This window comes from Mytilus galloprovincialis, chromosome 11, assembly GCF_965363235.1.
Source record: "Mytilus galloprovincialis chromosome 11, xbMytGall1.hap1.1, whole genome shotgun sequence".
NCBI classification, from domain to species: Eukaryota; Metazoa; Mollusca; class Bivalvia; order Mytilida; family Mytilidae; genus Mytilus; species Mytilus galloprovincialis.
In genome coordinates this window covers 59,578,248-59,705,217 of record NC_134848.1, presented here as the reverse complement: position 1 = coordinate 59,705,217, position 126,970 = coordinate 59,578,248, and the positions used below count along the sequence as shown (strand labels likewise).

Sequence of the window (126,970 nt, the reverse complement as noted above, 5' to 3'; positions counted from 1 at the left end):
CACATTGTTTGAGGTCGATGTACACTATCGCTTAATTAACTCATTAATTGGGATTTTTTATTACCCTATTTGATTAAATATTAAACAACAAACAACATGTCTAGAGACCACAAAATAAGCCAAATTATACTTCTTACACGTAAGGATCAAGTCAACCTCAAAGCTTTCACAAGGTCATTAACTTGCAGTTTATAATCACTTCCTTAATACTTGCGACGGCTTGCTTTAATCGAACAACATGTAATTTCAACCGTTTGAAGGAACTGAATAAGATTGAAATTAATTTCTTCTAGTTGTCTGCCCATAGATAGTTATTTGTATTCCCGCGCTTCAGGGGATATAACCATTCAGGATCATTCAGCACGACAGGGCCGACTCGATTACGTGTTTTCCAGTTATTTATTTTTATATCTTGCTTATGTGAATGTATTTGATGTATTTTAATGTTTTGATTTCAGTAGTATTTATAAATTACTGACTTTATTTTTGTCGACCTGATATCATGTATTATAATGTGCAATTAAAAGCAGCCCATGACATGATCGTGTGGGTATTCAATTTGAGCTTTAATTTAGGTTTTATTAGTGTTATGTGTCTAAAGTTAGGTAGTCTATGGACGTTAGTAATTGTAGAAGAGCAGCAATAATTACCAACTTGAAGGATCGATAATAACTTGCACGAATTAGAAATTATAGATGGAGAGGTCAAAACAGATCGCAACTGTATATTTAGAAAATTTGGTTGTAGAATTTTTGCAATATTGGTAATATGAGTATGTTTAATTAAAAATGAATTCTTTGAGTAAGCAAGTTATAGATAATTACTAGCTTATACTCACCATTATTATATATTTACCGTGATAACCATTTGTATGTAAATAAGCATTAATTTTGCTATCTTTTGAGATATATTTCAACGAACCACTACTTCTTCCATCAACAAATAGCGATTTTGAAATAAAAAAAAAAATGTCACCTCCGTTTTATTGTAGGGTTTGGGTTGCACAATCTTTGGTTTTCTGCGTAGTGCATGTTGGGGACTGTTGGTTGTTTTTTGTCGTTTATTGTTTTAGTCATGTTATTGTCTATTTGTTTCCATATTATACCATTTGATTCCACCCACATGGTATATTCTCCTTGTTAAAAAAAATATTACCAGAATATAATTAATTTGAAACCAGTATTTGCCTGATACCCAATATCATTTACCTTATACCTTCACTATTTGTCTGTATCGTAAACCAGAGCTGTCTCCACTAAGTACATCCACAAGGTATTGTTACTTTACGAACCCTCGAGCTGTATTTATCTACTAACAGACGAGATGTATTTAATTGATACCCATTGGATGGATTTACGTAATACCGACCCCAAACAGGATGTATTTACTAGATACCCCTATTTCTTTTACCTGATACCGCCGTTATGTGCCTTTATCGTATACCACAAAACTGTCTTAATTAAATAAGATCCAATCATTTTATCAAGCCTCCTTGTGATACCCTAATCTGCATAAATAATATTCACCAAAAGATACCCTAATCTGCATATATAATATTCACCAAAAAATTGCTTAACTATATAGATATAGGAAGATCTGGTATGAGTGCCAATGAGACAACTCTCCATCCAAATCACAATTTATAAAGGTAAACCGTTATAGGTCAAGGTACGGTCTTCAACACGGAGCCTTGGCTCACACCGAACAGCAAGCTATAGAGGGTACCAAAAGATTACTAACTTGTAAAACCACTCAAACGGGAAATTCAATGGCCAAATCTATATAAAAAAAACAGAAACGAGAAACACTTATGAACCACATAAACGAACAACAACTACTATACTCAAATCTTGTATTTACTAAACACTCTAACGATACAAGAGCTGTTTATAAAATACTGTATCTCCCAAAGAGGTGCCTTTACTATATGCAACACAAGGTGCCTTTTAGATTGTACCTTGGAGCTTGAAGTGTGTTTTCTATAACCCAATTATTTACAATCCATTGTTTTTCTGAAACTTATCTAAATCTGTCATAGAAATAAAGACCAAGTAGCATGGGAATACAGACGATGATATATAGCCCATTTGTTTTTGTAACTATTCGTGTGCAAGTCATGCTGTATTATCTGTAGTGTTTAAATTACCGGTTATTTATTGAAAACTTATGAATAATAAATTCATATCAAAGGCCATTCACATTTATTTCAACAATACTTTATAAACTTGTTATCCTTAGGAAGATCGTGTTTGTTTCTATCAAAGAAAACAATGAAATCGTGAATATTTTAGCTCTTGCGCATGACCTGTATTTAAATGCATATATTTATATTTGGATTCTGTTCAAACGGTACACGGTAGGTATAGTGTCCGGCTAGGATCGTCGTTTTTCGAGTGAATCTGTCCATTTTTTTCGAGTGTAGATCGGGATTTTTCGAGTGATAAAACATGCGATCAGGTCAATAAACTGTTAATTCATAATTATAATAGTTTTTTACTTGACTACCCATCTTATTTTGAATACCATACATGTTTTGAGTAACAAAGAAGCACAATTTCCTTGTATTTAACCATTAAATTCATTGTTTGTTGTTGTCCGGGCGTTTTCGAGAGGAACTGTGAAACAGTCCGTGTTTTTTTAACGAAAATTTAAATAAGAAAAGAGGTAATCTTGACTTTAAAAATGACTTTTCTGGTTTATAAATGTAATTCGATGATTGAAAATATCATATATTCTCGAAATATCACCAAATCATATTACTACGTTGATCAAAATTAACCTTTTTTTTTAATTTAATGCAAATTTTAGTTAGGAAAACGTTCTACAACAACATTCATGCATTGGCGGATCCAGGGGGGGGGGGGGGGTTCCGGGGGTTGAAACCCCCCTTTTTTGGGGCCGATCAATGCATTTGAATGGGGACACTTAGCTGGACCCCCCCCCTTTATCCTGGGTTGGGAACCCACCCCTCCCCCTTTTTAAAATGGCTGGATCCGCCCCTGCTTCATGTATTGAAAAAAAATAGAAAATATTGGAACTTTTATTAAAAAAAAAGTTCTTTAGAACATACTGCAGGCGACTCATAATCTTTTCAACTTAATTTCTTTTTTTTTTTTGTTGTTGTCGCGGTTAATAATATTTTTCGTGGTGAACCTCGGAGTTTTTATACGTATTATAATAGTATACCGTTGCCGTCCGTCGTCAGCATGTCGGCTAATAACCCCAAAACCCTGTTACCAATTTAGATGAAACTTCGGTGAATTATTAACATCTATTGAGGTATCTTCCCTTTCGTATTTTATAAATTTTAGATTTTTTTGTTTCCGAGTTATGAAATTTTATTAAAAAACACTAAAGGCTCTAAAGAGCCTGTGTCGCTCAACTTCGTCTATGTGCTGCTGAGTCTGTGCATATAAAAAAAAAGGACACTCTTCAACATGAAAGACAAGAATTAGAATAGAATTCATAACAAATTCTCGGTTTTGGTGATCGTGAATTGTTTCTATATCTTACTTTACTGAACTTTCTTGCTGTTTACAGTTATCTTTATCTATAATTGATTGATTCATAAGTTTCAGAGGAAAAGATTTTTATAAGAAAATGTTTGTGTTTCACATGTCTTATTGTCAACACTCTCATTGTGTCAAATAAAATTCCGCAAGTCGTTGGTCTAGTATTTTGCACACGAAATGTACATTGTCGTAACCTTTTATGGTCATCAATGACATAACGAATAACCAATGGAAATGTCGTAATATCAAATTAACGCAGATTTTCGTATCACACTCCGTGCAGTGTGATATAAGAAATGGTTATTCTAACTTATTCATGCAAGAAATATATAAAAAGTCACAACCATAATAGAATGAACCTCATTCTGTGAAAACGCGAGGGGCGTATGATGCACCAATGGCCCAGCTGTTTATTTAAAACGAAAAGTAAAACACCTACTGGACAGCAGAGAAGAATCAGAAAAAAGTATTGTTTGTGTTAGATGTATTTCTAATTGTACCCATCTGATGAGGTATTTCTTTTTTTAGACTGATTTTTATAGTTCATTCTTATGTTGTACTGTTACACCACTGTCCCAGGTTATGGTAGTGTTGAGATCCCGCTTACATGTTTAACCCCGCCACATTATGTATGAATGTGTGAGTGCCATAGTAGTAGCTTGTAATTCAGTGGTTGTCGCTTGTTGATGTGTTACACGTTTGTTTTTTGTTTACCTTTTGAACATACATTAGGCCGTTAGTTTTATCGTTCAAATTGGTTTACGTTGGTCATTTCGGGGCTTTTTATAGCTTACTATGCGGTATGGGCTTTTCTCATTATTGAAGGCCATACGGTGACCTATAGTTGTTAATATTTTCCCTAATTTTGTTGAGAGATGTCTCAATGGCAATCATACCACATCTTCTTTTTTTATATGTAAACAAAAAAATTCTATGGAAGAGGTCTGCCCTCTGTCAACACAAAAAAAAAAAAACATCATTAATAACAAAGAAGAAAATTTTCACACACTTCATCCCATTGAAAATTAACATGATTAAATCTGAATTAAATTTCATATATACATGTAGTTAACAATGAAATGAATAATTCATTAGTTTCATTCACTATTTATGCATACGTCTCAATCCAAATTGTCTATACTTACATTATATTGTTGACTTCATGAATATATACTGTATATGTAATTTATAACATGTGGAAAACAAAAATGTATACAAAAAATTTATGACTGATACTTTTTTTATAAAGTGCAGAACTGGTGTAATAGTACATCTTTATCAAACTGATCAATGCATTGGTTTCGTGTCTTGAAAAGTACATAACTTGAACCCTTTTCTATTGTTATTAAAACGTAAATACACTGACAAATAACATTCTAAGCTATAGAAATTTTGTATAATCACTCGATAAAACAAGGACGCACTCGAAAAAGCCCGGACTGCTCTCGTAAAAACCCGACCACAGAGAAATGAATTTATTCTCAAAATGTCGTTTAATGCAACAACAAGAATTTTTGTAAAGTGTCTGTATAACTACAGATATATGAATTCCCCGTGTGCATTTCCATGGACATTTGCATTGGTATGTGTATAAAAATGGCTTTTTTCTGTTTTGGGGAATAAAAGAATTGTAAGGCTAAATTATTTTTTTTTACAAAATATAATAAAATTGAGAATGGAAATGGGGAATGTGTCAAAGAGACAACAACCCGACCAAATAAAAAACAACAGCAGAGGGTCACCAACAGGTCTTCAATGTAGCGAGAAATTCCCGCACCCGGAGGCGTCCTTAAGCTGGCCCCTAAACAAATATATACTAGTCCAGTGATAATGAACGCCATACTAATTTCCAAATTGTACACAAGAAACTAAAATTAAAATAATACAAGACTAACAAAGGCCAGAGGCTCCTGACTTGGGACAGGCGCAAAAATGCGGCGGGGTTAAACATGTTTATGAGATCTCAACCCTCCCCCTATAGCTCTAACCAATGTAGAAAAGTAAACGCATAACAATACGCACATTAAAATTCAGTTCAAGAGAAGTCCGAGTCTGATGTCAGAAGATGTAACCAAAGAAAATAAACAAAATGACAATAATACATAAATAACAACAGACTACTAGCAGTTAACTGACATGCCAGCTCCAGACTTCAATTAAACTGACTAAAAGATTATGATTTCATCATATGAACATCAGGCACAATCCTTCCCGTTAGGGGTTTAGTATCATACCATCATAACATATATGAGAAGAACATACATGTCGGATTGATAATATCTTTTTATCTCAAATACTAATACACCTTGCATATCCTTGTATATTAAACTCAAGCTTCTATGTCATGTTTTGTCAGAAAAGAGGGACGAAAGATACCAAAGAAACAGTCAAACTCATAAATTGAAAACAAACTGACAACGCCATAGCTTAAAATTAAAAAGACAAACAGAAAAACAATAGTACAGATGTCACAACATAGAAAACTAAAGAATAAACAACACGAAACCCACCAAACACTAGAGGTGATCTCAGGTGCTCTGGAAGGGTAAGCAGATCCTGCTCCACATGTGGCACCAGTCGTGTTGCTTATGTGATAACAAATCCGGTAAATAGTCTAATTCGGTAGGTCACATTCATGAAAGGGAAGGGGATTGTAGTTACGACGTAAGGAACATACCCGATATCATTTGTGAAACAGTTATTCAATAACGGTCAATCAACTCGTGATGGCGTCTGTAAAATTTACGAAGGGATGATTTCAACTTCACCATTTGGAACTCTTGGTTTAATAGCTTCCATGTGAGCAGCAGCCCTCTACCGAAAAAATCATGATAGGAAATGCAAGCACGGGAATATCGTATCAATTGGGAGATCTATACCCCGTATGCAGGTGCTGCTGGAATGTTGCTACTTAGAAATGGAAAGTTCACAATTTGAAAGCTGAAATCATCTGTTTTGTCGTAAAGTTTTGTTTTCAACCGACCCTCATTGAGAAAGTTTGTTTACATTTTTGATAATATTCACTCGAAAAAAAGTAGTCACACTCGAAAAATCCCGATCAAATCACTCGAAAACCCACGATCCTAGCCGGACACTACACCTACCATCCGGTAGCCGAGTTTAAAATACGAATGTGTTTTGCTTGCATAGTATACAGTGGCAAATATTTCATTTTTATTTGCGGGTTTCTAAATTTGAATACATTTTTACTTTATGAAATTGAAATTGTTTAAATGAACCGAAAAAATATATATTATAAATACTGTTTTGGAATGAAGATGTATGAATGCAAGCTGGACATGAACGGTATATCATTTATAGCATATTTGGATAGATCTTTCAATATTTTGTTTAATTGAATAAGTATTGATTTTGTCTCCAGTTGATTTAAATCTAAGTAACTGATTTTTTTCAGAGTAGAAAAATCATAATATCATTTAATTTTATTTATCAAACTTTCTGGTTTTGTTGTTTCGCATAATATCTAATGGGATACTTTTACAGTTAAAGGGAAGAATAAATTGCCAAAAAAATCGAACCGAAAACATGAGACCAGAAACGAGACTTTAGTATAGAACAAAGAAAAGTGTGGTGCCGAATATGAATAATTGAAAATGATTAGCAAAATAATAAAAGAATATAGACAAACGGTCTAAAAATTTAAAGAATGAAGAAGTGAATGACCCTTTGCTATGCTCAGAGAGACAAACATATCAACTTTAAGACTAATTCAAATATATTTTAAGTTTATAGGAACATATCCAGGTTAGATGGTATGATAAAACATAATCCTCAACTTCGTCACAGGAAAAATCTGTTGTTTTAGTACTACAAGCTAAGTATACTTTGAGTGTAATATGTTGTATACAGTGTTGTTAAAATACGATAGAAAGTATATATTATTGACCACGTATTCTTCTAATCTGCCTGATGTGTTTTTGGAGAGAAAGTAAATCAAGCAGAACCACTGTACCAACAATAGCGCCAAGAACGACAACTCCCACAATTCCCATATATCTAGCACTCTCCCTTTTGTCGGCGACAGATATATAGTTCCGCTTCCATCTTGAGATATTTTTCTTATCCAGTTTCATTTAATTCTGAAGCCCAGTAAGTCGTGGTTGTAGTATTTGCCTCAATTCCTTCTTTGCGTGCTTTTGTATATCTTGTGATGTCTTGGGTTGTTCATTATGATGGTTTTTACACGAGCATGGGCAATCAGGTTCTTCTAGGTTAAAAAAAATATACGATACATGAAAGAAAAAGAGTAGCCAATATTGGCAAAACACTACTTATTAAGAGTAGACAAATGCATGCTAGTTCACCTGAAATGTCAACTTGTTAGACATCTCCCTATATGCAGAAAAATCATAAACAATATCTTCTTGTAACTGGATTTGAATTTTGAACCTTGCGGTTTTACGATTTTGTTTTTTGTATACATCAATTCCATTAGGGTTTAGCTACCGGTTTTTAAACTGAGAAGATAGGTATGTATTACTTGAAAAGAGTAAAATCACAAAAGAACTGAACTACAAGGAAAATTTAAAACAGAAAGTCCCTAATCAAATGGCAAAATCAAAAGCTAAAACACATCAAACGAATGGATAACAACTGCCATATTCCTGACTTGGTACAGACATTTTCTTATGTAGAAAATGGTGGATTGAACATGGTTTTATAGCTAGCTAAACCTCTCACTTGTATGCATTAAATTCCATTATATTGACAACGATGCGTGAACAAAACAAGCCGACAAGTAAAAATGTCAAACATGCAGCAGTCAACATTGTGCTGTAATAATCTTAATTACAAAAAACAGCACGTATCGTTCCCGTAATCAAATTGTAATCAAGAATACTACTCCATCAGAAAAAGTATACGTTGATGAAATATATACTTTAAATATGGCTACTCCCTTTGGATCCCTTTTAATCATATAACCCCTTACGTTACTTTATATTTTATTTTCCTGGAATTCAAATCTTTGGGCGTAAGCGATTATGGTCAAGACTAGTCACGAAAATTGCTACAGAAGCACATAATTATTCAATAATTTTTCATAGTTACTTTCATTTCTATGCTTCTTTATCAAAGAAAAATGGTTACTGCAAACTCTATTTGTATTTTATCTGAATATTTCACATTTATACATGTGCACACATATTTGTAAAGGAAAATGATCAATGGCAGTACACATGTACTTGAGTATTTATCTATCATGGACTTTAAAATATGTTCGGGACTCAGATTTCCAGAAAAGAGTATCAAATACGCGATAATAGCAGGATCTGCTTACCCTTCCGGAGCACCTGAGATCACCCCAAGTTTTTGGTTGGGTTCGTGTTGCTTAGTCTTTAGTTTTCTATGATGTGTCATGTGTACTTTTATTTGTCTGTTTGTCGTTTTATTTTTTAGCCATGGCGTTGTCAGTTTATTTTTTATTTATGGGTTTGACTGTCTTTCTGTAATTTTTTGCCCCTCTTTTACAAAGTACAATTGTTAAACTCACCACTTGTTTTCCTTCCGTAAACTTCAACTTCACACAATGTAAGGCAATGGTTTTCTACATTATTGTCTTTCGTCATATAAATTTCGACATATCGACCCCTGGTGTTTTTATCCTCACAAGTAACGTTTAAAATTGTCGGAGCTTCTCCAGTTTGATGATAACACAATTTTAAAGTTCCCTGATCGTATCAGTAGGATTGTATAATAGAATATCAAAATCTCGAAGTCGATCAGCTGAAAAAAATAAATAGACACAAATGAGAATGGTTTTTATTGTGTTGACATTTAAAGGAGCGTTTGGACATATATTGTAATGCACAAAATGCATCAGTTGCAACCCATTGAGTTAGAACATCTCATATTTAAAGCGTACTCGACTACTACATGGTTGATAAACTGGTCGTTGGTGTTAATATAGAAAATAAGGAGATGTTGTATGATTAGCAAGGAGACAACCACATTTCCTTAAGTTCAAATGAAGTGAATGTAAACAATAACAGGGAACCGTACGGCCTTCAATAATGAGAAAACCTATAGAGTATAGTCAGCTTTAAATCTACTTTAATTTGACGTAGTAGCAGTTTGGAAGTTATATAAAGATTCGATAGCTACTGTTCAGTTGTACAGATGATGAGGATGATCGTCAGTTTTTAATCGAATGCTTCTTTTATAATAATTTGAGGTGTGAATTCTTTCAGCATACTTCTAGCACTTGTCGGAACTTTGATATTTTAGTTGAATCTTCCAAATGTGTATGAGTGTAAACATGAGAAGACTTTCCTATTATGGTAAATAATTGTGATTTTATTGGTAGTTCTTTTGATTAAGAAGAACAGGTTTTGATATCAATGTGTTTGTTGTTATTTTGTTTTGTTTTGGCCCATGATTGTGACTGAGGTTTATGGTGATATAATGATATTTATATGATATTGTAATGTCTAATTGTTGGCCCAATTACTACCAATCATTGTACTTGGTTTATATGCTATTTATGGGTCCTGTAATTTGGAAAATAGAATATTCATTTCTATTTGTCTTTTTTTTTCATTGTGTTGCTACTAGGTATCTTTTCGATTTTTTTATGATTAGTTATTTTAAGAACAGTATTGTTCATCCAACTTCGATATTTACTAGAGTAGCATACTTGGGTCAAAGAGTGTTGAAAGTGGATTAAAATTCCCTGTAAAGGAGAGGAGTGTACAAACATAGGTAAAAAGAAAAAAAAAAGCCATTCTTTAGAGTAGGAAACGTCACTACAACATAAAAATTCCAAAAAATTGTACCGATTTTATACCATTATTTGTATCTTTTTAGCATGCGCCATCAAAAATAATTCATAATTCAAAATTATGATTAACTTATCAATTATAGAGTGTAACCACATGTACCGATTGCATGGAATATTTATTAATTTCAATTGAGGACACATATCAAAAGATGCATGTATTTCTATCTTAACAGAGAGAATGTGTCTTCACCTCTCTGATCTTCTATGTAGGACTTGTCTTATTTTGTGAGCTTTCATTTGTTAATGCACCACAACTTTGCTTATGTAATATTACCGTTCATTAAAACCTTAATAACGTTTGTAGAATTTGGTGTTAATACATTTTAATCATATTTACATTATGAAAGGAGGTTAATACATTTTAATCATATTTACATTATGAGATTTTCTTACAACATAGACATATACTGTGGATTCATTATTATTCGTAGGATATAATTTTTCGTGGATTTCGTGACTAAAGGCGAACCACGAATTTAAATGTTCAACAAAATACAAATGTTCTATAAGCTAGGAAGCAGACTTTGTCAAAACCACGAAATTAAATATTCACTAAAATGTAATGTTTACTGAATCCACCAAAATTGATACCCACGAAAATAAATGAACCCACAGTATTTGTTATATTAAACATGTGCCGTACTGCAGCAATCTGTACGTCCGTAGATTGTAACGATCTCTATAATAAATTCAACTTCTAGGTCGACAGCCCACCAAAAATTATGTGTATCAAATTCTGTATGGGAGCACCCTCCGCCTACAGATATTGAGTTTCTGTTACCATCATTTGCTTGTAGAGGCCCATTTAAGCTTGAATTCCATCGGATAGAACTTTGTCTGCTTTCCTTTCCAAGGCCAACGTTTTCCAAATGGTCTACAAATAAAAAGAATTTGATAATTATCTAAACACAGTACAAGTTATATGATTCGCAAATGACCCCGAACGGATCCTTAGAAGGTTAGTAAAATCCATAGGGAGTGATGCCGAAGGCCGAATCTCCTATGAATTTTACTTACCCTTTATGGTCCGTATGGGGTCAGTAGTGAACCGTATAACGAATTTATCGCACGCGGGACTTTTCCTGTTGCGTTTTGTACACATGTTGTAGAAAAAAAGACTGAAATACCACAACATCAATAGATTAGTTCCCAATTAAATGTAGACGTGACGTCATGAACCCCCTATGAAATTTACGTGACGGAGTTAAAACAATCAAAACGTTATTATATATCCGCGGTGGGATAATACACTATGGTAGCTAAATTGAATGTTTTCATCAAAGCTTATGTCGGATAAACGTTTATGCCACTGCTGGTGGACGTTTCGTCCCCGAGTGTATCACCAGCGCAGTAGTCTGTACTTCAGTGTTGACATGAATATCAATTATATGGTCATTTTTATAAATTTCCTGTTACAAAACTTTGAATTTTTCGAAAAAAAAACTAAGGATTTTCTTATTCCAGAAATTGATTACCTTAGCCGTATTTGGCACAACTTTTTGGAATTTTGGGTTCCCAACTTTGTACTTGTTTGGCTTGACTATTTTGATCTAAGCGCTTCTGGTGTACTAAATTATAATCTTGCTACCTTTGATCAACAAGTGCTATAAAAACAAGGTTCATTTACCATTTTCTACATTTGAAAATGCCTGTACTAAGTCAGGAATATGACAGTTGTCCATTCGTTTAATGTATTTTATCATTTGATTTTGCCATGTGATTAGGGACTTTTCGATTGAATTTTCCATTGAGTTCAGTATTTTTGTGATTTTACTTTTTACTTATTAAGTGTAATTAATAACAGGAAATTATCATTACATTTTGAATTACCCCAGGTCAGAAGTAAACGTCAATTTGTTTTCTTTCATCATTACTTCGATTTGTATTTGTGTTAAAAACATGTCCGATTAAAAAACAAGATGTTCTAGACCAACTAGAGTTTCCAGATGATTAAGCCAGTGTGTTAAGCAGTAGCAGAAAGTCTTTTTGTTAAACAAACGATTCCATGAGTTGGATAGTCCCCTGGTATATTTCGCCCCTCTTTCCTTTCCAATAATTCCAACAACAAAAAAGCAGATTTACTGTATTATTTAGAACTTACAAGACAAAGCGCCATTTACACGAGGTAAGAAATTTACAATGAATAAATATATCAAAACATTGTCCATCTTATGGATCCGATCAGTATATTAGCTGGCATAGATCAGTTTTTATATACAATATGTTATGCAATGGCAGGTTGATTTCATATTCTGTTTGCGTTATCATTTTGTTTCTTTTTCTATATAATACTTGAAACGTCTGTGTATAAGAACGGGGAAAAGTTCATTTATTATTTATTGAGAGGATTACAGAGGATGATCATAGGAACTATTGTATTGTTGTCATTCAATCTGCGATAATATACAGCGTTGATAGGATTGCTGCTTTTTAGCTCACCTTGCCCAAAGGGCCAAGTGAGCTTTTCCCATCACTTTGCGTCCGTCGTCCGTCGTCGTCGTCGTCCGTCGTCCGTCGTCGTCGTCCGTCGTCGTTAACTTTTACAAAAATCTTCTCCTCTGAAACTACTGGGCCAAATTAAACCAAACTTGGCCACAATCATCATTGGGGTATCTAGCTTAAAAAATGTGTCCGGTGATTCGGCCAACCAACCAAGATGGCCGCCATGGCTAAAAATAGAACATAGGGGTAAAATGCAGTTTTTGGCTTTTAACTCAAAAACCAAAGCATTTAGAGCAAATCTGACATAGGGTAAAATTGTTTATCAGGTCAAGATTTATCCATGAAATTTTCAGATGAATCAGACAACCTGTTGTTGGGTTGCTGCCCCTGAATTGGTAATTTTAAGGAAATTTTGCTGTTTTTGGTTATTATCTTGAATATTATTATAGATAGAGATAAACTGTAAACAGCAATAATTTTCAGCAAAGTAAGATTTACAAATAAGTCAACATGACTTAAATTGTCAGTTGACTCCTTTAGGAGTTATTGCCCTTTATAGTCAATTTTTAACCATTTTTCGTAAATCTTAGTTATCTTTTACAAAAATCTTTTCCACTGAAACTACTTGGCCAAATTAATCCAAACTTGACCACAATCATCTTTGGGGTATCTAGTTTAAAAAATGTGTCCGGTGATCCGACCATCTACATCAAGATGGCTGCCACGGCTAAAAATAGAACATAGGGGTAAAATGCAGTTTTTGGCTTATAACTCAAAAACCAAAGCATTTAGAGCAAATCTGCCATGAAATTTTCAGATGAATCGGACAACCCTTTGTTGGGTGGCTGCCCCTGAATCGGTAATTTTCTCGAATATTATTATAGATAGAGATAAACTGTAAACAGCAATTATGTTCAGCAAAGTAATATTTACAAATAAGTCAACATGACCGAAATGGTCAATTGACCCCCTAAGGAGTTATTGTCCTTTATAGTCAATTTTTAACAATTTTCATAAAATTTGTAAATGTTTATTAACATTTTCCACTGAAACTACTGGGACAGGTTCATTGTAGATAGAGATAATTGTAAGCAGCAAGACTGTTCAGTAAAGTAAAAGATGTACAAACACATCACCATCACCAAAACACAATTTTGTCATGAATCCATCTGCTTCCTTTGTTTAATATTCACATAGATCAAGGTGAGCGACACAGGCTCTTTAGAGCCTCTAGTTTATTTGTTACCAAGTTGTTCTTGTAACTGTTTTATGAGTGGGCTATTCAATACTAGATAGAAACATTTCTTAACGGAAGATTGTCATTTTTGTATACTTAAGCACACTTTATGATTATAAGTGTAAACTAATGCCAAGTGTATTATACAAGTTCATGAATATAGACATTATATCCAAAGACGAATCTGATTTAACTTTAAATGAACATTGACTTTTGCGAATATTTGAAACTTGAATCTATTTTTGACATTTTTACCTAATATGTCTGTTTGTTTTGTTCACCCATGGTTGTCAATATAATGGAACGTTTTTCCACTGCCATACAAAGAGAGGTTAGTCTATCTATAAAACAGGTTTGATCCACCATTTTCTACATAAGAAAATGTCTGTACCAAGTTAGGAATATATGACTGTTGTTATCTATTCGTGTGATGTGTTTGAGTTTTTTGATTTTGCCATTTGGTTATGGACTTTCCGTTAAGAATGTTTCTGTACTTTGTGATACTCATATATTTTACATGTGTTTATGGTCTTAATTCTTGAATCTGATTTAAAAATAATTTGCGTCTAAATATTGTTAGTTGGTCAGTCGAAAATTTATGTAGGGTTATTTTGCATTTAAGAGCTATAATTATAATGTTTGTGAATGTTTATGAATGGTATTTGAAACTTTTGACTTGTTGAATTACTTATTTCTAAATATATATCATATATAAGTCAAATCAAATCGGCATAAAGCACACAAACAACTTACCTATACACGAAGACAAAAGATAGGAATTACTAACCTAACAGTACTCGCCGTTAAGGTTCCATCATTTTATATTTGGAGCAAAGGAGTAGTAGGGACTGGATGCATGATTTGTTCTGCGGCCCTTGCTGCACGAAAATATGTTTTTTTTTACTTTTTTAGACATTCATATCCCCAACAATTTTGCATATCATGTTGCAGAGCATTGGTTTTCATCCCGTCTTGTGGGGTCATTTATTCTCAGCCCATACCAAAAACAAGTTATTCTCTTTCAAAATCTATCTCACCGCCAGTTGTCGAAATCAAGTGGATGACCTCAATAGTCTGAGAAAAGTACGTTAGTAAAAATTAGTATTCTTTAAGGGTACAGCATGTTGATTTTTTAATAAATTGAATTTTATCGAAGGTCTTAAAGAAAAGATATTACCATCTTTAAACCAAGTCAGGATATAGCCGGTATATGAGTGTTTGTAGGGGGTTCATGTTTGCAAATTTTCTATTCTTTTTTTTAGTATTTTATTGTTTGTTTTCAATAAAGCAGTTAGTTTTCTCAAATGAATTGTTTCAATTTGTTTTATTCTTCGGAGCCTTTGATAGCAGACCATACGATATAGGGAATTTCTTATTTTTGAAGAACGTACGGTTTCCTATAACTGCTTACTTCCAAATCTCCCTATTTCTATATTATATAAGAAGGGCGAAAAATACCAGATGGACATTCAAATTCATAGATCTAATATAAAATGACAAACCCATGGGAAAAAGAAAGACAAAACAATAGCACACAAGACACAACATAGACATTTAAAGACCAAACAACACAAACCCCACCAATAACTTTGGGTGGTCTCAGGTGCTCCGGAAGGGTAAACAGATTCTGCTACACATGTGGTAGGCGTCAGGTTGCACATTTTATTACAATCCCGATAAATAGTCTAATTCAACAAATATAATACATTTATCAATGTTCCATGTCAATGAGAGAAATTGAGTTGAACTCTGCCAAAAACCCATGTACACCAACCCATACCCTTAATATATTTGACCTACAATGTATTATATCTGAAATACGGACTTGAGCACAGGAACATAACATTGTTCAATGATCTTTTAAATGGAATCGAGCAAAGATGAATCATATCTGATGGACATGAAGTTCTTGCAACAATACCATGATATATAAGTACCTAGTCATAGTTATCCTAGAACTCATGATAAAAAAGAGGCAAAAGATACCAAATCAATGAGGTATTTGTGGTTAAGTTACAAATGGAGTAATTCGTTATTCTTTTGTCTTTCAAAATAGACAGAATCGGTGATCCCATCTGCTGAGAAGAAAAATAGAAGATTTATTTACGAAAATAATGGATTAGACCACGTTATACAGCTTGTCAAACCTCTCACTTTAATGACAGTCGTATAAAGAAAAATCACAAAAAATCTGAGCTCCGAGGAAAATTTAGAACGGAAAGTCGCTAATCAAACGGTAAAAATCAAACGCTCAAACACATCAAACGAATTGACAACAACTGTCATATTCCTGACTTGGTACAGACATTTTCTCATTTAGAACATGGTGGATAAGACCTGGTTTTATAGCTAGCTAAACCTCTCACTTGTAAAACAGTTGTATAAATTTCCACCCCAGAATCTGACAACCATAGAAATAAGGCAATTATATTCGTTATATCAAATAATTTCCTGGTAAAAATTCAAAGAAAAAAGATGATAAAAAAAACCCAAAATGAAGCGAAACTTTCTTTAGATCAACTTTTTTGTCAGTCAAAAAGCCATTTATATATTTTTTATCTTTTGAAAGACGACAGGTGTCACATGTGGAGCAGAATTAATTTTGATTACCATTCATGACCACATGGAATCATTTCCTGATTTTGTGTTGCTCTGTCTTTCATTTATATGTTGTGTTTTTGTGTACTATTATTTGTTGTTTTTTTTGCCATAACAGTTGCACCCCGATTTATGAATATTACTTTGCTATCTTTTGCTACTCTTATAAAGAAAATATAGTTTTGACCGAAGGTGGCATTGGTCTTAGACAACAAACAAGAAGTACGTCGTTAAAAACGGTGCATATAGGTATACTTCTTAATAATAGCAGATAGACATTCTATACTTGTGTACCTAATGAAGCACATGTTTGTGTACGTGTTCCGATTGCAGGATGTTGTTTCGGTTAAGATGTTTTTTAATATGTTTTACAGTTATTAAGGGGAAGGGATGGTGGGATTATTTTTTTTTTTTTAATATTCATTGTGCCTAGTTTTGCTTTCGCGCATGCTTATCTTTGGTTTTCGCATTGGCGTATACACCTTAATTCCCTTTACTTATGATCCTCGGTGTGAAGTTCGTTTTAGTATTACTTTTTCACTAGCCTGTCAACTCTGAGGTTGTGAGTTTGAGTCCTGCACTAGGCAATTAAGTGTGCTTGACTCAAATCTAAATTGACTAGAGTAAGTTTTCATACCGATGGTCGTGGGTGGTGCACTCTACCTTCCTACGCCAAAAAACTAATCCCTACGAAATAGCAGAATAGTGCTAAAAGTGACGTTAAACACTAATCAATCAATCCTTTTACAGATACAGATTATCATCATACATTTTTATATCTATTATTTCAATTTCTTACAATCAGTATACGTCTGATTGTTGTAGACTGATATGCATTGTTTAATATAACTCATTACTTGTGTTGTTGACTAACCCGACAAAAAAACATCTGTAATGCTATATTTTAATGCAATTTTGCATGTAACAACAATATTTATCATTCGATGACATCTGCCGGAGTCATTGGCAACAAATTTGCAATCGCAGTCGACGTTTACGGTATAATTGAAATGTGTTGCCATCGTGAATTTTGGATTTGACAAGGCAATCTTCAAATCCAGTACTATTATTCCTTTGATAATTTCTTTAATGATCGTTACCTCAGGCATAGATTACCTTAGTTGTATTTGGCAACACTTTTAGGAATTTTGGATCTCAATGCTCTTCAACTTCGTACTTAATTTGGCTTTTATAACTTTTTTGGATTCGAGCGTCACTGATGAGTCTTTTGTAGACGAAACGCGCGTCTGGCGTATATATAAAATTTAGTCCTGGTATCTATGATGAGTTTATTTACAACCACTGGGTCGATGCCACTGCTGGTGGAGATTTATCTCCCCGAGGATATCACAAGCCCAGTAGACAGCACTCTTTGTTCTGATATGAATTATCATTGATATTGTTATATTTATAAATTAACTGTTTACAAAATTTTGAATTTTTTGAAATAAGAAGGCTTTTCTACCTCAGGTATAGATTACCTAAGCTGTATTTGGCAACACTTTTAGGAATTTTGGATCTCAATGCTCTTCAACTTCGTACTTAATTTGGCTTTTCATAATTTATTTGGATTCGAGCGTCACTGATGAGTCTTTTGTAGACGAAACGCGTATCTGGCGTATATATAAAATTTACTCCTGGTATCTATGATGAGTTTATTTACAACCACTGGGTCGATGCCACTGCTGGTGGAGATTCATTTCCCCGAGGGTATCACAAGCCCAGTAGTCAGCACTATTTGTGCTGATATGAATTATCATTGATATTGTTATATTTATAAATTAACTGTTTACAAAATTTTGAATTGTTTGAAATACTAAGACTTTTCTACCTCAGGCATAGATTACCTTAGCTGTATTTGGCAACACTTTTAGGAATTTTGGATCTCAATGCTCTTCAACTTCGTACTTAATTTGGCTTTTCATAATTTTTTTGGATTCGAGCGTCACTGATGAGTCTTTTGTAGACGAAACGCGTATCTGGCGTATATATAAAATTTACTCATGGTATCTATGGTGAGTTTATTTACAACCACTGGGTCGATGCCACTGCTGGTGGAGATTTATTTCCCCGAGGGTATCACAAGCCCAGTAGTCAGCACTCTTTGTGCTGATATGAATTATCATTGATATTGTTATATTTATAAATTAACTGTTTACAAAATTTTGAATTTTTTGAAATATTAAGGCTTTTCTACCTCAGGTATAGATTACCTAAGCTGTATTTGGCAACACTTTTAGGAATTTTGGATCTCAATGGTCTTCAACTTCGTACTTAATTTGGCTTTTTATAAATTATTTGGATTCGAACGTCACTGATGAGTCTTTTGTAGACGAAACGCACGTCTAGCGTATATATAAAATTTAGTCCTGGTATCTATGATGAGTTTATTTACAACCACTGGGTCGATGCCACTGCTGGTGGAGATTCATTTCCCCGAGGGTATCACAAGCCCAGTAGTCAGCACTATTTGTGCTGATATGAATTATCATTGATATTGTTATATTTATAAATTAACTGTTTACAAAATTTTGAATTTTTTGAAATACTAAGACTTTTCTACCTCAGGCATAGATTACCTTAGCTGTATTTGGCAACACTTTTAGGAATTTTGGATCCCAATGCTCTTCAACTTCGTACTTAATTTGGCTTTTTATAAATGATTTGGATTCGAGCGTCACTGATGAGTCTTTTGTAGACGAAACGCGCGTCTGGCGTATATATAAAATTCAGTCCTGGTATCTATGATGAGTTTATTTACAACCACTGGGTCGATGACAATGCTGGTGGAGATTTATTTCCCCGAGGGTATCACAAGCCCAGTAGTCAGCACTCTTTGTTCTGATATGAATTATCAATGGTATTGTTATATTTATAAATTAACTGTTTACACAATTTTGAATTTTTTGAAATACTAAGGCTTTTCTACCTCAGGCATAGATTACTTTAGCTGTATTTGGCAACACTTTTAGGAATTTTGGATCTCAATGCTCTTCAACTTCGTACTTAATTTGGCTTTTTATAAATAATTTGGATTCGAGCGTCACTGATGAGTCTTTTGTAGACGAAACGCGGGTCTGGCGTATATATAAAATTTAGTCCTGGTATCTATGATGAGTTTATTTATCATCTTCATTTTTTTTAAGGTAAATACACGCTTACAGATGGACTGCATTATCGATAATTTTAATCAAGTTGATGAAAACTTAAGAGAAGTTACAACTGTATTTTAGTGCAATAATGCTATAAATGTAATGCATTAATGTTGCATCAATGTTCAAACACAATGTAAATTTTAGTGACCACGTATTCTTCTAATCTGTCTAATGTGTTTTTTTAGAGAAAGTAAATCAAGCAGAACGACTGTACCAACAACAGCACAAAGAACAACAACTCCTATGATTCCCATATATCTAGCACTCTCCCTTTTGTCGGCGACAGATATATAGTTCCGCTTCCACCTTGAGATATTTTTCTTATCCAGTTTCATTTCATTCTGTAGCTCCGTAATTTGTGGTTGCAGTATTTGTCGTAATTCCTCCTTTGAGTGATTTTGTATATCTTGTGAAGTCTTGGGTTGTTCGTTCTGTTTGTTTTCACACGAGCATGGGCAATCAGGTTCTTCTAGGTTCAAAAAGTATATGACACATGAAGGAAAAAGATAGACAATAAAAGAAGAATATTGACAAAACAATACTTATTAACATGATTAAGAGTAGACGAATGCATGTACATTTTGATAAAAATTACGAATCGATGTTGTTCAAGTATTTACTGATACTCGAACTTTAATAATCAGAACAGCAATATAAATGGATTTATAAGATTGAATAACATAGTCCCTCTCGTTATTTTTTCACTTGACAGTGTTTATTCCTAGGTATTTAATGCAGATGGTTTGAACCACGTGACCTTGTCCTTTTTGTTAAGACTACTTTCCTTAGTTGTACATTAAAAATATAAATCATATCACATCCAGTCTTTTTCCATCATGGTTCTTAAACTAAAGTGTCTTTTAAAAACTTTCATTGCCGGATATTTATAAATATGTTGTGTAAATCGATGAAAATGTCCTTAAAATTTGACAATTTAAGAAATAGCTAGTATGCAATCATGTTTTTTTTTATCGAAATTGGCTGAAAAGTTTAGAAGCAGGCTAGATAAAACCTATTTAATAACCTGAAAATTCAAATTGCGAGGCGTTTCCCTTTGAATATGGCTTCTTTTTCGAGGCGTGTACAAATGATTATTGTCTTTCCAAGCAATTTACGTATATGTTTACTCTTCAAGTTAAAATGTTCACTAAACACATTATTTCCGTCATTAAGCTTTTAAAATTAATTTTATATAAATAAAAATCTTGAATAAGGTTGATCGCAAAGACGGCCCAAAACTTAATTGTATCAAGGCATGTGATTCAAATATCATTATTACAGAGTTTTGTTTATTCCCCGTAATTAAATTATAATCAAGGATACTAATCCCTCAAAAAAAGTTTAGTACGTTGATGAAATATTAGGTTGGTCCCCTCCGTAAAACATTCAGTATGCCTTCGGAATATACAATTATTGTCAAGAATTTCAATAACAGCCGGGAAACAGACTAATGGAATATATACTTTAAATATGGTTACTCTCTTTGGATCCCCTTGGGTCATATAACCCCTTACGTTGCTTTATATTTTATATTCCTGGCTTTCAAATGCGTGGGCGTAAGCGACCATGGTCAAGACTAGGCCAGAAAGTTACTACAGAAGCACATATTCAATAATATTTTATAGTAATTTTCATTATCTATGCTTTTTTTTAAATAGAAAAATGGTTACTGCAATCTCTATTTGTATTTTATCGGAACATTTTAAATTTATACATGTGCACACATATGTGTAAAGGAAAATGATCAATGGCAGTACACATTTACTTGAGTATTTATCTGTCATTTACTTTAAATATATTGGGGATTCAGATTTCCAGAAAAAAGTATCAAATACGCAATAATAGCAGGATCTGCTTAATCTTCCGGTGCACCCGAGATCACCCCAAAGTTTTTGGTTGGGTTCGTGTTGCTCAGTATTTAGTTTTCGATGCTGTGTCATGTGTACTAGACGTATTTGTTTGTTTGTCTTTTTATTTTTTAGCCATGGCGTTAGCAGTTTATATTTTATCTATGATTTTGACTTTCTCTCTGATATCTTTCGCTCCTGTATAACGAAGAACAATTGTTAAACTCACCACTTGTTTTCCTTCCGTAAACTTCAACTTCACACAATGTGAGGCACTGATTTTCTACATTAGTGTCTTTCGGCATATAAATTTCGACATATCGACCCCTGGTGTTTTTATCCTCACAAGTAACGTTTAAAATTGACGGAGCTTCTCCAGTTTGATGATAACACCATGCTAGAGTTCCCTGATCGTATCCGTCCCATGATGCATCAGTAGGATTGTATAATAGAATTTTAAAATCTCGAAGTCGATCAGCTGAAAAAATTAAATCAAACACAAATGAGAATGGTTCATTATGTTGACATTTAGAGGAGCGTTTGGACATGAATTGTAATGCACAAAATGCATCAGTTGCAACCCATTGAGGTAGAACAGCTCACACTTATAGATCACTCGACTACTACACTGTTAATAAATGGTTGTTAGTATACAAATAAAGATGTATGGTATGATTACCAATGCAAAACTTACTATCCATAAGTTCGAATGAAGTGGACATGGTGGATGTAAGCAATAATTTAAAACAGTACGTCCTTCAACAATTAAATAAAGCATATTGTGGGGTATAAATCTACCTTATTTGTAGTGGTAACAGTTAGGAAGCTGTATATAAATCTTAACAATACTATTTAAATAAAGCAGCTGATAAGGTTGATGACGAGCTTAAATTTTAATCAAATGATCCTATCGAAATAATTTGAGGGATAAACTCTTTTAGCATATTTCAAGCACTTGTCAGGACTTCGATAACTTAGATGATTCTTCCAAATTTATTTGGATGTTAACACGAGAAAACTTCATGGACAAAAACTTAAGAAGACCAGATCTTGATACTAGGATTTCATATCAATGTGTTTGTTGTTATTTCTATTTTGTTTTGGCTTGGTTATTGATAATAGATTATCTTAAAACATAGACTTATATTTGTTATATTGAATATGTGCCTTACTGCAGCAGTCTGTGCGTCCGTAGATTGTTATGATCTCTATAATAAATTCAACTTCAAGGTCGACAGCCCACCAAAAATAATCTGTATCAAATTCTGTATTGGAGCAAACTCCATGTTGAGGATAAGTCTCCCTTTCCCCATCATTTGCGAGGTGAGGTCCGTACTTTACGCTTGAATTCCTGAAGGTAGTACTTTGTCTGCATTCCTTACCAAGAGCAACATTTTCCAAATGGTCTACAAATAAAAAGAATTTGATAATTACCTCTACACAATATATGTTATATGATTCGCTAATGACCCCACTGATCCATAGAGGGTTAGTAAAATCCATAGGGTTTGATGCCGAAAACAGAATCTCCTATGATTTTTACCTACCCTCTATGGTCCGTAGGGGGTCAGTAGTGAACCGTATAACGAATTTATCGCAAGCAGGACTTTTCCCGTTTTGTACAAATGTTGTAGAATAAAAGACAATGAAATACCACAACACCAATAGATGATGTTCCCATTGAATGTAGACCTGACGTCATGAACCCCCTGTGAAATTTACGTGACAGAGTTAAAACAATCAAAACGTTATTATTTCCCCGCGGTGCGATAATACACCATGGTAGCTAAATAAAATGTTTTCATCAAAGGTTATACCAGATAAATGTTTATGAACTTGATTATCCCATTATTAACTTTCGCTTTTCTTTAATGACAGCAAACTGTAGTAAATTTAAAAAAAAAAACAGAAGAACCAAATCTTCTGAACATGTACGACGACAAGAAAGTATCGTGCACATAATCGAGCCGAAATATTTCAGTTGTGAAAACAACGAAGCTGAAAGACATGATATTTTTGTTTAATAAAACTAATATTATAACGAATATTATTTTGTTTCATTTGATTTACCATACTTGATTTACGTAATGAAAAATGGCAAACGTCCTAAAGTGTATGGTTTTGTAGTACCAGTACATTATATCGGCCATTTTGAATTTGGCGGCCATATTGGACAGTGTTTTTTTGGGAGCGGCCTCAATTTGGTATATGTCATTCAATCTCTCACTATACCAAGTGATATGGTCTTACCATAAAGAGACTAACAGTTCTTATATCCTCTGATATCGTTTGATTTGTTTGAACTTTATAGTTTCCATTTGCTAAAGGCTTCCAGTTTAGAATTTTCCTCGGGTCTTTTTTTTTTCTTTTATCATTCAATACTATAAGACAATAATAAGCTGTGTACGGTTTATCTAATTTGAAATAAACATCACGTATGCCTTATTTAACACACTTCTTTAGTCTGATCTTTCAATTTTTTACCGATGTTTAAATTTCGTAAATCAGTTACGAAAAACAAATTAAGGTAACATAGAAATAAAATTGAGAATGGAAATGGGGAATGTGTCAAAGAGACAACAACCCGCCCAAATAAAAAAACAACAGCAGAGGGTCACCAACAGGTCTTCAATGTAGCGAGAAATTCCCGCACCCGGAGGCGTCCTTCAGCTGGCCCCTAAACAAATATATACTAGTCCAGTGATAATGAAAAACTGAAAGCATCACATAAACTTCAACTGGAGCGGAACAGTTGTACCGACAGGGTAATCGACACCTGATTAACAACGAAGTAAAGACATTTTCTTAAGGAAATGATTTAGAAACGATCTTCTGGTTTATTACCTAAAGTGTCGGCTGGCAGGGGAAATAACGAGGGGTTTGAAAAAGGAAATTAGTTTCTCCTCCTAAATCTATGAGATCTAAAAGTCTCTACAATAATAAAGGTATGGACGGAAACATACTTCTGATAGGGAACGACACCAAAGCTTTCAATTGTATTGCTCTCCGTATACATGTATACCCTTTGTTCTAGGAAAACAACTGTATTCCATGTATATCTTTTTAGACATGTTTTACATTCGCCGGGATATACCATCCGTGGAATACAGTTGTTTTCGATATGTTTTACATACGCGAGGATATACCATCCGTGGAATACAGTTATTTTTCTAGAACAAAGGGTATACATGTATATGGAGAGCAATACAATTGAAAGCTTTAGTTTCGTACAGAGGATAGAGAATATGTGAATGAGGGGTAGCAAGCGGGAGTCAGGGACTGGTGACCCTGTGAAAAATAGAAGAAAAATATGTATATTAGGGGGGGGGGGGTAATTGACTGATGACCGTCTGTTACTAAGGAAGAAGGAGGAAAACGGAAATGAGGAGGGTTGCAGATGGCGGTATAAAAGTAGGAATCAGTAACCCCTTGACCACATACTCATTATTCCTATGTGAAAATATACTGTTTTATAAAAAATTAATGTGTTTCGAAATTACAAACTTGCTCTACTCTCCAGATTTTGCAAACACTTTTGAGATTTGATGCTAATGTAATGCCCGACAAATTCTTTATTTAGTTGGCCAACAAACATTAAAAAATAATTACTCAAAGGACAGTTAGAGTCCTTGGTGGTCTTGTTTTAAGAATTACTCCAATATTACCAGGAAAAATGGTTAATTTCCTTTTTTGGGGGATTTGTCGATGATATTGTTTTCTACGTGGTAAAGTCCACTTAAATATATAAATGGGAAGACGCTTACCATGTAAAAAAATACCAATAGTATGGGGACCATCACATAGTCGTAGACGAAGGGGAAATAAGCAACAACCGATAAACATGAATATAGCTACGACAGAAAGCAGGCGCAGAGTAAAACAAACCATAAGGAGATTAATGGAATATGAAAACAAACACAATTTGGTATTATTGCCCATTGACATCTTTTCAAAACGGACAAAAAGGACTACATGTGTACGTGGTCATATCCAATGTTTATCCGTAAAATGTATAATATAAAATTTATTTGCAACGTCTGTTAACCTTGAATAACTGAGATGTAACTGATGGCACGCAGAAAGCATGATTATCTGGTAAACTGGTAAAAATAATATTATTAAATTGTTTGGTACAAATCAATGTTTCTTTTATTCAGAGTGATAATTGCATGCAGATAAAGACCAAATCTGTAGATATACGATATTCACTAGCTCTTTGTCTCTTAAGTTGTGAGTTGGAACCTGTTTGTGTCGGATTTATATGACTGTGATATAAATTAACTAAGGTTGACATGTTCTTCCACTATCAAAACGAATCCCAAAAATGATTCCCAACAAAAACCAAATAAGGGGCACACAATAGGATTTTGTCATGAATAATCCATTTATTAATTAAAAAACGATTGTTCAGAGAACAAGTGAAGGTCTTTCCACCTGAATGCACTTACGATAAGAAAATTTTATAAAACCAGTATGTTCTGTCTGAACTGATATATCACACTGATTTTCAAAATACAATGTTTGACTGTTCGATATCATATGCAAAAAATCTAAGCGACATCTTGGAAAACCACTTTACACCGAAAGACAGAAATGTGGCGGAAGAGGAAAAAATAAAAATCTGAACAAATTCAATGGGTCTTTCCACAAGACGAATTATGAATAACGGATGTGATTATCTTAATATGCAAGTACAAAGTCAATCGTTATACATACAAATATGAAGACGGGGTATGTGATTGCCAATGTGACAACTCTCTACCAGAGACCATTTATGTATGAGAATTGATGACAAAATACGAGAAACTTTATTTGAAATCAAGTCAATCGAAACAAACATGCGTATGAAGGATGTTCACCCCCGATGACATGGAAGATGAAGTCATTTTTGGTTCAGGAAGCTCGAGAAGTTATTCTGATCAAAAAGTGAAATACGATATGCACAATTACATTTTACGTAAAAAAAAATATGTGAAAATTGCGTAGAAATTCAATCTTTAGTTTATTTCAAATTTGTTTGCCCTACTGTAGAACCCGATTATCATATACTAATATCCCCACGTCGTGTGAAACAATCAGAGAGGCACATAGAGTTTTAAATGTTAGTGTAATTGAACGTTCTTAAAATTGAAAAGTCATTTTTAAATACATGACAAAAAGACAATGATACTGACTTCTTTCATTTTCATGTAGCTGCTCATTTACTTATAAAATGTAATTAACAGGAAATTATCATTACATTGTGAACTATCCAGGTCAGAAGCAAACGACAGTTTGTTTTCTGTCATCATTATTGTGGTTTGTACTAGTGTTAAAACATGTCCGATTACAAAATAAGGTGTACTAGACCCACTAGATTTTCCAGATGATTACGTGTGTTAAGAAGAAGCAGAAAATCTTTTTTTTTATCATAAGATTCCAATAATTCCAAAAAAAATATATCAACTGTTTTATTAAGAAACTTACCAGACAAAGTACCATGTACATCATGTAAGAAATTTACAATTAATAAATGTACTAAAACATTTTCCATCTTACGGATCAGATCAGTATATAAGCTGGCACAAATGATTTTATACAATATGGTATCCAAAGGCAGGTTGATTTCATATTTTGTTTGCGTACATAAAAATAAAAACTTGTAACGTCTACGTCTGGGAATGGGGGGAAATGCATTTATTATTCATTGACAATTTCAGAGGATGATCGAAAGAAATATGGTATCGTTGTTATTCAATCTGCGATAATATATAGCGTTGATGTGATTACTGCTTTTTTATTTGTCACAACGTTTGTCGTTTGGTCGTTTTATGAGTGGGCTATTCAATACTAGATAGAAACATTTCTTAACGGAAAGTTGTCATTTGTGAAAAGCTAACTTTATGATTATAAGTGTAAACTAAGGCCAAGTGTATTATACAAGTTTATGAATATAGACATTATACCAAAAGACGGATCTGATTTAACTTTAAATGATCATTGACTTTTGCGTATATTTGAAACTTGAATTTATTTTTGACATTTTTACCTAATATGTCTGTTTGTTTTGTTCACACATGGTTGTCGATATAATGGAACGTTTTGCGATTTCCATACAAAGAGGGGTTAACCTATCTATAAAAACAGGTTTGGTTTACCATTTTTGTATCTATTCTTGTGATGTGTTTGAGCTTTTGGTTTTTACGATTTGGTTATGAACTTTCCGTTTAGAATTCTCCTGTTGTATGTGGTATTCTTAGATTTCACATGTATTTATGTTATAAAACAGTATGCGTCTAAATATTGGTAATTGGTCAGTAAAAAAATTATGAAGGGTACTTTACTTTCGGAGCTAGAACTATAATGTTTGTGATTGTTATTTGAAACTTGTGAAGAGTTAGATGGCTGATTTCAAAATATCTGAATCAAGTTCATGATTGAACTGCTAATGATTTTTCTATGTCATTCATTACCTTAAAGGAAATTTACGAAGAAAGTGTTTATATATTTGATGCAATTTTGATCTTTGTTTCATTTTGTGTTGTGTGGAGTGTTTTACCTCGATTTAAATTATTTATGTCCAGTCGTAGATTGCCATATGTCCAACTGGCTTTAGTTAACGAGCTTAAGTCAACGGAATAACACACGGTTATTTAGATTTAGGGGTTTGTTGTTGTATGTACCGGGACACTTTAACATAAAAAGTTAAATCTTAGTTGGTGGTTAAAATAATATTGATGATATCTAGGTATATATTTCATAGTGCTAAGTGTCATGCTCTTACCATAACGAACATACCAGTTCTGATATCCTCTGACTTCACATTTAGAATTTTCATCGGAGTCTATTCTTTTCGTTGCTTTTATACAATACCATAAGACAGTCTATCTACCTTGAAGTATGTCTAATTCAACTCACTTCTGAAGTCCAATCTTTCAGTTGTTTACCGACGTTTAAATTACGAAAAAGACAAATCAAGGTAACATACAAAAATATAAAGGATCACATGAACGTCTATTGGAGCGACAATTGTTTTCCCTGAATGGTACATCGTTGCGTATGTTAAACATATCTTTGCAACACATTTTGATAGTCATATTAATTATGTGCATAAACTATCATTTCGGGATTGAAGCGGACAGAGGATAGGGAACATGTAAATGATGGGTGGCGAACGGGAGTCAGAAAGTGAGGATCTCGAGAAAAGGAGGGAAATTTGTATATTCTAGAAAGGGGGATTTATCTATTTCCATCTACTAGTAAAGAAAGAGGAGGAAAACGGGAATGACGGTTAAAGTCCTTGAATGATGGTCTTTTTTAAGAATTATGTAAGCATTTCCAGGCAAGTGATTTAGTTTCTCCTGTTATTTTTTGTTTATTTATTTATTGTGGTTCGGGCATTTTCTTATAGAGAAAATGGTGGATTCAACCTGCTTTTATAGCTAGCTAAACATCTCATTTGTTTGGCAGTCCATCAACTGCCATTATGACAACAAGGTGTAAACAAAGAGACTTATAGGTGAAATTGTCAAAAACAGGGGTACAACATACAGTCAACATCGTGTTTTAATCTTAATCAAGGCTCGTTGTTGAAGACCGTATCTTGACTTATAATGGTTGACTTTTATAGTTTTGACTATAATGGAGAGTTGTCTCATTGGCACACATATCACAAATTCCTATACATATACAAAGCACATAAGCACAAATAAGAATACACAAATTTACAATAGCTCAATAACATAATGTTTTGTGTATTAGTAATAATTGTCTTTTCGGGTTTTTTCATAGCAGTTGCTCTTTTGTATCTTTCGCTACTCTTATAGTTTAACCGAATGTGGAAAACTCCATTTAAAACGAGACATATATGTATACATTTTAATGATAATAAAGAGAAAGTCTATACTCGTGTACCTAATGAAGCACATGTATGTGTACATGTACCGATTGCAGGATGTTGTTAACGTTAAGTTGTTTTTAAATGTTTTACAGTTGTTTAGGGGAATGGTTGTTGGGGTTTGGTTTTTTTTTTTAAATATTTACTGTGCCTAGTTTTGCTTTCGCACATGTGTGTCATTCTGGGTTTTTTCATTGGCGTATACACCTAAATTCTCTTTACTAATGATCCACGGTGTTATGTTGGCTTAGGTACACTGAGGTTGTCAGTTTAAGTCCTGCACTAGGCAATTAAGTGCGCTTGACTCAAATCTAAATTGACTAGAGTAAGTTTTCCTACCGATGGTCGGTGGTGCACTCAACCTTCCTACGCCAAAAAAACTAGCCCCTACGAAATAGCACAATAGTGCTAAAAGTGACGTTAAACATCAAACAATTAATCCTTTTAAAGATACTAAATTATCATAATACATTTTTATATCTATCATTTTAATGTCTTGCAATCTGATTGTCGTAGACTAATATATATTGTTTAATGTAAATAATAATAGAGTTGTTGACTAACCCGATAAAAAAAAAACATCTGTGATACCATATTCTAATGCAATGTTGCATGTAACAACAATAATTATTATTGGATGATATCTGCCGGAGTCGTTTGCAACAACTTTGCGCAATCGCAGTCGACATTGTCTGTTTATTTTCGATTTATGAGTTTGACTGTTCCTCTGGTATCTTTCGTCCCTCTTTTACGGTATATTTGAAATGTGTTGCCATCGTAAATTTTGGATTTGACAAGGCAATGTTAAATTAAGTACTGTTCTTCCTTTAATTTCTTTAATGTTCGGTTATTATCTTCATTTAAAAAAAAAAATACACACTAACAGATAGGCTGCATTAATGATAATTTTAATCTGGTTGAATTTACAACTGTAGTGTTCGTGCAATAATACAATAAATGTTATTCATTAATGTTGCATCAATGTTCAAACACAATGTAAATTTTATTGACCACGTATTCTTCTGATCTGTCTAATGTGTTTTCGGAAAGACAGTAAATCAAGCAGAACGACTGTACCAACCACAGCGCAAAGAACAACAACTCCTACAATTCCCATATATCTAGCACTCTCCCTTTTGTCGGCGACAGATATATAGTTCCTTCTCCATTTTGAGATATTTTTCTTATCCAGCTTCATTTCATTCTGTAGCCCAGTAAGTCGTGGTTGCAGTATTTGTCTCAATTCCTCTTTTGAGTGCTTTTGAATATCTTGTGAAGTCTTGGGTTGTTCGTTCTGTTTGTTTTCACACGAGCATGGGCAATCAGATTCTTCTAGGTTAAAAAAATATATGATACATGAAGGAAAAAGGATAGACAATAAAAAAAAGAATATTGACAAAACAATACTTATTAAGGCCTTTAGTGAAATAAAAATTTCAAAGTTTTAAAGTTTCAAGAGTAAACAAATGTATGAACATTTTGATAAGAATAATGACAAATAATGACAAAAAGAGAATGCTTGTAAATTTTGATAACAATATGAATCGATGTTATTCTGGTTGTTTCACCGATACTCGAACTTTAATAATCAGAACAGCAATATAAATGGATTTATATAAGAATTTAATTAGAACATAGTCCCTCTTGTTATTTTTTCACTTGACATTGCTAACTCCTAGGTCTTATTTGCGCATGGTTTGAACCCCGTGACTTTGTCCTTTTTTATTAGATTACTTTTCTTAGTTGTACATTATATCACATCTAGTCTTTTTCCATCATGGTTCTGAAATTAACGTGTCTTTCAAAAACTTACATTGCTCGATATTTATAAATATGTTGTGTAAATCGAAGGAAACGTACTTCCCTTTTGATGATATAACCCCTTACGTTACTTTATATTTTATATTCCTGGAATTCAAATATTCGGGCATGCGCGATTATGATGAAGTAGTCCAGAAAATTACTACGGAAGAACATATTCAATAATATTTTATAGTTACAGTGAAACCTGATCAAAACGAACCCTGAATAAACCGGAAACCTGTCTACTCCAAACTTGTTCTGAAGACCAATCATATCTCATTTTATGCATTGTGAACCTGATCAAACCGAATACTTGCCAAAACCGAACAAAACCTCAAGTCCTGAAAGGATTCGGTTTAGTCAGGTTTCACTGTACTTTCATTTCTATGCTTCTTTATCAATAAAAATATGATTACTGCAAACTCTATTTGTAACGTAGTAAACATTGTACATTTACACTTGTCCATATACATATTTGTATAGGAAAATGATCACTGACAGACGTACACAGGTACATGAGTATTCATCTATTATTGGCTTTAATAACTGGAGACTACATTTGTATTTTATCTGACTATTTTATATTTACACTTGTGCAAATATATTTGTGTAGTAAAATGATCAATGGTAGTACACAGGTACTCCAGTATTCATCTATCATGGACTTTAAAATATGTTCGGGACTCAGATTTTTAGAAAAGAGTATCAAATACGCAATAGTAGCAGGATCTGCTTACCCTTCCGGAGCACTTGAGATAACCCCAAGTTTTTGGTTGGGTTCGTGTTGCTTGGTCTTTAGTTTTCTATGTTGTGTCTTATGTACTAGTATTTGTCTGTTTGTCTTTCTATTATTTAGCCATGGCGTTGTCAGTTTATTTCTTATCTATGTGTTAGACTGTCTCTCCGATATCTTTCGCCCCTCTTTTACGAAGAACAATTGTTAAACTCACCACTTGTTTTCCCGCCGTAAACTTCAACTTCACACAATGTAAGGCAATGATTTTCTACATCATTGTTTTTTGCCATAATAATTTTGACAAATCGACCCCTTGTGTTTACACCCTCACAAGTAACGTTTAAAATTGACGGAGCTACTCCAGATTGATGAAAGCACAATGTTGAAGTTCCCTGATCGTATCCGTCCCATGATGCATCACTAGGATTGTACAATAGAACATCAAAATCTCGAAGTCGTTCAGCTGAAAAATTTAAATAGACACAAATGAGAATGGTTTTTATTATGTTGACATTTAAAGGAGCGTTTTGACATGAATTGTAATGCACAAAACGCATCAGTTGGGACAATATCCTTAATGCGCCTTGAAATGAGGAACTCAAAAGACACGTGTAAACAAAACGTGTTAATTTAGAAAGTAAGGGAACACAGAATAAATGTGTAAAAACTATGGAGCCATTAAATGTGTTCAAAGTATTAAATTTTTAAAGAACTTATTGTGTCAAAAATGGGATTTTTTACCATGAGGAGCCACATCGCAAAAGGATACTCGGGGTTTGCTAATTTACGGGAAAATGAATCACACTTCGTACCCCGAAAATTTAACCACATATGTAAAAATGTCTCAGCTTCGAAACAAGCCATTATACATATTCAAGTTTATGATATGGGCTGAGCAACAGAAGAAAACGTTACCATTACCGCCTATGTAGAAACAATTGCGCATATTGCCCCAGTTGCAACTCATAGAGATAGAAGAGCCCACACTTATGGATCACTCGACTTCAACATGGTTGATAAACTGGTCGTTGATATTTTAGTTGAATCTTCCAAACTTGTTTGAGTGTAAACATGAGAAGACTTTCCTATTATCATGGTAAATAATTGTGATTTTACTGGTAGTTCTTTTGATTAAGAAGAACAGGTTTTGATACTGTTTTGATATCAATGTCTTTGTTTTTATTTTGTTTTGTTTTGGCCCATGATTGTGACTGAGGCTTATGGTGATATAATGATATTTATATGACTTTGTAATGTCTTATTGTTGACCCAATTATTGTACTTATAATTATATGCTATTTATGAGTCCAGTAATTTGGAAAATAAAATATTCATTTCTATTTGTCTTTTTTTTTCATTGTGTTGCTACTAGGTATCTTTCCGATTTTTTATGATCAGTTACTTTAAGAACAGTATTGTTCATCCAACTTCGAAATATACTAGAGTAGCATACTTGGGTCAAAAAGTGTTGAAAGGTGTTTAAAATTCCTTTTAAAGGAGAGGAATGTACAAACATTATAGATCAAAAGATAAAAAGCAATTCGTATAGAGTAGGAAACATCACTACAACATGGAAATTCCAAAATTGTACCAATTTTATACCATTATTAGTATCTTTTTCGCATGCGCGAACCAAAATCATTCATAATTGAGAATAAGGATTATCTAATCAATTAAAGAGTGTAACCACATGAACCGATTTCAATGAATATTAATTAATTTCAATTGAGGATAAATATCAAAAGATACATGTCTTTTTATCTTAACAGAGAGAACGTGTCTTCACCTCTCTGATCTTCCATGTAGGACTTGTCTAATTTTGTGAGCTTTCATTTGTTAATGCACCACAACTTTGCTCATGTAATATCACCGTTAATTAAAACCTTAATAACGTTTGTAGAATTTGGTGTTAATACATTTAATCATATTAACATTATGAAAGGAGGTTAATAGATTTTCTTACAACATAGACCTATTATACTGATGATTCATTATTATTCGTGGGATATAATTTTTCATGGATTTCGTGGGTAAAGGCGAACCACGAATTTAAATGTTTAACAAAATACAAATGTTCTATAAGCTAGGAAGCAGACTTTGTCAAAACCACGAAATTAAATATTCACTAAAATGTAATGTTTACTGAATCCACCAAAATTGATACCCACGAAAATAAATGAATCCACGTTATTTGTTATATTAAACATGTGCCGTACTGCAGCAATCTGTACGTCCGTAGATTGTAACGATCTCTATAATAAATTCAACTTCTAGGTCGACAGCCCACCAAAAATTATTTGTATCAAATTCTGTATGGGAGCACCCTCCGCCTACAGATATTGAGTTTCTGCTACCATCATTTGCTTGTAGAGGCCCATTTAAGCTTGAATTCCATCGGATAGAATTTTGTCTGCTTTCCTTTCCAAGGGCAACGTTTTCCAAATGGTCTACAAATAAAAAGAATTTGATAATTATCTAAACACAGTACAAGTTATATGATTCGCAATTGACCCCGAACGGATTTTTAGAAGGTTAGTAAAATCCATAGGGAGTGATGCCGAAGGCCGAATCTCCTATGAATTTTACTTACCCTGGTCCGTATGGGGTCAGTAGTGAACCGTATAACGAATTTATCGCACGCGGGACTTTTCCTGTTGCGTTTTGTACACATGTTGTAGAAAAAAAGACTGAAATCCCACAACATCAATAGATTAGTTCCCAATTAAATGTAGACGTGACGTCATGAACCCCCTATGAAATTTACGTGACGGAGTTAAAACAATCATAAAGTTATTATATATCCACGGTGGGATAATACACTATGGTAGCTAAATTGAATGTTTTTATCAAAGCTTATGTCAGATAAACGTTTATGCCACTGCTGGTGGACGTTTCGTCCCCGAGTGTATCACCAGCGCAGAAGTCTGCACTTCAGTGTTGACATGGATATCAATTATATGGTCATTTTTATAAATTTCCTGTTACAAAACTTTGAATTTTTCGAAAAAAAACTAAGGATTTTCTTATTCCAGAAATTGATTACCTTAGCCGTATTTGGCACAACTTTTTGGAATTTTGGGTTCCCAACTTTGTACTTGTTTGGCTTAACTATTTTGATTTGGGCGTTTCTGGTGTACTAAATTATAATCTTGCTACCTTTGATAAACAAGTGCTATAAAATTAGGTTCATCCACCATTTTCTACATTTGAAAATGCCTGTACTAATTCAGGAATATGACAGTTGTCCATTCGTTTAATGTATTTTATCATTTGATTTTGCCATGTGATTAGGGACTTTTCGATTGAATTTTCCATTGAGTTCAGTATTTTTGTGACTTTACTTTTTACTTATTAAGTGTAATTAATAACAGGAAATTTCGATTCAGAATACTTTTTCTTGTCGTCTGCTTGACCAGAATATTTTTGTTTCCATAAATCATTTTGTTGCTAACATTATAAGTTCATTAACAAGATCGGTGGTCACTCATTTTTGCTTGTTGTGTGGTTGATATATAAGAACCAAATCGGTCGGTTTCGTTTCGTAACTGTAATATGGCACATCAAGTCTATTTTATGGTCGTGTATGATGTATTGGAACTAAATCATTCGCAGTGGGAACGACAGCAAATATATACCACTGTTCTTGCTATAAAAAGTAAAATCACAAAAATATACTGAACTCCGAGGAAAATTCAAAACGGAAAGTTCCTAATCAAATGGCAAATTAAATCAAATGATTAAACACATCAAACGAATGTCCAACAACTGTCATATATATTCCTGACTTGGTACAGGCATTTTCAAATGTAGAAAATGGTGAATTGAACCTGGTTTTATAGCGCTAAACCTCTCACTTGTATGACAGCCGCTTCGAATTCCATTATTTTTACAACGATACGTGACCAAAGCAGACATAATAAGAAAAATAGATACAATATGTATACAGCAGTCATCACTGTGTCACAATTTCAAAACAAACAAATATTTAACAAAAAAGCACAAAAAGCATTTATCAAATTTAAAATTCCATACACCAGTAGACACAACTACAGTAATTTCAAAGCTGAAATGGTGGTTGATCGGTCAGTGCAAACCAGTGAAGCCAATTACCTATATACATGTATGCCAAGCATGTATGTTCATTGTATTGACTTTGCTTACCCTTTTTGGGCACCTGGAATCATTTCCTGTTTTTTGTGGGGTTTGTGTCGCTCCGTCTTTCATTTATATGCTGTGTTTTGTGTACTTTTATTTGTCTTTTCAGTTTTTTTCATAGCAGTTGCTATCCGATTTTTGAATATTTCTTTAATATCTTTTCCTACTCTTATAACATGTATAAAAAGTATAGTTAAACAGAAGGTGACACTGGTCTAACACAACATACAAGTAACACTTCGTTTAAAACGTAACATATATGTATTTTTCTTAATAATAGTACAGAAACAGTCTATACTGTACCTTATGAAGCAAATGTATGTGTATATGTACCGATTGCAGGAATTTGTAAATGTGAAGTTGTTTTAATATGTTTTATATTTGTTAAGGGTAATGGTGTGTGGGATATTTTTTTTATATATATTTATTGTGCTTAGTTTTGCTTTCGCACATGTGTATCATTCGGTTTTCTCATTGTCGTATAACCTAATTCCCTTTACTTATGGTCCTCGGTGGTCGGTTTGTTACCAGTCAAAATCTATGTATAATTTTTTATAGAATAATTATTGTTTAATTAAATTGTAAACAAAATGCAAGTACTAAAAATCATTGCATTTTACAGGTCCAGTCCAAATACATACAACATTTTTGCTTATTTTAAACAAGATTTTTTCCAACTTTTAATTTAATTTGTGTTAATTAGATAAATTTCGAATGTCTAATTAATCTTGCATCATACATATTGTCCTACAGCTATATACTCAATTGGTAATTGCAATAAAAACAAACCTTAATTGGATATCTACCTGTCAATTCAAAGTTGACAAACATCAAAATATTAACAAACGATAATAATTCAGGGTTAAAGAGCAGTATTACTAGAATATAACAGTTATTATCAAATATATATATGAACATCTTTAAATTGTCAATATATGTACAATATCTTTTACTAAGGCCAAAGACATATAATTGTATTAATATGTCTCTTGTTAGGATAATGATGACTTTTCAATAATTTATTTTTTACTGAAGTATACAAATCAATCAACATGCTTTATAAAGTCAACCAAACTATCTTTACATTTAAACTATTTATCAAATAAAAATAACAAAAAGGTGAACTTCTTGACTATAAACAGTTAAAAAATCATTGTAATCAGAATGTAATTATAAATAATCAGGATTACAGGGTATTTTGAAAAGTAATTGATTAAATTAAATTACATTAGTTTTCACATAAACAAACGACAACCACTGAATTACAGGCTCCTGACTTGGGACAGGCACATACATAAATAATGTGGCGGGTGAAACATGTTAGTGGGATCCCAACCCTCCCCCTAACCTGGGACAGTGGTGTAACAGTACAACATAAGCTAGCTAGAACGAACTATAAAAATCAGTTAAAAAAGGGTTTGTATGTATTATTAAGATTAAAAAGAAAAAAAATAAAGTCGGTGTCATATTAATGTTTAAGAAACAAATATATGTTGCGTTTTCCTTTCACCAATATCGTCTGTTACCGACGACTCGGTAGGTGGCACATGTAGAGAAGGTCTGCTTACCCTTCCACAGCACATAAGTTACTTTCACCAATACCGTCAGTAATACTGACGACGCGGTAGGAGGCACATGTAGAGAAGGTCTGCTTACCCTTCCACAGCACATGAGTTACTTTCACCAATACCGTCTGTTACTGACGACACGGTAGGTGGCACATGTAGAGAAGGTCTGCTTACCCTTCCACAGCACATGAGTTACTTTCACCAATACCGTCAGTAATACTGACGACGCGGTAGGAGGCACATGTAGAGAAGGTCTGCTTACTCTTCCACAGCACATGAGTTACTTTCACCAATACCGTCAGTAATACTGACGACGCGGTAGGAGGCACATGTAGAGAATGTCTGCTTACCCTTCCACAGCACATGAGTTACTTTCACCAATACCGTCTGTAAATGACGACGCGGTAGGTGGCACATGTAGAGAAGGTCTGCTTACCCTTCCACAGCACATGAGTTACTTTCACCAATACCGTCAGTAATACTGACGACGCGGTAGGAGGCACATGTAGAGAAGGTCTGCTTACTCTTCCACAGCACATAAGTTACTTTAGTGTTAGTATTGGTGTGGTTCATGTTTCTCAGCCTTTAGGTTTCTATGTGTTTTGTGTACTGTGTGTATTAACGTAGTCATATAAATCAACATCAAGTACAATGAGTTAGTCATGAAAGTTTGGTTAAGTTGGACATTATTGAGTTAATTGCTTTTAATTACAAGCAATGACACGATATATACATTGTATTTCCAAACATAAATTCAAGTATATATATTTGCCTATAGCTAATATCAGTGAGTGCTTGCATTAAGATATAAAGGAGTAATGGACAGAAGCGTAGAAAAAAGAGAGAACATGGTTTATACAATTAAAGTACACGGAATTGATGGGACCCCATCCAGCCCTCATATATTACACTAAATGTTAAACGTTTGAAGTTTTGGAGGTGTTTTTTTTTATTTACCAATTATCACGTGATCCCAACAACATCAACATTAGTCCAAATGCCTTTTACCAAAAGTATGCAATTAGCAATGGACAAGTACACAAAGGTAATCTCCATCTTCGACAACAAATCATACTTTAGTCACAGCATTCAAAAGTCAGGTCATGGAATCCAAGTGATATATGCGATTTCATTTATGTATGGCGTTTCCGGGTATTTTGTTAAAAAAAAGTGATAGTATCTGTGAGTTTGGTGAAATATATCTCTTTTGACATTTGTCATTAGGTTTGAAAAAGGAAAAAAAACATTTAGTATTTATTAAAGGTACACAGGATTAATATTTTAATCATATTGCATTTGGTGCATAATGTTGGGTTTATTTTGTGCTGCTGTTGGTGTATTATGTTCTTAAAATAGTTTTTGTTGTGCTTTATTATTGAGGATGAGGCTTGTTTTTTTTTTTGTTTTTTTTTGGCGTTTTTAACTTATGATCTAATTATCCAGTAGTGGCTATATTGGTGGACACTGTTTTTATAGAAATTTCAAGATATATTTTAAAAAGTTTATTTGAATGTTTTTATTATATTTCAAAAAAAGTATAGTCAAAGACGAGCAAGGATTCAGAGCTTTGCATAAGGATTATACGTTGATTAATTTAATTAAAATAATTTCATTCTGTAACAGCAAAATTTAATAACAAGAAGAACAAGACAACTAATCCGGGATTTTGTATTATGACATTCAATTGTACCCCCTTGTGTATACGACTTGCATGTGTTGGAACCCGGCATCCCTTTTTAAATGGACGGATTCGTGCTTGTTTATCCACCAACTGCTAACCCATTGTTGCTCTCTATGGGGACCGAGAAACATATATACAAATAACAAAAGCGTGCAGTATTTAAGAATTTTCCCCTCTTACCACTTTATTACGGTCTGATGTCAGAAAAGGTATCAGAAGAAACTTAGCAAAATGACAATGATACAAAAATTAACAACGGACGGCTAGCAGAGTTACTACATTTAAGACTCTATGAGTGAATTAGCAATATTTTTTTTTAAATTTCATCATTAATTAACTGACAACAGTACAGTATGGACAAGACCGGGGAAAATGATTCGCTCTCGGAGAGCCTGTTTTTCCCGAGAAAATGAAGAATAAGACGCTGGTAAGTTTGGCTTTAATGAGATAGGTAAGTCTGTGCAAAGTTTTAATAAAGCCCGAATGCTAATTGTAATTTTCGGAATTTTATCCGTCATTGATTTCATTTTCCATATGTGAAGTAAACTTCCGGTTTTTATGAAAAGTATTGTTCTGGTTTTTTGGCTCATAAATTACAAGGTATATGACAATGGATATATAATATAACACTAAAAAAGTACACTTTTATCAGGTAGGTGTGTTTCTAATACCCATAAAACTAATCATGCTAAATTAAGCCATTATCATGACACAAGTGACCTGCTTTTTAAAGACCAAACAGCCTATTTATTTCTACCAGTTATTTTTCCTTAAAATTTTGTGTGAAAGCATTTCATGATTTGAGGAACAAAATTTGATGAAAAAAATTGGGGGTCACCGACTTAGTTTTGTCGTTATAGCAACCTCAGTTTCGTGTTTTCCCGAATAATATGAGGCAGGCATTACCTGTAAATGGGGACGAAGTCTGTATGAATTATTTTTTTGTAACTTAAATATTTGTTTAAAAAAAAAAGAAACGGAAATACCGTAACGTTTCCGATTTTGGTTCTGTTGTTAGGGATTTAGTTGTGACGTTATTTAAATTATGACGTCATATGCAATGTAAACAAAGAAACGCTATCATTAGGTAACATTTTTTCATATCAAGGAATTATTAAAAATGAAATTGGTATTGCGCGTTCCTTCCTATTTTATACTAGACTGATATATATATATTTTACTCAAAGTTTCATACAAACGAGACCGGAAAAAGGAAGTACATTGTACATTTCTGCGCAGGTCCGGGATTTCAAAACACGACAAAAAAAAAAATTGAACGATTTTGAGTTCATTAGTACAATGAAAAATTCGGGAAATTTTCCCGTATTTTTTTTTTATTGAATTTTCTACTGTTATTGGGGACTCCGTCCCCATATTAACATAATATTTGCTTGTTAATGTTATATAAACTCTCCAAAAATCCTTTATATCAAACCTACATGCATAATTCTTGTTTCACGTTAAACAGTAGATTTGTATCTATCAAATACAGGTTCAAGAGTTTAAGACTCATATTGTTTTGATCTTTAAAAATATGATTTATTTCATTCCCGCCAAAAATAAAACGTTAAAATGAAAAACTTTTCCAGTATTAAAAAATATCTACCAGTGACTTCTTCATAATAATTTCAAGAAGGAAAGTGCCATGTGTACTCTTAAAAAAAAAAGCCAAAAAAGTGTATGTCACCGACCTTTCAAAAAAGTTATGAGTAATTTTCATGTTTTTTTCTCGTTTGTTTTGACGAAAAGAGTTGTCTTCCTTCAGAACATTGCATCTGACGCAGTGATCTGGAAGGTTTTTTTCACTATGGGCCCAGGGCCGCTCAAAAATAAATTCAATGGGCCATTTTAAAAAATAATGGGCCATGTTGTCAAATGAGTGGGACATTTGAATTGACTTCTGTAAAAAAAAAAAAAGGATCAGTATATTTTGGCAAAGAGGTGTTGGTACTTACCTTTATGATTTAAAATGAAATCATGGATATTGTTCGTGTGATTTTGTAATTTCAATTTCAATGAATATACAATAACTTCTTCCAACCCCAACAATATTTAAGTTAACCTTTATTTACAATGTTTAAACTGGTACTGTTGCCTCGTTCATGTTCATGGTTTTTTTTGTACTTTAAATTTTGGTCTTCGTCGATACCATACGTATTCCAGATGTTCCGTATCAGAAGACATTTCAGGCATTTCCTCTGCACTTCTTGTATTATTATAACCATCACGGTGACAAGAATAACAGTATAGAGTACCATAAATTAGAACAAAACAACAAATCGCTGAAGTCATGTTTACAAAATGTCAAAATGAGCCAAAGACCAAAAAATGACAAGGACAGTTAAGCGTCTTTTATGGAGACAAAAACTATATTCCTAAAAAGTCTTTGGGGTTCTTCAATCGGAATAATAGCAAGCTAAACTAAATGAGATTACTATTAGAGTTAAATCTCGTCTGTACTGGCCAAATTTCACAAATTAAAAGTTGTTTATAAAAAAATATATCATGAATGATGGTTAATTACGTTTTTCGGGCTATCAGTTAGACCGCATGGTTCTACTATTGCAATAGGAAAACACCCGAGACGTTAAATCACATGGTTCTATTATCATAGGGAAACACCCGAGACGTCCCAAAATTATATAGGTGCTCCTATTATTGGAGGAACATTACACAGTTGTGTACACACACATGGCGGCACGGAACACGATTGGAAATTCATCTGACGATATGTAAACGTTTCGAAACGGAGTGAAAATATCGTGCGCCACGTGGGCGCTTACATTTGTCACTGTATGCGCCATTTCTTGTCAATATGCGCTATAGACGCAGGGCGCACGTCCTTCCTGATCACTGCTGACGTCATAGTACAAACTTTCCTTGCTGTCGCACTATTTGGATGTTTGAAACCCACATTTAAATTTCCAAGAATAACAACTATATTCACCTATACTTTATTATAGGTAACACAAGAGATTAAATGCACGTGTCAGTATCAGATCTTATGATGTTGTTGCCGCGCAAAATTAACCTTAAACCCCATCCGTCGATCGGAATGGACAATCGTTTGAAATAACCTTTTCACCGCTTTTGTTAGGAAAGTCTGTTTTGTCCTCTGTCCCTCATTAGCAAAATTATTGAAAATAAAAAAAAAGAAATGAAAGATGGCACTGGCTAATAACTACAGAGTATTTGACTATATCAGACTATATGTGTGTGGTTTTTTTCGCGTCAATCCAGAAGTTTGCCATAACGAACTCATTTGCTACTGTTGACAGACGGACATACAAAAGCATGGACGGAATTCTTTATACCATTACATTTCCCGATTAAGACGAACGTATAGAAATTATTCCATTTAGTTTGTGAACTCATTACAGTACACACAGAGAGGATGTAATCTCATACTCCCAACACTGATTCTGGTGTAACACAGTGTCACACTGTGAAACACAGATTTCCCTCCCAAAAAACACCAAGTAATTACTTCCATCTGGGAGGGTTTTATGACCTGTTGATTGCAGGTAAAAGTAATTAAAATCAACAAATCATAACCATTACTGCATGGTCTGACAGTGACATATAATTACATGCCAACTATTCTCTCATTTCTTCCTATTTCAATCATTTCCTATTTAGTTTTATTTCTGAAAGCTATAAAAAAGGTTAATGAAATGATTTAAAAAAAATATATATATATATACAAAAAGTATTTTTAGATTAGAAAATTATTTACATTCTTTCATAATCTCATAATTAAGAATGGCAACTTGATATTTACAATAAGTTGTATTTATAGTCAGTTTAAACATATAGATATTAATATATACATGGTTTAAAAAATGATAGTAATGATACAAAAAAAAAGGAATATAATAAAATAATGTAGATTAATTTCATACATATTATATTTATATTATCTTCATTTATTATTTAAATTATTTAAATTCATAAAAAAAAATTGAATAAATTCAATTAAAATATATGTCTTTATTTTCTAATAATTTTACTCCACTTACAGGTGATATTTTGTTTTTTTTAATTTTATGTTTCTTAGGTATGAAAAACCAACACTGTCAGAACAAATACTGAATGTTTTTAATAAATAAAGTTGTGCATGATTCTTGAATAAAATCAGATTATAATATATCTCTGATTAAATTTAACAAATCTCACACTTTTCATCATTTTTTGTGACTGTCATTTAATGACAGGAAACATATGAAATGTTTATTGTAGTCAACAACTACTGGCACACTTCAAAGGTAAACATAGCAATAAAAATCATGGTGTTGGGAGAAACCACACCAAGGTAATAAACAATTAAGGAGTTTTAGGGAGGAATTACTCCAAGTTTCTCCCAATTTCTTCCCAAGATTTGGAGAGTACTAGCTATAGTGTTGCTGGAGTTTCCTGGTGTGACACCAAGTTTTTACACAGTGTAGGGAGTATTGGATTACATCCTCTCTGTGTGTACTGTATTTCTGAATATTTAAGATATATAAGGAAATTAAGATTATAAGTATAATATATGAATTAAAGTTTTTGATTCTAAACGTTATATACATCTATCATGAAAAACAATCCCTGTTATTACTACCTCACGTGTTTTGAATAAACGAGACAGTAACTATAAAAGACAAAAAGTTTTTATTAAAAAATTAATTTAGAAATAATTTTCTGTTGAAAACTACAAAGTAACTAAAGATTTCTCCAACAGGATAAAATATTATCAATCTAAATTGCTAATTTTGGAAATTAAAAAAAAGACAAGGTTGTTGCCGGCGTTGAAAATCGAAATTTGTTTTCAATTTTTCCTGTCATAGTTTTAGTTAAATGAAAGGGAGAGATTTTATGTTGGATATTATTCTTGGAGTACTTGTTTTTGTCATAAGTTAAATTTACAACTATTTTATATCTTTTGCCTTACAGCTAATTTCCTAATGCATGTAGGGTAAAACTTTGGTTGGCTTCCTTGCTTTGTTTGTATAAATGTTTATTCGAGCTTGGTAATTAAGATTGACATCTTCATATATAGGTATGTAAACCTGTATGAATATGATATTTAAATTGAATTGGACATTATCAAAATATAATTATACAAAATATACAAACAAAGCAAGCAACTAACTAAAGTGTTGATCTACATACATTAGGAAATTAGCTGTAAGCTTCAGTGAGATCAGGCGAAATGTTTATAATTTCTTCTTAAGACCATTTGAAATGAAACAAATGACAAACGACAATGACCCTTTGTCATAGTTATAAGATTTTGTCAAATAAGCAGTATAAATAAATTTTAACTTCATTTCAAGATCTGACATTGTTTTACGAGAATCATCCAGACATCATTTACATGCATACGTTGCCAGTATGTCAAACCTTCTAGCAATATTTTTTATCGGCCTGACCTTCTGAATACTCAATATTTTAGAATTTTGACAAATTGACATTAAAATTAGAAGGATCAAATCATAGGGAACATATGTACTAAGTTTTAAGTTGATAGGACTTCAAAACTTTATCAAAAACTACCTTGACCAAAAACTCTAACCTGAAGCGGGACAGACGGACGAACGGACGAATGGACGCACAGACAAGAAAACATAAAATGAACATAAAAAACTTTCACCTATCTAATAACCCCGGTAACCTGTACACAATCGGCGCAAATGAAAGACAAAATCTACACAAGTGAAAGAATTAAAAAAAAATGAAATGCAAATCAGCGGAAATAAAAGACAAAATCTACGCATGTGAAAGAATAAAAAAAAAATGCATATCGGCGCAAAAAAGTCGAGATCAAAATTTATATTTTATTGTTTTTTTATTAGAACGAAGGTTATATATAGTGTAGTATCTTTTGTGTCCATTTGTGTTAAATTTCCACAAGATATCAGCTCGACGCTTAATTCCTCTTTTCTTGGGAGACTTATTTTTAAGCGTACACCATGTTGGAATCCGTGAAAAACGCGAAATAGGACATTTTAATTTGACGTTTTTTTATTGCTAGAAACAACGTCATAGAGCTTTTATGTCACTACCAAGTTGCGTTAGTTGATGCGCATAAACAATAGGCTGTTTGGTCTTTAAAGTTTCATTGATTTGTTGATAAGTCAAAAGCAAAATTTAAAGTCTATAGTACATCATTAGTCCAAATAATTATGACGTCTTGAAAGGCTATTATAATTTTTTTCTTTGATGCCTTACTTCGTCTTGAAAGGCTATTATAATTTTTTTCTATGACGCCTTACTTCGTTGAAATAAGTCGTCAAAGAAAAAATTATAATATCCTGTTCAACTGTTCAAGGCGTCATAATTATTTGGATTAGTACATCATGCACATGTATAATTTACAATAGCCCATATATTTAGATAAGCTCTTTTGGTTAACGTTCAAAGAGTTTATCCAATTTCGTTTTCAAATAGAATTCTTTCGGAGCAAAATCAAACTGTATGCCATTTGACAAATAGTATTTTCCATATTTAATAGTGAAGGTTTTGTAAAATTTACATTTGTAACCGTAGAGCATGATTCTTCTTGCAAAATTGCATGTCTTCTACGGGACACAAACCTTGGACCTCTGTGTTACTAGGCAACGCCTTCAGCTATCAGGTTCGTTTGCGCCCAATACACTTTCACACCCTACACGTTTGCACCTTGCACGTTCGCACCCAAGGTCTCTTCGCACCCAATTTTAAATGACATTCCAGTTGAATAATTAGAAAACCAAGATTGTTGTTTTTAATTGATTTGATGTAAATACTGCATGTATTTAGCTTGGTAAGGGAAAAAACATTGAAGATTTTAAATGAAAACACGAAAGGTTTTATTAAACAGCTTATAGGCCCCTTTGATCTGAAACAATGAAACAAAAAATCATAGCAATGCACTAACCAAAACATGATTAAAATTTATTCAACACAAAAAAATACGTTGTCATATATATATAGTCACTCTTTATTTTGAAACTTAGCAATACACTTAACCATGTTAACCAAAACAAGATTAAGATTTATTCAACACAAAAAAGCACGTTTTCTCATTTTAATTAAGGACAATGACAACAAATATACTTATAGGAATACATTTGCCAAAACTTTTAGTACAAAGTTTATATATAACACAAAACCAATAAAAATTGGGTGTGAACGTTTAGGGTGCGAAAGTGAAAGGGGGTGAACGTGATTGGGTGCGAACGTGAATGGGAGCGAACGGACCCGGATTCACGCCTTCACTGACTGAGCTGAATTAGTACTTCCTTAGATCAACTGCTTACTGCTCAATAAGTATGAAGTATCTACCACATGTTCTAAGGGAAGCAATCCCATCACACATTTAACATTCATGTGTGAAAAAATATGCCTTTTTTACAATGACAATAGAAAAACCCTTTAACCATGTTAACATTGTTTAGCAATACTTTTCCGATGCTGTAGTCCACGAGCGTTTTAATTCAGGGTATTTTTGCATTGAACTTCCTAAATGATACATAAGCAAGGAAAATAGACATGGTTCGTCACACTATTTGTGTATCAGCAAGGGTTATTAAGGATAATGATTTTGGCAAGAATATCGTCTGTAACATGTGTAAGAAAGTTTAAAGTTTTGAAGATAAGCCCCATATTAATTAAGGATTAGTGAGGTTATTGACGATGCAATCGATGATCCAATTGATTATGCCCTAATGAAAGGTTACTTTTCTGCCAAGCTATCAACATCGGAGAATAGCAACAAACCATTCTCTCTCAATTGAAAACAATGAGCCATTGCATTGACTACAGCTTTAGAGTTCCATCCTTGAATCAAATATGTATACTTCACAGTAAACATTGACTAATAATGATGATGTATTTATCTTCAATAGTAGTAATAATTATTCTAAGATTCAGTATGCCAGGCAGCCTTTTCTGTTATAATGAATATGAGGGGAAATAAGCAACATGCATCTTTAATTCAATCTGGTATTTAAAATGCCATGAGATTTACTCAAAAAGACAAACTTTATAACAAAGTGTGCGAACATTTATCAAAACACATATAAACTTTATAGAGAATTTATAGTAAACATGATAAAACATGCAGTCTTCACCCTGAACAGCAGCCCAGGCGGCAGCCTAGTCTTGTAAAATTGCTCTCATGCCTGTAAAAATCATATCTACAGACCAACAGAATCTAACTTTAAAAAATCTAAAATTGAGCTCCGGGCCTGTAGATTTAACAGTTCATTGTGAAGACTGAACATGGTTTAGAAAACATTCAATGACATATAAATCTGTAGTAGAAAAGATGCCTTTATGTTAGATAAAAGTTCTCTGAAACTAAACAATACAATCCAATATAAATTTAATCTGCAGCAAAACAATTCAACATTGTTCAATGAAGTGGTTACTTATCTCGAGCTCTAATAAAAAAAAATGAAGCATCTTTCAACCCACTGTCAGAGTGCATCTTGATTTGCTTGGTCTTTATTAACCTCTGCTCCGGTATAAAGGATAAAATCTTTCAGTAAAAATGTTCTGAATTAATATTATGCTATAAAATCTTAATTTAAATCTATCTACTATTTTGTACAAATTCAATATAGAAAATGATCTCAAGGAATAAAATTAAATAATTTGCCTACCTACATGTACCTACCTACCCATACCCTGAAAACTTCAGTCGGGGAGGGGAAACAAAGATATTTTTAATGTTGGCCTTACAAGGTTGTTTTTTTTACCTAAAAATGTTTTGGAATTATTTGGAGATTTCCATACACCATGTACACTGTACATGTGTGCCATTTAGAATAAACACTGTAAAGAAATATTTTACCGGTTTCCTTCTATTCATCTACATGTAGATCTCCTCTTTTATTGACTTAGATATAGGAAGATGTGGTGTGAGTGCCAATGAGACAACTCTCCATCCAAATAACAATTTATAAAAGTAAACCATTAGAGGTCAATGTACGACCTGTTTAGTTGATCTCATTGGGGTCTAAGCATGATGCAGGATTGGTGGATTTTTTTATAGCTTGACACTTGAAGGTTTTTGAAGAATTGAGCGTGAAAACAGGGAAATGAAGTCCACACTGGACACAGGAAATTACATGAGCTATTAAGGCATAGAGAAGTGGGATACAGGATTCTCATTAAACAATCAGCCGGATCCTGGAGAACACCCCCTCCCCCAATGAGACTCACTGTTAAGATCATACATGTATGATACAGTCCTATTTCGTGTCGATCTGACCCCAACTTGATTCGGCCCATTTTTTAAAGTCGATCCCACACATAAAAGATATGTGTATTTATAAGGAATAAAAATAAAGATAGGTTATTCATAAAGGTTTTATGAATTTAATATGTAATAGCAATATAAAAGGTGGACAGTCATGACAGTAATAAGCTGCTCTTTGACAAAAATACTTTCATTATAAATTAATGAGATATTTATTTGACATTGTTTGAATATATTATTATTTTGAAAATTAAGGTGGTACCCAACACTTTCACTAAAATTAATTTGGCTCTTTTAATTTTCATAAAATTTTGTCTAAGTAGTATTTACTTTGACCCTTTAACAAAACTATAAAAATTTCAAAAATTTTGAACCAACCGTTTTGTCAGAAAAATTACACTAGTTATATATAGCAGTTTGACAAACACCAATTTTGATCATTGACAAGCTTTATATTCCTTTTACAACACAACTTTATTAAAACGTTTAGCTAACTTTACAGAGTTATCTCCCTGTAGTGTTAGGTACCACCTTAATCAATTTATTATACATTGTAATCATGATAATAAAACATCCAATAAAAGATCAAACTATATTGTTGAGTTAATTTTGTCAATCCAGCTGATTTTAATTAAATTCAGGGATTAGGACTGGCATTACATTAGCTCATGCATATTTTTATTTATTATTATGGTAATATTACATTATTTTTTCATACAAACAGTACCAATTAAAGTTATTTTCATTTAACTAAATATAATTCATCTGATTATTACTCCAGTATTAGGCATACTTCACTTGTCATGAAGCATAGATACATTTTCTTGGGATTGGATTGACTTGGAGCTTCATCAGTTTAGGACCAGATGGGTCTAATACCATATACAGTCATAGGTCACAGCATTTAAGACCTCAAAATTATTTTGTCTTATATAATATGTCAGTTCAGAGATATGGTAGTTAATTTAATCTTTCCTGTGACTCCCATCACCACGTGATCAAGATGTAGGCATCATAATTTCCAACACATGATATGTTGAGTGAAAGGGTGAATTCTGGAAATTTGATAAAAAAATGTATGGAAATCAACCCAACAAAAAAAACATAATGCAGTTGGCCATGAAAGCATGGCTAATGGGAGATAATTAGTTCATACTGAAATTAGAAATATCAGTGAAAGTACAAAATGTACACTAAACTGTTACTCAAGATTAGCCATACCAACATTTGCATTGTTTAGTAATTCCAATTGGAATCAAACATTCAGTAGGAAGCCAATATTTTCTGAAGCTAATTTTAGCTCCAAAAATTGCCCAAAATCATAATTTCTTTCACAATTTGTCAAAAATGTGCTTACTTTTGAGAATACAATTTACTCCTATGGAAAGTTTTGCTTATTACATGTTGTATGAAAGATTTTGAAATAGACACATTTAAGAACAAAATGTGGCTTTTTTTATATAATTATTTCTTGATAAAGTTTAAGGCCAAATACTAATATATCTTTGCTATACAGAACTTAAATGACTTAATTGCTCTATCATTAAATAGTAAATACTTTTATTTTACAGAATTTTATTCAGAGTGAACCAAGAATGGATTCTAAACAGTGCCATGTTTGTGGAGAAATTTTCATTAATGTTAGCGTTGTCTGGTCCCACATAAGTAGTCATTCTAGGAAGGAGATTTACGATTGTCTGGTTGCATTCAAATCATCTTTAGAAATTTTTATGAAACAATATTTCGCCTTGAAGGAGTATGTTGACTCATATTTAATGAAAGGAAGTTGTAAAGATAATGACAAAAATGGTGAAAATAGTAGAACAGTGAATATGGCGGGAGAAATTAACAAGATCAATAGCACAATGAATATGGTGGAAGAAAACAATATCACAGTGAATATGGTGGGAGAAAACATTAGTACAGTGAATATGGCGGGAGAAAACTTGCATTTAGATAAACACTTATTTCAAAGAAAAGATCAAAACTCTGATTCAAAAACATCCGAAAGAATTAAAAATATCAGAAAAGAAAGATGTAAAAGCAATCATGAAACAAATGAACAAATGGAAGAACCTGACGATGATGTTGTTGTTTTGTCCGAAACTGATTATAGACATGAGACAGAAATTAATCATGTCGATAATAGATTTATTTCTGATAATGATAATTGCAATAAATTTGATTCAGAAATTGAAGATAACTCTTTTTCAGCATCAAAGGGAGACAATTTAAATCCTACATCTGGAGAAACATCATTTTCAGAGCTAACAAATTTACAAACAAAATCTGAAGTAGAACATAATTTATCAGTGATAGATCTTTCTGAAGTTGGACATGAAGAGGAAGACATGGATACAAAGTTTGAGATGACATATGATCCATTAGTAAATGATCACCATATCAAAACATATCAAGAGAAAAAAAGTGAGAAAACTGAAAATATGTATATGTATCCAACATCAAAATATAAGGGTGGAAATAATACAGATAATCATACAAACATGCCAGATATAAAACCTGTACATGTCCTGACAGGAAAAACAATTCAGATGATCGCGAGAGAAATCAGTTTAAACTCTGGAAGGGATAGAATCATGAAAGAAACAACTTGTGAAGAATGTGGGAGAACTTTTGCAACTAAATTTGTCCTACGTCGTCACATGATGTCCCATACAGGGGAAAGAACTCACGCATGTCCAACATGTGGTAAAGGGTTTATCGGTAAACAAAATATGATGGTTCATCTCCGTGTTCATACTGGTGAAAAACCTTATAAATGTTCTTACTGTGGACAACAGTTTTCTCAGTATGGTACATTATACCGCCATAGAAAACGTCATACTACTGACATGAGAACTGCAAACCGTACAGCATTTTAGAATGAAATAATTAGCTTTAATAAATGTTTATTGTTGTGTTTTTAATCAGTCTTTGTTTCTATGGGCCTAGAGGCCTTCTCCTTGTAAACCAGGGAATGAACTGGGGCAATTTCACAGTCCGGATTTTATTTCATTTGATCTGGCAATAAACCTGAGTTGACATAAATTTACAAACACAAATATTACAGCTAATTTCCAAATGAATGTAAAGGAAGACTTTGGTTAGCTTGGTTGCTTTGTATGTTGTACAATTATATTTGGATAATGTCCAATTAAATTTGAATATGATACATGAATATGCAGGTTTAACTATGTCATATTACATATATATTGTTTTGAGATGTCAATCTTAATTCCAAAGCTTGAATAAACAATTATACTAACAAAGCAAGCAAGCCAACCAAAGTTTTACTCCACAAATATTAATAAATTAGCTGTAGTTGGATGTAAATATTTGTTATTACCCATTGCTTGACATGTAGGACTATGTAGGTAGGATATGATGGTAAGGATCAATACATGTCAGTCTAGCAGATTTCATCTGACTATGATCTCATTTTCATGGTTTATTGGTCAATGTTAAGGTTTTTGTGTTTTGGTCTATATATGTGAAGCATTAATAGGATAATAGGGCAACTATACATGCATATGGTGTATGGCATGATTGAAAGCTGTAAGAATTTATGTTTGCAAAAAAAAATCAAAACTGGGCTTTTTTACTTAACATGCTTAACATGCTTAATCCATTGAATGTGTAATGAGAGATATTTAAGTTTTTGAGAACTTAATTTCTTTATCACATGTTTAAAAAGCAAAATTACAAAAATACTTAGCTCAGAGTTGGCTTTGAACTATCTTTCAGTACATTTGTAACTGTGAGTACTGATATTTCAGTGCTTTGTTCCTATGGATTTTATGTTATTTGTTAAGTGCCTTAAACTAATCTTTTGAGTATTCCTATAGCTACTCATGCACTGTCCTAGATTATTTTCACAAACATGTTTAACCCTGTCATATTCGTTATGTGCCTGTCCTAAGTCAGGAGCCTGTTGTTCAGTGGTTGGCAATGCTTCATCAGTCACATTTGTTTTTTGTAAATTGTTTTGCTAAAAATTAGGTCGTTCGTTTTTCTCGTGTAAATTGCTTCACATTTTGAATGTATGGGCCATTAATCATGAGCCAAATGTACATGTATGTTATGGTTCTTTTGTCTCGCCTGCTTAGAATGAGGTTGTGGACAGGGTAAAAAGGAGAGAGGGGCAGAATAAAGGAGACAAGAGGAGACAAAAATGTATATTAAAGTTATTAAAATTTAGGAGGAAGACAATTATTTCATAAATGAGTTAATCAAAAGGCTTAAGAAAGTGCTAATAAAAAGTAAAATAACAACAACAAAAAAACTACTCTGAGGAAATAAAAAAACGGAAAGTCCTTAAGCAAACGACAAAATCAAACAAATGGATAACAACTGTTATATTCTGCATTGGTACAGGCATTTTCTTGTGTAGAAAATGGTGGATTGGACCTGGTTTTATGGCTAGCCAAACCTCGCACTTGTATGACAGTCGCAGAAAAATCCCCAAAATGACATTATTTGTAATATCTTCAATTTTTCACTTATTCTTATAACATTTGTATAAACTTCAAGATTATAAAAAAAACGGTTTTTTTCTAAAGTGAACATTGATTGGTTAAATATTTCTCAGTCATGTCCTGTGTTTGAATTTGTTTGTTAGCTTTTTGGTCATGAATGTTTGTCTCTAATATTTAATTAACTGTGCATTTGTATTCAGATATCGCAGATCAAATTTATTCGTTCATTGTTTAATCATACGTTTTATGATTGAGTTAAGTCTGCCAATTGATATTTTATCGTATGTTTTTCTTTGTTGTGATGTTATGCTATTGTTTCAGAAAAAGGGAGAAGGTTTGGATCCATTAAAACGTTTAATCCCGCTGCAAATGTTTGCACCTGTCCTAAGTCAGGAATCTGATGTACAGTAGTTGTCGTTTGTTTATGTAATATATACGTGTTTCTCGTTTCTCGTTTTGTTTATATAGATTAGACCGTTGGTTTTCCCGTTTGAATGGTTTTACACTAGTAATTTTGGGGCCCTTTATAGCTTGTTGTTCGGTGTGAGCCAAGGCTCCGTGTTGAAGGCCGTACTTTAACCTATAATGGTTTACTTTTTAAATTGTTATTTGTATGGAGAGTTGTCTCATTGGCACTCACACCACATCTTCCTATGTCTATTGTAACGAAACAAATATTCCGAACGTCGTCACTAGTTCATTACGATTTCTTATATTTGGAGGAAGACGAAAACTAAACAATTTCCAGAATTTTATTGTCAGCACGTGCATGTATATAGAGACACATGGCACCATCCTTGTTTTCTTTTTGTTAGATAAACTGCTTCAAAGTTGACCGATATACATAGAATTTGGCAGAAAAGGATGACATTACTTATTGTTTTACTGAGAGGTATTGAAAAAATATGTAACGGAATCTGAATGGTGTTTGTTATTTTAAAAATTGTTTTCATTTCCCCTTTCTGGTTTCGTAAATTCCCTATTAATTCTACTGATTAAGTTTTATTTCCACCTAGCAGGGTGCACATTCAGCTTCACAAATTTGATTGAGTGAACAGTGATTTTCAAGTACAATTGGAATTGATTGATTTGAGGTTGAGAAATGTCCGGTGGCAAATATTTCAGGCATATTAAGGACGAAATTAGAAATTGTTGTGTCTTAAAAAAACATTTCTAAGGCAGCCATAAAAAAAATGTTACTAATAAAACATTCCGTCAGTTGTAAAAGTGAAAGATTAAACAATACATGTTTTAAATATAGTATATTCTCTGTATGATGTATACGTAAACGTTTGGTTAGTGTGAATAGTTGAGAACAAACCTTGCTAACTGTATTCGATGTAAGTTCAACATTTTGTCATTCGTGAAAAATGATACAATACATCGTAGAATCACAGTATGCGAGACATAAGGATTGCTATCAGGAAATGGTGGCGGTATTAACTATTTGTAAAAAGCTTCATACTTCAAAAGATAGTAGACCTGGATGCTTCATAATTTGTATGTAGATACCTTATGCTACGAAGTATCTGTCAGTAAAATGTCCATTGTCTTTGATATGATTTTCATTGTTCTGCGATGGCTTAAAAATTATTTTTTTTTGTCTTGTGAATTTCTCAATTATGAGAGATGGGATAACAATATTTGGGATATCTGCTCCAGGCAACGTCTACACGTAACTTCACCAAACCTAAACCTAGTTTTATTGATCAGTTATCAAGGTTATATTTACATGATTATATCTATTTCTCAAATATTAGGTCAACTATATATGATGTGTGGAATGATCGAAAAATATACATGTCTGTCTGACAAGATTTATCTGAACTTGACCTCATTGTCATGGATCTTAAAATTGTTTTCATTTTATGTCATACTAGAGGTAAACCCTTTACCCTTGAGACTTTTGACATTAAATCAATTGTTGGTAATTCTGGAGAGACATTTCAGCGTGTGCACTTTTGTCTCATTGTTGAAGCCCATGCTGGTGTCGATAGTTGTTTATATATATCCCCTTCATTTGAACTTTGGTTGAAAGTTGTCTCATTCAGTGGCGGATCCAGAGGGGGGCGTAGAGGGCGTACGCCCCCCCTTTGCTGGGACTTTTTTTTTTTTTTTTTTTTTTAGTAAAATGATTAATCAGACTAGACCTCCTAAACTTTGCCATTTCCCGTGTATTTAATTTTTATGCAACAATTCTTAACTTATTTATAACATATTTTCGCTGGTATTTACCGACTATGGCAAAGTCATGTGATTCGCTTTGGTGGAGTTGACCAGTGCGTCGAAAAAATGTTACTCAGTCATTTTTAAATTCAAATTACAGTAACACATTGCTTAGGCTGAGAATGACAATCATGACACCTTCAAAGCGAGACGGGAATGAGCAAGAGGGTATTGACTTTTATTTCACAATTCCACCAAACAGAAAGTAAAACTTTTGTTACACTCTCATGAAAAAAAAATGTTCCACAGCAATATTATTTACAGACGAAAACATGTTTAACCCCAAACGCCCTAGTCTATTTCAAAATAACATAGCTGAACAATGATCCCCGGTCAGTATTTAAAGCTCTAGATAGATTTAAAGTCTAAGGTACTTAGATTTGAGGAGGCAGTCTGAGATATTTGAGAAAAAATACTATTAGAAACGACAATTTCCAACAGAATTATTAAGTATTAAATGAAAATGATGAATAAAAACGGACGTATTTTTTTGGGGCCGGGTTTCCATGTCTGACCGGAATGTCTGTTTCGCCGAACTGATATATTGAATACTTTTTGTCAAAACCAGACTGCAACCTGCCTACTGGGTGTGGCCTTAATGTCTCCATTTGTCGACCGGTATTCATAAATTCGTTGTCATTTCAGACGCATTCGTAGCCTTTTGGTTGATTTGGAACCCTTACTTCTCTTGTTTGGGTGAAATTTTTCAACGAAACATTTGGCTAAACATTGCTTGTTTGTATTTTAACTCGTGTCGGTCGTTTTGTAAATTTCATTGAATAGCCTGGCGTATATTTTGCTTACAAAAAGAAATCTGTAAGTTTATCCTAATTTAACATACAACACACGATAATTTGCCATGTCTATGTTTTATTGACAAGTCCCATATCAGTACATAGCTTTGGATCCATACACTAGATCGGGAGAATTAATACAGCATAAAACATGTCCAACCCTTACACTTTACAGCAACTTTAAAATATACATGTTCCACGTCAGGAACCGTTAAAGGGTGCATTTTAAACTTATTTTATGCTTTTTTAGCCCAAAAAAGGTCCTAAATATGTTTCGCCTCGCTCCGCTCGGCAATCTTTACAAATTTCGCCCCCCCCCCTTTTCAAAATCCTGGATCCTCCCCTGTCATTGGCAATCATACCACCTTTTTTTTTATTATGGAACATAATATACTGTAAACCAACTTATTTTCGCGGATACTTTATTTCGCGTTTACTCCTTACTAACACTTCTCGCCGCGATTTAATTTCGCGATTTTCAAATTTGCTTGATCATTTTGATGTTGTTAAATAGGTAAAAATCCAAATTGTACATATTCGCGACTATTTATATTCGCGTTATTTTTGTACTTGCGAATGTCGCGAAAATAAATCGCTCGCGAAAATTAGTAATCATTATGTCTCTGATCTTGTGTAAAATCATAATGATGAATCAGGAAACAATGAAAAATATGGTCATTTAAAAATGGGAATTTCAATTGTAATGGTTTAAATGAAAGCTTGTCGGAATTGTGATTCAGAACATGAATAATAAACACACCTTACATCTATTCTATAAGATCAAACTGCATTTAAATCCGATTTTAGGGGGTATTTGTGCGCGTACAGTGTCAGAAAAACACATTTCAAATGATTTTTTCCGATTTTTTGATCGCCTTGATATCTGCAAAAGGGACTTTTTAAGAATGTTTAATATTACTCTAACGAAAAATCGTAGCTTCTTTACCATTGTATGTAACATATTATGTACAAACTAAATTCAATCAGCGTACGGGAGGTTCATGTCATTCCTGTTACCGCTACTCAGTGGCGGATCCGGGGGGGGGGGGGGGTTCGGGGGTTGGAATCCCCCTTTTTTTTGGCCGATCAATGCATTTGAATGGGAGCATATACTAGTAGTTGGAACCCCCTTTTTACTCTGGGTTGGAAACCCCCCCTTTTTAAAATGGCTGGATCCGCCACTGCTACATAAATCAGCCGTGATATTGTTCTCCCTATGAATATTGAGTTAGTCAGTGTTGATTTCAAAAGTGCAAAGTAATCTTTACATTTAAAACGTCACGTTTCTTGAACGACAGTGTAAAGAAAAGAAATTTCAAGACATTTAGTGAAAAAAAAATAGAGTTTACTTTTTTTCATGTCTATGCTGTTACCAACAATTTTGATTAATTACACCAACAGTGAGTATGCTTGTAAAAAGTGCAATAACGTGTAGGAAACCAAATTCACAATAGAAAACCATAATCACTTTCCCAAAGGGAGTAGTTATTTCACAACAGCAATAAAAAACGAAGAAATTTGTTTATCCGGTTATGTCTATCCTGTTACTATGGTTGCTATGGTTACAGTAACATGATAGACAATTGTAGACAAAAAACGTCGTTAAAATTTTTATCTTAACATATAGGTGCAAAACATGAAATATTTCGTTGTTTGAACTCATCTTAAGCTTATAACGTCTTAATTCCCAATAAAGCATTTGAAGGTGCAATACTGATATCGGTAACAGGATAGACAAAAAGGTAACAGGATAGACTTTTATATAGTGATAAAGCATAAACGTACGTTCCTGTTACCAATGAAATAAAGAGAAAAGTAAACTAACTTATGAGGGATTTACTTAGTTTAAACATATTTATTTATAGTGGATTTGGGAAACAAGTTTTGCAACTTATATTAATCCCTTTCCACTTTGCGGGTGCGAGTGCTGCCTTGTAGCGGCATTAGCCTACTCTTTTTCGAAATCTACAAGGGTGTCTTTAACGTGCAAGAGATATGGCTCTCTCTTAACACGGGTCGGCCATTTATCGTCCCCTTCCGACGGACTATCATCGTTTCCTCAAAACCATACTCGCAGATGGTGTCAAGGGAGAGTCGAAAGGGATTTACTTGATGTTGGGTTTACATGTATTTGAAAGGGTGAAAAAATGCCGAACAATATAAATTGCTATCTTAGACTAGCATTACTGGTGATAATTTTTACAACCTTTGAAAACCATTTTTTAGAGGCATTTTTCAGTACAACCTGGAAAATCGGCAAATAATCTATTATTTTACAGAATGAATATATATAGAAGTTTATTCTCTTGAAAACCATCTAATTGGCTACGTAAAACAAGCTTAACATTTGATCTAAACCTTTTCTTAATAACCCAAAATTTCTTTTGAAAATGGTAACAGGAGAGACAAAATATTGTACCATCGATCAAAAAATGTTTCAAGATATTCTTGTATGACATCATTAAGATTGCATCCTTTAATATGTTGTTCTTAAAATATTGTTTGTTTTGATTTGCTTATGTAGAGGGTTGTTTGAATAAGTAACTTTTGAAAAAAAAATTAATTTCAAAGTTCAACATTTTTTGAAAATGACGCATAACTGTTTGATGGTATATATTTATATCTGAACCAAAACAATTGTATATGTAAATCCAATCAAATCAGTACACAAGAAGTGACAAATCAGTACACAAGAAGTGACAATTTACAGAAGTATAATATACTATGCAGACCTGTCATGGTACATTCAACGTGCGTGTATCGTGCGTGCGTGTATCGTGCGTGTATCGTGTATTTATCATTCATCGTGCATCGTGCGTTCATCATTCATCATTCATTTTGCGTTAATCCTCCGTGTAACGATCATCGCTTATCGTGCGTGTATCGTGTATCGTGCGTGTACCGTGCGTGTATCGTGCATTCACCGTGCGTGTATCGTGCGTGTGGTCAGTTTGAATTTTAAAAGGTCTGTAATAGGAGCGCAATAATTCGTAATTCATTTTCCATAGAATGCCAGTGGTGTTCCAGATATTATTTTTGAAGAAGAAATGGACAGCAGTTCCTATTTCTAGAAATGTCAGCGTTTTATAACAGTCAAAGAAATATTTATGGATATGAATGATCATGCAGCAAACGTTGACTTTTAAATCCTACGTGCAGAAATTTAAATGTTTCCATACCTTGTAAAATTAGAATTGGATTTTCAGAGTTTTTTGTAAAACTTAAATAGATAAACTTTATATTAAAAGTAATTCCAATTCTGTATCAACTAATTACGACCAGGTACCATTCAGAAGCCACACACGGTTATTTTCGGAGTATTAACAAAAAACTTGCCGGTAAAATGTGTTTACAACTAAAGATTTCGTTCTTGTCACCTTATATAATATTATAAAAATCCCCTACATTTTTACATAACATGTTCGTACCTACGTGTGTCAGTCTATTTCAGTCTAGTGGTTGAACCCCTGAACTTTCCAGGAACTGTTTTAAATTTTAAATGCTCCAGTTTCTGGACAAGAAACAGGATCCGTGCCACAAAGTTTATGTTTATGTAGCTCTTGTCATAAATCAAAAAAACGCGCCCGTCAAGTCGACGTCCGGGTTATCTAACATAATTGTTTGTGTTTATGTTCGGTCGTAGTACGAAAATAATTAGATAACAAAGCAAATGCATTTTCTAAGAATGCACTCGGTGCTTTTTTAGTCGATTAAATAGACATGGACCACCTCTTGTTATATAGGTCCTAGTATATAAATGGTTGCAGCCAGTAGTTCATGCATTAGTTCAAACAACTGGAAGTAAGGTAAAGTAGACGCTAATTTTCTTGTAATTTATACAGATAAAGGTAATAGTAGTTTCTTTACGTTGTTTAACTATGTTTTAAAAAAATAATTTAAAATTCATAACCTTGAAGCCCAATTTACATATACATGTACAGCACTCGGTTATTCATTAAAAGAAAATACACGAAAGAGGGTCTTGATTGAGATTTCTTTACTTCTTTATTTTTTTAACCTTTTTGAAATTATCTTCTTTTCTCTATTCTAAACATCCGATTTATCGCTATTCTTTATTATTGTTATTTTCTTTTTATTCTCTATTTTTTATCCTTTTGCTCTTTATTCTCTTTTTTTGTAATCTCTAATCAGACCCTCGTGAGACGTCGGAAATCTTCGTCAAATGTAGGGTCTTTCATTGTAATTTCCCACCATCAATATGATTAAGATATAGAGTTCATGTTCAAATCATTGTTAAAACTATCCACACTAAAAAGGGATGATGATTGTTTTGGATTGGTGTAATGGTCAGTGGGAAGTACTACATGCATATCAGAATGAAAATATGTCGATGTGATATAAATATCATCCCTGAATTTAATTAAACTGACTGACACGATGAGCCGGATTAACGTAATGTCCACAATGCCAATCCACAGGAAGACATGTTATCAAACCGAACAAATTATTATGACTCCGAGCCTTTTAAACTAAACTAGTTGCTTACGTTACTCATAAATGCCGCGTGCTTAGTGGTGAAACAGAAACTATTTTTAATCAAGTTTTAGGTTCGACATTGCCAATGAGAAAACTTTCCACAATGCATACCTGTTTGTATTCGATTTTGTGTTAAAAAGTATTTGTAAATGTAAATAAATGATTAATTATAGCACATTTTTTTTTTATTATTTCCAAAACTGAAAAACAAAAACTACAGTAAAACATGCAATTGTTAATTGACGAACTTTTCATATTTTGCAGACAATGAGGTTTTATTTCCTTTTGATGGTCTTTATTCCGGCGTCAGCGCTTATTGTAGAAGATGTATTTCCACCAATGTTAGAAGAATGCTACGCAGGACAAGTTGATAAAACCACCACTCCATATGATGTTCAAACGAGCTGTTTAGAAAGTTTTCTGACACATATAAACAGAAATACTAGCTCAATTGGTTTAGGAAGGGATGCATATGACTGGCTTGATTCGCTCGGCAAAAAATTACATATTCGATTAAGACGACAAGCAAGGAGAGGTTACTACCGGCTGCGCGTAAGGAAAGAAATACGTGCATTAAGTGAGGACGAAAGGGATAATTTTTTCGACGCAGTAAATGCCCTTAAAAGAGACACGGTAAGTCTATGATGGTATGGGGGAGGGGAGGCTCAGTTCTGTATTTCTAATATATTTTTTAAGCAGCTTTTGTCTATTATTCTCCATTCTTTATAGTGTATCACCTTATTATTATCTATACTTTATTTGTGGGGGCCTATTTATCTCTATACTTTATTTTTGAGGGCCTATTTATCTCTACTCTTTTTTTACCCATTTTCTGCAGTTTTGATCCCTTACTGTCTATTCTATCAACCCAATTCAGACCCCCGTTAATTGGTAACGAACACATAGTCAGAATCTTTTGTAAAAGAGGGGGGGGGGAGATACCAGAGGGAAAGTCAAACTCATAGATCGAAAATAAACTAACAGCGCCATGAAAATGAAAAAGACAGACAGACAAATAATAGTACACATGACACAACATAGAAAGCTAAAGACTAAGAAACACGAACCCCACCAAAATCTGTGGGTGCTTTCAGATGCTCCAGAATTTATCTTATCTACTTTATTTGATAAATGCCAAACTAGAAATTGAATGTTTAGATAATTCAAAGATTTAGAACATCATCACATCAACCTTGGTAAAATGTATGGAGTCTATCTTATGTTTAAGAAGAGAATATTGCTTAATTACCAAAGAGATGGTTATTCATCAAAGACAGAAGAACCAGGATTAGACAACTAACTTTTAATTGTTCTTAAGTTGATGTTTATCGTTAGGTTACTCTCTAATAGACCACCGGAAAAAAAAAACTCCAATTATGCTCCCCTTTATGACGTCAGTTACCAGAGAGAGGGATCGCCTGTATCCCTGTATCGAGTTATGAATAATAAACTTATTGGAAATAAGCCGGGAAAATAATCTTGTTTGCTTTCATGGGTCATCCTTGGGTTAAGGCATTAGTGGTACCCATGTAACAACCATTGCTTTATTTTAAGGTTGTACTATGTATTTGTATATATTGCCTATACATTAATAGATATTATTATTACTATCAAGAAATTAAATCATAATGATAATTACAAAATTATTATGGTCTGACATATTTTTACCACTTTAATTTTTTTCACAAACTTCAATGTAGACTTTCCCACTTGAATAATGAATATTGTTTATTTTAATATACCCTTCTTTCCAGTTTGTTTGCATTTATTTCTTTCGATATTTGTTATAATTTTCACTCTGAATGTAATTTGACCAATTGTCATTTCCTTATTTTTCAGTCGGTCGCACCAAACAAGTATGATTCGTTTGTAATTATGCATATGGGAGGCGCCGGAGCCTCTGCACATGGTGGTCCAAACTTTGTAAGCTGGCATAGATATTTCTGCGTGTTGTAAGTTCTACATTTTTTTGTATGAAAAAGATCTGATTTTAGGTAAATGCACCAAATGTAAGAAAAAGTCAAAACAGCTCAACTAGACAATTAAGTATGCAGAAAACATATTAGTAGCCGGCAATATCTTATTACATAAACTTATGATATTATTTGGTTTTGCATATACATAACTAATAAATAATTGTGTCTTTATATATACAACATATCCGCACAGGGGCGGATCCAGCTATTTTAAAAAGAGGGGTTCCCAACCCAGAGTAAACAAGAGGCTCTCAAGAGCCTGAATCGCTCACCTTAATTTTTTTGGTTAAATCTCTCATCAATGATTATTTTGGCTTTTCAATTTATTTAAATGTTCTTTGAATCGTCCTATTTTCTTCAAAAGCAAAAAAAAATCATTTTCTCCTATGTTCTATTTTAGCCATAGGAGCTATGTTTCTGACATACAAGGAAATGAAATGTAAAATTTATACTAGATACTCTGAAACTCATTTAGCCTAAGTTTGGCTGAAATTGATACAGCAGTTTCAAAGGAGAAGATTTTTTAAAGTAAGTCAACATGATGAACAAATTGTGAAAAAAGTCTTTAAAGGGCAATAACTCCTTAAGGGGTCAATTGACAATTTTGGTCAAATTGACTTATTTGTAGATCTTACTTTGCTTAACATTTTTGCTATCTGTATCTATAATAATATTCAAGATAATAACCAAAAACTGCAAAATTTCTTTAAAATCATCAATTCAGGGGCATTATACCTGAAAAACAAGTTACCCAATTCGGCTGAAAATTTCAGGACAGGTAGACCTTGACCTAATAAATACTTTAACTTCTTGTCTTATTTGCTCTAAATGCTGGAGTTTTTGAGATATAAGCCAAAAACTGCATTTTACCCTGTGTTCTATTTTTAGCCATGACGGCCATGTTTTTTGACGAAATAAAAAATAAAGCACAAACTTTATTTTATACACGCTACTGATCATTCAGTTGAAGTTTGGTTGAATTTGGTTTAGTAGTTTTAGAGGAGAAGATTTTTTAAAGTTAGCAAATATGATGAACAAATCGTGAAAAATTGTCATTAAAGGACAATAACCCCTTAAGGGGTCAATTGACAATTTTGGTCATATTAACTTATTTGTAGATCTTACTTTGCTGATCATTTTTGCTGTTTACAGTTTATCTTTATCTATAATAATATTCAAGATAATGACCAAAAACTGCAAAATTTCCTTAAAATTACCAATTAAGTGGCAGCAACCCAACAATGGTTTGTTTGATTCATCTGAAAATTTCAGGGCTGATAGATCTTGACCTAATGAACATGTTTACCCCATGTCAGATTTGCTCTAAATGCTTTCGTTTTTGAGATATAAGCCAAAAACTGCATTTGACCCCTATGTTCTATTTTAAGTAACGGCGGCCATGTTTTTTGACGGATCAAAAATCGAAGCACACACTTTGTGCAGGATAATCTAAGGAACAATCATGCTAAGTTTCATCCAAATCCATTCAGTAGTTTCAGAGGAGAAGATTTTTTAAAGGTAGCAAATGTGATGAACAAATTGTGAAAAATTGTCATTAAAGGACAATAACCGCTTAAGGGGTCAATTGACAATTTTGGTCATATTAACTTATTTGTAGATCTTACTTTGCTGATCATTTTTGCTGTTTACAGTTTATCTTTATCTATAATAATATTCAAGATAATGACCAAAAACTGCAAAATTTCCTTAAAATTACCAATTAAGTGGCAGCAACCCAACAATGGTTTGTTTGATTCATCTGAAAATTTCAGGGCTGATAGATCTTGACCTAATGAACATTTTTACCCCCATGTCAGATTTGCTCTAAATGCTTTCGTTTTTGAGATATAAGCTACAAACTGCATTTGACCCCTATGTTCTTTTTTAAGTAACGGCGGCCATGTTTTTTGACGGATCAAAAATCGAAGCACACACTTTGTGCAGGATAATCTAAGGAACAATCATGCTAAGTTTCATTCAAATCCATTCAGTAGTTTCAGAGGAGAAGATGTTTGAAATTTTTTTAACGACGACAGACGACGACGTCGACGACGACGACGACGACGGACGCCAAGTGATGAGAAAAGCTCACATGGCCTTTTAGGCCAGGTGAGCTAAAAAGGGGGTGGGTTTCAACTATATGCTCCCATTCAAATGCATTGATCGTCCATAAAAGGGATTCCAACCCTCGGACCCCCCTTTCTGGATCCACCACTTCTTTATATCTAGCAATAATTAAGAACTGCTTCAATATAAACATTTTTATAATTCAGATTTGAAAATGCTCTGCGGGGAGTAAATAGAAAAAGCAGATCAGTGACTCTTCCTTACTGGGATTCAAGAGCTGATTATTTGATGACGAATCGCCAGGATTCTATCTTATTTACTGACATATTTATAGGGAATCCGAAAGGCATTGTTTATTCAGGTCCATTTGCATTTTGGTCAACTCCAACCAAACCAGCCACTTTGTTAAGACGTGATGTAGATACAGTTGGTTGGCCTATTGATCCACAAACGATAAAAGACGTGTTTAAAAAAAGATATCACCGAGAAATTCTGACCCCGACAGCTCCAGATGGCGATTATGCCAATTTGGAGTCACATCATGATATGGTTCATGGGTATGTCGGCGGAAATAATGGCCATATGGCTGACGTAAATTTGAGTCCATCAGACCCCGTTTTCTGGCTTCACCATTGCTTCGTAGATTACCTTTGGGAACAATTTAGAAAGCGCCAAACAAAATTAGGAATAAATTCGGAAACAGACTACCCAGTTGCACCAAACACTGAACCAACGCACCTGCCAAACAGAATTATGGATAACTTGATACCAACAAAGACGAATATTCAGGGGTTTAGTAATTCATTTACAAAACAAATTTATAGATATGCAGATGCCCCTACTTGTGAAAACAGGTGTGGAGGAGCGTATGACGGATTTTTGTTCTGTGATAAAACTAAAAATGCATGTGTTTCAAGATCTAGATACGATTTCGTTCGTGTTAACGGATTTCGTAAGGTTAAGAATTGGTACCCGCCAATTCAAAAGGGAAAAAGGGTCCCCATTACAACAATCATCAAGAATATGAAACCTACGAAACAACCAACGAAAACAGAGATGAAAAATGCACTAGGGGCTGATGCCGACATATTAACGGAAACTAAAAGCGGAAAAGAAAGTTTTTCAGCATTCTCAAGAAAAGAAAACACAAAATTAACTCAGACGTCAGCAGCTCCGAAGATTACTAAAAGATTCAAGATGCCTTTCGCTAAACCCAGGCGTCGCAGATCAGTTAAGTATACTTTGAATGGCGATAATTTGAATATTGGCTTAGATATAAATCTTCGCTTGATGCATGAATTGAGAAATTCTAGTTCTGTGAGTAGGACTTCATATAAATTTGATAATTTGGCACTCTCTCCAATAGCAATCATTAACAAACACAAAAGAAATCAAACCCCGGGAAATGAGGAAATTAAAAACCAAAGAACATTCAATATTACATTTCAAACTGATGGATTTTCCTACAGTGGAAGACATATGGACTACATTTCTATAGATGAACGCACACTCACGTCTGAATCTGTTGGTTTTATTGCCTTTGAGAAGCCATTAGATGGTGAAACAAAAGCATACGTAAGGGCGTATGACTCAAACGGTGAAATGTGTCGAACTAGTTGTCTGGTATCACAATCAATGTACAAGGAATGTTCGGGTCTGATCAAGATCACGTCCGAGTATCCTCGTATGTTCGTTGATTCATATAATGGCGCGTTTGCTCCAGAAATAACACCGTTTCTGAGGTTCGATTGTGTAAATTAAGGTTATTTTTTACTTTTCACATGTATCTCCAAAAATGTTGTGAAGAAAATAATAAGTTTGATAGAATCAAATATAATAAAAGAATTATTAGAGGAAATATGTTGCTATATTTTATTCCTACAGTTTTTAAGCAAATATAACACAAGATGCAGGGTATTCTTCAATGAGAGTCAGAGCAATCAAACGGAAAAAAATACTAAAACCTCACATAGACATCAAGTAGGAGTCTTCATCAAAAGAGAAGCGAAATATACCAAAGAGATGTTCAAATTCATAAATCGAAAATAAACTGAAAATGCCATGGCAAACAAAATTTTGAACAGCCACATAAAATTATTGAGAAGATGAACTACCGGTATGTTTGTATGATATGAACTCTCTCGATCAGAAGGTTATTAAGTCGTCCAATCATATAAGAAAACACAATCATATCTAGGACGGAGACACTCATCATATTGGAGAAATGTTATGATCTTATTTTGAGTTTTCAGAGTTTCCTTTGTATGAATATTATAATAGATAATTCAAACTAACTAGGTTCATCTTATACTTTCAAACCGTACAAGGTGCATATCAGCTTTAAACCACAAAATGCATATTTCCTATTTGTTAACCACCAAGAGTGTAACCCTTCTGCAGATTATCAGCAAAAAACTATTAACTAAATATAAACAGTACGTCACATGACTTATGTTTAACACACGATATCTTTTCACAAGGTGCATCTCAAATATCTATATTCATATATTTGAAGATATTTCAATATAGAAGCAGTTTCTACAAAATAATGAGATAACAAAGATACCAAACCCAAAAGAAAATTCAGAACGAAAAGTTCCTTTACAAATGGCGAAATCAAAATCTCAAACACTCAAACGGATTGAAAAAAACTGTCATATTCCATGATATTTACGCGAGAATCGGAGCGTGGGCACGGCAATACCTGACTAAAAATCAATCAATTTCAATATGTCCCCATTGACAACAATCCGTGAGCAAAAAAAATATACATTAAAGGTATAAAATCGAAAATTGGGTGTGACAGCAGTCAACATTATACTATTTTCTTAAACAAATTCAAAAAATGATGTTAACAAAGAAAAACAAAATGTTTACGCAACGATATTACAAATGACTATAAAAACCTGAACCGAACCGTACAAAAGAATGCGATCTCTTAAGGATTGAGCAATTAATTTTAAAAACAATGTTTTATTACTGATAAATGATGATACAGCAAAAACACTGGCTGTGTCTGAACATGACGAAAAATATGTTTTAAAAAGTCGGCAATTAATTTCTAACGTTTTTGTCTCGCCTGACGGAGTCAAAAAGCGAGACATAGGTATGCTGTTTCCGGCGGCGGCGACGGCGTCAACAATGTATTCGTTTGTAATTAGGTCTAGTTTATAGTGAACCACAAGTGGTAGGTCAATTATATTTGGTATGCAGTTGTATAAGCATTGGCACATCTCATTTCCATGGAGAGATTATTTGGCTCTGCCACCTCGGTCATGGACTATTGACTTCCAAACTTTTGCTTAATTTACATAAAATTGACAAAGGAAATGGGGAATGTGTCAAAGCGACAACAACCCGACCATAGAGCAGAAAACAGCCGAATGCCACCAATGGGTCTTCAATGTAGCGAGAAACTCCCGCATTGATAGGTGTCCTTTAGCTGGTCCCTTAAAAAATATGTATACTAGTACAGTGATAATGGACGTCATACTAAACTCCGAATTATACACAAGAAACTAAAGTTAAAAATTATACAAGAATAACAAAGGCCAGATGCTCCAGACTTGGGACAGGCGCAAAATTGCGGCGGGGTTAAACATGTTTATGAGATCTCAACTCCCCCTATACTTCTAGCCAATGTAGAAAAGTAAACGCATAACAATACGCACATTAACATTCAGTTAAAGGGAAGTCCGAGTCCGATGTCAGAAGATGTAACAAAAGAAAAAAAAATGTATTAGTTTGTGATTAGGCCAGTTTATGGAGAACAACAAGTGGTAGGTCGATGATATTTGGTATGCAGTTGTATAAGCATTGGCATATCTCATTTCCACGCAGATAATTTGGCTCAGTCCCCTTAGTCATGGTCTATATCATGTATTAGTATGTGATTAGGTCAGTTCAAGGGGAATCATTAGTGGTAGGCCAATGTTAATTGGTATTCAGTTGTATAAGCATTAACACATCTCATTTCCATGACGACTTTTTGGCCTCGCCCCTCAGTCACAGTCTAATGACTTTGAAACTTATCTTAGTTTACATGTATTAGTTTGTGATTAGATCAGTTTATGGTGAACTGCTAATGTTAAATCAATGATATTGTTTCCATGGGGATTATATAGCCCATCCCCTCTTCATGCTTCATTGACTTTGAAACTTTTACATAGTTTATAAATTAATTTTTGTATTTAGATTTGGGAACGACTTATAATAAGGCAATGGTATTTGGTATGCAGTTGTATTAGCATTGTTAAGCCATCTAACTTAGTCATGGTTCATTGACTTTGAATGTTTGCATAACTTGTGTAAGATGTTAATGTATTGCTATTTTGATTTCAACATTTGCATAATCAAAATTACAAAAAAGCGAGACATATCTCTGTGATAACAGTTTATTAAGTCATATACCAACACAATGTCTGACTTTGAGCTAGGATTTTTCCAATTGATACACCTTGTGCTCTATAAATAGATGTATTTGTATTGTACACAAATGCAGGTGTTGATTTTCTACTGTTGGAACATGCATAGTTATATAAAATATGTCAGTGTTCTTGCTTTTCATTGTAGAAGCACAATCCATCGTTGCACTGCTTTTGCGTATGGCTTTGATGAAAGAAATTGTTGATCAAAATCCTCGTCTGAATCTACCAAAATAGACCTTATCATGTAATCTTAAAGCTTCCCTATTAAAATCATCTGTTGTAGTGTGTGAAGGACACCATATCCTACCAGACCCACAAATAGTTTGACACTAAATTAAAATTCAGCCATGTTTGAAGTCAAAAGACTGGAAAGAACTCTGAAACTAGGACTTTCATTATAAGATATTTCTTAAGGCACGGTTTTGCCGTTGACAGTCATTCTAATTATCACTTTTCTGTTATTTAATGGCCTTTTTCAATAAAAGAAATAGAGCAAAATGGCATGATTGATTAAAGTATTTAGAGATGAATAACCTATCCTCCTCACCGGACCCACACATATTTAAAACTTTTGAAGTATTAGTCTCTAACAAAAAGGAACAAAATCAAAATGAGGATGTTGATACCAAAGGGGCGATCAAAACCATAATTCGATAAAAGGAATAAACCGACTCATTAAACTTAGTCGGGCCACAATGCTCTTGATGGGTCATATGTTATGATGCCTGTTTGACTATTTTGGTGGGAAGTCATATAATACAGTCGTCAATATTATTAATCTGGATTGCATTAATATTTATTTGTATTTGTCTGTCTCCATAGATTCGGCCAAATCTAATGAGTGCTGATACTGTTTTTTTTATTTCGGAATTGACCTAATTTAGGACTACTTCATTGTTAAAAAAAACACTTTTCAGCTGAAGGACTCCTCCGGTTGCGGGAGTTTCTCGCTGCATTGAAGACCCATTGGTGGCCTTCGGCTGTTGTCTGCTCTATGGTCGGGTTGTTGTCTCTTTGACAAATTCCCCATTTCCATTCTCAATTTAATTCTATGGTTTAGTCAAGACAATCAAAATGACTTCTTCTTCGAAGAGAGAAAATGATAATTAAATCAGGTGACTAAATGTACAGTGCATAAATAACAGGTTATTCATTCACAGGAAGTTGAATGTGTGAAAATATGATAGTCTACTTCATGTTTCGTGCTTTAAGTTATAAGTAAGTAATGAGCTATAATCCTTGTTGACGTACGGTCGAATATTTATACAAATATGGCAACACGACGGGTGTCACATATGGTGCAGGATCTGCGTACCCTTCCAGAGCACTTTCTAATTAATGATGGGGTTCGTGTGCTGTGTGTTTAGTTTTCTATTTTGTGTTTTGTGTACTATTGTTTGTCTGTTAGTTTGATTATTTTAGCCATAACGTTGTAAGTTTATTTTCGACTCATGAGTTTTAACGTTCCACTCTTGCAGGAAGTTTGTAACCCTTGAAATCTTTGGAATGCTCTACGTACATCAATTAACACCTGTAACTACTTGTTGGTGGGGCCATATCGTAAATCAGTTTTCTTTAATACATTTAAAATATCGCTCATGTACTGATAGATTGATTGGTGTCTGCTATAAGTCAAGTGGCAATAAATCCGTCATATTCATTACAAGTATTATAAACTAATAACAACCAATAAAATTGATAGCTTTTGCAAGGTGTGACAACATAGAAGAATAGTGAAGAGTATGAGCTTCCGCTGTAATACAATGGTATGTTGGATAGAGACAGACATTTTGCCCTGCAACAGGTCACAAATGGGTTCCTCAAAAATAATTTGTAAACATTCGATTACGTGAAGGGTCGTTTTTTTTATTATTAAGTCGTTTTCGTTCCCGTCCCCCTGAATAAAACACTGCAGAACATTTCAGTTGGATATGTATTTTGGCTAACTATTGGTCACGAGACCTTTCCACAACACATAGCAAGGAATCAATCCATTAATACACTGAACCAAGAAACAAACATTCAACCTTCACTAAATTTCATTACGAAAAGACGAAGTAACAATTTTAAACATATGTTCTTTTATATAAATTTTAATTTAGAAATAATATACCTGGATAAATATGTTAATTAAATTTGGCACAATACAATATAAATCACATTCAATTTAGACTTTAGACGTACAGCTTACGTTAGTCAGTTGAAAAACATATTCAAATTTTAGTCAAAAAATAAATTTCTTTCCATTTGATTAATTTAAGACTTTAAGGAAATAATGCTCATCAGCATAATAACAAATAAATTATATATGAAATATAATATCTGACAAACTATTACATAATGCATAACTGGTAAATACATACATCAGAGAAGAATGATATTAGGTATCTAGGTGTTTGCAGGGGTGTACCGAATTTTACAGCGGTGTAGAAAATGCATACACCATGGGGAGTAGCCGGAGGGTGCATGCATTTTCAACACCGTTATAAATAAACTCAACATATATACCAGGTTTGAAATTTTCAAAACTGGAAAACAAAAACTAAAGTAAAACCTATGGTTAATTGACGAACTTTTCATATTTTGCAGACAATGAGGTCTTATTTCCTTTTGATGGTCCTTATTCCGGCGTCAGCGCTTATTGTAGAAGATGTATTTCCACCAATGTTGGAAGAATGCTACGCAGGACAAGTTGATAAAACTACCACTCCATATGATGTTTGAAACGAGCTGTTTAGAAAGTTTTTTGACACATATGAACAGAAATATTAGCTCAATAGGTTTAGGAAGGGGTGCATATGACTGGCTTGATTCGCTCGGCAAAAAATTACATATTCGACTAAGACGACAAGCAAGGAGAGTTTACTACCGGCTGCGCGTTAGGAAAGAAATACGTGCATTAAGTGAGGACGAAAGGGAGAAATTTTTCGAAGCAGTAAATGCCCTTAAAAGTGACACAGTAAGTCTATGATGGTATGGAGGAGGGGCGGCTCAGTTCTGTATTCTTATATTTTTTAAGCAGTTTTCCAAAAAAAAAAAAAAAAAAAAATGCATACACCATGGGGAGTAGTCGGAGGGTGCATGCATTTTCAACACCGTTATAAATAAACTCAACATATATACCAGGTTTGAAATTTTGTACTCGCGCCAGACGCGCATTTCGTATACAGACGACTCATAAGTGACGCTCGAAAAAAATAATTAAAAAGGCCAAATAAAGTACGAAGTTTAAGAACATTAAGGACCAAACGTTCCTAAACGTTTTGCTATATACAGCTAATGTATTATGTTCCTATGATTAGAAAGCCTTAGTAAATATTCAAAGTTTTGTTTATAGTTAATTTATAATTATGTCCGTACACCCATGATTACATCAAGTAACGAATTTATTTCTTACGCAGCGTTCCTTTACCCATTTTTAAACCAGGATGTAACATGAAAAAAATTCAATGAAGAATTTCTAGTTCAAATTGTCAACTCCGCTGTTGGTGTACTTTTATTTTTTTTTATTTTCCAGAAATATGGAAATTTTGGTATTTTTTTAATTTCAAAATTTGTTGTCCTCAATTTTATTTATTTTTGTATTGTGCACATTTTTTTCTTCTTAATTTTGTCTTTTATGTTTTTTAATTCATCCTAACAAGAGTGGGGTGTTATTTACATCCTGGTGATTAACCAATCAGAGAGCAGGAATTTTGCTGCATAAGAAATAATGACCTGCATAAAAACTCATAAGTAAATTAAAATTGAAAAAACTTCGGCAATCGACTTTAATGTAAAAGTTGTTGATGACAACTATGCATTTATTGAAACATTCTAAAACTTAGGTGATTAAAATTGGCATAACACATCATCCCATTAACACTGTTACGGAATACGTCAGTTTGTAGGCTACAAACAATTTAGCTATTGTTCTATAATAGATAATCCTTGCTTTTTATAAATCATTTCAGCGTTAAATTTTTCTTTTCTTATATTATCTGGGACGGCTTTGGAGCTGTACAATTCATCTTTCGACTTAATCTGGTGCATGCGCAAAACAAATGCGCTAATAACTACAAGTATAACAACTGTTACACAAACTGTCATTATAATGATAATTGTGTAGATATCATTTCCCTGAAAGATAAAAAAAAAACATTGACAATTATTGTGAAGTACGTTTGTACATGAAGTCGAAAACATGACTGCTTGAAATAAAATTCAAAATGTGAATTTAATTTTATTCATAACTTAACACACAACATGAAAAACACAATGGTTATATTTTAATTATTCTTATTTTGAGTACATCAATAATGGATAAAAGAGATTAAATTTTATTTTGTGTACATTTAGTTGGTAGTATTAGCGTCCATATTAAGGACAAGAACAAATATACAATGGATAATGAAGGCGTATTCTACAAGATGGAACAACCTAAATATAGGACTTCATTAGCTTTTGTAAGAGCAGAATATTATGTTTTAAATTGCCTACAACAATCAAAGAATTTTACCCTCTCTTTGATTTTGTCAATTTTTATAAATGTCCCCTTTTGGAATTTGCTTTTGAGTTCAAAATTTTTGCTATACCTTCCTACAGCGCAAAGCATTCAAGGTCATTGGTTTGACCGGCATATATATACTCAGAGACGCCTATATGTGGGCACTGTTTTAACCTAGAACAAGTGTAAGTCAGGATGAACAATGGCTTGTTCTGAAAGAAGCAATTATAAGAAACTGTAGCGAAGATTACAAAAGCCTAGAAAAAAAATAATATGATGTCTGCAATATAATATAAACCGTATAAAATATAAAACACTTCGCTGAACATTTTAGATAGACCAAGCAACATACAATCCATCACACAAACTCCCGTCTGATAAGTCACATTTGCTGCTAGCGGGGGAAGGTAGACATGGTAGAGTGATATTTTAGCAATACTATATTCAACCAATTATCAGGTTTGTTTCTACAGAAACTGTAACAAATATTCTAACTCCAATGCAAATTCATAAACGAGAGGTCCATAGAAACTGACAAAACCATACGTTATTAATCAACAGAACAAGTAAAAAGCAAATGTCATATGCCTAACTTGAGCATTTGCCGAAGTAAGTAGTGAGTTATACATTTTGTACCTGGTTTAATACCAAGTTAAACTTCCCATTTGTATGGCAGTTGTTTATACATGTAGTTCCTTTGTATTCACAAAATTTGGATGGTAACCAACACAGAATTCTGTTATTGTGACAACAGCTATGCTCCAGCAGCTTTAACTCAGATGAATACGATACGACGGGACAATCAAAAACAATCAGTCGTAAAATGACAGACAACATGATGTCTTCAAAGACAGAACATGAACCGACACAAAACCCTATATTGAATGTAAAAGCTGAAAATACAATGAAATCGGATGGCTTTTCCCTGCTTCAATGTGGCTGTTGTTTAGTACTTGCAACTATATATAATAACGAATTTTCATATCAATGGCATCTTCGAAGCTATACAACTATGGACGTTTGGATTTCTCAAAGCAGACATTAAATTCCTAGGTAGGTCTGTTAGGCTATGCAGGATGTATAAATGTACGCATTCATGTTTTGGTTATTCTGAGTTCTAGCTTAGTTAAAGTACCACGCTTTCTAATGTGACATAAAGGTGGCCGATGTCAATGAAAATTGTGTACCCCTACTTCTCAAACGTTCCTTGTGTTCTATTAACATTCCAAAATTACAATCCCTTTGTACGGGATAAAATAAAGACAGTTATTATTCATGTTCCTGTTGTTATGAATGAAAACACAGACGACACTAACGGTTGAAATGTGTGGCGTACAACAATGATATAATAATCTACAATGTAGGAATTACGGTTCGTCAATAAAAAAGAACAAACATAACCAGTAGATAGGTAAGTAAGACAAATATTTGCCAACCCCGATAAAGGTATCTGGTTTATAGTTTAGTAAACAATCATGGAAGTGCTGTTTTTTATCAAATGTTTCATGTGCATGTCATAAATCAATAACTTACCGAAGATCCGGAAGGTTCAGACACAACCTCTACTGATTGAACTGACTGGCCATCACCAAATGATAGACCACACTGTGATATAAATCCATCAACATCGATCACATTAACGTGTAACGATGGTGTACAACAGTCACCACTGAAAACATATAAGAATATGAGCTCTGTGTTTATGCATCCTTGTTATTGTTCATCTTGTTTTTATGCTTTGCAGCGTTTTCTAATTTTCTCTTCAAATATTAAACTCAGCATACTTTGGGTCATTTAAGAAACATGCCGTGACGACAAATATTGATATGATACATTTTGTTCTTAACATTTGTGGATTTTTTGATTGCTGGTGTTAAATGACAATTCAGACAACATTAGTAATGAATATAAATGAATTTCTTAAAGATATTTAATCAGAAGTTAAAATGATGAATTTAAAGTTATTAAATATTTTTTACTTTGTGCATAACCAGAAAGTTAACTTATAAGAATGGTTGCACATACATGAAAATTTATATGTAAACCCCTTTTCTCATACGATTGTCACTCATGTTTATAAAAACTTCTTTTTTATTGTAAGAGCCATGCACTCACCTGATGTTAACAGTTATTGGTCCAGTTGATAATCCCGTTATATTGACATGAGACAATTTTACTGACATTCCAACAGTGGATGATATACTATCTAACAGTGTCCCGGAAAAGGTCACTTCCGCTAAAGCGGTCCATGGATATAACGAACAATTAGCTGTATTAAGCGATGATATACCACACAATCCATCCGTATGTACAACAGTACAATCAGGTCTCTCAACATCTGTTACCTAATACAAAGGAAAATTTGAAGATGTATATTAAAATTGACAAACATGCTTTCTGTTGAAAGCCGTACTTTTACCTATAATTGTTAACTTTTTATACAATTGGATTTTGATGGGGAACTGTCTCCTTTGCACTAATACCACGTCTTCTAATTCATTTGTGTTCAAGAAAAATGGGATAAATTTCTCAAAATTACTAACTATTATGCAATGTTCTTAATCCTGTTGCCATATAAAATTGTTTTTGTCGTAGTTTGGTCCTGCTGGTTTTCAATCAGACTAATTGTCGTCAAAGGCCTTTTGATTATATGTATGTGTTAAACGCATTAGATGTTAAAAAAAATGCCCATGGGCTATAGCTCCTGTGAATTTCAGGCTTAAATACAGTGCATATTCCTTTTTAAAATATTAGGTATGGGGAAAAAAATTTAATGAAAGGATTGACCAGTATATATTTATTATATTGGACCAAAACTTGTCAATTGTTAATTGTAAGTATGCGTCATATCAAGCGTTGTACGGTATATCTATAATGAATATAAGAAAAGGAAATAGCAAATAAATTGAACAGTAAAACTGACAAAACTGAACCTAGAGACAGCTAACAGTAATGGTTTATTACTACAAAAAACAATAGTATCGTTAAAAATATTGTACAAACCACAAGTTTCCTGGTTATACTTTGTTGAACATCTCCATTTGATACCATTGAAACATCTATTGTATATGAACTGAAATACAAATGGAAATGTTAAAGAAATGTATTTAAAAAAGAAGATGTGGTATGTTTGACAAATAACAACCGAAATGACATAGAAGGTAACAACTATAGGGCACCGTACGAACAAAAAAAAATTAGCAAAATTCATACCGCATAGTCAGTTATTAAAAGCCCCGAAAAAAACAATTTAAACGAACGAGAAATGTTCATATTTAAAATAAAGAAACGAAACCAACAATAGTTTTTAGAGATCTTTACATAAAATAATTTGCCATTAAATTATGCATTTGTAGAAGGAACTTTTATTTTTATTATATCGTTTATATGATCGGATCGTCATGACGGACTAAAACATGTTTGTAATGTATTTGAATTTGGGGATTGATATGAACGGATTTTCAAACGAAGTATTTTCTTATTAATAGTTATCAAAAGTACCAGGATTATAATTTTATACGCCAGACGCGAGTTTCGTCTATATAAGACTCATAAGTGACGCTCAAATCAAAATAGTTAAAAAGCCAAATAAATACAAAGTTGAAGAGCATTGAGGATCAAAAATTCCTAAAAGTTGTGCCAAATTTGGCTAAGGTAATCTACTCCTGGGGTAAGAAAATCCTTAGTTTTTCGAAAAATTCAAACAAGTGATACATACAATATAACAGAGGGTGTGGTAGGCTTAACAGCAAAGGTTCCATTAGCACCATCCCCTGAAAGAAGTGTGTACCCTACAGTTGTGGATCCGTGGACAAATGAATGGTCATCTGATATTGACACTTGATACGTCTCTGTCACAGTACCGCAATTTTTAACTTCATAACCAATCAGCCTTTCCTTTCCAATTATAACATCATCTGAAAACAATATTGATGTTACATATATGATATTTTGTAGGAATTTACACATATTTAACTTGATAGTAATTAGCTACTGGTGTGTATTATAAATTTACAGTGCGAGAAGTCGATGACTGAAGGAAAAATAACCGTGGAGTCGTAAAAAGGCACATACTTCAACCGTTAGTCCCTATATCATTGATTCATTACTTTCAAATAATATGTATATATTTTTTTCTCTTTGTCATTTCGTACTGATAATGTTTATGTCTGTCCTTTATTGTGTGTATGTTTTAATCACTACGCTTGTTACTAATTTACAAATAAAAGAACAATGAAATTAAATCAAAATCTCAAGAATAAAGTATTATATATTTTTTTAAATAACACGAAAATTGGCCAACTTATTTCGAATGGCATTTATTTCTCCGACTGGAACAACCTGATAATTCATTTCTGTACTTTTTTAATACTGAAGGATTTTAAACATTCGATGTAGATAGACAATTCTTGAAAAGTTTGATAAAAATCTTATCACATGTCTAGAAGGAAAATATAATTGGGTTACGATTTTCTATTAAAATAAAAATTTGGATGTATTTGAATCTCAGGACGGACGTCATTATTCAAATATGTTTGTTGAGATACCCCAACCAATGCCCCTCTGAACCTGATATAAAATAATATTGAGAATGAAAATGGGGAATGTGTCAAAGAGACAACAACCCGAACATAGAAAAAACAACAGCAGAAGGTCACCAACAGGTCTTCAATGCAGCGAGACATTCCCGCACCCGGAGGCGTCCTTCAGCTGGCCCCTAAACAAATATATACTAGTTCAGTGATAATGAACGCCATACTTATTTCCAAATTGTACACAAGAAACTAAAATTAAAATAATACTAAATAAGACTAACAAAGGCCAGAGGATCCTGACTTCGGACAGGCGCAAAAATGCGGCGGGGTTAAACATGTTTATGAGATCTCAACCCTCCCCCTAAACCTCTAGCCAATGTAGAAAAGTAAACCTACCAGTTGATGCTGTAATGATAAGTTCAACAATTGCAGGTTTGTATAGCTCCGAGAGCTTCCTTGTGAATGGTCTCCCACTATCATCATTCCCATAAAGTTTAACTCGGAATTCCTGAAATGAATATGATGTATTTTATAAACTCTCAAAAAGAAATGCTGTTAAGTATAGTTGTTTACGGTTATCAGAATTCTGCTACTGATTAATAAATTTGACAAATCATCACACAGTAGTTAACATGGGTCTCATTGGAGTCCAAACGTGATGCGGAATTGGTTGTTTTGTTTGTTGTAGCGTATAAGGTGAAATTCATATATTTAAGAAAAAAACGAGAAATGGAGTCGATCTGGACACGTGAAATTACAAACGGGATACAAGCCTAGACCACCCCCTGCAATGTGACCTTTTATAACATGCTGATAACGTCTTATTAATTTTACAAAGAAACATTCTACAAAAATTAGGATTGATAATGATAACAGAACCAATTGTAACTAGTGTACATTTTGACAATTAATGACTCAAATGATGCTCCATGTGAATAAATTTAAAAATCAAAAACATTGAACAAACTATGAAGATCTAATCAAAGCAGTAAAGACTGAAAGTAAAGCTTAACACGGACATGGAATAAGGGCAATCCATCAAAAGGAAATGTTTCGATTTTTTTTTTTTAACTTTGTTTGTATTACTAGTTTGATTGAATACAACGTTTATTCGTTTAACATTAAATTCCTAAAATAAAACATGGAAAAAGACTAGTGGGTATATATCCTTAATTTTTATACTGAGGTAAATTTAGTTAAATCAAAATAAACTTACAGCATGTGGCGTTCTGAAAGTTGCAGCACACAACGTATCGAAATCTCGCTGCAACTGCGAAGCCTCGTGTGACGATATTACATTTCCGGTACTATCGGTCAATGCAATTGTGTGACATGTACCATTTGATCCAAAGCCATACACAGACAAAGCAACAGTATAGTTGCTATCTGTAAAAAAAATGGTAAATATTAGAAATAAATACAAACTCTTTTATTAGCGACAATTATGTCTTCAATTTACAGACATTTGAAAGTTTGTGACTAAAACATTGTAAAAGTAAAAACTACATTTATCACATATTGTGTTATATCGGCTTCAGCTGTACGTTAACTATATCAACCACCTTTTTTTATGGCAAGCTGTGTGGGGTTGAAACAAAAACTGTTTAAAATCATTTTCCACGAGAATGCATTTGCTTTTACACATAATCGGTCTCTAATTATTCAACTACACAAATTGATGAAACCTTAAAAATCATCAATGATATGGTAGATATGAATATTTGAAAAAATAGTTACCCATAATTGGACTTCCCTTCAGAGAAACCATCTCACTAGTATCTGTGTGTTCTAATAGTTCACTGTCTATCTTGATAGAGCTCTGTGCTGTAATATTTACCTTCCAGTCGTTGATAACATTCCTTCTTAGCTTCATGATACTACCTGGTGGATGCTAAATACATAATGACATTTTGATTGCCAGAAATACAGCAAAGTTAATTTAAACTAGAACACATCCGTGATATCGCGGGTCCGTGACTGAATTAAAGTATATAACTATGAGTTGAACCCGTCGACCTGGAACTTCTCAATTATTGGTAATATTAATTATTTGGAAAACAAAAGGTCCCGGTAGGGAGTATTTGTTTTATCAACAGCATTGTCCTATATTAGTTATAAATAAAATTGAATCATTTGATAATCTGTTTTACGTCATGCCCGCTAACAAATTGAAAACTGCTTATACGCTTTATTTTAAGTCCAGAATTTTAATATTCGTATTGTCATCTTGGAAAGTCTTACTAACTGAATACTACAATAGGGAACAATTTGTCAATGATTGAATTAGTACTGCAACCCTGTAATTATGACCCGTGTATATAGCAAAATCCTAAATACACCGTTTGATGGTGCGCCTGTCAGATGCGGAACGTACAGATAATGTAATAGGTAACAGGTGAATATACTATTGGTATCGGTGACGGATTCGACCCGGAACTCGTTAATTATTGCCACTATTAATTATATGGAAAACAAAAGGGTCTGGAGTGGTGTAATTTTTAATCAACACCATTATCCTATATTGGCTATATATAAAATTGAATTCTTTGATTTGTCGTTTTTAACCGATGACGGCTGACAAATTGGACCTCGTTATTTTAGTATTATAGATAGTAATGGTTTAGATGTATTTGCAATACAAATGTTATTGTTACATTTTTACATAGATTAAGTTAATACCATAAAGTTCAATTATAGCAGAACAAGTTGTTGTCCTGAAAACAAAGGAACACCAAGAACACGGAAGGGCACACAAACAAACGTTACCATACATAGAAACAAACTATTTCATAACAAATGCATATTCCTGATTTGGTACAGGATATTTTAAGAAAAAAATGATGGGTTGAATCTGTTTTTATTGGAAGCAAAACCTCCCGCTTATATGACAAAACATCGCTAAAATGACAAAATAACGTGGTAGCAATACACACACACACACACAGACAGACACACGCAAGAACGCCATCACAGAGAAACGCGAAAACAAATAATATAATAGTCGACACAACATGCAAACTGCAGAACAACATCGAACTTCTTTCATCAACGTCAGACAGCACAGGACTTTACAGACAGTGACGCACTTATGTAACGTATTTGTAATCTTGAACAACAAAGAATTATTTCCACCCACAATTTAAGTCAAATTAGTTAATTTAGTTCAAATTTATAGCTGACGTTTTATAGTTTCTGGTCTGTAAATTGAACTTGAATAAGTATAGACCCATAACGGACCAGAGCTTGTGGTAGATACATTGTTTCCAAATGAAAACGTACCATGACTATGTATTTTGTTAAAACTCTTTCTTTCAGATGCTGTTTCCGTATCATTATCTTTCTATTTTTTACTTTGAGTTATACGTTATTATAATTGTTGCAGGGTTCTGTAAATGTACAAATTTATAAGTATTATACCTGGATAGATATAATGGTTTCGCCTGATGAGGTATATATTCTTGTTGACTTTCCAGATGTGTATGTCTCCAATGTACCTATTATAAAATTTATAAAATTTAAAATATAGATTCCTACAGGCTATAAACAAAGGCATAAATGGCGTGAAAAAAGGTAAATATGAGTAGCTATTTATTTCAACAAAGCTTCCGCTAAAGTGGAATCCTGTGTCTTCTCAAATTCATAAGCATGTTTGTCCACTTTATAAATCATACCAATGAAAATCTTGCAAAGGTATATACTCAAGGATATACTTAAAATAACTTCAATTTGAAGTTACCAGCAACTAATTATTTTTATCGTTTAAATACTGATTCTGCAGTTGTATCTTTTGGATGTGAATGCCAAACAGCTTTATTCTTGAGAGAAAGATGAAGAAACCAAAGGACATACAACAAAAGACTGAAAACATACTAAATAATGGGAAAAAAAATCAATTAAAAAACAAGCAACACCTCATAAGACGTTACACAGAAAACTGCAGTTTTTCAACCAAATAAAGAGATGTTTTGGGATTATTGCGCAGTTGTACTGTCATAATTGTAATTAATGCTTCTTCTATCATTTTACACTTTATCAATAGGGATTGTGCAACTTATGTATACATTAAATGAAAATCACACCAATATAAATCATGCAAAACTTGAAGATATAGAGATATCAATATATTTTACTGTGAAGATATAGTATAAGTTTGTACTGTATTATATATATGGTTATTACCATGGTAAATGATGTCATAAACAACAGATAATGCCCAAAAACCGTTATTGCTTAATTGAGTAAATTTTACAGATTGAAACACACTCGTTGAATCAGCTAATAGCTTATATTTTAGCTGTTAAATTTAAATCATTATATTTATTTTTCAGTTCTTTTCATATGAAGTCTTCCCTTCGTCGATCGTTGCTGGTTTACGATCTAACCTGCCCCTCTTCATCATTGTAAAGTTAGGTCAGTATTTGTAATCCACAAAGTAGTGATTTCCATTTGACGCAGTTGTAACTAGCTACATCCAATCAAAAACGGTCCTACATGATCACGTATAAATATAAATAAACAATTGCCCCGTGATTATTCTGCGTCATAACCCAAAAAACTAAGGGCGATATCTATTGATTCGTTTCAAGTTCTTAATGTTTTAATTGAATTAAATTTGTGTGTGCTATCTATGTGCTAATGTTGGAAGGTCAACGTATAGTAATGCGGTTTCTGCTTCATGAAATTAGTAAACACGATCAAACATTGGATAGTAATTTTTATACCTCTGAGTACAAGTGTTTTCATTGGTCATTTAGGATGTATTCGGAGAGGGCGTGACTTCTATCTGTCGCTATATTGCACCACGCTGTTTACACGAATAATGTCTTAATCAGCCACTGACGAAGAAAAGTGGGTCTGATCGTAACTGTTGGCTAGCGGACATGTTTTCTATTACATTATCGTGGTACTAATTTTAAGGCTGCCACTCAAAACACAAATTGTACCTCCATCTTCAAAAATAACACAATTACTTTCAAATGGTAAATACACTTATACCCAAACTTACTACAAATATAACTTACCATTAGCATAATATATATCTCCGTCTGTTTCTGCAGATGACCCAGTGACACTAATTTTGAGCACTGTGATCGTACTATCAACAGTAATATTTTGATCATCAGTTTCAGCAGAAGACCAGTCAAACGAGTCTATTATTATTTCACTAGACGGAAATGTTTCCTACAATATTAAAGAAAATCTTACCTTTTTTTTCCAATGAAAATCAGATCCTACAAATCCGTTAAATGTTGAACCGTTCGGTCTTTTTTATAAAACTTTAATAACATAAGATAAACTACTTGTCTGTCATGCATAGAAATATTCTTGATTTTTACGAACTGATATTGAGTTCTTACAACTGAAGTCCTAATGTTAGGTGTAGCTTTGAACAACATAACTAAAAACAGAATAAGATTTTACCCCTATAACAGTGTCTAGGACATTTCCAATGTTTTCTTTGTCCGTTTCATAAACACTTCCACCAGTTGCTTCAGCTATTTGTTGGAAAAATGACAATGATGATGCAGACCTTTCATGCCGACCTAAAATAACAGAATACACTTTTAAAATTTAAGCTGACTTAACACACTTGCAATTATTTTAAAGGTCAAGGATAAGTTAACATTGATAGATTCATTGATGACAGCTTTTAATTACATGCCATATCTTCATACATCATTTTGTGTCAATTTGCTGGTCCTATAAAACTTTAGAAGTAAATTCGAAAAACTGAGGGTTTTTTTAACATTTTGGCATAGCAACTTAAGCTTAATTTAGATTCAGCAAAAACTTTGTCTACTCATTTTAAATGCTCTTTAACTGTTTATTGACCTTCTTATTTTATTTTTTCGTTTGAATTGTTTTGCATCTTTCAATAATGGGGCCTGTAAAAGCTTTGTAGTATGGGTTTTGCTCATTGTTAAATGCCGTACGATGACCAATGGTTGTAAACATCAATGTCAATTGGTAAAATGTGGAGAATTGTTTTAATGCCAATGAAAACACTTATTCTTATAATGCCTAAATATTCAGAAGTATTCTGCTTAGTTAAATTTTATGTCGGTCAATGAGCCGAGAAGGGAAACAAATATGTAGGATTTTAACAAGTGCAATGACTTTAAAATGTTTGAACAATGTTAATTATAATGTCAGAGATATGTATGCCAATTGGGATAAATACCTTCAATTGTTTTTAAGTAAACAGCATATACAGATTACCACAGTTTCATTTTCATCATAAATATACAAACCTAATGCTGATCGTTTTTTGAGATCACACTGACTGGTTAACAATGAAGATACTGAGATATTCTTTGCTTTGGCTGCATCAATGACTTCTTGCATGCGTTCGGCATCTTTTGCGTCTGCATCCGTAAATACATACAGAGGTGAATCATCTCTCATCAGTTCTATTGCTGTGCAATGAAACGATTTCATCATTTTCATGCATGTGATATCACACACCCAAATAAACATTTAACACATTCAGAATTACTGATTAATCAGTCAACTTACAGAAACCATTTGCACAATGTGTGTTTTTGCCTTAAATAATGTGTTTATTTGTACACGCGAAAATATAGAACTACCATCAAAACAATATTCAGGTTTAGAAGCCAATAACCCAATTGTGAAACTGGATTAATAAAGTTGTATTTTATTAAATTCTGTTGGGCACGACATAACGGCATTAACCTTTGGAGTATTTTTTTCTTGCACGTCAAAGACACCTTGAAGATTTAAAAAAGAGCAGATTAACGCTGCTACAAGGCATAACTCGCACCCGCATAGTTGAAAGGGATTGATATAAGTTGTGATGTTTCCAGATCCACTATAAATAAATATGTTTAAACTAACATTTTGTTCCTCAGAACGTAAAAAAATACACAGAAAAAACTGAAATGAAAATCATTTACTAACTTCACCGAATAACAGATAAAAGGGAAATTTCAGTCAATATTATTAACAACTGTTTGATACATTTCTCTTATACATAAGGTTTTACATATTGTCCCTTCATTTTGCGATTGGAGATGTACTAGTCCTACCAGAGAGCATGATTTTTGTTTTATTCATCAGTATAAAATATTAAAAATAAAGTTTCATATTGGAGGAAACGTGAACTTTATTTGATATCACTAAAACAGTATTTCTATATCTGATATAATATCAGAAGGTGTGGTATCATTGCCAATGGGAAAGCAATCCCACAAATTTAAAATAGCTTGAATGTAATAAGCAATTCATGATGATGTTTATATAATACCTGCTAACATCCCCGCTGCTGCATATTCAGGACAATCTGGATTATCACCACCGACTGATTCAATTGTTTGAACCTTTTTTATCATTTCATACCCATCATCGTACTTATAGGCAGAATTCCAGCTTTCTAAAATAATTAGTAAAATATAGTGGTCTAGCGGGACGGCTACAGTGCAGGCGATTTGGTGTCACGATATCTCAGTAGCAAGGGTTCGAATACCGGCGAGGGAAGAACAAAAAATTTGCGAAAGCAAATTTACAGATCAAACATTGTTGGGTTGATGTTTAGACGAGCTGTATATACATAATGTACACAGCCATGTATCACCATCACTGCTGGTGATCCGATGGAAAAATCTGTTGTAGAGTTGTCACTGGCTCAGACGTACTTATAAATATAATTATTTTCTGTGACTGTATCTTACATTAATTTGTAGGATCCTTTACTATAGATATTTTAGCTGATCTGTAAAAATTACATCTCCATGCCTTGTATATCATGTACTGTAGTACGACGCTAGATTAAAACTGACGTGGAAAGGTAACACCCAGCCACCGAAAGCCTAATTTTTAATGAAACCGAGGTTGTCGTGTGGACTAGCAGGACGGCTACAGTGCAGGCGATTTAGTGTCACGATATCTCAGTAGCATGGGTTCGAATCCCGGAGAGGGAAGAACAAAAAAAAGCGAAAGCAAATTAACAGATCTAACATTGTTGGGTTGAGGTTTAGACGAGTTGTATATATATATATTTCTTTTCGTTTACTCTAATAATCATGTCATAGAAAAATGAGGGGTTACAATCTACATAATATAAAATCAAAGACGCTAAGTATAACAAATATAAAGACATTATGTCCATTTTACCAATTCAGAAAGTAACAATTTTTAGAGTCAAAATGTCAAAAACATGATAAAACAATTCCTACCTGGATCATGAAACAAAGATAGAACATAATCAGCAGGCTCATTAGCAGATCCTACGGTATTTGTTAACAGTTCTAACACATATTTTTTTACAGCATCAATATCATCTGCCATAGAACCAGTATAGTCTATTGCCATAGCTAGAGTCATATCCTTCCGTCTTTTAACATGAAATACATCTTCAAATAATTTTGGTCCAATTGTGTATAACACTCCAGTTCCTAGACAAAAAAGTTAATAATGCAAGAGACAGTATTTTGCTTTGTTTGATCAGAAAAGAGGGACGAATAATTCCAGAGGTATAGTCAAACTCATAGATTGAAAATAACCTGACAACGCCATGGCTACAAAAAAAAACAAAAAAATAACCAGACAAATAATAGGACAGAAGACACAACATAGAAATCTGAAAACTAAGTAACACGAACCCCACCAAAAACTGGTGTGATCTCAGGTGCTCCGAAAGAATAAGCATATCCTGGTCCACATGTTGCACACGCCGTGTTGCTTATGTTATTACACATGCGGTAAATAGTTTAATTTGGTAGGTCACATTCGAGAAAAGGGAAGGGTTATGAAGTTACTACATAAGGAACCAATATCATCTGTGAAACGGTTATACCGATATCATCTGTCATCGAATCAGAATAGTTTATTGCCATAGCTAGAGACATATCCTTCCGTCTTTTAACATGAAAGACATCTTCAAATAATGTTGGTCCAATTGTGCATAACACTTCAGTTCCTAGACAAAATGATGATTTTGGTCAAGGTTGGAACCGCCCTTTTATCGAAATGATAGTATAAAAGTTAGTGACGACCGTTGAAATGTAGGCTAATACAAAGCCTTATGCAGATGCAAACCCAAGAACTCTACCTCTTATTATTTTTCTCTCCGTGGAAGTCTTGGTAACCTGTATTATAAGTTCAAGGAAAACAAAACCAGATAGACTACATTGATAAAATACAACAGAGTAATAATATAATGCAACAGTATTATTTCCGATTTAAATCTTTCCTTGTACAGGTTTATATTCCATGAACAACACGAAGGGTGTCACATGTGATACAGGATATGGTTATCGATCCTTTGGGAACACATGAGATCATCCTTGGTTGGCCTGGGTCCCTGTGCTCAGTCGTTAGTTTTCTATATTATACTGTTGTTTGTCTTTTGGTCTATTCTCTTCTTTTATTTTGCCTTGGTGTTCTTTTTGAAGTATGATTTCAATTCCTTTCGCTTTGATGGCGAACCAAATCAATAGAGGAACTTTGCTCTATGCATTTGTGTTTACACTACACAAAGGATGAACGAAAGGAGATTTGACTGCAACGAATATACACAAGAAAAGAATACATGTTGGTACATAAATAAAGCTCCAAATCGAACTTGTGAATAAATACAGCAATAACATTGAAAGATCTCTCACGAACGACAAATTTCCTGACGGGTAAAACCTTCAAGATAAAACCAGAAAATTCATGGTGAAGTGTTTGAATAAAGACAATAAATACAAAATACCGTGAGGTTGGATACAGGTTCTGAGTAAAGAACTACTTAAAACGTACAGCAAATAAACCTGTATATTTTCGAGAATAAAAAACATAGACTGTACTATAGTGACTGTTGTCAGTATTTTTGTATGTGTTATGTGTTTTTAAAATATGTACATCTCCTATATGTCGTATTATTCGTTAGAATAATAGGAATATAACTGTGTTTCATCACGAGTTTACAAATTTACAAAACATTTTAAAATATAATATCAATATACCTGTATATAACCGTCCAATGACTTTTTAAACCGAGGGGCCTCTGTGGCCGAGTGTTTTAAGTAGTTACTACTGTAACCACTAGCCAGTCAACACTGAGGATGCACTCGACTACAATCTTAATTGACTAGTATTGTCAGTTTTCCTATCAAAGGTCGGTGGTTTTCTCAAAGCACTCCGGCTTCCTCCACCAACAATAACTGTCGCCACGTAATAGCCTAAATGCAGTGCTTAAAAGTGGTGTTAAAACACAAAAAAAACTAAAATTCAAAACAGTTTCGCCATTATAAATTCAATTGCAAAGCTAAACTGAACAACTGATACCAATTCAAAATTGACTCAAAATGGGTTATTTCACTGACCATTAGCTACGAGAAAGTTCTCTGTAGCCTGGATAGCGGCCGTATATGCTTGTTTGTGTAAATGAGAATGTGGTGACCATTCTGGAGTAAGGGAATCCTTATTGATTCCACATCTGGCCACAAGCTTTCTGCTGTCATCGTCAGGACCTCCGTGACTACATTTACCAGTTGATGAACCCATTGCCTCTAAAGAGAAATACAGAAATGATCAGTTTTAAAACTATTCACATACAAGTAATAAATATGTTTTCAATCAAATTCAAATAATTAGGCAAAGAAATTACAGAAATGATCGGTTTAAATATAATAATTTAAAGGCCATCCACTTATTTATTTGAAATTATTATGAGTTTAAAATCGAACTCTACAATCATTATATTCATTAAAAATAGTATTCCTATCAGAGTCGCGTTTGAAAATATATTTCATTGACACCTTAAATTATCTGCTGTCATCTGTGCTCTTAATGAGAATAAATCAATTTGCACTTCACAAAGTTTGCAGGACAACAAATTTTTATATCCACCTCATCCACAATATATATAATATTTAATAAACTGCGATATTGGTTGCCATATAAGGTTAGATTTTTCAAAATGTTCATAAAGTTAATTGAATTAAAGGTTTCCTACTTGCAGGTTTGTTGGTATTCCCTCTTCCGTGATGGTACCCACTGGTCAGTTTACCGTTCAATATGATGTTGTTCTTACATTCGGAACTAAAACAACAAGATTACATGGATTATGAACAATTCAACGACACTGTGGAAAAAAAAGGAATGTACTAATAGGTCATCTTTAGGTTAGCAAATGTAAAGGAGAATTTGCAAAAACGAAATATACTCTATAAACCAGTTAATGCATCTCCTGTCGAAATTTACCTTTTGTTAGTGCACTACTGGGCGCATTTAAGGGGGGGGGGGAGGATCTAAATATAAAAGTCACAAGTTCACATGTTATTGCCTCATATGATTTTCCAACATCGTAACCTCGATTTGTGATTTTTTATAAAGATTTGTCATGTTTGTTGTTGCAATAGATAGCATATATTTGATATTTGTGTTAAATTCAAGGTCCTTAATTCCGTGTCCGTTTACCGTATAGATGTGTGTTGGTTTGCTATGTCATTCAAATCATATCCTTTTAGATATGTAAATATTAGAACTGATAATTATACATTATCGTTGGTTATCTCCACGAGATTGATTTTCTCGCTTGAGCCGGTCTCGGCGAAAGCGAGAAAAGCAATCAGGTTGAGATGTTAAATGATAATCTGTTCATCACTATTTTACCTATGACGACGTTGTCAATTTCATTTCAATTTCATTGAGCCTCGTGGCTCCATACTTTCTAGCGATTATTTTCCATCCCATCTTAAAAGAGTAGTATGATATGAAAAATTATCACTAAAAAAGATCAAAGGAAAAATTAACAAAATAGCGATAAAGGTTCTTACAACCAGAAAACACTTCATTCTTGCATATAAGCTTTTATCAATGCAAGAAACAAACTAACTTGGTAATGGTAATCTGATAAAATCATCATTGAATGATTTAATTGCTTGATAAAAGTGAACATACACTTAAAGTTACAACAACCAATCATTTGTTTCGTATTCTTATTATTCTCGTTATTAATTTGTATTTTCTTTCATTTAACAATTCTTATCCTTCAAACCAATTTCAAAGCATTTGTTGAAATATGAGACAGCTGATGATTATACTGGCAATTTACAAAATGTCCGTTTCGTATTTGATTTAAATAAAGACGTGCATATGAGTTATAAAAATTAAATTATCGATACCGCCCTGTTAACAACTTCAGTTTTTTTCTTTGCTCCTATTCTTATGGTCATAATGGGTACATGATAATATCTTGTGGGAACAATATATTATCTTGTGAGAACAATATACTATCTTGTGGGAAGAATATACCATCTTGTGGGATCAATTTATCATCTTGTTGGAACAATATATTATCTTGTGGGAACAACATTTTATCTTGTGGGAACAAGAACACTTTCTAGTGGGCACAATATATTATCTTGTGGGAACAACATTTTATCTTGTGGGAACAAGAACACTTTCTAGTGGGCACAATATATTATCTTGTGGGAACAAAATATTATGTTGTGGTTACAATTTAAAAAATATTTCTTGCATGGCATCATTCTGCCACCGTACATAATTGATTTGGTTTTCTTTAATCAATCATGAAATCAATATATTTCTTCTTTCGAAACAAATTTAAAGTTTTTGTCGATTTGAGAGACTGATACTCTGGACAATTACAAAAATGTCAGGTAAATACACATAAGTTATTTTAATTAAATGTATGCAAAGTAATCGATAACATCTACCAACATTTATTTTAACATTAAACCCCCTACTTCCTTGTTCATGTTGTTTATCTAATTCTATTTTAATCTTTATACATACTTGTAATCTGCATTATCTAGACAGGTGTCTTCTTCCATGGCCGCTACTTCCATCAAATCATTTATTCCTGTTATAAAAAGACATGATGTGAGGGTTTGTGGTAATTGGTATTATTTGTTTTATTGATCATATATTATTGTTGAGGGCAAATTCAAGTGGTTTATTTTAAAACAAAAACGTTTGTTATCAATTTTAATGTGCATATACATGTTCTATTTCAATGAAAAAATATGCAATTGTACAGTGCCTACTAAGCATTTAAAAAGTTGTTTTAAGAGAACAATGCATATGAATTTGGTACCGATTCCTTGATGTTCAGTTCTTCCCTCATATATTTTGATAATCAAATCATTAATCCAGATATTCATTAATCAAATACTTGTGTAACTTTGTACTTTTTGTTGTGCTCATGTTCCATTGACGAGGGGGGATAGGACCTTTATCGGGACTCCGGGATCGGGTGTTTTTAAGCTCGGGATTTCGGGATTGACCCTTTCGGGATCCGGGAATCCTTTTTTTTCGGATTTCGGGATGTCGGGATTTGCTTTATTTAAATTCGGGACCTCGGGATTTCTTTTTTTCAAGTCCGGGATTTCGGGATCAAGACCCCTCCTATCCCCCCTCATTGACTTTTAACCAACTTCTTATTTTGACAATCAAATCATTCATCAATATGCTCATATTTACCAAAATCTTCATATGCAACACCGCCGTTCATTTCAACCCAGTTCGTATTACTGTAGAATGATTGTATAGTATAGAGGCATTCACCAAGCTGTTTTATGAATTCGTCAATGTCATCTTTTCGCGCAATCAATTTCTGTTTACAAGATTTTACGAAGTTATGTGCTGGAATCAAAACAAATCACGTGATAATGACAAACAATAACAAGTCACTAGTATATATAAATTATAAAAACAATTTTAGATTATTGAAGTTTTTAAAAGATATTTCTGCGGAAATTGGCACTTGTGAATCTATCGAGTATCTTTCAAGTCGTATATCATAAGACTTGAAGTGAAATGTTTATGGTTAACTAGATTTCATGTACATCTATTTTGGTGCTTGAATTATTTGTAAAATATTTCATTTTCACATTATCTATTGGTTATCTGTGCTACTAGAAAAGAGAAAATATCGTGTCTTTTCTTTCTTTTCGATTACTTCTGAAATGCTTTATTCTCCCCCCCCCCCTCCAAATTTTTTTTTAAATATTTTCCATGTTTTTTAAAATTGAAGGATTTTTCAGAAATTATTCATGTTAACATGATTTTCTTTCCTTTATGCAAAAAAACAAAAAGTACTATCACCTTCAGCTCTTGACAATTGATATTTTCAACGATATAGTCTATTGAATTTTCTAAAGAACAAATCACTTGCGTGATGCATTGACCCTAACAGTTGGTGAACAGTTAATGAATGGCTATTATTTATTTTGAATTTATTGATCCATAAAATTAATTTTTGACTCTTCACATTGAATAATCCGCGAAGCGGATTATGTAAAATGTGAAGAGTCAAAAATTAATTTTATGGGTCAATAAATTCAAAATAAATTATTGCCATTCATTATAAATAAATTTCTATAAAAACTAAGGCTAAAAGAACTTTTTATAGAATTTACATTAACAATAACAACGTACACACATGTTGGCGTATGAATACACGACGTCAGAGTGGGCGTGTCGCCATAAAAATTGACAACATTGAAAATAAAACTAATACTTTTAACCAATCAGAAGACAGTAAATACACCAAATTTATTTATTATGGATTATAGAAAAGATAAAGAACATATATTATAGGAAGACTAAATATGCTCGTAATTTAAAATTTACCGAGATCAATTTGATTGGCCTGACAGTGAATATAAGCTATATCCTTCTTGTTCTGCTGTGTATCAGCAACTGCTATTGTCAATGCAGATACTTTCTTCATCATTGTAGCCTGGCCATTGGGATCTAAAAGTGTAGTAGAAGAAATAATTTATGGAAGACATAGATTTATAGGTGTCAGTATTCACCTCAGAAACTTACAAAACCTTTGAATAGACTTATTATGAAGGGATATAATTACGATACTGTTGTCAAGTCATTAAAGATTGCATATTTTGGCGTTAATATTGAGTCACTGATAAGGTCTTTGCATCGGAACTAAACACATTTATTCTAAAAACAGTTGTTGGCATGACACGGGTTATGTTCTTCTCATATATGTTATGATGGCATGATACTAAACCCCTAACGGGAAGGATTGTGCCTGATGTTCATATGATGAAATCATAATCTTTCAGTCAGTTTAATTGAAGTCTGGAGCTGGCATGTCAGTTAACTGCTATTAGTTTGTTGTTATTTATGTATTATTGTCATTTTGTTTATTTTCTTTGGTTACATGTTCTGACATCAGACTCGGATTTCTCTTGAACTGAATTTTAATGTACGTATTGTTATGCGTTTACTTTACTACATTGGTTAGAGGAATAGGGGGAGGGTTGAGATCTCACAAACATGTTTAACCCCGCCGCATTTTTGCGCCTGTCCCAAGTCAGGAGCCTCTGGCCTTTGTTAGTCTTGTATTATTCTAATTTTAGTTTCTTGTGTACAATTTGGAAATTAGTATGGCGTTCATTATCACTGGACTAGTATATATTTGTTTAGGGGCCAGTTGAAGGACGCCTCCGGGTGCGGGAATTTCTCGCTACATTGAAGACCTGTTGGTGACCCTCTGCTGTTGTTTTTTATTTGGTCGGGTTGTTGTCTCTTTGACACATTCCCCATTTTGATTCTCAATTTTATTATTGGAAATTTACAAATAGCCTAATATTCGAATTTTATCCTGAGTGTTAAGCTAATCTCAATTTGTGTATGGAAAATATTTCCTATTTTATATAGAATATGACAGTTGTTATCCATTCGTTTGATGTGTTTGGACTTTTGATTTTGCCTTTTGATTTTGGATTTTCCTTTTTGAATTTTCCTCGGAGTTCAGTATTTTTGTGTTTTTACTTTTTACTTCGTGAAACAAAACCCTTACACGCACATTTCTAAACCTAAAGCAAAGGAACCTCACTTTCATAGCTTAATTTCAAAGTCCCATGCAGGGAGTGATTTTACTTTTAGTATGTGCTCAACCCTCAACCCTAACACGAGACAGTTACTGTGGTGTATTAACCAAAAACATTAGAACAAACTGTAAAAATCAGTAGCAAATTAGGTTCAATTAGAAAATGAAGGTTTGCTTACCATCTTGAAAAAAATCATCTAACGATCCTCCTTTATTGGCGTTGATATATTTGTTTATCGCTCGGAGTGTTCCCGGTCCTGTTATATCTACGTGGCTTTTAGTCCTCCAGTTTCCATCTCGAAATGTTCTTGCAAAGAAACCACTGGTCAGTTCGATGCGTATCGAAATAGTTATAATTATAATACTTATATAATTCATTTTTAAGTAAACAACTTCTTGCTTTTTATAAACACAGTATATTGCTATTTACATTAAGTAATAAAACGTATTCGCATACAATTACATCAACTGCCTTCATGGAAGATAATTATTTTCTGACTAGATGTCACCAACAATTCATTCTCATTCTCTCGTTTATGGCAAAGGTCCAGTCATTATATTCATTAAAGTTTTCAAGATATGTTTTCATATCACTTCCTAATTCATGATTATTTTTAAAACTCTGAAAAGTTTCAGTGTTCAATATTCAATAAATCAATTGATTTATACAATAAAAGGTAGATAAAACAGATTTATATTGAATAGAAAAATAGATATATACATTTAAATGTCTATGTTATATACTAGTACATCTATTATATATGTAATGAATAATTGTTGTTAACAGTTATAATGTTCCAAATGTATTCTACTTTAAAAGATCACTTCCTTGTTAAAAGTTTATAATGATTTTATATTTATTATTCAGAAATTAACCTAAATCATATAAAACGTGTAATTTCTTTTGTTATATTTATACATGTGCTTTATTATTTTGTTTTGTTCTCATTCTCAAGATTTTATATAATATATATTTTATCAATCAATAGCTATATTAAATGAAAGGTTGATAAATCAGATATTCAATAGAAAAGTTAAATGTTTATTTATATATAAATTAATGCTATAATGAAACATTCTTAAAATATTAAAGTGTATTTTGCTCTAAAAGATCTGTTGATTATCCATATTAATATAAGTGACTTTTCGGGGTTTTTTTTCTGAATCATGTAAAACTTTTGGTTTACTTTGGTTGTACAAAGTATTAAGATGAGTATTTATCAACCTTTATTTCGTTTGTCATCCGTCCAGCCTTAATGATATTTTCATGAATATCCAACAATGACGTTAAAATTTTGACACGCTGTGTAGTTATATTTAGTTGTATTGCTCATGAACCTCGTAAAATTTGATGTAATGAACTTTTGGAAATTATTTAAAATTAAGGATTATGTCTCCATCATACAAACTGAACTCTTCATAAAAAAAAGTATAACAAAATAGATTCCGACTTCCAACGTAAATCAATAAATAGATTTCCGTAAAAACTGATAAAATCTAACGTTATGACCCAGCGAATGATTCAGCGACCTCTTTCGGTCACTGTCCTCTCGAGTTAATGTAGTGATCGATAGTGAATCGGAATATAACGACTTGACTGGTAACTAGTGGAAAAATAAATTGGGTCAATATCCTGAATGTGCGTCTAATTGAGGAACTCAAAAGTTTTGCGTAAACATAAAATCTCTGTGTAGTGATATTGAAAATGTTTCTATTTTGAAAAAGAGACCTAGTTTAACCATTTGTTTCGAAAAGAAGAGGACCATAGAATAAATGTGTAAAAACTATATAGCTATTTAATGTAATCAAGGTATTAAATTTTCCAAGAACTTATCATCTGAAAAAGCGATTTTTTACGAGGAGTTACCGATTCAAGAAAGGATTTGTCTGGGAAAATGAAACTCACTGCATACCCCGGAATTTAACCACATATGTGAAAATGTCACAGCTACGAAACGAGTCATTATATAAATCCATGTTTTCGATATGGAATGAGCTACAAGCCAATTTTTTTTATTGAAAAATGCCCTTAAAGTACAGAACTACTACAAAGATTGTAAACGGTAATATCGCACTACAAGTAAAATCTCATACTGCAAGCGCTAGTTCAAGTGGTCTCTTTATGTGCTTTCCAGTCTTTGTCGTTTGACTCAAATCATAAAAGAACAAAATTAGTTTAATTTCAGCACTTATTGATTTAGCTTTGATAACAGTTGAAATTGTTCTAGTTTTGAAGATGCCACAAATTTACCATGTTTACGCTGTCTATTGATTAGTTTGCAAAGTTCTAAATAATCTTTTAATTTGTCGATTACAATGTGTATTGGTAGTCCCTAGGTTAAAAATCAGCTATTTTGTTGGTCTATGGTTTGAAAAATTTAATAATCAATTATTAACAATTAAAATCACAAAAATAATAAACTCCGAGGAAAATTCAAGAAGGAAGTCTTTAATCAAATGGCAAAATCAAAAGCTCGAACACATCAAACGAATGGATAACAAGTGTCATATTCCTGACTTGGTACAGGCATTTTCGAATGGAGAAAATGGTGGGTAAAACCTGGTTATCAGTTAGCTAAACTACTCACTTGTATGACAGTCGCATTAAATTCCATTTTATTGACAACGATGTATAAACATAGCATATAGACATAATAGGTAAAAATGTCAAAAATAGGGTTAAAGCAGTCATCATAGTGTTATCATATTTATTACTATAAAAACACAACAATATGTAACAAAAAACACAAATGCATATATACAAAGCACATTAGCAAAAATTCAAGACAAGAATACAAACATTTACCATTACACAATAGCAAAATGATACAGAGCCACGTCATATGTATCAAAGAATACAAAAAGGCATATAGACAAAGCACATTAGCAAAAATGAAAGACAAGGACACATTTGTTTTACAATAGCACAATAACACAATACCGGAAGGTAAAAGTACAGAGCCTTCAATCAATAATTTTGTGTAAAACTTTTTTCTTATTATGTTTAGATAATTGGTTGCTTTTTCAATGTGGCACGAGACAGGGACGAAGAGTGAGGGATATAAGCTGTCACCGGAAGACATTGGTATGCTGGATATAGAAAGATGTTATACCCTGCGATAGGCCACTTACATATAGAAGTTGTAATTTTTCGTCAACGTGCAGTGGCGTGGCTAAGTTAAATCCTATTTTCTATTCAATTCTTTTGCATATTTCTTGTTCATTCATCAGGTCGAAACAATGCATATCTTTTCAATTTGGTTTATTTTTAGTTACGCTAATTATGTATGAACTATTTGTTGTTAGACTGTCAACATCACACAACATTAATTCAAGTTACAAAATAAAAGGAATTAATCATTAGATGACATGGAATCAACCAACAAAATACAGGGTATTTAACAACAAAATACTGGGTATTTAACAACAAAATACAGGGTATTTAACAACAATATACAAGAATCAACAAACAAACACTAAGCTATCACTAAAATTACGACAAGACTATAAAGTAATGATTTTTTTTTAAACTTATATATTTATTCAATTGTATTGCAGAAAAATTATACATGCGATATATATCTAACTTTAATTTGGCACAGTACAGCATCACAGTAAATGTAGACTTCAGATATACAGCCTACACCAGACAGTAAAATAACATATGCAAAACATTAGTCAATAGGTATCCTTTAATCAATACTTATGTAAATTAACATTAAACAAAGTTGGAAATCTTAAGAAAATGACTGTAATGTGGGAATACTGAAAATTAACAAATTGGTGCGTGCATTTATAATTGCGATTTTTTAAGAATAGATAAAATTAGATAAAATGAATGTATGAATCCAACTAGTTCGCATTATTCACAATAATAAAAAAAAATCGCAATCATTTATTTCTTACTTCACAGTAGCTCAAAGCTATTGCTTGCATTGACTGAAATTTTCAAAAAGGAAGATAACAATTGCCGTTAAACATTATTATATTAATTACTATTACAGTTTACATCAGTGTATATATTACAAGCATTTTTTGTATTCAATCATTATTCAGTGATAGATAATCCTTTTATTTTAGCAATCATTTCAGCGTTGAATTTTTCTTTCATTGTAGTATCTGACTTGGCTTCAGATCTGACCAGTGCGTCTTTCGACTTAATATGATGCATTCGTAAAACAATTGCGCTAATAACTGCAATTATGACAACTACTACGCACACTGTCATTATAATAATTATTGTGTAGATATCTGTTCCCTGAAAGTCAAAAACGAAGGTAAATCATAGGTATATGTGGAATACATGTAGGAAATATGACAGCTTGAACTTTCCATGTCCAGCAGAAAAAAAAATTAAAAAAAAATAAAAATGAACGACATCATTATCAACTGGGGTACTCACGATTGATAGTTCGGTCCTGCGTCAAATTTTAGTTGTGTTTTTTTTTTAAATTGTAACTTAAATGCATAACTAGTCTGATTCATTGTCACTTTTCAAATATGAATATATTGACGTATGGAGTTCTAAAATCAGTCTGTGTTTAAAGGTACGTCTGTTCGGCAATGCAGGACGTGTACATATAAGCATTCACATTTTGTCTTGTTTATTCTAAATTCCTGCTTAGATTCAGTTTCATGCTCTCTAGGGTTACATAAAAGTTGCCGTTTTCAAAGAAAAGTGTATGCCACTACAACTTAAGCGTCACTCATGTTATATTAACATTCCAAATTTTCAACATCATCTGCACGGGTAAAAGAAGGATTGTGTCGTCGACTTCCGATTAATGTTATGCATTGATGAAAGCCGGACAGAGTCAAACGGCTGAAATATATGATGTTCAACATGGAAATAGTAATCTACAATGTAGGATTAACGGTTCGCGCGTCTGGCGTATACTAAATTTAGTCCTGGTATCTATGATGAGTTTATGTTATGTATTCAAACAAAGTTTGTGAATAAAAGATTAAAACCAAACATAATAGTTAAGTACGACAAATGGTTGCAAAAACTGGTTTCACTCTTATAATTCAGTAGACAAGTTAAGACAGAGCTGATAGATTCTAGTAAAAGAAAATATGCAATGTTCATCGGATTATCAAGCAGGTCAAAGGTTTTGTCTTCCCGTTTCAGAATCTAATGCATTTATGGTAATACTTTCAAAAGCGTACACCAAAACGTTGTGACTGGTTTGAAACGTTATAAACAATGGACATTTAACGAATGACGTAACATTATTTTCATTTTTGGTGTACAAACAATGAGCTTACCCATAGTCATTTAAATTCTGAAAAGGCGAATTTCGATAACTTACCGATGAACCGGAAGGTTCAGACAACACTTCTACTGATTGAACTGACTGTCCATCACCAAAAGATAGACCACACTGTGATATAAATCCATCAACATCGATCACATTTATTGATAAGGATGGCGTGCAACAGTCTCCACTGAAAACAAATAAGTGTATGAAATTATATGTTCAAAATTGCAATTGTTTTTTTTTTGTCTTTATGCTGTGACACGTTTCATAAAATAGGCTTTAAATATTAAACTACCGTATACCTGATAAAAGGCTATTTAACAAATATATTGTGGGAACAAAAATTGATATAAGACATTTTTGTCTTTACATTTATGTTTTTTTTTTTTTAAATTATAAAATATAAATAACAGAACCATAACAAGAATGTGTCCCAAGTACACGGAGGCCCAACCAGCACTATCATTTTCTATGTTTAGTGGACCGTGGAAATGGGATAAAACCTCTACTGTGGTATTAAAATTAGAAAGATCATATCATAGGGAACATGTTTACGAAGTTTCACGTTGATTGGATTTCAACTTCATCAAAAACTACCTCGACTAGAAACTTTAACCTAAGCGGGACGAACGGACAAACGGAAAAACGAACGAAAGGAAGGACAGACGAATGAACGGACGCACAGACCAGAAAACACAATGCCCATAAATGGGGCATAAAAAAGATTGATTGATTGACTGCTGGTGTTTAATATAACTCTGTCTATATCGTGACTTCCAAGTTTTTTTGGTGGTGAAAAAGAAGTGCTCGAGAGAACAAGCACACATCTGAGGTTCAACCACCAATCCTTACACACAACCTCAATGTCGACAGGTGAGTAGTCTACTTAAATACTTATAGTGGAATGTATTTTAACTTCTAAATACATGATATCGTCATTTATACGCAATATTATTTTTTTCTTAATTCTAATCTTTTCTTTTTGGCAAAGAGGATGAGTGAACTTATCAGCAGACTTGTATTTTTAAGTTGCATGCAGTTACGATTATCTGTCTTTTATAAATTAACTGTTTACTAAACTTTTGAATTTTTGAAATACTAAGGCTTTTCTACCTCAGGAATAGATAGTTTTAGCTTTATTTGGCAAAACCTTTTAGAAATCTTGGTCCTCAATGCTCTACAAATTCGTATTTTATTTGGCCTTTTTAACTTTTTTGGATTTGAGCGTCACTGATGAGTCTTTTGCAGACGAAACGCGCGTCTGGCGTATATACAAAATATAGTCCTGGTATCTATAAATTATAATGAGTTTATTCACACCTTATCTTGTTGAGGGAAAGAGTCAAGCTCAGAAAACAAATCTTTGTCACGTGACTATTAAGAATGTTGATAAAGATGGAGAACACCAGGGATGAATATACTATGTAGTGAACATCGGAAACAATGTGAGTGCTAATTGGCTTTGCCCATTTCTTAAAGTTCCATTTTTATCAGAAATTTTAACGCATACTTTTTAGTTATCAAGTATTCGCTTAACTTTGTTTATAACCAGATAGGAAAGAATGCTTAAACATACATGAAAATTTACATCTTAATAAGCCCCTTTTCTCATACGAGTGTCATGCATCTTTATAAAACCCTGTTCTCAAACGAGTCAAGCATCTTTATAAAACCATTTTCTCACATGAATCGTACATTTACCTGATGTTAACAGCTAGCGGTCCAGTAGATAACCTAGTAATATTAACATGAGCCAATTTAACCGACATTCCAACAGTTGATGATATACTCTGTAACAGTGTCCCGGAAAATGTCACTTCAGCTGAAGCGGTCCATAGATACAACGAACAATTAGCTGTATTAAGCGATGCTACGCCACATAATCCATCCGTATGTACAACAGTACAATCAGGTCTTTCTACGTCTGTTACCTAATTCAATCGAATATTCGAAGATATAATAAAAGTGAAATAACATACTTGATAATTTGCAGAATGTTGTGAAAAAGTTCTCAAATCTGCAATGAAAAGAATGGCCTTGTCTTCAACATTACATGTAAAGTTAATTTGGAAAGTTACCTGTTAAAGTTATGCCCCTGACTGATGCAATGTTCTTATCTTGTTGCCATCCAACTGTTTTTTTTTATCAATTTCAGTTATTTTAAAAATGTTCGTTACAAAAATGTGTCAAAAATTAATGCTTTTCTTTATGTGTTTACGTCACTTAATATATAGTAAATTCTTGAGCTATGACTTTACGCCAATATCGGTCTTGGTAAAAGTTTCATATTTTATCTTAAAATTTTAGCATTTGAAGGCAAAATAATTAAAATGGACGGACGTACCAGTATAAATGTTAATGCAAGTATACTTTCCAGGAACCTGTTCAAATAGGTCACTAATGTTATCTTTAAGATTTTGAACATACCACAAGTTTCTTGGTGATACTCTGTTGAATCTTTCCAGTTGACACAATTATAACTGATATTGTATATGAGCTGAAATTAAGGTTGGAATTTTAGGAGAATTTTATTCTGTACGAAAGTAACGTAGAGTTTATAATGTCATAAAAGGAATATACACCAAGAAATATTTTTTGTAACTTTATTCTATATTAACTATCATAAATTTTTTTATCGCTATTTTGTGAATTTTTCCTTTGATCTTTTTTTGAGAAATTTTTTCATATCATGCTACTAACTTCAGATGGAAAATTATCGCTAGAAACTAAGCAAGGAGGTGGCGTTGCTAACGAAATTGACATGAAATTGACAACGTCGTCATAGGTAATATAGCGATAAAAGATTATCATTGGTCATCTCAACTCAATTGCCTTTCTCGCTTTCGCCGTCCCGGTTCAAGCGAGAAAATCAATCTTGTTGAGATGATCGACGATAATCTATAAGTATCGCTCATGATAACTTTTTGTATTACTTAAAAAAGTATGTCATCAATATGATATAAGATGGGATCATGTGTATCATTCGACACGACTATTGCAAAGCCGTATTCTACTGGTGTTTATTTCGATTTTGATTGAAAGAATACGGAGATAAACATTGAAATATTTTTGGAAATGAACCATTTTAATAGACAAAAGATAAATCAAATATAACATAAGAGTTGTTTGAGCTAACAGCCAATAAAACATACAATATAACAGAGGGTGTAGTAGGCTTAACAGCAAAGGTTCCATTATCACCATCTCCAGCACGAAGAGTGTACTGTACAGTTGTGGTTCCTTTGACAAATGAATGGTCGTCTGATATTGACACTTGATACGTCTCTGTCACAGTACCACGATTTAAAACCTCATAACCAATAAGCCTTTCCTTTCCAAGTACAACGTCATCTGAAAAAAATATTGAAGAATATAAACATATTCGAATTCATAGAGAGCTGCTGGTGTTTATAATAAATGGACAGTACAGGAAGTCAGAGAAAACAAAAGCAAATTAAAAAAGAATAATAAGAGTGAAGACTGCATGAGGGCAAAAACCTATAGTTTCCATAAATGGAGGTAAGAATATGGAATGCATTTTTGTTCATATGTAGATGTTATCAACTTTTTGTTTTTCCCTAAGACAAACTTCAAACTAGATGTTTTGTAAACAGGCGTCTTTATCCGAATTTGTATGTTGTGATTCCCCTCTGTACCATTCATACGTACCAGTTGTTGATGCTTTAACAGTTAGTTCAACACTTGTAGGTTTGTGAAATTCCGAAAGTTTCCTTGTGAATGATATCCCACTATCATCTTTCCCATATAGTTTAACTTGGAATTTCTGAAATGAATATGATGTATTATATATACAATGAACACTATCCAACTATCAACAAGATATACTAAATATGGTGACTCCGGTATTTTTCAAAGAATTCCTTAACAGAAAATGATCATTTATAAATTTGACCATGCATAACACAGCATAACATGCTCACATGAAGCCTTATAAATTTTGCGAGGAAGGTCTCATTCGTAGTACTTTCAACATGTTATGGGAGTGTTAACTACAGGTAGAGCACTAGACTATTCCTTCGCTGCAAGATATACGGTTAATCTCATTGACAATACCAATTATACTGCCCAAGTGCGCATTTCGACAATCAATGTCCCTTTAGTGATGTCAGTATTTGAAAATAGCAAATTGAATCAAACCTATGCATGATGGGGCGAAGTTGAATTTTTTAACTGAGTAATTGTGACCATTTTCAATACACAGTTCATTCTTCCAAAATTTAATTCCGTAAAAAGAGGGGAAATGACAAGTGGCTATTTTTAAACTTAACTAAATGTCGTTATTTCAACCTAAACTTACAACTTTTGGCATTTTAAAATCTGCAGCACACAAAGTATCGACATCTCGTCGCAACTGTGAAGTCTCGTGTGACGATATAACATTTCCGGCAATACCAGTCAATTTAATTTTGTGACATGTGCCACTTGGTCCCAAGTTATACACTGACAACTCAACAGTATAGTTGTTATCTGTTAAACAATTGGAAATATTAAAAAATCAACAAAACAAACATAGAAAAGACAAATATAATATTTAGCATTTTTACAAGCGCAGCGTTTTGATTGTTGATATTTCTGCAATTGATGACAAGGTATGTTTTGGTGGAAACAAAATAATTTTTCAAATCATATTCCAAGAGTACGTATGCATTTCCTTTGGCACAAATCGGTTTTTATTATCCAACAACACAAATTGGTGAAATTATAACAAGCATTCAGTTTATAAATGGTCTAATGACACTAGTAGTTAATATTGTTGTTATGAATGTCTAGAAAAAAAAGAGTTACCCGAAATTGGACTGCCTTTCAGTGAAACCATTTCACCTGTATCTGATTGTTCCAATAGTTCACTGTCAATCTTGATAGAACTCTGTGCTGTAATATTTACCTTCCACTCGTTGATGACATTCCTTCTTAGTTTCACAACACTACCTGGAGGATGCTAAAATAATAGTATCATTGTATCGATAACGACATTTTTGATTGCCGTGGATCAAATAAATGAGCAAAATATAAAAGTAAGGATATGTGGTATAATTATCAATATGAAAACTCTCAACCAAAGTTCAAAATGAAGTAGATTTCAGCAATAAAAGATACCCAGTACGCAACACAACAATTAGCAAAACTCATACAGTATATTTCAAAACAATAAATACGTTCAACTGAAAAAAAACTAACGACCTAATTTATTAACAAAAATGACAGTCATGACGTGATCCACGTGGTCCTCTCTAAGGACAGGAACATAAAGAATGTACAACTATTGCTCTACATTTCAGCTTCAACATGAACATTATTTTAATGGTTTTTGCAATACTTATTAGATTGGACATTGTCAGATATTGACAATAAAAATGAGAAATTACTCAAAACCTGACTTAATATAGACTCATTAAAGATCAAATTTTGCCTACGCCTGTCTCTAAATTAGTGTTTGGTTGGAATTAATACGGCTGTCTCTAAAAAAAAAGTACGTTTCAAGACCTCCTTATCTAGTTAAAAAGATACCCTTTCTTTAAGTTGCTTTTTCAGTAACATATTTACTTTTACTGTTAACTCTCGTTGTCTCGAAACCGGTTGACTCAAAATTTCGGATGAGTCGAAGTTTTCACGTGGTCCCGAACTTTGCTCCATATAAATGTATGTTATTCAACTCCTGATGAGTCGAAATTGGATGAGTCGAAATTTCGGTTGAGTCGAACTAAATTTACGATCCCAAGGTTAACAAAAGCATTTGTCAAAACATGACCTCCGGCATTTAAATGGATTGAAGAGTTAATCTGAAAATACACATGTAATTAAATTTCCAGTCACTGACCACTGTATTGATTTATGACATGCTATTTTCCACGAGTGTTTACCTAAGATTATCTTTTATAGATTTTTTTATAAATAATTAGTGATACATTGTCAATGTTCATGAAAAAGTATTTAAAATGTTTACAAAACAATTAATTGTGATTTACACTAATGAGCTTGGGTGTGAATAAAGTAAGGATTATGACTTCCGTTGATGATCACCTCAAAAATACTTAATTGGCGTCTTTAATCTTGTTGTATTTTCTTTCGAAAAAGAAAGAGTGCGATAAAACATAATGAAAGATCATGACATACAAATATATCGATCTGATATCAGAATATCGACCCCTTCCCATATTCTCCCGAATTTTTTTTAGCTTTACCAAGCCAAGCAAGAGTTGTGTCCTTTGTTCTGTCAAACTTCCGGTTTTCGTTTGAGTCGAACTACGTGTATCTCGAAATATTTCTCTGGTCCGGCTGACTTTGAGATAACGAGAGTTGACTGTATTTGATCTTTTAATCTTATACCATAATTTAAATTACAGTGTACTGCATATGTACATATCTAATACTAAATCTGGATTGATATAATGGTTTCACTTTATGAGGTACATATCTGATATTATACCTTGATTGATATAATGGTTTCACCTGATGAGGTTCATATTTGATATGATATCTGGATTGATAAAATGGTTTCACCTGATGAGGTACATATCTAATATTATACCTGGATTGATAAAATGGCTTCACCTGATGAGGTATATATTTGATATTATACCTGGATTGATAAAATGGTTTCACCTGATGAGGTACATATTTGATATTATACCTGGATTAATATAACGGTTTCACCTGATGAGGTACATATGTGATATTATACCTGGATTGATATAATGGTTTCACCTGATGAGGTACATATCTAATCTTATACCTTAGCCGTATTTGGCACAACTTTTTTGGAATTTTGGATCCTCAATGCTCTTCTACTTTGTACTTGTTTGGCTTTATAAATATTTTGATATGAACGTCACTGATGAGTCTTATGAAGACGAAACGCGCGTCTGACGTACTAAATTATAATCCTGGTACCTTTGATAACTATTTATACCTGGATTGATATAATGGTTTCACCTGATGAGAAACACATTTGATATCATACCTGAATTGATAAAGTGGTTTCGACTGATGAGGTACATATTTGATATTATACCTGGATTGATATAATGGTTTCGCCTGATGAGGTACATATTTGATATCATACCTGAATTGATAAAGTGGTTTCGACTGATGAGGTACATATTTGATATTATACCTGGATTGATATAATGGTTTCGCCTGATGACGTACACATTTGATATCATACCTGAATTGATAAAGTGGTTTCAACTGATGAGGTACATATTTGATATCATACCTGAGTTGATAAAGTGGTTTCGACTGATGAGGTACATATTTGATATTATACCTGGATTGATATAATGGTTTCGCCTGATGAGGTACACATTTGATATCATACCTGAATTGATCAAGTGGTTTCGACTGATGAGGTACATATTTGATATTATACCTGGATTGATATAATGGTTTCGCCGGATGAGGTACACATTTGATATCATACCTGAATTGATCAAGTGGTTTCGACTGATGAGGTACATATTTGATATCATACCTGAGTTGATAAAGTGGTTTCGACTGATGAGGTACATATTTGATATTATACCTGGATTGATATAATGGTTTCGCCTGATGAGGTATATATTCTAGTTGACTTTCCAGATGTGTATGTCTCCAATGTGCCTATTATAAAATTACAAATTAAACAAACAAACACAAACTCCTTAAGGTTACAACCATAAATGGCGTGAAATAGTGTAAATATCAAAAGACCAATTGTTCACGCTTTGCCTCTCTATAAATAATAAAAGTAGTGTTTTTATACTCTTGAATTACGCCATCAAACCATCAAATCTCAACTAAATGATTAATCGAGAAAATATAAAATATACTGGCACTGTCTGTTGAGTTTTCCTAGTACAAAATATCCAAAATATAGATAGAGTAAGTCGAACTTTCCATTTATTGTCTTGGGTGTTCTTGCATGCATATGTACTGTACTCCTGTCATGTAATGTTGTCATTTTAGCGGTCTATTTAAAATTGCAATTAAGCACGAGGTTTGGTTTGGCTTAAAACCATGTACAACTATTAGATTTTTTTCTTGAAATGTCCTGTACTTAGTCATTAATATAGAAGTTGTTATCTAATAGTTTGTTTCTATGTATATTGTATTGTAGGTTTTTTTGTTGCACTTCAGTGTTCGTTTCAATTTCAGTTTGTAAACCGGATGTTTTTCTCTTCATTGATTTATGACTTTTGAACAGCAGTATACTACTGTTGCCTTTATTTGAGATTGTCGATTAAATAAAACTTTCAACTAACTTAATGTCAAATATCCAGAAGAAAAGTAGTTTTCCTCAGCCAAAGAAATTGATACCCACAAAAATGATGAATTTACAGTACAAACCGCAATTGAAACCGTTAACCTCCCTGGAAAGATTGAGTCAGACATTGTGATCCATGATAAACATTGGACACAGTTGTAGCAAGCTACAATCAATGAAAATCGCTTTTAAGATTGGCAAGTGTAAATGTTAACAATGTAAGTAAACAATTGTCACGTTCAGGTTTAGGAAAGAGTCTGAAACATAGGACGATATTAAGTGACAATTTTAAAGTTTTTGATTGTGTTCCTCGCGCAATTGTTTGACTGCAAACATAAATAAATGCAATTTATGTTTCACGAGATTCATAAACACGATGAAACAAAGGACGCAATATATTTTACACGTCTGTATTAAAGAGTACAAGTGCTGTCATTGGTCAACTGTGATGTAATGGGAGTAGATGTTACTTCAGTCTGTCGCTAGATAGCTCTACGCTGTTTACGCAAATACTGTCTTACTCTGCCATGGGTGAAGAGAATTTGGTCGGATCGTAAACCTAAGCTAGCTAATATAAAATTGAGAATGGAAATAAGAAATATGTCAAAGACACAACAACCCGACCAAAGAACAGATAATTGGTCTTCAACGAGGCTTGAAAATCCCGCACCCGGGGCTGGATGTCCTCTACTAAATTGTCATGTTACTGATTTCAGTTCTGACACTCAAAACACAGGTTGACATGCATCTTGAAATGTAGTAGAATTAAATTCAAGTTATGAATACACTTAAATCTAAACTTACTAAAAATATTACATACCATTAGCATAATATAGATCTACATCTGTTTCTGCGGATGACCCAGTTACACTTATCTTAAGCACTGTGATCGTACCATCAACGGTAATATTCTTGTCATTAGTTTCAGTGACAGACCAGTCAAACGAGTCTATTATTATTTCAGAAGAAGGAAATATTTCCTACAATATCAAGAACAGATGTTTTTATTTTCCCAATAAATAACAGCTTCTTGAACTAAAGGTGTCATTTTTTTCTGAATTAAACTCTTGAGTCCCTTCTCTTATAATGCCATCATACCATTAGAATAACTACTCACCATAAATATGGATGTTTTTTTGTTATACCTTTACATGGTTCTTTATACTGAATTTAAAGTAAAAACAGTGGTTTTGTTCTAAATTAGCTAAACATAATCAAAATTTACCCCTATTATAGTTTCTAGGACGTTGCCAATGTTTTCTTTGTCTGTTTCGTGGACATTTCCACCCGTAGCTTGAGCTATTTGTTGGAAAAATGACAATGAAGATTCAGACCGTTCAGGCCGACCTAAAATATAGAATAAATTTATCAGACATAAATGCTGAATTAACCAACCTGCAATTATTACAAAGATCAATGACAATTTAAAATTGATATATTTATTGATGACAGCTTAACTTACATAAAATATAATGACACTTCATTTTATGTTAATTTACTGTTCATAAAACTTTAGAAATTTGATTCGAAAAACTAAGATTTTCATCATTCAAGCACAAATTGCTTTAACTTATTTACATGTTATTCGATAATTTACTAATCAATAGTATGATAATTAAAATGGTTGAGATTGGCATGATTATTTAAAAGTCTTTCAAATGTTTTGAAACCAACAGAATGAGACAATTACGGTTTTTCCATATATATTTGCATCATAAATATACCAACCTAATGCTGATCTTTTTCTGCGAGTACACTGACTGGTTATTAATGACGACACTGCTATATTCTTTGCTTTGGCTGCATCAATGATTTCTTGAATGCGATCAGCATCTTTTGAATCTGCATCCGTAAATACAAACAGGGGCGAGTTATCTCTCATCAGTGCTAATGCTGTGCAAATGAGAAAATACTTTTATTTTCACGCGGCGTGATATCCCAAACCCGAATATTAGAATTAACCAATTATTATTTGAGATATTATTGAAAGAAAAAGTATTTGCAATGTATATTTATTGGCCTGATATACAACTTTTACATGGTAGAGCGAAGACAATATTTTGTATCCATATTCCGAAGAATGTAAGCACAGATTGCAATACGCATAAAATTCAAATATGAATAGAACTAAACAATAAAAACGTTTGCTACCTTTACTAAATAAAAAAGTAAAGTATGGTGGTTCTGTATATTAACATTATCAAAATGTTTAATTAGGTTAGACAAACAAAATCAAAAAAGGCAAGTTATGAGTTATACAAATACAGTTTCAGACAAATGACTTCTCGAACATGTCGAAGGTGAATAGCATCTTCTGCATCTGCATCCGTAAATATATACAGATGCGAGTTATCTTTCATCAGTGCTAATGCTGTGTAAATGAGAACAACCTATTAACTACCCAAATACACATATTACAAATTTAGAATTACCAAATAATCATTTGGGATATCATTGAAACAAAAAGATTTTGCAAAATACATGTACTGTTTTCGGATATAACAGACAGGACGATGTTCAAACCGTCGATAATTTGTGTAAATGTTCAAATAGTTATCAAAGGTACCAGGATTATAATTAACGCCAGACGCGCGTTTCGTCTACATAAGACTCATCAGTGACGCTCATATCAAAATATTTATAAAGCCAAACAATTACAAAGTTGAAGAGCATTGAAGATCCAAAATTCCAAAACGTTGTGCCAAATACGACTAAGGTAATCTATGCCTGGGATAAGAAAATCCTTAGTTTTTCGAAAAATTCAAAGTTTTGTGTCTACAAAAGTCAAAGAATGTAACAATACGCATAATATTCAAAATATGAACAGAACTGAACAATGAAATAGTTTACTACCTTTAACAAATAAAAAGTGAAAAGTAAGCGCGGGTTCTGTACATGAACATTATTAAAATGTTAAAACTTGCTTGGAATAGACAATCAGACAATCAATTGCAGACCATATAAATGACAACTCCTAGATACGATACTGTAAATATTGTCTCATAAATTTTGAGTTTAAAGATTGACTAGTGATAGAGTATCTACATTGAGCTCATAATAAGAGATATTTGCATTTTTTACATTTATCTAAAATCTCACATATCCCCCCCCCCCCCCCAAAAAAAAAAAAACAAAAAAAAAAAACACATATTGTCACTGGACATAGAAAATCTCACCAGATTCCAAAGTGAATGAAAGACTCATAACTTTACAAAAGTCAACTGAAAAAATAATTATTCTGGATATGCACATTAACATATTATATTAACTGCAAAAATTCACACATAAAATCAACAACATATTACCTAGTATACGTCTTTGTGTCTTGTTATACAAAATGATATGTAATATAATTTCCAATGAGATAACAATTCAACTGCATGCACTGAGTAACTGGTGTCGACATTGGCAACTGATCCTTGTCGAGGGCATTCAACATTGAGCAATACCCATACCGTATAGTCAGCTATGTAGAGGCAGCTACATAACAAATGCAACACACGAGAAAAACGAAAGATTTATAATGACATTTGATTTCCAGTTTAAAATTAAAGTTTGAAATTGTCATCACTACGTTCTGTCAAAAATGTTAATAAGATAGACTTATACTGCAGTTTACATAAATTTTAATTGGGATCACTAAAACCGCAGTTTTATTTCTTGGACCATGGACATAAAACTTTACTCAGTACACGGAGTACAACATTTGAGCCTAGAAAGACCAAATCTGGTGTTTCATTGGTTGATTATTGAGCCTGAGTTCGATAACCGTACTCATACGGGCTGATGTTTATATGATACCTGCTAATATTCCTGCTGCTGCGTATTCCGGACAGTCTCGATTAGTTCCACTTTCTGTCTCGAGTGTTTGAACTTTGTTAATCATGGCATATCCATCAGTGTACCTAAAGACGACATTCCAGGTTACTGAAAAAAAATTCTATAATAAGTGAAAGTAACAACAAGATACTGACCACGACAGAAAAATAATTATTTATATTATAAGAAATATCAAGGAACAAGAGAGTTTAATTAAAACCGTTTAAATAGATAATAAGTATCAAATATCAATGAGGATAGTCCAAAAAAGTATATAAAAGACGTAATAACTACGTATTTGGACTACCAAAATGACAGAAACAATGAACAAAATAAAATAATTTCTGACTATAGTTACGGAATAGAACATACTTCCGTTTTTCATTAATTTTTCATTATGAAAAGTATCATTTTCTATTAGTTAAAAATAATATTCACGATCAACACAAACTAAGAGATCTGAGACGCTGAGTAAAACCCAAGTGCATTTTGTTCATTTGAGCAATTTCATATTTATAAGCCCCGATTACACTCCTACCTGGATCATGAAACAAAGATAAAACATAATCAGCAGGTTCATTGGACGATCCTACGGTATTTGTTAACATCTTTATCACATATTGTTTTACAGCATAAATATCGTCTGCCATAGAACTAGTATAGTCTATTGCCATAGCTAGAGTCATGTCCTTCCGTCTTTCAACATGAAATATAGCTTCGAATAATTTTGATCCAATTGTCTTTAAAACTCCAGTTCCTTGAACAAAGTAAATAGAATTATTAATATTATTATTCAATGGTATGTCCAGAGATGGTGCAAGGTCAGAACGAACATGACGAATCCTTCATAGGAACGTTTGTATATGCGTTAGAACCAATCAATGAAAGATCATATATTAGGGAAATGCATTATCCAGACGAAAACTAATAGACCACTTCCCATTATATTTTTGTTATCAGAGCCTATCTTGCTCAAGTTCTAACATTTAAAGAAAAGGGCAATATAAAAACAATATAATGCAACATTGATATTTTCGAGTAATATATTATTCATATTTTCTAGTGTGAACCAACACAATGGTGCTACTTTGCTTCGATCTTGTGTGTTTAAACGAACGTAAAATATGAATTAGAGGAGATTTGACGCCAACGAAACTGATTAAAATACAATACATTGATGTCATAAAATAAATGAAGCACTAAATTTACTCGAAGGTACAAAATTGTCAATAAATGTAAGGAAGATCTACAACGATATATTGTCAACCTGATTGCCTTAATGTTCTTACGATAGAAAACTTTTTATGGGTTTGTTTTACTTGTGAAATTCCCATCACAATACCGCTAGGCATAATACGTGTTCTGAGTAAAATATGACTTATACATGTTGCTAAAAGAACATGTTTAATGTCAAATATCTTATCCTAGACCTTACTATATGGACTTCTAGTATTCTAATATTTTGTGTGTTCTATCGGTTGCTGTCTAATTAACGTTTATATGTGCATACCCATCACAGACCTTGCTATGCGGACTATTCTAGTATTTTGGGTGTGCTATCGGTAGCTTTCTTATTAACATTTGTATATTCATATCCTATGAAATCGAAAACAAAATGAAAATGCTATAATCGTCCAAATGGTTTAAAATGCTACAAAAACACTTCAAAGAAAATCTCTATTCACTAACATCAAGGAGGGGCAAAAAGATACCAGAGGGACAATCAAACTCACAGACCGGAATAAACTGACACTGCCATGGCTAAAACAAAAGACAAACAGACAAATAATAGTACACAAGACACAACATAAAAACTAAAGACTAAATAAGCAACACGAAACCCACCAAGTGATTTGTTCAGTGATGGTTACTAAGTTTACAGTTTGCATAAATATAGGGTTTACAATAGCACATTGACTACATAATTATTTTCGATCTATGTAAAATTGCAGCACTTGAAGCTTGAAAAAAATAGCAAGGTGACACTTCTTTTTTATTATATTTTAGAAAAAGCATGGTAAAATCTATATCTTGGCAAATATAAGATAATAATTTAATTTGTTAAAATATATAGTGCTGATCCAACTTAAGCTGAACGTATGGCTTCATTGTGAAAGTGATCAAAATGAGGCTATATAACTGACCATTTGCAACAAGGAAGTTCTCTGTAGCTTGGACAGCGGCCGAATATGCCTGGTCGTGTAAATGAGAATGTGGTGACCATTCTGGCGTAAGGGAATCCTTATTGATGCCACATCTGGCTACAAGTTTTCTGCTGTCATCGTCAGGACCACCGTGACTACATTTACCAGTTGATGAACCAATTGCCTCTAAAGGAAAGAAATAAATGATCGCTTTTAAAACCTTTAAAGTTAAAATAGTTTAAAAGTAATATCAAATAAAAACTAGTATCTCAATTGTTTGTAAAACAATTGAAAGGTCTTTCCTGTAAAAGTGATGTTTTCGTAATGTTCTTTGTACGACCTTTCGTTTGATACACGACAAGCATACCTTTTGAAACTTTTCGCTTTTTACACTTAATGACCTCATCCATCTACATTTTTGAGATCGGAATTATGATATATGTAACACAGGGTAGATGAGCTTTCATTTGATATGCGACAACGCCATGTTCTAAAAAGTTTGATTTTTGCACTTAATAACCCCATCCAACTAATTTTTGGAGGTCGGGAATTTGATATTTCAAATGTACACCTAATGACCTTTCATTTGATATACAACAACCCTATCGTAAAAGAAAATTTATTTTTTGCACTCAATGACCCCATTCAACCAATTTTTGGGGGACGTCAATTTGAAATTTGAAATGTACGCTTTATGTTCTTTCATTTGATATGCGACAACCTTACCATCTGAGAAATTTGAATTTTTGCACTAAATGACCCCACCCTTCCACCTGGGATGAAAAAGAGGTTTAAATTTTTCATTTTTAAGTAGAGTTTATCGAGACCTTCAATTTGATATATCAGATGACCCCTTCTGACAAAGTGCCAAAAATGATGCAATATCAACGATATAAATAGAAGTTATGAAACTTACAAAGTCAATGCAAAACATGAAAATTTCAAAATGATTTTTTGGTGTTTTTTTCAATGGAATGTTTTTGGTATTTGGTCAAACATATAACTATGTTAACCTCTTCAATTTCTTAAACATTTTAAGTGGTAAGCTGTTGTTGATTCAGAAATACATACCACAGCTCGCAAAATTTCAAACTGCATTATCTCTTTAACGACAATAGATATCTCAAATCTGTTAAATGGTAAATGATCTACAGTTAAAGGACAACATTATAGAAAAAGAATTGGGACAATTTTAAAGTTCACCAAGGTCACAATTAATCATCAAATATATGATGCAATACCAAACTTGAGAACCGGAAGTCATTGAGACATGGGACTATCACCATTCAAATCAGGACCACTTGACCTTTCAAATATCACAAGGTCAAGGTCATAGTATAATGTGAAGGTCAAGGTGAAATTTAATCATGACCTGACATTGACCTCAAATTGAAGGTCTGGAATTACTGATCATCTTTGCAGTTTGTAGTAGGTTGATATCTGTTACCTTTAAAAAGATATACACACAATACTATACTTTTAAGAATCATCCCGTTGTAACTTTTGAACAGACGGTCGGACATTTTTGGGCTTATTGTATAAAATGTAGAGCTCGTCGAGAAGAACATTTTATACGCTGTATGTATGCAGGAAAGTCTTATCGTTTTCCTAATATGTAAGCTTGAAATTGCAGCGTAATTTTTTTTTGCACTCGGTGACCCTTGACCTTGGGTGCATATTAAAGGTCATATGAATTTAAGATTATTGGTGAAGGTTACAAGTCTCTATGACTTTCGGTTCTCGAATATAAATTTTTGAAAAAATATTTTTAATTTTTAAAGGGAAATAACTCCTTATAAGGGTTAATAACAAATTAATTGTTTATGTTTATAAACATTGCCATCTGTTCTAATACATGCTGTCACTTTGAATTCAATTCTATCTCTAATACTTTTTGAAAAAAATGCAAATGAAAGAAATTGCTTCAAGGGGATATAACTCTCAAAGTAGATGATGAAATCCTATGCAGCCTCATATGGTAATACATCATGATGAGATCTACCTATTGTCTAAATAAAGTCATGATATCTTTTAACACATTTTGGGGGGACCATGTTGAAAAAAATCAATAAAAGGGAGATAACTTCTTAAGGGGAAGGTGAAATCCTACAAAAGTTCATCTGGTAAAAGTTCATGTTGAGCTCTATCGATTGTTTAATTTTGGTATTGATAACTCCAATAGAAGCGGTAGGAGGGCGAGCCAAACAAATGCTGGAAGAAAAAGAAAAAAAAACATTAGAAAAACAATAAGGTCTTTCCCATGTAGGGGAAAGACCTTAATTAGACGATGTGGTATGATTGTCAATAAAACAACTCAACCAGATACCAAACGACATACAAGTTTACAACCATATGTCACCGTATGGCCGTCAATAATTACCAAAACCTATACCTCATAATCAGCTTTAAGGGCATACGATACAGTTTTGATCCCGTATTTACAGTTTGATGAAAATTTCCATATAGGCTATTTTTTGCCTGATTAAATCAAATATGTAATAAAAAATATACTTTCATGTGCTACTTTTTGAGTTAAATGAGGTCAAAATTTTGTATATTTGCTCTAAATTCGGATTTGTGGCCATATTTTCCCTTTCGAAAGAAAGACATAACTTTTTTGTTTTAAAAGATAAATACAAATTGTTTTTTTGTTAAATAATTTGTAATTTCTGTATTTTATAAGTATCCTAAACATTTATGCATTTTTTATTCAGAAATAATTCATATTCATCAAATGGTCATGAATTGAGAAAAAAAACGTCATTTTTTGCTGTATATTTATCAAAATTAAAAAAATTGCACTATTTACAGTTTTATAAAATTTGGTTAACATAATTTCCCTGCAAAATGTAACAAAATGTTGTTTTAAAAAATAGGGGTCCATGCACTCGTTTTCAAATTAAATCAGTTTGAATGATAAAAATCAGTCGAAAAATGCATCTCATCCCGATATGTCACAGTTTGACGTCGCGAAAATAACATTTTACGTTAGCAACGTAATTACCTCCCCTGTAACTGTATCGCATGCCCTTAATAGGAAATGATAACTGTAAAATAATTCAACCGAGAAAACTAACGGCCTGATTTGAATACAAAACAATGAACAAAAAATATACAGCAACAAAGAGGGGCGTAAAGGGTGGGGGTGGTATCTGCATTTCAATTTTCAATTTTTTTTGTGCCCAATATCTCTATTCTTTAAACATTAGCATCCCAATATTCTCTATTTCTTATTATAATCTATTCTGTAAACTGCATCTAGACCCTCATATGTACCTAGTCATTCAGTCCACACCGGTCTTATTGGCACCTATAAGAATTCCACTCCAAAGTAAAATCATTATTTGAATTCTCAAAAATAAAATAATATGATTTCATATATCCGTGGTTGCAGCACGTCTCCGGGTGCAGGATTTTCTCGCTGTATTGAAGGTCCATTGGTGGCCTTCGGCTGTTTTCTGCTCTTTGGTCGAGTTGTTGTCTCTTTGACACATTCCCCATTTCCATTATCAATTTTATTCTTTGTTTTGCGTTTGTCTCTGAATTTTCAAAACGTTATCAAAAGGTTACCTACTTGCAGGTTTGGTATTGCCTCTTCTGTGATGGTATCCACTGGTCAGTTTACCGTTTACTATAATGTTGTTCTTACATTCAGAACTAAAAAAAATATTAATAATTCAATGAAAGAAGGCAAACTATAAAATGTACTTAATAGTTATCAAAGGTACCAGGCTTATAATTTGAAAAGCCAGACGCGCGTTTCGTCTACACTTAAAAGTGCATAAAAAGGATCTAATTCATCAACCAGTTTAGGCAACCCCCATGAAGATATTTTAGGATGGCGGCAGCTAATATTTACACATTTGATCCCTACTAAAATGGAGTGTTAAGTTTGAATTTAAAAGTGAAAAGCAAAAAAATAAAATTGTCACGAGTTATATTCTGTTCCACACTGTTAGAGAGTATTCATGATTGATTTTATGCAGACACATAAAAACGAAAATAATGCTTTTAATTAATCACAGACAGACGTGCAAAAGGTGAACATACTGTTTATAACCCCATTTGTTTGGTATTCCTTCGATTATCAATAATTTTAATTTTCTTTAAATTATCATAAATACATTTTCTTTCGGTCTAATCTCAAAGTAATTGTCGAAATATGAGATTAGAAAATGACATTTAAGGCAGATTCGCATTTAATCTAGGTAAAAAAACATACGAGTTATACTCAAATTATTTCATTTCTTTACGGTACTAGCTAGTAATCGATAATCTATATATCAACTTCAATTTAACATTTAAACCCCGTACTTCCTTGTCTATCTCACTCTGAAAAAACTTTGCACATACTTGTAATCCGCATTATCTAGACAGGTGTCTTCTTCCAACGCCGCTACATCCATTAAAGTACTTATTCCTATAATATGATGAAAATGATCATGTGTCTTGTAACTCGGGGTAATCATGGTAATACAGTATTTTATTTAACAAAATTAACAAATTAATTATTTCATAATAAAAGTATTTAACTATGATCGATAAAATATATTTGACAACTTTCTGATGCATTTACGACCATGTATACTGGCATATATATATAAAGAAACATACATCTGATTAGTTTAAAGAATATACGTCACTCGATTTTCATAGTTTCACATATCATTAACCTCGATTGATATAGTGACATATTCAAGCGGTGTATCACTACCACTCATGACAAAGAAAAAGGCCATCGGTGCTAACTTTCATGATGATCTATTAATGAGTCTGTTCCGATGAAAAATAGTACAATCATAGTGATTGCATGTTGTCTTATTTGGGGGATGGTGGGAGAGGAATCCTGTTTCTTTTTACTTATATCTCATACCTGGGGTTCGTGTTGTTTATTCTTTAGTTTTCTATGTTGTGTCGTGTGTACTATTGTTTTTCTGTTTGTCTTTTTTATTTTTAGCCATGGCGTTGTCAGTTTGTTTTAGATTTATGAGTTTGACTGTCCCTTTGGTATCTTTCGTCCCTCTTTTATATTCTCATATTTACCAAACTCTTCATACACTTTTCCGCCATACATTTCCACCCAGTTAGTATTACTATAGAATGATTGTATAGTATACAGGCATTCCCCCAGCTGTGTTATGAATTCATCCAGGTCATTTTTTCGCGCAATCAATTTCTGTTTACAAGATTTCACGAAGTTGTGTGCTGAAATCAAAACAAATTGTGTGTGAATGACATTCAACACCTGTCATGATGTTAAGTAACAAGGATGTTGAAATTATGCAAAGATATAGATAATTAAATTTCCAATGATCTTTAACTAAAGGTGAAATAACCACTTGTAAAACTATCGAGTTTCCTTCTTAAGTCATATGATGTAAGACTGGAGATAACATTTCATGGTTTATAATTACATGAATTAAGTTATGTAAAAATGTATGTCGTTGTGTTTTAAATCGTAACCGACATATTAACATCTGTTTTAAAGTATGTCTGGTATAAACTCTCTTGTATTAAACGAATTTAAATTCTAATACGCCACTTAGATTTCTAGTGAAAAACAAACAAGAGTCTTTTTTGAGAATCGAACAAATGACTTTTAGAAATTATTTACATTAATATAAATTGATTATAGTTATGCAAGAAAACTTAGTGCCACAATAAACTTTATTATTAATTTCAAAGATAAAGAGTATCAGTTTACAATAGGAAATAAGTGTGTGTTGTTGTTTGTGCGCCTTTAAATTGGTTTTTAGAAATGTGGTCAGAACCAACACAATTTAAGATACAAATCGAAATTTATAAGATTTTGATATATGTAAAATTACTATCTTCATAATTTTTCGAATTCTATGATAACAACTCATATACAATTTACCGAGATCGATTTGATCGGCGTGACAGTGAATATAAGCTGTATCCTTCTTGTTCTCCTGTGTATCAGCAACTGCCTTTCTCAATGCAAATACTTTCTTCATCATTGTATCCTTTCTATTAGTATCTTAAACAATATTGGTATACTTTAAATGCATGGAATGTCAAAACACATGTTTAACCCCGCCAATATTTGTGCCTGTCCGAAGTCAGAAGGCTCTGGTCTTTGTTAGTCTTGAATGATTTTTTTTTTAGTTAATTAATATAATATTTTTGAGTTTAGTGTTACGTCCATTTTCACTAAACTAGTACTCATTTTTGTTAAACATGTTTAAGGGACCGCTGAAGCCCGCCTTCTGGTGTGGGATTTTCTCGCTGTGTTGAAGGCCCATTGGTTTTGTATATAGGATGAATTTGTCATATTCCGATTAAAAGTTGTTGAATATCATAATATATAGTAAAATAAGTTTCATCGCACCTTTATTGGACTAAGGAGAGGTGGAGTTAAATACTTGCAATTTGGGTAAAAATTTTGCCTCTCACAATGAAGATGAGAAATTGAATAAAATTTAGTAAATCTATAGATCAGGCAATCATTCTGGTACTTGTCTTAAGATCTTAGATCGTCAACATCATTATGAGTTCAATGAGAGGAGATGTGTTTAATATGTCATTGAGAGAAACAGGGAATGACAGAAATAATCAAAAGACATGTAAGGGCAATATACATTCTTCAATAACAGACAGGTGTCTATATAATGTATAATCATCTCAACGTTAAATCATTAGAAACTATCAAGAACTGCAATCAACACCAAAGTATCTAAATAACAAATAATAACATAGGATGAGTTTGATCAAAATAGTTAAGCTTTAAACATACTTATCTCTGATCACTGTTAATCGTTCCCAATGCTTTATTTGTTTTTTTTATTCTGTTATTTAGCATCTATATTTATATATTGTTTACTTCTTCTTAACTTTTAGTCATAAGTGTATCGTGTATCTGATGAGATGAAGATTAGAGAAAAAGATGTGTGCACAATAGAAATCAGTGAATATTACGTAGTTCTTAATTCTCGTTGATATATTTAAACTATGTATTTTGATTACCATAAACTTGGAACAAAATATTAACTTGTTTGATTTGTTATTGACATGAAAGTCAAACTAAACATTAATTGTCATACAAGGTATCTTACCACCACTAAAGAAGTCGTCAATAGATCCAGATCCTTTGTTTGATTTGATATACTTGTCAATTGATTTAATTGTTCCAGCAGCAGTTATATCTAAGTGTGTCTTCGTCATCCCGTTTCCATCTCGAATTGTTCTGGCAAAGAAACCATCGGATAGTTCGAAACATATTGAAAAAGTTAACATCAAAATACTAACAGTATTCATACTTATGTAGAAATCGTAACTCCTTTTTAATTTTTTGAGATTATACACACATAGTATCGCGATATACTCTGTGTAATCATAAGTATTCGCGTGCATTTATTTTAACATACTTTATGAAAGCTAATTATATCCTAACTGTCGTCAAATTTCATTCCAGTCATATATAAATATAAACATTGAGGGGGTTAAGACAGCTTGTATATCACTTCCTAATTCCTAATTATTTATTATCTAAAACACTGGAAATTCTAAGTGTTCAAGATTTAATGAATCAATTAACAATTATAGGTAGATAAAACAGGTTTTTATGCAAAAGAAAAATGCACACATGCTTTTAAACGTTTATCATGTTTATAATATATGTATCTTTTAGCATAGATCATAGTAGTTAACATTTGTTTTTCATGTGTATTCTGTTTTAAAAAGATGTCTTCCTAGTTGACAGTTTATATTATTATTATTATTATTATAAGTATTATTATCATTATTATCACATTGTATCATAATGCTTATCATTATTTTCATTTTTCAGTCGTTAATCTAAATCATGTTAAAAATAAAATTTCCCAAAATACCAAACTCCAATGAAAATTCAAAATGGCAAGCCCATTTTATAATAACGAGGTCAAAAGCTCAAACACAACAAACGAATGGAAAACAACTGCCATTTCCTTTTTAAAAAAAATATTTTGGTTAAACAAAAAAACCAATATTTGGTTTTGTTTCTTTTTCGAGATTTTACATTATAATTTAAGTTCACATAAGTATTAGTCTCATTGTTCAAAACTAGATAAGTCAATATATATAGAACCTAGATAAAAGGAAGATTAATCAGGTGCTTATCTAAAAGAAAAATACAAAAATGCAGTTAATGGTCTTTATCCGTTATAAATGCTACTATTATGTAAAGATGCATAGTTGTGACCATAATTAATGTTTAAATATATATTCTACTCTTAAAGATAACGTCATTTTAGACAGTCCATATTGATATGTTACGTGATATTCAGTTCTTTTCATCAATCATTTTGTTTTATTAAGAACTGTTTTTCGTTCATTATACGTGGATTTCTCAAAACGTTAAGGTACAGATCACTGAGAACAAACTATTGAGATGATTATCGTTTGTCATGCGTCAAGTATCGATAAATATGTTCAAGAACATTTATATCACTAGAAATGATTGATCCACATTTCGACACATTGTTTATTAATCTAATTATTCCGCAGTCGAACCTGCTGAAATTAGCTGTTATTGAATTCTGGAAATTATTTTTAATTAAGGAATATATCGTCCTCGTACAAAGTTCTGATTCCTTAGATTTTGCTATACTTTTAGTTTAGATATGCTCTACAGCATTTGTATATAAGATTTTGGATATTCAAATATTTTGACATTGAACATCACTAAAGAGACATTAACCGACTTTTAAAAGCTATAATTATATGTACAGATATCAAAATGCATACTTTCATTTATTGCAAAGGTCAAGTCGAAATATACATTGAGGTGATTCAGACAGATTTCATATAACTTCCTAATTCATGTTTATTTTAGTTTAAACTGAACAGTTTGATTGTTCATTATTCGAATAAATCAAAAGATGCATAAAAAAACGGTAGATAAAACATGTTTGTATAAAAAAAAGATGCAAATACACCTAGTTAATTGTTATTATAATAATAACTGATGTAGAGGAGTATTACCACAATTCTTTTCCTTTATTTGTCTCTTTTAGAAAAAAAAAGTACAGAAAATGTCTTTGTTTCAAAGAAAGCTTAATCATGTTCATTATTACACAATAAAAGTTCACATAACATTGCATAGAATATAAGATAAGATAAAACCATGCATCACTGGAAGTTAACCAACCAATTGTCCACCCAATTTTCCATGTGTTCAGAAACACCAGTAAAAATAATGTTTGAAGCACCTAAGATACATGTTTATAACTACGAATATCCAAGGGAATATTTTTCTACCCTTTGTTGTATGTATAACATCATGTGACGTACTATGATTTGGTGGTATTATAATTAAAGAAGATTTTTTGTGAATTTTTCACCTTTGTAACACTGCATGGTTATTTCAAGCACTGATATCAAGTTTTGCCAAAATCAGTTCAATAGTTTGAGAAAAATCAAGTATAATGTTAGATGACATCTACAGCGATTCAACCAATTTCAAGAAATCAAAATCAAGCTGCATCATGATAATTATTATTATATAATGAGAACCAAATAAATGATTAAATATTTTTCTCATAAATGATACTTATCACTAATGGACTCCATTTTGGTCCATTACTACCGTTCATTCCCTGAAAACTGCAACATGTCGTAAATACAATCACATTTCCTCAAATATGAATCATCAAACTAAACTTTTCATCAGGGTTGTACTTTATGACCAACATAAAGGATGCCACTAGTGAATCAGGATTTGCTTATTCTTCTCGAGCACCTGGGATCAGTCCCACGTTTTTAGATACAATCTTGACCTGTAAATGAGTTCTTGCAGATAGACCACACCTAACAATACTTAGTAATAATAATCCCCAAACAGACACTTTAAGGAAATGTATGAGCTACATAATCTCTTCAATTAACAGTTTAACAAATATGATTGAAAGATACTCAATTTCTTACAAAAAAAAGCAGTCGAACTAGTTTTCAAGTAAAACATAAGGTTACTTCTTATTTCCATTTTGTCATTTATTTTAAGAGTTTGATCATAAATTGTGATCCTCTGATCAAGTCTTTAATTAACGGGACTAAATTATAGCCTATACGAACACCTTCAACCTGAAGATATACTTTATTGCCAATTCATTCATAGATCTTGATTCAATCATCAGATCAAACACAGAATGATCAACAATTGTATTAAGTAAAAAGAAGATACCACATAATTCTTAAAGAAGGGTTGAAATGTGTTTACTACATGAAGCCATCTAGTGAAGCCACATCAGTTAGTTGAAATTTTTTAAACATAAACTTTCTACCATCCACGACAGAAAATACCAATTATTTCATTTAATTGTATAAAAGATATGCCAAAAACAACTTATCCGTTGTCGCTTTATTCTTTGACAGATTGATTTCTGCACCCTTTTTCTTGGTTTCAATGTAGTCGAAACCCAGGAGGTCTGTTCAGTTTCTAATAAATCTCATTTTTTTCAAAATTTTCCAAAATGTGGTGGATGTGATGCTACTTTTAACAAGAATACACACGCTGAAATGTCGCGCCTTCTTTATTAACCATTTATTTTATGTTCATCAATATAAAACTTTACTACAACTATAATATAACTTATCATGACCTACGAAAATGAAGTCAAGGTCCCCCGTCAGATAAACTAAACTGCAAATACACCTTACAATTATTCCACCAAATATGCATAAAAATATAGTTGCCCTATTGCACATCTCAACAAGAATGTGTCCATAGTTCACGGATGCCCCACTCGCACTATCATTTTCAGTGTGCAATGGACCGTGAAATTGGGGTCAAAACTTTAATTTGGCATTAAAATTAGAAAGATCACATCATCGGGAACATGTGTACTAAGTTTCATGTTGATTGGACTTCAACTGCACCAAAAGCCACCTAGACCAAATACTTTAACCTTAAAGGGACAGACGGTCGGACGCAATAAAAAATTAGGTTGAGATCAAGTATGACAGGCATGAGGACCTTGCAAGGTACGTACATACTAAATGTTATTATTCTTTTACTCATAATAAGAGAGAAATTAAGACAAGATTGCCAACGCTGAAATGTCTCCCCTTCTTTACTTATCATTGATATTATGCTGGTAGTTCTAAATATAAAGCTTTATTACAACTCTCACATAAACTCAACATTAACCAAGAAAACTAAACATTGATCATTGAACCATCAAAATGAGGTCATGGTCAGATGAACCATGCCAAGCAGACATGTACAGCTAACAAATCTTCCATACAACAAATATAGTTGAGCTTTTGCTTATAAATTAAGAAAAACAGACCAAAACATAAATACTTAACACTGAGCAATGAACCGTGAAAATGAGGTCAAGGTCAAATAAAACCTGCGCAACTGACATATAGATCATAAAATATTTCCATACACCACATATAGTAGACCTATTGCATATAGTATTAGAAAAAAACACCAAAACTCAAAAACTTAACTTTGACCACTGAACCATGAAAATGAGGTCAAGGTCAGATGACACCTGCCAGTTGGACATGTACACCTTACAGTCCTTCCATACACGGATATACTAGACTTATTGCTTATAGTATCTGAGATATGGACTTGACCACCAAAACTTAACCTTGTTCACTGATCCATGAAATGAGGTAGAGGTCAAGTGAAAACTGTCTGACGGGCATGAGGACCTTGCAAGGTACGCACATACTGAATATAGTTATCCTATTACTTATAATAAGAGAGAATTTAACAATAAAAAAAAACCTAACTTTTTTTTCAAGTAATCACTGAACCATGAAATTAAGGTCAAGGACATTGGACATGTGACTGACGGAAAGTTCGTAACATGAGGCATCTACATGTATATACAAAGTATGAAGCATCGAGGTCTTCCACCTTTTTCAAGCTTTCGAGAAGTAAGCTAACATCGCCTGCCGCCGCCACCAGATCACTATCCCTATGTCGAGCAGGCTCGACAAAAACTAAAAATCTTGATTTTTTTTTCAAGTAGTCTGAACCAAGAAAACATGGTCAGGGACAATGGACATTTACCCTACGGAAACTTCATAATATAAGGTATCAATCTATAAAGTATGAAGGATCCAGGTAATCTAACTTCTGATATATTAATGAGCTTTAAAGAAGTTAGTTAACACCACCACCACAGCTGCCTCTCGATGACTTATCTCTTTATCTGGCTTTCTACGACAGAAGTTGCAGGCTTGACATAAATTTAATAAACTTTATAGTTCACTTTAACTAGTTTGGTTTCAAATAAGGTTCTGAACAAATGAATATCATGTCACATTGTAATAGAAAGATGACATAACTTTCAAAAAGCTTTCGAAAATTAAACTAGAGGCTCTTAAGAGCCTGTGTCGCTCACCTTGGTCTATGTGCATATTTAACAAATTACACAAATGGATTCATGACAAAATTGTGTTTTGGTGATGGCGATATGTTTGTTGATCTTTATTTACTGAAATTCTTGCTACTTACAATTTTCTCTATCTATAATAAACTTGGCCCTTGAGATACAGAGGAAAATATTTTGTAAAAATTTACAAAAATTTACAAAATTAATAAAAATTGTTAAAAATTGACTATAAAGGGCAATAACTCCTAAAGGGGTCAACTGACCATTTCGGTTATGTTCACTTATTTGTAGATCTTACTTTGCTAAACAGTATTGCTATTTACAGCTTATATCTATCTATAATAGTATTCAAGATAATAACCAAAAATGGCAAAATTTCTTTAAAAATTACCAATTGGGGGACAGCAACCCAACAACCAGTTGTCCAATTCATCTGAAAATTTCAGGGCAGATAGATATTAACTTACTAAACAATTTAACTGCCTATCAGATTTGCTTTAAATGCTTTGGTTTCAAAGATATAAGCCAAAATCTACATTTTACCCCTATGTTCTATTTTAGCCATGGCGGCCATCTTGGTTGGTTGGCCGGGTCACTGCACATATTTTTTAAACTAAATACCCTAATAATGATTGTGGCTAAGTTTGATCAAATTTGGCCAAGTAGATTTAGGAGAAGATTTTTGTACAAGATTACAAAAATTTACGAAAAATTGGTAAAAAATGACTGTAAAGGGCAATAACTCCTTAAGAGGTCAACTGAACATTTTGGTCGTGTTGACTTATTTGTAGATCATACTTTGCTGAACATTATGATATTTACAGTTTATCTCTATCTATAATAATATTCAAAATAATAACCAAAAACTACAAAATTTTCTTAAAATTACCAATTTTGTGGCAGTAACCCAACAACCGATTCTCCAATTCATCTGAAAATTTCAGGGCAGATAGATCTTCACCTGATAAACAATATTTCCTGTCAGATTTGCTGTAAATGATTTGGTTTCAGAGATATAAGCCAAAATCTACATTTTACCCCTATGTTCTATTTTTAGCCACGGCCGCCATCTTGGTTGGTTGGCCGGGTCACCGGACACATTTTTTAAACAAGATACCCCAATGATGATTTTGGCCAATTTTGGTTAAATTTGACCTTGTAGTTTCAGAAGAGAATATTT

At 32.8% G+C, this 126,970-nt stretch overlaps 4 protein-coding genes across 5 annotated transcripts; 2 read left to right on the top strand and 2 right to left on the bottom strand.

The window, feature by feature from the left end:
- Positions 1-39,955: 39,955 nt before the first annotated feature.
- Positions 39,956-51,562, top strand: LOC143052495 (uncharacterized). Of its 2 annotated transcripts, none has more exons than XM_076225541.1 (2): positions 39,956-40,009; positions 50,207-51,562. In XM_076225541.1, exons 1-2 carry the CDS (start codon positions 39,968-39,970, stop codon positions 51,515-51,517), a joined length of 1,353 nt encoding a protein of 450 aa, XP_076081656.1. In that variant the 5' UTR covers positions 39,956-39,967; the 3' UTR covers positions 51,518-51,562. The 2 variants fall into 2 exon arrangements, with proteins under 2 accessions (XP_076081656.1, XP_076081657.1); XM_076225542.1 differs by having other exon boundaries at positions 39,961-40,061.
- Positions 51,563-59,741: 8,179 nt separating this feature from the next.
- On the top strand, positions 59,742-66,528 carry LOC143052494 (tyrosinase-like protein). The gene is made up of 4 exons (XM_076225540.1): positions 59,742-59,936; positions 60,892-61,260; positions 62,467-62,579; positions 64,877-66,528. The coding sequence occupies exons 2-4, from the start codon at positions 60,895-60,897 to the stop codon at positions 66,429-66,431; spliced, it is 2,034 nt and encodes a 677-aa protein (XP_076081655.1). The 5' UTR covers positions 59,742-59,936; positions 60,892-60,894; the 3' UTR covers positions 66,432-66,528.
- A 4,646-nt stretch (positions 66,529-71,174) lies between these two features.
- On the bottom strand, positions 71,175-92,825 carry LOC143050842 (uncharacterized). The gene is made up of 16 exons (XM_076223949.1): positions 92,723-92,825; positions 88,447-88,632; positions 86,314-86,532; positions 85,386-85,511; positions 84,370-84,534; positions 83,540-83,661; positions 83,140-83,299; positions 81,536-81,612; positions 79,856-80,009; positions 79,335-79,504; positions 78,515-78,626; positions 77,302-77,500; positions 76,587-76,656; positions 75,699-75,928; positions 75,117-75,252; positions 71,175-73,216 (listed from the first exon to the last, which is right to left on the bottom strand). The coding sequence occupies exons 1-16, from the start codon at positions 92,823-92,825 to the stop codon at positions 73,004-73,006; spliced, it is 2,442 nt and encodes an 813-aa protein (XP_076080064.1). The 3' UTR covers positions 71,175-73,003.
- Positions 92,826-96,638: 3,813 nt separating this feature from the next.
- LOC143052493 (uncharacterized) lies at positions 96,639-120,782 on the bottom strand. The gene is made up of 20 exons (XM_076225539.1): positions 120,511-120,782; positions 119,313-119,435; positions 118,478-118,639; positions 117,788-117,854; positions 117,009-117,091; positions 113,435-113,620; positions 111,829-112,047; positions 111,273-111,398; positions 109,200-109,364; positions 108,697-108,818; positions 108,292-108,451; positions 106,752-106,828; positions 104,015-104,168; positions 103,527-103,696; positions 102,878-102,992; positions 102,361-102,559; positions 101,636-101,705; positions 100,910-101,139; positions 99,260-99,395; positions 96,639-98,205 (listed from the first exon to the last, which is right to left on the bottom strand). Exons 1-20 carry the CDS (start codon positions 120,710-120,712, stop codon positions 97,996-97,998), a joined length of 2,976 nt encoding a protein of 991 aa, XP_076081654.1. The 5' UTR covers positions 120,713-120,782; the 3' UTR covers positions 96,639-97,995.
- Between the last annotated feature and the right edge of the window lie 6,188 nt (positions 120,783-126,970).

Excerpts from the sequence above, each read along its gene's own strand:
- LOC143052495 (XM_076225541.1), top strand. The coding sequence starts at position 39,968 with ATGAAAAGTATTGTTCTGGTTTTTTGGCTCATAAATTACAAG. Across the intron at positions 40,010-50,206 it reads TTTGGCTCATAAATTACAAG|AATTTTATTCAGAGTGAACC; the intron begins GTATATGACAAT and ends TTTATTTTACAG.
- LOC143052494 (XM_076225540.1), top strand. The coding sequence starts at position 60,895 with ATGAGGTTTTATTTCCTTTTGATGGTCTTTATTCCGGCGTCAGCGCTT. Across the intron at positions 61,261-62,466 it reads ATGCCCTTAAAAGAGACACG|TCGGTCGCACCAAACAAGTA; the intron begins GTAAGTCTATGA and ends CTTATTTTTCAG. Across the intron at positions 62,580-64,876 it reads CATAGATATTTCTGCGTGTT|ATTTGAAAATGCTCTGCGGG; the intron begins GTAAGTTCTACA and ends TTTATAATTCAG.
- LOC143050842 (XM_076223949.1), bottom strand. The coding sequence starts at position 92,825 with ATGATGAAGAAAGTATCTGCATTGACAATAGCAGTTGCTGATACACAG. Across the intron at positions 86,533-88,446 it reads GAACTTTCTCGTAGCTAATG|GAACTGGAGTGTTATACACA; the intron begins GTCAGTGAAATA and ends TTTTTTGTCTAG. Across the intron at positions 77,501-78,514 it reads TATCATTACAGCATCAACTG|ATGATGTTATAATTGGAAAG; the intron begins GTAGGTTTACTT and ends TATTGTTTTCAG.
- LOC143052493 (XM_076225539.1), bottom strand. The coding sequence starts at position 120,712 with ATGAATACTGTTAGTATTTTGATGTTAACTTTTTCAATATGTTTCGAA. Across the intron at positions 118,640-119,312 it reads CGCCGATCAAATCGATCTCG|CACACAACTTCGTGAAATCT; the intron begins GTAAATTGTATA and ends TTTTGATTTCAG. Across the intron at positions 102,993-103,526 it reads ATTTTAAAATGCCAAAAGTT|AAATTCCAAGTTAAACTATA; the intron begins GTAAGTTTAGGT and ends TATTCATTTCAG.